Below are 144179 nucleotides of genomic sequence, written 5' to 3' on the forward strand. Positions count from 1 at the left end.
GAAATACGTGATTCGTAGTCATAGTTTTTACATGCAGACCACAAAAAACGTAAAGCTTTGCATCCTCACACAGATTACCTACCTATTTTTTATTTTATATTTATCTTAAAAATTGTTTAGATATGTTCAAATTTCACTAAATGCTTACGTGTATAGCATATATTGTTGTCTGAGAAAATCATAGATACCGGTGGTATATATAGTATATATCCCATACAACCGATTGTTCAGATAAGAAACTTTGCGCAATTTCTTCCCCATTTTAACAGCTAGAAGCTTCAAATTTCACCAAATGCTTACGTGTATAGCATATTGTAACGAATTTCCTGCAAATCCTCTTATTTGCCCTTTTGCTAGGATCGTATCGCTAAACTGTTGAATAAATAACTCCAATATTGAAAATGGAAAAATGGCCTTTATTAAAATACTTCACAATAACACTCAAACTGTGCAACGAATAGCTTAATAACCAAACTGATAGCTTAAAGGAAACTGACTTTCAAAATAATAGTGCTATTGCTCGCTAGATATCGTCTTACTCGTAACTGCTTGACAATTCAAATCAAACTGAATTACTTCTTACTCGCCTGCACTGCTTTTATAGTTTACGCTGCATACTTCTAGGCTCTTCGATTTCCAGAAGTTACTAGTTGTTTCGGCTACAAAATCGCCAGCCACAACTAAGTGCACAAATTATTGCTCTCTCTTGTGACAACTCAGATAAGATATATGCATGTATTTGTGCATTGCCGCTCAGATGTTCGTATACGTACATATGTGTAGACGCAATTATTTATTCGTTTATGTAGATACATAATGATGAATTATTGATGTGCATTCACGTCACTGGTTAGCATCGGCTTAGAGACGATAGCATCGCTCAGTGCTGCTAACATTCGTTACACTGCCCTCCACCTAAGTCTGATCGTCCCGATCAGACAAATCTCTCGATCTAAACGCCGCTAGCATCTCCAAATGAACCACCTTTCTATTTCGTGGTTTCCCAATGGTTTGTATGCGGTAGATGGAATTACTGATCTTCTTCACAACCTTGTACGGGCCTTCCCAAATGCACCGAATTTTGGCTGGAACACCTTTCCGCCGGTGAGGGCTGTTTAACAGTACCAAATCTCCCGCCAAGAAACCTTCCGAATTAAAGTTCTTGTCATGCCAGTGTTTCATCTTACTACTCATTACCCTGGGCCGTTCCTTCACACTCTGTTGTTTGGTCAATGAACCACTTCGTAGAGCTTGCGCTGGACGAATTTTCTTTGCATAATCGGTATCGTTCCCACATTTTACAACAGTAGTGCGCTCCGGCTTGAAACTACCCACGCATTCTTTGTCGGAAATTCGTTGCTTCGTTTTCCTGCGTCTTTTAGGTTTTGTCAATGCCAGTGTTTCTCTCGCAGATACTTTTGATTTTGATTTATTTGGCCCATTCGATCTATCAACTTTTGTCTTTGACTTTCGTGGTCTTTGTCGAGTCTTTTCCACCAGTACCCGATTACTGCTGAACCCTTTTTCCAAACTAAAGTTAAGTGGTATGTCCTGGTTCTTATAGCGCATAATTTTTCTCCGCATATCGATCCTGACGTCATGGTCAACCAAGAAGTCCACTCCCAATATGACTTCATCAACGATCTCCGCCACAACGAATTTGTGTAGAACCATGACTTTCCCAATTAATGCCTCACATACCACTTCGCCTTGGACTTGATTATATTCGCCTGTGACCGTACGCAACCTTGCTCCAGGTAATGACTTTACTCTCCTGTAGACCAAATCAGATCGAATCAAGGAATGAGATGCCCCCGTATCTACAGTCAGTACACGCTCTTTACCATCCACATTCCCTCTGACGGTAAGACTGCTTGATTTCCTTCCAATTTGCGACACAGATATCATAGGACATTCAATAGCCGGGGCAAGTTTTCGTTCTTTACATTCGACACGCTCTTGCTCATTTCCGCCAGCTTTCCGTTTACGGCCATCCACATTGCTGGAACTATTAGGACCAAGATCGCAATGACATGCAATGTGACCTGGGTTGCCGCACTTGAAACATTTAATAACTCCGGCATTTTTCTGTTGTGATCCCTTCAGGGCTTCCAAAATTGTATCTACCCACTCCGGCCTTTCTACTTCCACACGATGAGCTTTGTATGCTGGTTTACTCAATAATGACGCCGTTTCCTGAGTCAATGCATGGGATACCGTTTCAGAAAATGTTTGCTTTGGGTTCGCGTATGTGGCTCGCTTCGTTTCGACGTCCCGTATGCCATTTATAAAGCTCTGAATCTTCACTCTTTCCGTATATTCCACGGGTGCATCCGCATTTGCAAGATGAGCCAATCTTTCAATGTCCGAAGCAAACTCCTGCAAAGTCTCGTTAGCTTTTTGGTAGCGGTTTTGCAATTCTATTTGAAATATCTGTTTCCTGTGTTCGCTTCCGTATCGTCGTTCTACAGCAGTCATCAATGTTTCATAACTGTTCCGTTCGTACTCTGGAATCGTCTGTAAGATTTCCGCTGCAGGCCCTTTCAATGCCACGAGCAGTGCAGCAACTTTATCTTCCGCATTCCAGTTGTTAGCTGCCGACGTCTTCTCAAATTGTAGCTTAAAGACCTGGAAAGGAACAGAACCGTCAAAGGATGGTGTTTTTACCTTTGGATTGCTTGCTGAAACAGCTGGGCGGTTTAATTGCAACTCTTGTATACGACCTCTCAAAGCATCCACCTCGGCTTCGATTTTTTCCTCAAACTGCGTTATTTTCTCGTCCATACGTGCTTCGAGTTTTGATGATATACGCGCCTCTTGCGCTTCGAGTTGTACTGTTATGCGTGCCTCTTGTTCTTTCAGTTGTGTCTCCATCTTTGATGTAATCTGTGTCGACATTTCTACCATACGCGTTTCTTGTGCTTCAATCTTCGATGTAATCTGTGTCGACATTTCTGACATACGCGTTTCTTGTGCTTCAATCTTCGATGTAATCTGTGTCGACATTTCTGACATACGTGTTTCTTGTGCTTCTAGTTGGGATGATATATGTGACGACATTGATGATACTGTCGATGTTTGAGCAGCTATTGCAGCCAATATCATGTTCAAGTCTGTGCTCGTAACTGTCTGCGATGTTTCATTTTTCTCTTCAATTTTTGTTGTTGTCTCGTCCCCATCAGGATAAAAGGCATACTCGTCCACATCAATTCCTTGCGACTCCATTACCTCTCGTAGCCGTGCTTGAAGTTCGATCTTATTGCCGGTTGTATTTAATCCACGGTTCTCCAACTCCTTTTTCAGTTGCTGGATCTTCAATTCACTGAACTTTGCCATGTCCAAGTTGTATTCCCACTCTTCGGAATTTATTCAACAATTCCTCTTCTGACACCAATTGTAACGAATTTCCTGCAAATCCTCTTATTTGCCCTTTTGCTAGGATCGTATCGCTAAACTGTTGAATAAATAACTCCAATATTGAAAATGGAAAAATGGCCTTTATTAAAATACTTCACAATAACACTCAAACTGTGCAACGAATAGCTTAATAACCAAACTGATAGCTTAAAGGAAACTGACTTTCAAAATAATAGTGTTATTGCTCGCTAGATATCATCTTACTCGTAACTGCTTGACAATTCAAATCAAACTGAATTACTTCTTACTCGCCTGCACTGCTTTTATAGTTTACGCTGCATACTTCTAGGCTCTTCGATTTCCAGAAGTTACTAGTTGTTTCGGCTACAAAATCGCCAGCCACAACTACGTGCACAAATTATTGCTCTCTCTTGTGACAACTCAGATAAGATATATGCATGTATTTGTGCATTGCCGCTCAGATGTTCGTATACGTACATATGTGTAGACGCAATTATTTATTCGTTTATGTAGATACATAATGATGAATTATTGATGTGCATTCACGTCACTGGTTAGCATCGGCTTAGAGACGATAGCATCGCTCAGTGCTGCTAACATTCGTTACAATATATTGTTGTCTGAAAAAATCATAGAAATCGGTGGTATATATATTATATACCCCATATAAACTCAATTTTTGCCCCCTTTTTACGGCTAGAAGCTTCAAAATTCATCAAATTTCATCAAATAGTTACGTTTACGTCATATATTGTTGAAATACGTGATTCGCAGTCATAGTTTTTACACGCAGACCACAAAAAACCAGAAACTTTGCATCCTCACACAAAGTACCTACCTGTTTTTTATTTTATATTTATCTTACAAATCGTTAAGGTATGCAGATCTGTTCACTATATATTTCTTATCTTATACATCCGATTATTCGGAGATTACGAACGGGATAAGATTATTGTTCAGCCCCATTCATGACAGGTATGAAGTCTTCGGCACAGCCGAAGACAGTCCCGTTCTTACTTGTTTTTAATTGATAATTCCAATATATAGAAAATTAAAGTCTTCAACTTAACAAACAAAGGCCCGAACACATTTGCATTTTGCTTTGTTTTGGCGCTTACGCTGCGTATAGAGCAGTCTTTGACAACACACGTCTTAAGCTGCAGACATTGGTGCTTTATCGGTAACCTTATAACAACTGATTCGACCAACCTTATAGGAATCAATGCTTTCGATTATTGGTGCCGCCAAGGTCGTAACCGTATCGTAGCCAACCAATTGGTTTTTGGTTTACCATCGTGACGATAAACAGCTGATTACGTTAGGGATACGACTACAGAGATACCATATACGGCACCAATGACTCCCGCTTTAATTGCTATAAGCAACACACAAAAATTAAAAAAACTTATATTTTGTCCTGCGATGTCATTCAAAATTTCAAATTTCTGGAAGCCATGAAAAATTTTATAATTTTTACCTCCATCTGCTTTATTCTAAAAAATATTTTAATTTGCATATCATGTTTATTTTCTCCAATTAACGATAATGACAGAAACGCAAAAGTCAAATATAAATGGGCCCTATCTGAAGTGAGCTTTTGGTGTAAATTCTAGGCCCATATTTTAGGTAATTTTTTCAAAACAAAAATATTGCTTAATACTCTTTATTAAAATATTCCCGACATTTAGCAGTTGTCTCGAGCTTGATAATTACCCAAAACCCAACGGAAAGAACAGAGGAAAATGCTTCGGGCAACATTGGTTTGGTTTTGGTTCAAAAAGAACACGCCTGATTTTTGTAAACAAGGCGCCAAAATTGATGTCTAAAAGCCAAAAGTTTCTGTTTTTTGTCAAATGCATCTAATTTATGTGAGAAAATAGCTACATCCGAAGATTTTGAATAAAAAATACCGCAGTTTCCTCCACTTCAATTCGTTATTTGGTGGTACAAAGAAGTTGGTGAACTAGGAAAATGGCTGCATTCATGGTTTGCGAAAAGTAAAGTATTCAGATTAATTTTGATTTATTCACTGTCCACCGGTATATATACATAAATAAGTTTCTAAAATATTTGAAATCGGTGCTTACTCTTTCATACATACTAACTTGTGTATTTATGTAAAAACATCTAGTTGAATAGTTCGTTCAATAAAGAAAACTGATGTTTACATAGTAACTATCGGAACAAATTGCTAATACATTATTTGTAACTGGTCAAGGTAAAATTCTAGTTGAGGGTTCGACTGCTAATACGCTACCAAAGAAAGGTGTCACGCGTATTAATCTCGAGAACAATAATCCGAAGGCGGAAAAGAAAAATTGTATCTCTGTCCGGAGATATTTGCAGTTGAAGTTGGTGATTTTCATGTGGTTTTTGTTGTGTCGTACCCACAAAAAAAAATTGTGCATCACCGTCGCCGAAGGCCGCCAACGCAGAAAGATGTTCTGCGCAAAAATACTATGGATTTCAACCCCGGTTTCGGAGGGACCCGTGAGTCTTTTTTCGGTTTTTCGTTAACATCTTTTGAACGAGTTAAAATTTTTATTCTCCGCCTTCGCATTATTAATACTGATGTCAAGGCGCCGTTTGATACCTCTCTCGATGTTTTTGGACGCGTATTAGCAGTGTCATACTGTCGTAAAAAATTACCAATATTTGGTAGAGAAAGCCTCCCAGATGACAAAATCAAATGTTTCACCTTCCGGATGCTTCTAGTTCTTGTAAAATGAAATTTTATTTATTTGGTAATGTCTAGAACAGCGGTTTACTCCTATCTCCTGACAGAGTTGAAGTTTTTCTTTTCCACCTTCGGATTGTTGTTGACGAGTTCAAGACCCGCAGTTTGACACCCCTCCCGATATTTTCGGACGCGATTTTGCAGTCGACCGCTGTTGTATACTTTTACCGTACCTTTAACAATTTACTTAAGTACTATAATAAAAAATGTAAGAAAGTGACAAGAAATTGTTCACTTATTTTTCCACTAAGTTCCACTTAAAAGAGATCTTATATTTTAAATTTTTATTCAAACCTCTGTGGTTTGAAATGCATACCTAATATATGTTGTTTTTAGAAAATAACTTTAAGCCGATCTAAACAAATTTATTTTGGTATTAGTGTTCTTAATGCTGATAGCAACACGAGTCATTTGATACCCATTTTTATAACATCGAACCCATTTTCGATGTAGATAATCAGCATTATATAGCCTAAAATAAGTACAAAATATAGTACCGCGCCGACGCCCCGATATTTTTGACATTCGGCGGCGGCGTGCGAAAAACAACCAAAATCGGCGGCCGCGGCTGCGTTTATCGGCGGCGTATATCTCTAATATGTATGTACATATTTTAGATAAGATGTGAATGCCCCTTCACTTCAAGTGCTCCCATTTCTGTGTCGGTTTCATTTTTTATCGTTGCTTAAATAATTTCCCATTTATTTCTTTCAAAAAAGTACAGGTCCCATTGTGGGGCAGTGGAGTTATTGTTTGTTTTTAATTGTTCATGAGTCACGGGCTGCCTGAACTAATTTCGAAATAGCAAGCTTGATTTATTTGGGAATCAACATTTACACAAACAAAACATCACCTTTGAAATCCTGCAAAGAATCACTTTTGCCAATAAACTTTGGACAAGGTAGGCAATTAAGAAGTATATCCCTCTCTCGGTAAATGAAATGTTGCTCTACAAGTCACTTATCGTACCCGTCTCGCTATATGGTGCAGAAGCATGGACCATGACAATATCAGATGAGGTGGCTGTGGGAGTGTTCGAGAGAAAAGTTCTTCGACAGATTTACGCCCCTCTAATACCGAAGAAGATTTAATGATGAGCTTTATGCCGACATCAACATAGTCCAGCGAATTAAACACTAGCGCTAGCTAGGCCATGTTATGCGAATGAAATATGATGCTCCTGCTGAGAAAGTATTTTCATCGGCACTATCCTACGGAAGCAGAGAAAGAGGGCGGCCCCCACTCCGTTGGAATGATCAGGTAGAAAACGATTTGAATTCCTTGGGTCTTACGATCATAACCGTTTAAACGGTTAGACAACAAATAGCTACACACATATGAACACAATAGTTAAAGCTATATAGTCAAAAGCTATCCCATGTCAGTTTAAAAATTTAACCTGAATTTCCTTAAAGTTTTTCGTAACATGGCCAATAGTGATATTTGTGTGTGTATGCTAATTTTGAGCGATCAGCTGATAGTTGCGCTACTTGTTAAAGTTTATAATGATCATAACATTCCCACCAACGCAGTCACAGTTTCAGTTTTGGAGAGCCCTGGCTTAGTGTCGTCCACGATCTTAACGCACTTGCGGTAATTAAGAGTAAATGTTTGCGTCTATTTAAGTATTAAATATTTTGTCTACATTTTTCTTTAATATTGATGCAAAGATTGAAAGTATATTGATGTCATGCAACTCTGCTCTTCATTCGGAACATAGCCTCAATTTAAGCTGCCAAATTACATAGTAAAAAATAGCTATCATCCGGTGGCAAAATCCTGAGCCAGATAAATAATTTTGCATGTAAATGCAACAACAACGATTTGAGCCAGATAAATCGAGATAGAAGTCTGGTTCAATTTGTGAGCCAGATAATTTGTTAATTACTTCTTTTTAGGTTGGCAACGCGGCCTTTAATATACCTACTTTTTTAAAAATAGATGTCGCTGCTTAGCCTTTCACCATATGAGTTAAATGAAACACATCGGCGACATCTGCCTATCATATTTCACGTGTGCGAAAATTTCACGACATCTGCTTCTCAAGTCTCTCAATGATCCAGAGCATTCCCGTGAGAATTGAGCGCGAGCCGGAGCTGTAAAACTCACTGAAAGACGGCAAATGATTATGATTACACTGGATCACAAATTCCAACTTTTTTGCTGTACCAGAGACGCCATTATGAAATTCCTATGTAAAATCACTCCCTGATTCCGAAAATCAAGGTTATTTTTAATCCTATGGTAACGTTTTTGAGATATTTACGAATTACCGTTTTCAAAAAAAAAAAAAAAAAATTGGGTCCACTTAATCATATATATCTCAAGAACGAATTGAGAAATTCCAAAACGGCTTTTAAAAGGTAATAAAATTTGCTATAAACTGCGCATACAACACTTTTTGCTAGACCCTGCACATTCAAAGATAACGAACAATAATTACGGTTTTTTTCAATTTTTTTGTAAAAATATAAAAAAAATTGTACTTTGCGAGGAAGGCTCTCGACAACTTTTTATTTTTTTGCAGATTTTTTTTTCTCTCTAATCTCTGTTTTATTACAAAAAAATAAGCTTTCACTCAACGAAATCGATGGGCTAATACAAAAGTTATAAGCATTTTTGTAATAAATTAGAGCTTAGAAAGAAAAGAAAGTCGGTTCTATATCCTGCAGCTCCTGCCTTGGGCGGTGCCACTTTCCTAGATGTTCTGGTCTCCGCAACGGCAACCCCCGACGGGTTTAATTGCGCCATGTTGCGAGGTCGCAAACCCCAATCTACCGGGTACCCCAATGCTTGTCCAAGGACGCCCAGTCCCAGGGCCTCAACAGCAGTTGCGTCCTGGCCTTCCTCAACCCAGGCGTAGTCACCCGTCACTTACTTCCAGAGTGGCGACGTCTCCCCCTATACACTTCAGAATTCTGCAGTTAAACTGTAATGGACTAACTGGGAAGATCACCGAGATAGTCGATTTCATGAAGAGGCACAACATCCTGGCCTTCCTCAACCCAGGCGTAGTCACCAGTCACTTACTTCCAGAGCGGCGACGTCTCCCCCTATACACTTCAGAATTCTGCAGTTAAACTGTAATGGACTAACTGGGAAGATCACGGAGATAGTCGATTTCATGAAGAGGCACAACATCCGCATTGTTGCGATTCAAGAGACTAAACTCACAGCAAGCTCTGCACTGCAAACCTGTTCTGGGTATAATGTCCACAGAAAAGATCGCATGAGCGGAAATGGAGGCGGCCTCGCGTTTATCATACACCACTCTGTGCAATATCATATATTTGATCCTGGCATCGACCGCAGGGACAATGTCTTAGAACGTCAAGGCCTATCTGTCCGGTCAGGCGATACAAACCTTGAAATCATCAACATCTACATCCCTCCTGCCACCTGTTGTCCCAGTGGATACCGCTCTAATATTAGCGCCTTACTCACTGGCAAAAATCGCATTATCTTGGGCGACTTTAATGCCCATCACGATATATGGCATTCAAACTTGCGGGCGGACAGTAGGGGTGAGATGTTGGCGGATCAAATAGAAGAAACGACGTTCTGCACAATAAACGGAGACGCCCCCACACGTATGGTAGGAAGCTGTCATAGTTCGCCGGATATCTCAATCGTGAGCCCAGAACTCGTAAATTGCGTCAACTGGCAGCCGATGGTAACATTGGTATCCGACCACCTGCCTATACTTATTTCATTCGAGCGTACCGCCGACTTCATCGTTACAAAAAACGCACTTTCATAAACTTTAAAAAAGGAAAGTGGGACGAATACAAATCTTTTACAGACAACCTCTTTGCTGCCCTCCCTATCCCGAATGATGCCCGCCAAGGGGAGCGTGCTTTCCGCAAGGTCATTGAATCCGCCTCGGCACGTTTCATTCCCGCCGGGAGAATTCCTGAAATTCGGCCCACTTCCCGGCGGAGGCCGCAAATTTAGCGAGAGAACGTGACCTTATGAGACAGCTCGACCCAGGCGACCCCCAAATAAGGGATATAAACCAACGCATCAGATTGCTTGTGGTTGTAACCTCTTTGCCGGTGTGGGTAACCTTTGGTCCACCGTAAAGTACCTATCGAATCCGTCTAAGCACCATGACAAAGTTTCCATCACCTTCGGCGATAAAGTGCTGCCGGATTCGAAAAAATGCGCGAGCGCTTTGTGCCGTCAATATGTAATGCATTCTACGGTCAACAAAGATAGACGGAGGGCCAACAGACACGCACATAAACATAAATTCAGCGCGTCACCAATTACCATCACCACCAGAGAGGTTGAGGATGCCATTGGTCACGTTAAACCATCCAAAGCAGTGGGCCCAGACGGAATAGCCATGCCGATGCTTAAAAGCCTAGGGAAAGAGGGTTTCAAATACTTAGCACATGTCTTCAGCCTGTCTCTTTCCAACTTTGTCATACCCGAAAAATGGAAAATGGCCAAGGTGGTCCTGCTACTAAAGCCTGGGAAACCAGCTAACATAGGAGAGTCGTATCGTCCGATATCTCTCCTATCGCCAGTAGCAAAGACGCTTGAAGCCATTTTGCTCCCCTACTTTCAAGCAAATTTGCAGCTAGCCTGTCATCAGCATGGCTTCAGAAAACTCCATGGCACCACCACCGCGCTTAATGCCATCAGCACACAGATAAGTTGCGGTTTAAATCAAAACCTCCACCATAGAACAGTACTCGTAGCGCTAGACCTATCAACAGCTTTTTATACGGTCAACCATGGCCCTTACTGCAAGACCTGGAAGGGTCTACCCTTCCCCCATGTCTTAAAAGATGGGCCGCAAATTATCTGGGTGGTCGGCAGGCATCAGTGCAATTTAGAAACGAAACATCAAAACCAAGAAGAATTAAACAAGGGGTGCCACAGGTTGGTGTCCTATCCCCACTTTTGTTTAATTTCTACATATCTAAGCTACCTTCACCACCAGAAGGAGTTTTTATGGATGTGTTATTATGGATATTCAGGATATGTTATTATGAATATTCAACTCATTCGTTATATTCGTTTAATGATAAATTCAAAAGTAAAGTAATATAAAAATTTTCACATCAAATATAACATGAAATATAAAAATTTGAAACTCGATTTTTAAAGAAAAATTAAAGTTTTAACAATAACAAGTATTTCATAACAACGTGTAGTAAATCCCTACACTACTCCCCTCTTCCAAATTGTTCCATATTTAACAAATTAAATGTAACTCTTTTTGTTTTATTCAAACAATTATATTTACTCGCATCCAAATATGCAGGTTTAATTCTGTCTATAGAAATATTCATGAATTTATTATAATAATTAATTTTGAACCACTTTGGTGTTTTCTCTATTACCTCAAATGGTCCTTCATATGGCTCTTTTAATCCAGTTCTCTTTCTATCAACTCTAACTAATACAAACTTGCAATCATATAAATCTTTTGGAACATAAACTAATGAATTTTTATGATGAGATATGTCTGATGCACAATTCTTTAAATTTTGTTTTAATTTTAACAGAACATCAGATGAGTCAAAGTTATTTTCAGATCGAACTACCATTTGCGAAGGAAGTCTTAGATTTTCCCCATATACCATCTCTGCAGCTGTAGATTGAATGTCTTCTTTATAGGATGATCGCAAACCTAACAACACTATAGGTAACTCCTCATACCATTCAGCTGTACTTCTACTTGCCATAATTGAAGCTTTAAGTTGCCTATGAAAGCGTTCAACAATTCCATTAGCTTGCGGATGATAAGCAGTGGTTATGATTTTATGACTTCCTAATAGTTTTGAGAGCTCTGTAAAAACCTGCGATGTAAATTGCGCTCCCTGATAAGTTGTAATTGTCAACGGAACTCCAAATCGTGATATATACTCACGAAAGAAAGTTTCTGCCACATTTTTCGCGGAAATATTTTGAAGAGGATATGCTTCCGGCCAACGAGAATTCCTATCTATTAAAGTTAATATAAATCTAAAATCATGTGATGTGAAGAGGTCCAACGATATCTAAATGTACATGTTCAAAACGTCCTTTTGGAATTGGTATTTTCGAAACTTGCGATTTTGTATGTCTATAAATTTTAATTTTTTGACAATTAATGCACTCTTTCGCCCACTGGTTTACATCTTTATTCATTCCTGGCCAAAAGTATCTATTAGTGATTAACCGGCGTGTTGCTTTAATACCAACGTGGGCTATACCATGTAATTTCTCAAACACTAATTTTCTTAACACTTGAGGTATATATGGCCTTATTAAATTAAGTGATGTCTCACACCAAATTTGAATATTTAAAAATGGAACTGATATTAGTTCTAATTTATGTCTACAATTTAGATTTTCTACTAATGATTTTATTTCACCATCTTTTTCCTTGTTCAATAAATAACTCTTTTAAATTTATAACAATGGTTTCTAACGTTAAAACTTCGGGTATCCTTGACAACGCATCCGCAACACAGTTTAATCCCCCTTTTATGTATTTAATGTCACTAGTAAATTGGGATATGAACTCCAAATGTCTTGTCTGTCTGGGGACTTCGATCCACCTTTGAATTCAATGCAAATGTAAGTGGCTTGTGATCCGTATAAACCGTAAAAGATCTACCTTAACCAATGTTTAAAGTGTTTAATAGTTAAATAAATAGCGAGTAACTCTCTATCAAAAGTACTATATTTACATTCAGACGGACTAAGTTTCTTAGAGAAGAAAACTAACGGTTCTTTAGTATTGTTGATTTCCTGTTGAAGAACTCCTCCAATAACCCTATTTGATGCGTCTACAGCAACAGAGAGAATTGCTTCACTGTTGAAATGTGTTAACAATGTTTTCTTAGCAAAACTCTCTTTTACTTTCTCAAATGCCTGCAATGTTTCATCAGACCAAACAAGTACCTTATCTTTGCTCTTCGATGCTTTTGTTATCATGCTGTATATTGGGTCTAGCATTCCAGCAAGCTTTGGTATATACCTATGGTAAAAATTAACCATTCCCACAAACTTTTGCATTTTTTTGATTGACATTGGTCGTCCAAAATCAAGAATTGATTGAATTTTCTCTGCTGATGGTTGAATACCTTCAGACGATATGTTGTAACCTAGGAAATTAATTTTACCTACTCCAAAAACGCATTTAGATGGATTGATGTTCAATCCGTACTTATCTAAACGTTGAAATAGTATATTAAGATGTTGTAAATGTTCTGATTCATCTTTACTAGCTATCAGTATGTCGTCCAAATAAACAAATATAAAATCTAAATCGTGCAACACTTCATTTATAAACCTTTGGAATGTTTGAGCTGAATTTCGTAATCCAAAAGGCATTCTGACGAATTCGAACATTCCAAAAGGTGTAGTTATGGCAGTCTTATGAATGTCTTCTTCCGCAACAGGTATCTGATGGTAAGCCCTAACTAAATCTATCTTTGAAAATATTGTTTTATTTTTGAATTCGATATGTAAATCATGTATGTGTGGCAAAGGGTATCGATCAGGTACAGTGATTAAATTAATCCTACGATAATCTCTGCAAGGACGCCAGTCATTTGCGTCTTTCTTAGGTACTAAATGTAATGGCGATGTTCCATGTGATTTAGATGGACGGCATATTCCTGATTTTAATAAAAAATCGAATTCAGTCTTTGCTATTTTAAATTTAACAGGATCTAAACGTCTTGGCCTACAAAAAGGTAATATTCCATTCGTTATAATATGATGAACTGTCGAATGATTAACCTTTTTATTATAATCTGGCTCAGAAGTTAAAGAAGGAAATTTTTTAAAAGTTTTGTATATTGATTTTCAACTGAAAATAATTTAGGCAATGAAATATTGCAAAACCCAGATATAGCATCTACAGATAAACTAGTTAGAGGATCTATTAATTTCTTATTCTTTATATCTATTAAAAGTCCATATTTTTCTAAAAAATCTGCACCTATGGTCGGTTTGGAAATATCTGCAATAAGAAATACAAACGGAAATTCTCGACGGAGTCCCAAATTAAGTTTTAATAATTTTTTTCCATAAGTCGAAATCATGCTGCCATTAGCAGCCGTTAAAATAATATCTGAAGATTTTTTGTAAATTTTGAATTTAGATGAAGGAAGAACTGAAATCTCAGCACCACTATCTATTAAGAATTTTAGCTTGCTTTCTTTATCTAATACAAACAAGCGACGTGTTGAAAAATTCAAAATGCTGTTGTTAGTCGCTGCAACAACAGCGCTGTCTAGTTTGTTTGACTAGGACCATTTTTCTGGAAAGCACACGGTTCTTCACATTTACGAGCTTTACTGCCGAAACGATAATGATACTTACATAACCAGTTTTGAGACTTTGATCTACCTCGCGACTGAGAATTCCTGCGAAAACTAAAATTCCGCCTTTTTGGACGTGACTGTCTGTCATTAATTTGTGTTTTAATCTCGTTAATATCTAATTGTAAATGATTAAAACTTTCACATATTTTTGTTGTGACCTTCGCTAAATTCTCTAAAATTTTTCCAAATTCATCAATATTAATAGAAGATGTAACAACTCTATTTCTAACTGCACAAATTTCATTACCACTGGTTATCTCCCAAATTTTATCTGCCAGTTGCAAAAGATCATTAATATTATTTAAATCAGCACTAGTCAATGCAACATAAAGATTTTTTGGAAGTTTACGTAACCAAAGATTTTTGAGGAAATTTGAATCGATAGTATTACCTGCTAGTTGGGCAAGAGTCCTATAATATTCGGAAGGTTTCCGATCACCTATCTCAGTATCTGATAAAATTTTATCCAATCTTCTCTGTTCGCTTAAGGAGTGCTATCAATAAGAGTTTTCTTTAAATTGTCATATTTTCCACTTTCAGGTGGATTTTGAATAACATCTAATACATTTGCGATAATGTCTTGTGGTAAAGCAGTTATTACAAACTCGTATTTAGTCAAATCTCTAGTTATACCTTTTGTAGCAAATTGCGTCTCAGCATGTACGAACCATCCTTCTGGACAGTTCGACCAAAATTGCGGTAATTTTACCGAAGTGGCACAAATTTCATTCCTATCGTAAGGATTGCGTATATTTTCTGACGAAAACTCACATGGATCCTCTATATCTATAAGAGACCTGTTTTGTCTATCTCCCGCGCCCGTTTCACGCGAAGAATGAAACATTTTGAAAAAGGTTCACAAAATATATAAAAAAAAAAAAATAACAATCCTATAGACTTCTATAAATATATTATAAAATTAAAATCGAATTATATAATAATAAATATTTAATAGTTGATGTGGATATGTTGTAACGTTACAGCTGAATGACTGCACACGAAATGCACACGAAACGTAGTGACCGAAATCACTACCACACACTTTAGCGACGCTCTGATCCACGTATTAACGTAATTCGATGACGAAAGTAGAACAAGTAGACATTGTAATATACATAATTATTTATCAAATGTAAAGGTAACTCATAAACGCCGTCGTTTGCTGTTGCAGTGATGAATATAATCTAATATATATTATAAATGGGAAAGTTTGGATGTTTGGATGTTTAGATGTTTGGATGTTTGTCCAGACGTTTGTCTTTGTGACTCAATCACGCAAGAACGGCTGGACCGATTTGGATGAAATTTTGCACACATATAGCCAATAGTCTAGAAGGATCTACTAGCTAAAAGGGGCGTGGTCTCCGCCCCCTAGGAACAGTTATAATTTAATTATTATATTTTTTGTTTTTGCGACTGAATCACGCCACAACGGCTTCACGGATTTTGATGAAATTTGGGACAGAGATAATAAGCTACTGCCGAAATTTTTTTCGAACATGGAAAGGGGGTCCCACGACCCCTTCGAATAATTACTTTTTAACAATTTTTACACATTATAACTTTACGTATACTGACCTTCACCAATATTACAAACTCAATGGGTGAAATAAGTCGAGGGCTTACAAAGTGAGCAGTGATACACACCCCCCCCCCCCCTCCCCCCCCCCCCCCACCCTCCTTTCACCTCTCGTGCAAAATCTATAAATTGCTATAACTCAATGTAAATTTTGTCCTCAAATCAATAATTTTTGGTATCTGGCTCATACAGATCGAGATCTAAACAATTTTGGAAAAACGATCAGTGGTACTCTCCTCCTCCCGCCATCCGCCCTCCTTCAATTGTTTTTATTAGCACGCTTTTATTAGCTTTACCTGTATGTTTCTTTGTAACTCTTCATTCGCTCCAACGCGCCTGTTGCCTTATTAACATGGTTTTATAATTATCTTCACCCTATTTGGAATCCCGTTTGGGTCATATCGAGACCCTTCCGGGATCATTTCTGGATGGTTTTCGGGATCCGTCCGCGATCCCGCCGGGGTCATTTCTGGACTTTTTCGGGACTATTCCGGGATTATTTTGGGACCCTTCCGGGATTATTTGTGTATAGTTTTCGGGATCCGTCCGGGATTCCGTCGGGATTATTTTGGGACATTTTCGGGACTATTCCGGGATTTTTTCGGGACTATTTCGCGATCATTTGGGGACCCTTTCGGCATCATTTCTGGATGGTTTTCGGGATCCGTCCGGGTCCCGTCGGGGTCATTTCTGGACTTTTTCTCGACTGATACGGGATCATTTGAGGACCCTTTCGGCATCATTTCTGGATGGTTTTCGGGTTCCGTCCGTATCCCGTCAGGGTCATTTCGGGGCCCTTTCTCGACTAATACGGGATCATTTGGGGACCCTTTCGGCATCATTTCTCGATGGTTTTCGGGATCCGTCGGGGTCATTTCGGGACTTTTTCTCGACTAATACGGGATCATTTGGGGACCTTTTCGGCATCATTTCTGTACAGTTTTCGGGATCCGTTCGGGATCCCTTCAGGGTCATTTTGGGACTTTTTCTCGACTAATACGGGTTCCTTTGAGGTACCTTCCGGCATCATTTCTAGATGGTTTTCGGGATCCATCAGGGATCCCGTCGGGGTCATTTCGAGACTTTTTCTCGACTAATACGGGATCATTTGGGGACCTTTTCGGCATCATTTCTGTATGGTTTTCGGGATCCGTTCGGGATCCCTTCAGGGTCATTTTGGGACTTTTTCTCGACTAATACGGGTTCCTTTGAGGTACCTTCCGGCATCATTTCTAGATGGTTTTCGGGATCCATCAGGGATCCCGTCGGGGTAATTTCTGGACTTTTTCTCGACTACTACGGGATCATTTGGGGTAGCTTCCGGCATCATTGCTAGATGGTTTTAGGGATCCGTCCGGGATCCCGTCTTGGTCATTTCGGGACTTTTTCTCGACTTATACTGGATCATTTGGGGGCCCTTTCGGCATCATCTCTGGATGCTTTTCGGGATCCGTCCGGGAACCCGTCGGGGTCATTTCAGGACTTTTTCTCGACTAATACGGGATCATTTGGGAACGCTTTCGGCATCATTAATGGATGGTTTTCGGGATCCGTCCGGGATCCCGTCAGGGTCATTTCGGTACTATTTGGGGATCATTTGGGGTACCTACCGGCATCATTTCTAGATGGTTTTCGGGATCCGTCCGGCATCCCGTCGGGGTCATTTCGGGACTTTTTCTCGACTAATACGGGATCATTTGGTGACGCTTTCGGCATCATTTCTGGACGGTTTTCGGGATCCGTAAGGGATCCCGTCTTGGTCATTTCGGGACTTTTTCGGGATCATTTGGGTGCTTTTCCGGCATCATTTCTGGATGGTTTTCGGGATCCGTCTCGGATCTCGTCGGGGTAATTTCGGGACTATTTCGGGATTATTTGGGGTACCTTCCGGCATCATTTCTAGATGGTTTTCAGGATCCGTCCGGGATCCCGTCGGGGTCATTTCGGGACTTTTTCTCGACTAATACGGGATCATTTGGGGACGCTTTCGGCATCATTTCTGGATGGTTTTCGGGATCCCTTCAGGGTAATTTTGGGACTTTTTCTCGACTAATACGGGTTCATTTGAGGTACCTTCCGGCATCATTGCTAGATGGTTTTCGGGATCCGTCCAGGATCCAATCAGGGTCATTTCGGTACTATTTGGGGATCATTTGGGATACCTACCGGCTTCATTTCTAGATGTTTTTCGGGATCCGTCCGGGATCCCGTCAGGGTCATTTCGGGACTATTTCGGGATCATTGGGGTACCTTAAGGCTTCATTTCTAGACGGTTTTCTGGATCCGTCCGGGATCCCGTCGGGGTAATTGCGGGATTTTTTCTCGACTAATACGGGATCATTTGGGGTAGCTTCCGGCATCATTGCTAGATGGTTTTCGGGATCCGTCCGGGATCCCGTCAGGGTCATTTCGGTACTATTTGGGGATCATTTGGGATACCTACCGGCTTCATTTCTAGATGTTTTTCGGGATCCGTCCGGGATCCCGTCAGGGTCATTTCGGGACTATTTCGGTATCATTTGGGGATCCCGTCGTGGTAATTTCGGGACTTTTTCTCGACTAATACAGGATCATTTAAGGTAGCTTCTGTCATCATTGCTAGATGGTTTTCGGGATCCGTCCGGGATCCCGTCTTGGTCATTTCGGGACTTTTTCTCGACTTATACGGGATCATTTGGGGACCCTTTCGGCATCATATCTGGATGGTTTTCGGGATCCGTCCGGGATCCCGTCGGGGTCATTTCGGGACTATTTCGGGATCATTTGGGGTACCTTCCGGCATCATTTCTAGATGGTTTTCGGGATCCGTCCGGGATCCCGTTGGGGTCATTTCGGAACCTTTTCTCGACTAATACGGGATCAGTTGGGGACGCTTTCGGCATCATTTCTGGATGGTTTTCAGGATCCGTCCGGGATCCCGTCTTGGTCATTTCGGGACTTTTTCTCGACTTATACGGGATCATTTGTGGACCCTTTCGGCATCATATCTGGATGCTTTTCGGGATCCGTCCGGGAACCCGTCGGGGTCATTTCGGGACTTTTTCTCGACTAATACGGGATCATTTGGGGACGCTTTCGGCATCATTTCTGGATGGTTTTCGGGATCCGTCCGGGATCCCGTCGGGCCATTTCGGGACTATTTCGGGATCATTTGGGGTACTTTCGGGCATCATTTCTAGATGGTTTTCGGGATCCGTCCGGGATCCCGTCGTGATAATTTCGGGACTTTTTCTCGACTAATACAGGATCATTTAGGGTAGCTTCCGTCACCATTGCTAGATGGTTTTCGGGATCCGTCCGGGATCCCGTCTTGGTCATTTCGCGACTTTTTCTCGACTTATACGGGATCATTTGGGGACCCTTTCGGCATCATATCTGGATGCTTTTCGGGATCCGTCCGGCAACCCGTCGGGGTCATTTCGGGACTTTTTCTCGACTAATACGGGATCATATGGGGACGCTTTCGGCATCATTTCTGGATGGTTTTCGGGATCCGTCCGGGATCCCGTCTTGGTCATTTCGGGACTTTTTCTCGACTTATACGGGATCATTTGGGGACCCTTTCGGCATCATATCTGGATGCTTTTCGGGATCCGTCCGGGAACCCGTCAGGGTCATTTCGGGACTTTTTCGGGATACCTTCCGGCATCATTTCTGAATAGTTTTCGGGATCCATCCGGGATCCCAACGGGGTTAATTCAGGACTTTTTCTCGACTAATACGGGATGATTTGGGGACCATTTCGGCATTATTTCTGGATGCTTTTCGGGATCCGTCAGGAATTCCGTCGGGGTCATTTCAGGACTTTTTCGGGACTAATACGGGATAATTAGGGGAGCCTTTCGGTATCATTTCTGGATGGTTTTCGGGATCCGTACGGGATCCTTCCAGGGTCATTTCGGGACTATTTCGGGATCATTTGGGGTACCTTCCGGCATCATTTCTATATGATTTTGAGGATCCGTCCGGGATCTCGTCGCGGTTATTTCGGGACTTTTTATCGACTGGTATCGGATCATTTGGGGACCCTTTCTGCATAATTTCTGGTTGGTTTTCGGGATCCGTCCGGGATCCCTTCCGGGTCATTTCGGAACTTTTTCGGGACTATTTCGGGATCATTTGGGGTCCCTTCCGGCATAATTTATGGATGGTTTTCGGTCATTTCGGGATCATTTATGGATAGTTTTTGGGATCCGTGCGGGATCCCGTCGGGGTAATTTCTGGACTTTTCAGAGATTGTTTCAGGATTATTTTGGGCCCTTCCAAGATCATTTCTGGATGGATTTCGAGATCTGTCCGGGATCCCGTCAGGGTCATTTAGGAGTCCGTTCGAGATCCCGTCAGGGTCATTTCGGGACTATTAGGGGATCATTTGAGGATCTTTCCGGCATCATTTCTGGATAGTTTTCGGAATCCGTCTGGGATCCCGCCGGGGTCATTTCAGGACTTTTTCGGGACTAATACGGGATCATTTTGGGACCCTTCCGTAATAATTTCTGTATGGTTTTCGCGATCCGTCGTGGATCCCCTAAGGACCCTTCCTGGATATTTTCTGGATGGTTTTTGAGAACCGTCCGAGAGCCCGTCAGGGTCATTTCGGAACTTTTTCGGGACTATTTCGGGATCATTTTGGTACCCTTCAGGCATCATTTCTTTGTGGTTCTCTGGATAAGTCTAGAATCGTGTCGTTGTCATTTCGGGTTTTTTGGGACTATTCCGGGAACTTTTGGAGACCCTTCCGTGGCATTTCTAGATGGTTTTTGGGATCTGTCCGCGATAGCTTCGGGGTCATTTCGTGGATTTTTCTGAATAATTTCGGGATCATTTGCGGATCCTATCAGGTTATCAGCTCATTTAGTTCTTTTTTTACTCAATTACAAAAATAAAATGTATTAGACAGAAACATCTTTTTAAACAGATAACTTGATAAGCAGGCTAACGTGAATATCACATATGTTTAATTTTCTCCTTGCGGACGGGGCCGCGGGTAAAGGCTAGTATATATTATAAATGGGAAAGTTTGGATGTTAAGATGTTTGGATGTTTGGATGTTTGGGATGTTTGTCCAGACGTTTGTCTTTGTGACTCAATAACGCATGAACGGCTGGACCGATTTGGATGAAATTTTGCACACATATAGCCAATAGTCTAGAAGGATCTACTAGCTATATATTTTTCAAAAGGGGCGTGGTCCCCGCCCCCTAGGAACAGTTATAATTTAATTATTATATTTTTTCGTCTTTTGCGACTGAATCACGCCAGAATGGCTACACGGATTTTGATGAAATTTGGGGACACATACAGTAGTCTACTAGCGAAATTTTTTTCGAACATGGAAAGAGGGGTGGGGGGTCCCACGACCCCTTCGAGAAATAATTTTTCATAATTTTTTACACATTATAACTTTACGTATACTGGCCTTCACCAATATCACAGACTCAAGGGGTCAAATAAGTCGAGGGCTTACAAAGTAAGCAGTTACACCCTCCGCCCGCCCCCCTTTATCTCCCCCCTCTGGTGTAAAATCCATAAATTGTTATAACTCAATCTAAATTTTCTCCTAAATCAATAGGTTTTGGTATCTGGTACATACAGAACGAGATCTAGACAATTTTGGAGGAACGATCAGTGGTCCTCTCCTCTACTCCCGCCATCCGCCCTCCATCAATTGTTTTTATTAGCACGCTTTTATTGGCTTTACCTGTATGTTTCTATCTAACTTTTTATTCGCTCCAATGCGCCTGCTGCCTTATTAACATGGTTTTATAATTAGCTTCACCTTATTTGTAATCCCGTAAGGGTCATATCGAGACCCTTCCGGGATCATTTTTGGATGGTTTTCGGGATCGGTCCGGGATTACGCCGGGGTAATTTCGGGACTTTTTCGGGACTACTTCGGGATCATTTTGGGACCCTTCCGGGATCATTTCTGTATAGTTTACGGGATCCGTCCGGGATCCCGTCGGGGTTATTTTGGAACATTTTCGGGACTATTCCGGAATCATTTCGGGACCATTTCGCGATCATTTGGGGACCCTTCCGGCATCATTTCTGGATGGTTTTCGGGATACGTCCGGGATCCCGTCGGGGTCATTTCGGGACTTTTTCGCGGCTAATACGGGATCATTTGGGAACCCTTTCGGCATCATTTCTGGATGGTTTTCGGGATCCGTCCGGGATCCCATTAGGGTAATTTCGGGACTATTAGGGGATCATTTGGGAACCTTTCCGGCATCATTTCTGGATGGTTTTCGGGATCCGTCCGGGATATCGTCGGGGTCATTTGGGGACTTTTTCGGGATCATTTGGGGGCTCTTCCGGCATCATTTCTGGATGGTTTTCGGGATCCGTCCGGGATTACGCCGGGGTAATTTCGGGAATTTTTCGGGACTACTTCGGGATCATTTTGGGACCCTTCCGGGATCATTTCTGTAAAGTTTACGGGATCCGTCCGGGATCCCGTCGGGGTTATTTTGGTACATTTTCGGGACTATTCCGGAATCATTTCGGGACTATTTCGCGATCATTTTGGGACCCCTTCCGGCATCATTTCTGGATGGTTTTCGGGATACGTCCCGGGATCCCGTCGGGGTCATTTCGGGACTTTTTCGCGGCTAATACGGGATCATTTGGAACCCTTTCGGCATCATTTCTGGATGGTTTTCGGGATCCGTCCGGGATCCCATTAGGGTAATTTCGGGACTATTAGGGGATCATTTGGGAACCTTTCCCGCATCATTTCTGGATGGTTTTCGGGATCCGTCCGGATATCGTCGGGGTCATTTGGGGACTTTTTCGGGATCGTTTGGGGGCTCTTCCGGCATCATTTCTGGATGGGTTTTCGGGATCCGTCCGGGATCCCATTAGGGTAATTTCGGGACTATTTCGCGATCATTTGGGGACCCTTCCGGCATCATTTCTGGATGGTTTTCGGGATCCGTCCGGGATATCGTCGGGGTCATTTGGGGACTTTTTCGGGATCATTTGGGGGCTCTTCCGGCATCATTTCTGGATGGTTTTCGGGATCCGTCCGGGATATCGTCGGGGTCATTTGGGGACTTTTTCGGGATCATTTGGGGGCTCTTCCAGCATCATTTCTGGATGGTTTTCGGGATCCGTCCGGGATCTCGTCGGGGTCATTTGGGGACTTTTTCCGGATCATTTGGGGGCTCTTCCGGCATCATTTCTGGATGGTTTTCGGGATCCGTCCGGGATCTCGTCGGGGTCATTTGGGGGACTTTTTCGGGATCATTTTGGGGCTCATCCGGCATCATTTCTGGATGGTTTTCGGGATCCGTCCGGGATCCCGTCGGGGTCATTTCGGGACTTTTTCGCGACTAATACGGGATCATTTCGGAACCCTTTCGGCATCATTTCTGGATGGTTTTCGGGATACGTCCGGGATCCCGTCGGGGTCATTTCGGGACTTTTTCGCTGCTAATACGGGATCATTTGGGAACCCTTTCGGCATCATTTCTGGATGGTTTTTCGGGATCCGTCCGGGATCCCATTAGGGTAATTTCGGGACTATTAGGGGATCATTTGGGAACCTTTCCGGCATCATTTCTGGATAATTTTCGGGATCCGTCCGGGATGCCGACGAGGTAATTTCGGGACTATTTCGGGATAATTTGGGATACCTACCGGTATCATTTCTGGATGGTTTTTGGGATTCGTCCGGGATCCCGTCGTGGTCCTTTCGGGACTTTTTTTTCGACTAATACGGGATCATTTGCGGACCCTTTCGGCATCATTTCTGGATAGTTGTCGGGATCCCGTCACGGTCATTTCGGGGACTATTAAGGGATCATTTGAGGACCTTTCCGGCATCATTTCTGGCTAGTTTTCGGGATCCTTTCCGGGTCCCATCAGGGTCATTTCGGGACTTTTTCGGCATCATTTAAGATTGGTTTTCAGGATTCGTCCGGGATCCGTCAGGGTAATTTCTGGACTTTTCCCAGACTATTTCCGGATAATTTTGGGACCTTCCCAAGATCATTTCTGGATGGATTTCGGGATCTGTCCGGGATGCCGTCAGGGTCATTTTGGGACTTTTTCGGGGCTAATACGGGATCATTTGGGGATCCTCTAGGGGTCGTTTCGTGACTTTTTCTGTTTTATTTCGGGATCATTTGGGGACCCCTTCCGGCATAATTTCTTGATGGTTTGCCGGATCCATCAGGGTCATTTCGGGACCATTTTGGGATCATTTGGGGACCCTTCCGAGATCATTTCTGGATCCGTCCGGGATGCCGTAGGAGCCATTTCGGGATTTTTTGTTACTTTTCCGGGATAGTTTTCGGACCCTTCCGGGATCATTTCTGGATCTGTGCGGGATCCCATCTGGGTCATTTCCGGACTATTTCGGGATCATTTTGGGATCCTTCCGGAATCATTTCTGTATGGTTTTCGCGATCCGTCGTTGATTCCCTCGGAGCCATTTCGGAACCTTTTCTGGAGTATGTCGGGGTCATTTGGGGACTTTTTCGGGATCATTTGGGGCTCTTCCGGCATCATTTCTGGATGGTTTTCGGGATCCGTGCGGGATCTCGTCGGGGTCATTTGGGGACTTTTTCGGGTAAATTTCGGGCTCTTCCGGTATCATTTCTGGATGGTTTTCGGGATCCGTCCGGGATATCGTCGGGGTCATTTGGGGACTTTTTCGGGATCATTTGGGGGCTCTTCCGGCATCATTTCTGGATGGTTTTCGGGATCCGTCCAGGATCCCATCAGGGTAATTTCGGGACTATTAGGGGAACATTTGTGGACCTTTCCGGCATCATTTCTGGATAATTTTCGGTATCCGTCCGGGATGCCGACGAGGTCATTTCGGGATTATTTCGGGATAATTTGGGATACCTACCGGCATCATTTCTGGATGGTTTTTGGGATTCGTCCGGGATCCCGTCGGGGTCATTTCGGGACTTTTTCTCGACTAATACGGGATCATTTGCGGACCCTTTCGACATAATTTCTGGATAGTTGTCGGGATCCGTTCGGGATCCCGTCACGGTCATTTCGGAACTATTAGGGGATCATTTGAGGACCTTTCCGGCATCATTTCTGGATAGTTTTTGGAATCCTTTCGGGATCCCGTCAGGGTCATTTCGGGGCTTTTTCGGGATCATTTAAGGATGGCTTTCAGGATTCGTCCGGGAACCCGTCAGGGTAATTTCTGGACTTTTCCGAGACTATTTCGGGATCATTTTGGGACCTTCCCAAGATCATTTCTGGATGGATTTCGGGATTTGTCCGGGATGCCCTCAGGGTCATTTTGGGACTATTAGGTGAGCATTTGAGGACCGTTCCGGCATCACTTCTGGATGGTTTTCGGTATCCGTTCAGATTATCGTCGGAATAATTGCGGGACTTTTTCGGGATCATTGGGGTCCCTTCCGACATCATTTCTGGATGGTTTTTGGGATTCGTCCGGCATCCCGTCGGGGTCATTTCGGGACTTTTTCTCGACTAATACGGGATCATTTGCGGGCCCTTTCGGTATCATTTCTGGATAGTTGTCGGGATCGGTTCGGGATCCCGTCAGGGTCTTTTCGGAACTATTGGGAGATCATTTGAGGACCTTTCCGGCATCATTTCTGGTTAGTTTTCGGGATCCTTTCCGGGTCCCATCAGGGTCATTTCGGGACTTTTTCGGCATCATTTAAGATTGGTTTTCAGGATTCGTCCGGGATCCGTCAGGGTAATTTCTGGACTTTTCCCAGACTATTTCCGGATAATTTTGGGACCCTCCCAAGATCATTTCTGGATGGATTTCGGGATCTGTCCGGGATGCCGTCAGGGTCATTTTGGGACTATTAGGTGATCATTTGAGGACCTTTTCGGCATCACTTCTGGATGGTTTTCGGTATCCGCTCAGGATCCCGTCGGAATTATTGCGGGACTTTTTCGGGATCATTTGGTGTCCCTTCCGGCATCATTTCTGGATGGTTTTTGGGATTCGTCCGGCATCCCGTCGGGTTCATTTCGGGACTTTTTCTCGACTAATACGGGATCATTTGCGGGCCCTTTCGGCATCATTTCTAGATAGTTGTCGGGATCCGTTCGGGATCCCGTCAGGGTCTTTTCGGAACTATTAGGTGATCATTTGAGGACATTTTCGGCATCATTTCTGGATAGTTTTCGGGATCCTTTCGGGGTCCAGTCAGGGTCATTTCGGGACTTTTTCGGGATCATTTAGAGATGGCTTTCAGGATGCGTCCGGGAACCCGTAAGGGTAATTTCTGAGCTTTTCCGAGACTATTTCGGGATAATTTTGGGACCTTCCCAAGATCATTTCTGGATGGATTTTGGGATCAGTCCGGGATGCCGTCAGAGTCATTTTGGTATTAGGTGATCTTTTGAGACTCCTTTCCGGCATCGATTCTGGATGGTTTTCGGTATCCGATCAGGATCCCCTCAGAATCATTGCGGGACTTTTTCGGGATCATTTGGGGTCCCTCCCAAGATCATTTCTGGATGGATTTCGGGATCTGTCCGGGATCCCGTCAGGGTCATTTAGGGGTGCGTTCGAGATCCCGTCAGGGTCATTTCGGGACTTCTTCGGGACTATATCGGGATCATTTCTGGATGGTTTATGGGATCCGTCCATGACCCCTTAAGGGTCATTTCGGGACTATTAGGTGATCATTTGAGGACCTTTCCGGCATCACTTCTGGATGATTTTCGGTATCCGTTCGGGATCCCGTCGGAATCAATGCGGGACTTTTACGGAATCATTTGAGATTCCTTCCGGCATCATTTCTGGATGATTTTCGGGATTTGTCCGGGATCCTGTCGGGGTTATTTCGGGACCTTTTCGGGGCTAATACGGGATCATTTGGGGATCCTCTAGGGGTCGTTTCGTGACTTTTTCTGTATTATTTCGGGATCATTTTGGGACCCTTTCGGCATAATTTCTTGATGGTTTGCCGGATCCATCAGGGTAATTTCGAGACCATTTTGGGATCATTTGGGGACCCTGCCGAGATCATATCTGGATCCGTCCGGGATGCCGTAGGAGCCATTTCGGGATTTTTTGTTACTTTTCCGGGATAGTTTTTGCACCCTTCCGGGATCATTTCTGGATCTGAGCGGGATCCCATCTGGGTGAATTCCGGACTATTTCGGGATCATTTTGGAATCCTTCCGGAATCATTTTTGTATGGTTTTCGCGATCCATCGTGGATCCCCTCGAAGCCATTTCGGAACTTTTTCTGGAGTTAGTCGGGATAATTTAGGGACCCTTCCTGGATATTTTCTGGATGGTTTTTGAGATACGCCCGGGAGCCCGTCAGGGTCATTTCGGAGCTTTTTCGGGATCATTTTGGAACACCTTCAGGGATCATTTCTGTGTGGTTCTCTGGATACGTCTATAATCGTGTCGCTCTCATTTCGGGTTTTTTTGGGCTATTCGGGGAACTTTTGGAGACCCTTTCGGGGCATTTCTGGATGGTTTTCGGGACCCGTCCGCGATAGCGTTGGGGTCATTTCGTAGCTTTTTCTGGATAATTTCGGGATCATTTGGGATCCTATCAGGTTATCAGCTCATTTAGTTCTTTTTTTTACTCAATTACAAAAATAAAATGCATTAGACAGAAAACAAAATTTTAAACAGATAATAAGCAGGCTAACGCGAATAGCCCATATATTTAAAATTTTCCTTGCGGACGGGGCCGCGGGTAAAGGCTAGTTACTTTATAAATAACTGCGCTGTTTGTGACTAACTGAGAGCAAAAATGTATAGAACTTTATAAGTGATTCAAGATGCAGTGAGTATAATTGAGGATATGTATGTGCGTATGTATTGGGCAATTTGACTGCTGACTCAGATATACTTTTGAGTTTGTGTTATACTCCTTCAACAAATAAGTCGTAACTTGACTGTACGACGTGTTCTAGTTGACGATTTCCGCTTTGTACCGTTGATAGCATTCGTCCTCAAAACGTTCACATGAACAAAAATACAAAAGATACTTACACTGCTGTAAAAATTGAACTAATGGTATACAAATTAGTTGGGAAGAACTATATCTTTTGGTGTTGCTGGAGTAATTTGTTAATATCAAGCAGTTGAAGAGAGTGAAGATGCATTAGCGCAGTCGGTAAAATGTTTGTTGTGCTGCTTGAATATTTTGGCTTCTGCCAAAAACTTTACGATTTTATGTGATGATCTGAAGATAGAGTAACACCAAGAAACCTTCCAGAAATATTGATTGTATGGATTGCTGGCCGTTTGTTGTATATATCTAATATTCCGCTTTGAATAAAATTTCAGCTTGAATTCGCAAGGATTACGTCTAGAAATACGTTTGTTGTATATATCTAATATTCCGCTTATATCTAATATTCCGCTTTGAATAAAATTTCCAGCTTAAATTCGCAAGGATTACGCTCTTCGGTTCCTGGCGGGGTCGCCAAATTTTATGGATGTGTTATTATGGATATTCAGGATATGTTATTATGAATATTCAAGTCATCTGGTATCTATAATTGTTCAATAAATTTATTCGTTCAATATTTACGATACATTTTAATTATATATTCGTTTAATGATAAATTCAAAAGTAAAGTAATATAAAAATTTTCACATCAAATATAACATGAAATATAAAAATTTGAAACTCGATTTTTAAAGAAAAATTAAAGTTTTAACAATAACAAGTATTTCATAAAAACGTGTAGTAAATCCCTACAGAGTCACTATCGTTTCATACGCCGATGACTGCACAATAATGGCCACAGGCCCAGGCCCACAGATCGATGAGCTCTTCAACAGAATAAACGGCTACCTCCCTGATCTCTCCAGTTTTTTCGCCTCGCGAAACCTGGCATTATCACCGACTAAATCTTCCGCGACCTTATTTACAATATGGACGTCCCAAATGTCGACCATTTTGAACATCCACGTCGATGGCACTACGCTACCGACTGTCCTACACCCCAAAATCTTGGGTGTGACGTTTGATCAGGATCTACATTTTGGTGAGCACACAGCCGCAATTGTTCCGAAAATCCAGAGCCGTAATAAAATCCTCAAATCCCTTGCTGGCAGTACCTAAGGAAAAGATAAAAAAACGCTCATTACTACATACAAAGCAATTGGCCAGCTGTTTACGTGCTACGCATCCCCTATATGGTCGCCAAGCCTAAAAACTACCCACTGGAAGAAGCTACAGGCCTGCCAAAATACTGCTCTCAAAATCGCCACGGGCTGTCTTCTTATGTCCCCAGAACACCATCTACATAATGAGGCGAGAATACTCCCCATCAGGGAGAGAAATGAGATGCTAACCAAACAGTTCCTGTTGAATACCCAGAAACCTGGGCATCCAAACAGACATCTGATTGATGAGCCAACATCGCCTAGGGGCTTAAGGAGTCATCTCCGTAAGCTTACTTACTTACTTACTTAATTGGCGCTTAACCGTCTAAACGGTTATGGCCGTCCAACAAGGCGCGCCAGTCGCTCCTTCGCTCCGCCAACCGGCGCCAATTGGTCACACCAAGGGAGTTCAAATCGCCCTCCACCTGGTCCTTCCAACGGAGTGGGGGCCGCCCTCTACCTCTGCTTCCATAGGCGGGTTCCGATAGAAACACTTTCTTGGCCGGAGCATCATCTTTCATTCGCATAACATGGCCTAGCCAGCGCAGCCGCTGCGTTTTAATTCGCTGGACTATGTTGATGTCTGCGTATAGCTCGTACAGCTCATCATTAAATCTTCTTCGGTACTCGCCATCGCCAACGCGTAGAGGTCCATAAATCTTTCGAAGAACTTTTCTCTCGAACACTCCCAAAGCCGCTTCATCTGCTGTTGTCATGGTACATGCTTCTGCCCCATATAGCAAGACGGGTACGATAAGTGACTTGTAGAGTAGGTATGATTTTCGTTCGCCGAGAGAGGACTTTACTTTTCAATTGGCAAGATTGATTCTTTGCTGGATTTCAGTGCTGATGTTGTTGCTAGTGCTGATGCTGGTTCCCAAATAAACGAAGTATTTTACTATTTCGAAATTATGGCTGCCAACAGTAGCGTGGTTGCCAAGGCGCATATGCGCTGACTCTTTGCTCGATGACAGCAGGTACTTCGTTTTGTCCTCATTCACCATCAAACCCATCTTTACCGCTTCTTTTTCCAGCTTGGAGTAAGCAGAACTAACAGCGCGGGTGTTCAGGCCGATGATATCAATGTCATCAGCATATGCCAGTAATTGCACGCTTTTATAGTATATTGTTCCAGTGCGGTTAAGTTCTGCAGCTAGTATAATTTTCTCCAGCATCAAATTAAAGAAATCGCACGATAGGGGGTCACCCTGTCTGAAACCTCGTTTAGTTTCGAACGGCTCGGAGAGGTCCTTCCCAATTCTGACTGAGCTGATGGTGTTGCTTAACGTCATTTTGCACAGCCGTATAAGTTTTGCGGGGAAACCAAATTCAGACATAGCGGCATATAGGCAGCTCCTTTTCGTGCTGTCGAAGGCGGCTTTAAAGTCGACGAAGAGGTGATGTGTGTCGATTCTCTTTTCACGGGTTTTTTCCAAGATTTGGCGCATTGTGAAAATCTGGTCGATGGTAGATTTACCAGGTCTGAAGCCGCACTGATAAGGTCCAATCAGCCGGTTCACGGTGGGCTTCAATCTTTCGCACAATACACTTGAAAGGACCTTATATGCGATATTAAGAAGGCTGATTCCACGATAGTTGGTGCATTTTGCAGTATCCCCCTTCTTGTGGACTGGGCAAAGAACACTTAGATTCCAACCGTCGGGCATGCTTTCGTCCGCCCATATTTTGCTAAGAAGCTGCTGCATGCGCCTGCATCTCCGTAAGCATTTTGAGGAAATACGGCACCTGATAACCCAGCCGTATGAAGCAAAACAACACAAGCAGGTCCTTGGTGAACTCCACAAACAGGCGTCGGACCTTTATGCCGGGAATTGCACGGTGAATCCAGTACTCAAAGAAAAGTACCCAAAACTTGTGGAAGAGGAACGCATACTCCCCAGGGAAACGCGTGTCACTCTTGCTCAACTTCGTTCTGTATACTGTAACAGGTTAAACTCTTACATATCCAGAATCAACCCCGACATACAAAATGTATGCCCCGCTTGCAATGTGTCCCACATGACACCAACCATCTCTTTAGTTGTAATGGGGAACCAACGCGTCTAACACCCCTTTCATTATGGTCCACCCCTGTTGAAACAGCAAGTTTCCTTGGGCTTCCGTTAGAGGATATTGATGACAATTTGTGATCGGTCGCGGCTGTTAGGTAGGGCGAAGCACTGCTACAAAAACAACAACAAAGAAAAAATCTGCAAAAACTAACTAACTGATATACGAATACTAACACATACATATGTACCAGTAGGGTAGTTAAGTATTAAATGGATATATTTACTTGAATGCTTATAACTTTTGTATTAGTCCATCGATTTTGTTGAATGAAAGCTAATTTTTTTTGCAATAAAACATAGCTTAGAAAGAAAAAAAATCTGCAAAAAAATAAAAAGTTTTCGGGGCCTTCCTCGCAAAGTGCACATTTTTTTATATCTTTACAAAAAAAAAATTGAAAAAATCCGTAATGATTGTTCGCTATCTTTGAATTTGCAGGGCCAAGTGTTGTATGCACAGTTTATAGCAAATTTTATTACCTTTTAAAAGCTTCAAACCGTTTTGGAATTTTTCAATTCGTTTTTGAAATATATATAATTAAGTGGACCCAATTTTTTTCTTTTATTGAAAACGGTAATTCGTAAATATCCCAAAAACATTGCCATAGAATTAAAAATTACCTTGATTTTCGGAATCAGGGGGTAATTTTACATAGGAATTTCATAATGGCGTCTCTGGTGAATTTTGGCTGTAAACCAGTGTTATGATCGTCGCGGAAGTGGTTTAAGGCCAAATTAAACTTCCTTAACCCTAACGCCATAGTCGTAACCATACCCATATCCATAACCATCTCAATGTGATCGATTTATAGTGCCTTAACCTAAAAATCGTGAAAATTTCATAAAAATGATGAAAACGCAAAAAATTACAAACATATTCCACAAAAAATAAGTATCTTAGTCATAACGTATCCAAAACAATGAAGAAAATCTAAAAAAAGTTATTAAATTCACCAACTCAAATATTTTTAGGTTATGGATATGGCGAGAAACCAAAAACCAATTGATTGGCTATGGCGTTAGCGTTATGGTATGGCACCATTAATCGATTACATTCCTTTCCATAAGGTAGGTTCGATCAGCTGATTTATCTGGTTATGGCTTTATGGTTATAAGTCACCATTAATTCGCCCTTTAGTCGCTAATCAACGAGCAATGAACAAATACGAATGGAGGCATTAGGGCTGACTACATTCACGACGGCGGTGTAGTGACCACATCTGTCATATTTGCCGTCTTCCAGTGAGTTTTACAGCTCCGGCTCACGCTCAGTTCTCACGGGAATGCTCTGGGATCATTGAGCGACTTGAGAAGCAGATGTCGTGAAATTTTCGCACACGTGAAATGCGATAGATAGGCAGATGCCGCCGCTGTTTTTCATTTAACTCATACGGCGAAAGGCTAAGTAGCGACATCTATTTTTGTAAAAGTAGGTTTGTCAAAGGCAGCGTTGCCAAACTAAAAAGAAGTAATTAACAAATTATCTGACTCACAAATTGAACCAGACTTCTATCTGGATTTTCTGGCTCAAATCGTTGTTGCTGCATTTACATGCAAAATTATTTATCTGGCTCAGGATTTTGCCACCGGATGATGGCAATTATTTTTACACATTTTCTTATGAGCGTCGTTATTTTCGGCGCGACAGAGCAGCACGACAATCAATCACGAAAGCCGTTGTAGCCAGATTAAACCTTATTCTATTTTTGGGAAGCGACTGTGAGTGGCGTCCTTTTTATTTTGTCAATAAAAATTAAAATATAAGTAAGGAACAGATAATCAAAGCTAAAATCATTCTTTTTGACATTTTTTAAACATAATTAATATTTTTTTCTAAATTTTTCGCTACTGTTTGCTGTAATTTATATTGGTGGCTGCCGCTTTCAAAGTAATCAAGAAGCCAATGCTTGGCTACGGTTTGCTTTATTGTGGTTGTGGTCTGTAGACGCTGTGTTGAATGTGATCAGCCCTATCATTTTCTAACATTCAATAAGTACATATTTCGTAAATATGCCATGAAAGTATTATTTTATTAGGGAGTATCAAAGAATTATAATAAAATATAATGCTAACATTAGGGGCACTCATGTAACCGTATAAATGCCTTATAAAGTGTGTAAACGTATAAATTTATCTAGTGCGTAAACGAGCTGTCAAATTTTGTATGAAAAATCATTTACACAATTTGTATAAATTTACGCGCACATTTCATTGTGTAAACGCGGTAAACTCAAAGGAATGCAACTTTGCAGACACTACAGCAGGCATTTTCATCAGAAATCTCCAACAACAGCAAGTAAATGCGTTTTAGTTTTGATTTTTCACTTAATCTTAGTATTTTTTAATTTGTATAACAACAAAAAAAATTTTGTTCGGCAATAATACAGCTGATAAACAATCAAATTTATCAAGAGTATTACTAGGTGCGTTCATATAACAGCGTGTGTAAATGGATATAATTTTACACCTTATAAGTTTATATGCTTTCATGAGTCGCCCTATTAAAAGGCTTAATATTACACGCTTGAGCGTTTGTTTACAAAATATGCATACCTGTTTGAAATACATAAATAAAAAATTTACCTCCGATGTTTGTACTTTGCTTTGTCGTCGACGAACTTTATTAAACGAAATAGCAAAGCAATCCGTGTGAATCGAATTTGCACAATTGTGCTATGCAATGAAGACCACTGCATTAAGGCCTCCTGCGATTTACAACGAGATTGGCTGAATTTTGTGTGGGTTAGTGCAGTCAAATATTATCGAAAAGTGAAGATGTTGCAGGCGCAAACTTCGGTGGAAATCAGCGGAGCTTCACAAAATTCTAGTAGGTCACTTTCACCACACCAAAAACTTTAACACAATTTTTAACATAATTTAAGCGCACAAATACACTGATTGGAGTTTTAGAAAGTAAAAGTTAAAATATGAACACATTAGCTAAATAAAAAGTGTACAAATAATTGTTAAATAACAAATACAGACAGTGGTAGTTTAACAAATTCTGCTGTGGTAAGTGGTGAATGTGATCTACTAGAATTTTGTGAAGCTTGCTTCACACGATTTTTCGTCCAGGCAACATCTTACTTTTCGATAATATTTGGTGCAGTCGGGTGGCTTCGTGACACACGTATTTGTTGTCAGCTACACCCCTGCAGTCAAACCAACTAGATGTATACTAGATGAATACTAGTTTGCCAAAAATACCAACTAGTCTGAGTTCTGTAATTTTTTCATATTAGCAACTGGTATTTTTAACATGGCGATGTCCTACGAAATATCATTTGCCAGTCTCTGCATCAGCATCATACCAATTGACAAACTAGTCATTATATACCAACATCGTACCAGATGCCATACTAGTCAGTAGACTGGGTTGGTCCCCATACAAAAAAAAAAGTTGCTAAATTTGAAGATTATGTTGAGAGGGTTTCGGAAACATTTTTTTAAATTTTTTTTGATCCTTCGAAATACAGCCGAAAAGGTTTTTTCGTTGTAACTTGGTTATTTGACGTCCGATTTTTAAAATTGATATGTCATTATCTTGGCCTTGAGAAGCTTCACATTTCCGTTTAATGACCTTTTAAGCTATGAAGTCGTTTTCACATGATTAGGTCAGCTAACAAAATTTTACCCTCCCCCCTAATGTGTGTTTTTTTCCTAATCAAACGAAAGTACTTGAAAATTCAAGAAAATGTTGCTTTGAAACCATATTACTAAAATAATAAACAAAGAAGTTATAGCACTTTAAATATTTATTGCAACTGTTATTTTACCTGATTCTTATTATACTTAAACCTGAAACTCATGATATTTTTGGAGTAAAAATTGCGGAGTTTGCATTGAAAAGTTAATAAAGATATGCCAAATATCAGGAATAGAGGAAGTCAAAGTAAATAAGTGAGTCAAACCTGTAGTTTCGTATTTATAATAATAACGCTATGCGACAAAATCAACTTTTTTTCTGGGTATTGGACAAACCCTCTTTTTCGTATAGACTGAGGCTTAAGTAAACAAAGTACTATCTCCGTTTTTCGAAGTTAGCCTCCAAAAAATAGATATCGGCTTACGAAGTTTGAAGTTCGAAATTCTACATATCGAAATTTTATTTAATTTTTTTGTTAACGCGTTCAGCAAATTGAACAAGTAAAAATGTGGGCGTGGTCCGCCCTTTTCCCTTATTAGAAGGGCTGGGTTCTTTTTTTGAGAAATTTAGGATAACAGCTGTTATACGAGGTGAAAAGTCAGACTCTGACTTCTGATTTCTAACTTTTCACCTTTACTTTTCCAATTTGCTGAACGCGTTAACAAAAAAATAAAATTTCGGTTCGAAAAACGGAGATAGTACTTTAGGCAATTGAAAAGTAAAGTCCTTTCTCGACGAACAAAGTTCGTGCTCTACAAGTCACCCATCATACCTGTCCTGATGTATGGCCCGGAATCATGAAAGGTGTCGAGAGAAGATGAGATGGCTCTTGGAGTATTGGAGAGAAAGGTTCTCCGGAAGATTTATAATCCTATCCGTGATGTCGACGGCGGGTATCGAAGGAGGTATAATATGAGCTATATGAGCTTTTCGCAGATATGACGATAGTGCAGTGAATAAAAACAGAAAGTTTCGCTAGCTAGGTCATGTTATGCGGATGAACTAATATGGTCCGGCAGTTTGTAAATAGAGGAAAGGGAAGATCTTTGCTGACTTAGGAGAGACAGTTGGAGGATGATTTGACCTCGCTTGGTGCTCCCAATTGTTATCGCAAAACAGGGTTTACTGACTCAACGTACACCATTTTTATATAAAACTTCAAGAAGTGCTGTATGTTGAATTTTGGCAGGATTTACAGATCGCTTCCGGACACATTTTTTGCTTACATTTTACTCCTTCTATTATCATTCCGTACGAAAAAAGTACAAAAACTGTGAGTAAAATGTGAACAAACACGTCTTAAGACACGAACAATAAATTCACGGCATTTCATCCAATCGTCACTTATAAACAATCAGCTTTTCCTACATATTAGTAGTATACTATTTAGGTAGTGATACTATTTCGTTCGACCCAAATAAACCTTTGAGATAAAAAATGTAGTAGGAGGTATGAGCGGAGCAAAATACTCCGATTGGAATAAAGTCTGAACACTGCGTTAGCAATGAAACATGTTGTCAAAAGCGTGACGTCACGCCGATAAAATTTATTTCCCAGCTAACTATGATTTTTTTGTTCTCTCATTTTTTAATGCGAGATCTGTTTATTGGTTCATGTAAGTTCAGGGATTCGAACGATAACAGAATCCAGAGGAATAATTGAGAATTTCTTAAATTCTGTGATTTAAAAGCCTAGGAGATTGGGTCTGTTTACTATTGTGAGGTTTTTTCGAACATTCGACACTTGTATGAACTCACAATGATTCACAGTTTAAAACTTCATTCTCTCAATGTAAAAAAACTACAAAATTTTTGGCACAAAATTATAAACAATTTATATTGTGGAATCTAAATTATTTAAAAAACATTTCTGGAACTAAGAAATTACATAAGGAAGAGAATATAACTACAAATAAGCTTTCTTTTGTGACTAATAATAATAATATTGACATGGGAAAAATGAACTAACAATGTCTCAGCTTGACCATTCCACTTCTAATATATGTACATATTGGCTACCAGGTGAATTGCTATATTGGTTGAACTTGCCCAGCTATCCGCCTGTATGGAGTCGTTTATGCGAACGGAACGCTGTAAATATAAAACGCTATATCAATGAGAGCAAATTGTGTGCCTACGACGTAGAAATACCAGGCGAATTATGGTCATTATGGGGTTGTCTGCATCCTTCAAATCAGATATTTAGTTATAAGACCCGTGGCAAGCAGACTTTGGGATGTAATTTAATTGCATGTTGTGCAACGAAACTTTATCCTCTCCTGCACTGGACGCCAAGGTTATTGGACTCGATCGTAATCAGTGGTGATCGTTATTACCGCCAGAGCTTAAACAATCTAAATACTGATGAACACAATATTTCATTAGAGGATCTAAATTGTAATTGTAAGCTAGAAAATATTTCCTTTAAAGTACGCACCGAAATAGTAGCTTATGGCGCACTCTACGAGAAAGATTTGTCTAGCAGAAGAAATTTAGCTAAAGGATTGATATATTTCTTTAGTAAAAATAATATATGTATATTACGTTGCCGTCAACGTTCATTAGCTATTGGACGTGATAACGGTAAATGTGGTGGTGATTACTTCATGTACGATTGCCAAAGTATGGAATATCCTCTCTTCCAAAAAGGAGAAGGTGTTCCGTATTTGTTACGCTGTAGGACCCTACAAATGCTATTTTATTGTCTTGTGATGGCACTTGAGGTGCGCTGCAACAGAGTCCAATTTACGATTCATACAGTTAATATCCGTTATAAGGGAACAATGGATGCGGAGTAAGAGGATAAACTCTTGAAAGGGAAAAGAGTTCTAGTAGATAGAAAACATAGATAATGAAAATTTTAAAGCAAATTAATAAAATGATAACCTAATAACGAATTCATTCAAAAGATGAGTACTTAACACAATGTGACAAACTTCATTAATGTAAAAAGTTAAATGCTTTTTAGAACCCTAGCACTTTATTATCAGCTGGATAATATATATGTATGTTGTTATATTTGAGATCAACTTAACTTAGTACCTAACTTAATTAACTAACCTTAATTAACTTAAGTACCTCACAATAAAAATTATACGAAAAATACTGGCTGATTTTATGTCATTTTGAGTTTTGTTTAGCGCTGTCAGGTGGGGGAGAGTTTTGCCCCATTACGAGATTTCCTAATACCGCATCGTTTATAACATGTATAAAAAAAAAAAGAGATAAAAATGGTTTAAAAACTTCCTTTATATAAATGAATCCAAACGCAGCATAAATATACTTTCTTTAACTCAGACATTATTTAAATCCCTCTCAATTGAAGCGTTAAGGGATCAAGGATTGAAGATCCTTTTTTGCGTTACGCAGCTTAATAGGAAGAATAGGTCCAGTTTTACACACCAAAAAAATTTTTTTTATATCTCTGAAACTGACAATGCAAAATGTTAAGCTCTGTGCCACTTTTTTGCTTTGTTCTTAAAAAAAATTCGGTGTCTCACACTCACACTATATACATATATAAGCTATGTTTAATGTCTCCCGACTTCGCTGAACTTTTATTTTTGCCCTTTTCAAGATGAGAAGTGGGACATGTAAAAATTTCACTAACATACCACTGTTGCTTCCATCTTTATTTTGGCATTCTTGACGAAAATTGTGAAACATGGATTTTGTCAACACATAAACTGGAAAGATTATCAGAATATATTTGAAATATAATATTTGAAATTTTTTGCTCAAAGCTTTTCGAGGTAACTTTTATCAAAATTTGGGCTATATACACGGTTAAAAGCTGGAGCCTGAATTTTAAACCGTTCACCAATTCAAACACTTTTTTAACTTATTTGGAAACTTCTCAATTTACTACTATTTTTTAATTTTATTTGGTTTCAGTTTTAAACTTATTTTTCAAAATAAATCTCAAATCTGCTTTAAAACAACACAAAAAAGTTTCTAAAATCGAAAAAAGAAATTTGACGACTCTTCCAGGTTTGAAATAAAATTCTAAAGTTTTAACTTTTTGCCGAAAACATACAATTTGTTATTTGTATTTAAAATCAGGGTGTAAGGTTAGTCTAGGTTGAACTGGCCGATCCGTGAGGACCTCACATAGACTGAAGGGGTGTGTTAACAGATGTTTGTTGAACGACCAAATTGAACATCCCTTTAAAAACCAGGGCCTATGTGGTAAAATATATCACTTTTAACAGCTAAAGTCTAAGCCTGGCAAACGCATTTTATTTGTTTTTATTAAATATATCAACCAGTAATAGCATTGTCCAATCCGTGACAAAAAATGTTGAAATTTATTATTTTAAATCTAGCAAGTCGGTTTTTTATTCCATATTTGTTATACAATGTTAGAAACTATTGTTGTAATTTGTAATTTTATTAATATGGTTATCCTGGCACAACAATTTAACAAAAATTATTTTGCAGTGTCAGTCGCTTATAACATAAACACATTTTCTTGGATTTATAAGTAGTTAATGTAGTATTAGCAAGGAAAGAAAGGGGAAAGAGAAACAGAGGAATGTAACAATGGGAAGAGGGAGTACAAAGGAGAGTAAAGTACAGTATTTAATTATAATAATAACAACAATATGAAAACACGATTACATAAGTCTACTAACACGTGGCACCGCCCGTTTAAAAGAAAAATGTCTCCCCATTTCCCAAAAATTGATAAGTGAAATATCATTGATTCAAAACTATTTTTTGCTAAGTTGTACCAGATTACGACCCTTTTAAATTTGTTTTACATCTAAGTCGCCGTGGTCTTTAACCGATCCCGTCCATTTTTACTAGAAATATTTTCTGCTATAAGGAAAATATGTGTACACAATTTCATTACGATATCTTAATTTTTCTTCGAGTTATGGCTCCCGAAACGTAGAAAATTGCTTAGTCATAAAAGGGGCGGTGCCTCGCCCATTTAAAAAATTTTTAGTGTTTTCCAATTTAATGTTATAATTTAATTTAGAAAGTAAAACTATTGATACAAAGCTCTTTTTCGCTAAGATATAGCTTATTATTTCCGTCTACGCCCCTTTTAAAAATCTTTTATATAAAAGTGGGCGTGGTCTTTAACCGATCTCGTCCATTTTTTCCAGAAATGTTTCCTGCTACAAAGAAAATATGTGTACCCAATTCTGTTACGATATGTAAATTTTTGTTCGAGTTATGGCTCCGGAAACATAGAAAATTGCTTAGTCATAAACGGGGCGCTACCACGCCCATTTTTTAAAATTTGAAGTTTTTCCTATTTATTGTTATAAACCCACTTGGGAGATGAAATATCATTGATATAAAGCTCTTTTTTGCAAAGATATAGCTTATTTTATTCGTCCACGACCCTTTTAAAAATCTGTTATATAAAAGTGGGCGTGGTCCTTAACCGATTTCTTTAATTTTTCTTCAAAGCATTTCTTATAGTAAAGGCAACCTCTCTGCCGAATTTTGTTACGATAGGCTTAACGGCTTTTGATTTATAATTAATAACATTTGTAAAATTGATTTGATCACAAGTGGGCGGTGCCATGCCCATTTTAAATTTTTTTTCAAATTTTTATCAAGAGTCTAAATATAAGTCCACACGTCAAATTTTAACCTTCTAGGTGTATTATTTACTAAATCATCAGGTTTTTTGTGTTTTCCAAAATGTTATATATATAAAAAGTGGGCGCGGTTATCATCCGATTTCGCTCATTTTCAATACCAATCTACTCTGGGCCCAGATACGCTCGTGTACCAAATTTGGTGAAGATATCTCAATATTTACTCAAGTTATCGTGTTAACGGACAGGCGGACGGGCGGAGGGACAAGGCTCAATCAAATTTTTTTTCGATAATGATGATTTTGATATATGGAAGTCTATATCTATCTCGATTCCTTTATACCTTAACAAACAACTGTTATCCAATCAAAGTTAATACACTCTGTGTGCAAAGCACGCTGAGTATAAAAACTAGTCACCTTATTTTTAAATTGCAGTGTATTAGAGAGAAGTCTTAAACTAACTGGGAGTGAGTTCCAAAGACGTACCGCATTAGTAAAGAATTGACGTTCAGATGTCAAAGTTCTGTGTCTAGTGTAAACAAGCTGAGCTGACCTTGATGATTGTAGGAACTGAATGAAGCCTCTGGTATAAATAGTTAGGTTCCTTTGTATGAATAACTTTGTGTATAAGCAACAGTGTTCGGACTTTTAACAAATTATCGAAAGAAATATTTAGCAACTTTTCAGCAAACGCAGACACATGGCCAAGTCGTTTTATCCCAAATACATATCTGGCAATATTGTTATAAACCATGATTCAATCACAAGAGGTTTGCTCGACAGACACATTTTTTGACAATTGCAGCCATTTTGCTCCCAAATCGAATTGACATCCATTAACTGTGTTGTTTCTTTGCGAATTTTCGAAAAATATTAGTAGTAGAAGTAGGAAGCAATCAGTTTACAAATACACGATAAACACTGAACTGCAAAATTCCTTGGAACATTTTTTTAAATTTTATAGTGAATTTATTAACTATGCCTCGATCTATTAGTATGGCTGAACATTGAACATAGGTAATTTTATGAAAAGTGAGAACACCAGGAAATCGTGCACTTTCGTAAACCTATAAATATACGAAACCTAACCAATTCAAAATTCATCGTTCAACTTCAAAACCTCGTACGAAAAATTAAACAATCCAAATTTATTACTTTTGAAATACACGTAAATACTGGCATTTAGAGCTGCCGAAAAAGTGAGGTTATGTTGTTGACATCACCTTTATTATTACATCATGTATTTCGATAGCATGCGGTTCAAGCAGCTCACTACTGCCGGTCGCTTGCGGCCAAGTATCCTCTGGGTAGCCGCTAAACACCCGTTTAGCGGTGAGCTAATGTGAGAAGGCGACAACCTGGCTAGGCCACTCTGACATAATCGGTTTAAGGGCTAGCCGGGGGAGATCTCATCGGCAGCGTCTGTACACCTCTAGGTGCGGCTGCAAGCGGGCGTCTGTCTTGGAGCAAGCGGCTCGCTATATAAACGTGCCAAGTAACATTTTCACCCCCGCTGAGCGGGTTGTGCGCTGGGCTTGGGACCCGCCACGTAAAACCGTACTCCAATGAAATATAACAACAAGCCTCGGATAAATACACTCTCTATTGATGACGACCATGGCAAACGTTTGAAGGACAATGAATTGAGGGCATGCACCTGGAACGTCCGCTCCCTGAATGGGATTGGTGCAGATGCCCGGCTGGTTGATGTCCTCGTCGAAGCAAAATCTGACATCACCGCCATCCAAGAAATGCGTTGGACGAAGCAAGGAAGAAAGAAGATAAAAAATTGTGACATATATTGGAGTGGCCATGCGAATAAGCACAGTTTCGGCGTCGGATTCGTGGTGGGAGAGAGACTTTGTCGCCAAGTGCTGGCGTTCACGCCTGTGGACGAGCGTCTCGCCGCTATTCGAATAAAAGCAAAATTTTTTAATATATCATTCATCTGCGCCCATGCGCCGACAGAGGAGAAAGACGATGAGGTGAAAGACACTTTTTATGAACAATTAGAACGCACATACGAGCGCTGCCTCCGTCATGATATAAAAGTCGTGCTTGGTGACTTTAACGCCAGGGTGGGCAAAGAAGGTGTTTTTGGCCCTACAGTCGGAAAGTTCAGCCTACACAATGAAACTTCTCCTAACGGACTGAGGCTGATTGACTTTGCCGGTGCTCGAAACATGGTCATATCAAGCACGAGGTTCATGCATAAAAAGATACATCAAGCTACATGGCTGTCTCCTGATCGAAATACTCGCAATCAGATCGATCACGTTGTGATAGACGGACGGCACGCCTCCAGTGTTTTAGATGTGCGAACGATCCGAGGACCTAACATCGATTCGGACCATTATCTCGTTGCAGCCAAAATACGCACCCGCCTCAACGCGGCTAAAAACAAGAAACAAAAAACACAAGGAAAGCTAGACGTCGAAAAGCTTCAATCACAACAGACTGCCAATGATTTCGCAACTCGACTCTCACACCTGCTCTCTGAGGGCACAACTCATCCTGAAGGAATACAGGAGCAGTGGGAGCATATCTCCAAAGCACTTCATACTGCCGCCGAGGAAAAAATTGGTTACCGGCGGCCACGAAAAAACAACTGGTATGATGAAGAATGCCGCGTTGCAACCGAAAGAAAAGACGCTGCCTACAGGGCTACGTTAAAAGCGAGCGCGACAAGAGGAGTGTGTGAACGCTATCGTGAGTTGAAAAGGGAAGCGAGACGCCTTTTCAGGAAGAAAAAAGCAGAAGCAGAAAGGCGTGAGTGCGAGGAGCTTGAGCTGCTAGCCACCAGGAATAACGCCCGAAAATTCTACCAAAAAATACGGCGACAGACGGAAGGTTTCAAGACCGGGGCAAACTCCTGTAGGAATGAAAACGGCGACCTTGTAACTGATGTCCAGAGAGTGCTTAGATTATGGAGGGAACACTTCTCTGCTCTCCTAAATGGAGGCAGCAATTCACCGCGCAGAGATGAAGAACCCGATCCCGCAATCGATGATGATGGAATATATGTCCCCCCGCCCGATTATGACGAAGTTAGAATAGCAATAACCAGATTGAAAAACAACAAGGCCGTGGGCGCTGATGGATTGCCTGCGGAGCTATTCAAGTTCGGCGGCGAGGAGTTGGTAAGGCGCATGCAGCAGCTTCTTAGCAAAATATGGGCGGACGAAAGCATGCCCGACGGTTGGAATCTAAGTGTTCTTTGCCCAGTCCACAAGAAGGGGGATACTGCAAAATGCACCAACTATCGTGGAATCAGCCTTCTTAATATCGCATATAAGGTCCTTTCAAGTGTATTGTGCGAAAGATTGAAGCCCACCGTGAACCGGCTGATTGGACCTTATCAGTGCGGCTTCAGACCTGGTAAATCTACCATCGACCAGATTTTCACAATGCGCCGAATCTTGGAAAAAACCCGTGAAAAGAGAATCGACACACATCACCTCTTCGTCGATTTTAAAGCCGCCTTCGACAGCACGAAAAGGAGCTGCCTATATGCCGCTATGTCTGAATTTGGTTTCCCCGCAAAACTTATACGGCTGTGCAAAATGACGTTGAGCAACACCATCAGCTCAGTCAGAATTGGGAAGGACCTCTCCGAGCCGTTCGAAACTAAACGAGGTTTCAGACAGGGTGACCCCCTATCGTGCGATTTCTTTAATTTGATGCTGGAGAAAATTATACTAGCTGCAGAACTTAACCGCACTGGAACAATATACTATAAAAGCGTGCAATTACTGGCATATGCTGATGACATTGATATCATCGGTCTAAACACCCGCGCTGTTAGTTCTGCTTACTCCAAGCTGGAAAAAGAAGCGGTAAAGATGGGTTTGATGGTGAATGAGGACAAAACGAAGTACCTGCTGTCATCGAGCAAAGAGTCAGCGCATATGCGCCTTGGCAACCACGCTACTGTTGGCAGCCATAATTTCGAAATAGTAAAAGACTTCGTTTATTTGGGAACCAGCATCAACACTAGCAACAACATCAGCACTGAAATCCAGCGAAGAATCAATCTTGCCAATAAATGCTACTTTGGACTAGGTAGGCAATTGAAAAGTAAAGTCCTCTCTCGGCGAACGAAAATCATACTCTACAAGTCACTTATCGTACCCGTCCTGCTATATGGGGCAGAAGCATGGACCATGACAACAGCAGATGAAGCGGCTTTGGGAGTGTTCGAGAGAAAAGTTCTTCGAAAGATTTATGGACCTCTACGCGTTGGCGATGGCGAGTACCGAAGAAGATTTAATGATGAGCTGTACGAGCTATACGCAGACATCAGCATAGTCCAGCGAATTAAAACGCAGCGGCTGCGCTGGCTAGGCCATGTTATGCGAATGAAAGATGATGCTCCGGCCAAGAAAGTGTTTCTATCGGAACCCGCCTATGGAAGCAGAGGTAGAGGGCGGCCCCCACTCCGTTGGAAGGACCAGGTGGAAAACGATTTAAACTCCCTTGGTGTGACCAATTGGCGCCGGTTGGCGGAGCGAAGGAGCGACTGGCGCGCCTTGTTGGACGGCCATAACCGTTTAGACGGTTAAGCGCCAATTAAGTAAGTAAGTAAGTATTTCGATAGCGTTTTTTGACAATAGGCCGTTTTTTCTTTATTTTTTCTGACAAATGAAAATTTTGTTTTTAGTTTAGTTCAAATTCAAGGTGTAAACTGTGTGTGCAAATGAGTTTTCAATAAGTGTACATTTGTCAGTTTTTCATAGTTAAGGAATTGACCTCCAAATTCTTGTGTTACACAAATATAGTGAACTTGGGTACAGAAATTCAAATTAAAAAGTTTTTCACAATAATTTGAAAAACTCTACGTTTTCTCTGCTTTTTACATTTAAAGGAGTAACCCTCCGTAAAAATTTAACTTTTAATGAAAATCAACAACTCTGAACTGAACACTTTTCGCCATGTATAAAATTAAAATGCTGTGGAACAGGAGAAACACTTTTGTGACTACATAAACCCTGTTTCAATCTTTTACGTCTCTGCACAGAACCCTAATTGACCGTTTTCAACCGAAACAACAATGGCAACCCAGATTTTCCCGTTATGCCCACTTACGCGAGTACCTGTCAGAAAGAAGTCAACACACTTGTATTTGTACACTATGGCGTAGGTATTAAGTACGCTTTTACAAGAAGAAGTCGGATGTGTAAAGGAGTGAAATACTGTGCTAGCCATAGTGTACGAAGCATTCCATACACTTTACCAACTGTACTAATTATGTGGTTATTCCATGTCCGAGTTTTGTTAAATACTAAACCAAGATTTTTGGCTGTGTCAACATATGCAATAACTGCTCCGCCCAACAATACTTTATCTAAGTCTAGTGTATCGAAGGCTTTTCAGCGAATGTCAATACACTTAGATTTGCCAGGATCTATTGATAAACCACTCGCAGATGCCCCTGTACTTATTTGCGCCAGTTCAGAATTAAGGTCGTTAATACACATACTAACACGGTCAATTGGACAGCACACATATAATTGAACGTCATCAGCATAAATGTGGGCACTAGAATGTCTTAAGGTATTAGATAAGTTATTAACGTACAACACAAATAGCAGATGGCCGAAGATTGAGCCTTGCGGAACACCCATGAGTACAGTTACGAAGTTAGACCTTTGTCCACCAGCGCAAATGGCCTGAGATCTGCCAACAAGGTAATACCTGATTAAGTCAATGGCATGACATGAGAAGCTAAACTATTTTTTTAGCTTCCGACATAGAAGCTCAGGATCGACTGAGTCAAATGCCTTAGAATGGTCGAGAAGAGTTAGAAAAGCTAAATTATTACCATCAACTTCCATCCGAATGCTTTCGATTACATCTAGTAGCGCCGAAGTGCAACTTCGTTTCGGTATGGACCTGGACTGACGGTCAGTAATGAGTCTGTTATCATGCACAAATGGCATTATTTGCCTATGCAAAATACGCTCGACAACTTTAGAGAGAAAAGGTAGGATAGCAATGGGTCTGTACTCATTATTTTTTTTATGTACAGGAATAATCTTGGCAACTTTCCAGCACTTCGGGAAAACAGATTTTGTTAGTATAGAGTTCACTATTTAGGTCACATATGGCAGAATCTTAGGCAGTATTATTTTTAAAAACTTCGCACTGATTTCATCAAAGCCAATGTACACTATCACATTCACCAACACACACAAACTCAAAAGGACTGACATAAATATTTACACGATCACAATAGTTATCAGGACATACACGAGGGTTTGATACAGGCAAACAAGTAAAATTTTTGTTCATTTCGTCCAATTCAGCAAAAAGTGGTGGTCTTTCTCTGGGTTTTCCCAAGTTAATTTTAAATACATATATTCAACAAGTCAGTTTTGACTATTTTGAGCAAATGTGAAACTTACAAACATATTCATGAAAGTGTCCTAAAAAAAATGCAGTAAAAATTAGACTATCATTTTATCCATTAAAAGCTAGCTGGTAACAACATTCCTCAAACCGGTTACGAGGAGGTTAGCTACAAGGATTACTTTTTAACACAAAATTTAGTTCACATTTTCGTATTATTCTCAATTGCGCGTATTTGTTTTTTTTGGCAGTATAACCGTGTAGGCCAGAATAGCGGTTACATGAACTGGTAACGATTATCGGTTGCAAAATACTGCGGTAACAAATTTGCCAGAAAAGGTAGTAAACGGAGGACACACAATTTATTCAATAAAACCCGTACCCATAAGATAACCATTTACAGCCGTAGATATGGATCGTATTTGTAATATTGATATTACCGTGCATAAATCTACATACATATGTATATGTAGATTTACATTTTGTGATGCTACGACCACGGTTGCCATTTTGGTTCAATTGGACCAAATTAATACTTTTGTTTAGGTTTGGTCCGTGGTCCCCTTTCTTTTGGCTTGGTATTTTTTGTGGTAGTATCTGTTGTTGTAAATAAAGGGTGTTTTGCTAGGTTTGGTTGACCTGGCCGGTCCATGGGGCCTCACATAGACTGAATGAGTCCGTAGTGTTAAAAGAAGTTTATTTAACGACTAAACTGAAAAACCCTATCAAAAACCAGGACCTACATTATAAAATAACTCCGTCCTCTTTGCAAATCCTAGAAGCTTCTTAGGACTAATTCCACTTTCTGCTTCTAGATCTGACAGCTGCATCACTCCTAATAGATGGAGTCTTAGCCTGGCACACGTGATCGATCGTTTCCTCCTCCAACCCGCACTTGCTACATCTGCTGTCACTGACCAAACCTAATTTAAGGGCATGTGACGGCAGAAGGCAGGGTCCAGTCAGAATATCCGTCATGAGTCTACAGTCCTCTCTTTTGAAAGATAGAAGCAACTTTGTTAGTCTAAGGTTGTAAGACCTACACATAATCTTCAAAACTTTACAGCCTCGCGCCGGTTGGTCGATCATGTGCACCTCTCTTAATCTCGCTCAATCTAATTGGGACATCTACGGAGCAAGCTTCAAAAGATGCGCCCTTTTAGCTAGTTTATCCGCTTTTTCATTCCCATCTATTCCCAGCGAACAAAACTATTTAGCGATCGCTTTCTGAATGCACCGTTGAATATTACTGATCTACTCAACGGGTTGAATTTTACGTCAAACTACTGATCAACATTTTTTTATGCTACATTCACTCAATGGGTTTTGATCGGGTGTTTGGCAGTTCTTTGACATACATATAAAATTATTATTTATAGAACTAATTTTTCATTTTATTATTAAAGCAAATGTATTTTAAGTCCTTTTCCTTAAACCAAACGCCGTTCACAAAAACACATTCTTTTGGTCAACTGAAGAAAGCATGTTTTCAATATATCACTAATCAGTTGTGTGTGCTGAAAGCGCCCATTTTTATAACAAACATGCTCCGCTTAGCACACCGAAAGTCCTGAGGATTTAAAGCAGAAAAGCATCAACAAATCAGAGCTTATAGATTTAACTGATAGCAAAAAAACTTTAGCTCAACAGAATATATTTTTTCTAAACAGCTCTGCCTATCCCTGGAAATGTTTAAACAAACATGAAATACTCCCAGCCGTATGATCAAACCCGACAGACATTACTCTGACTTTCTCTATCTATCTACCTGCATCTCCTCTGTCTAACTCTCTTGCTCTCTTTTTTCCTCACCCCCCTGTATTTTCTAGTTTACCTTAGGCTAAGTTTATGATCGACCATAATCGCATCACGCGATGCGACGTGAATCGCTGATAGCGATAAATTATATTAGTGCATATGGAGATGTTTATGATAAAGCGATTTAGCGTAAAGCGAATTGAGCGATTACAAGAGACAAAGGCGACGAAAATTTGCAACCAAAATACTTTGATTCAGGCATGCTTAACCAACGAACCGATATCATTTCGTTACGATAATTAACGTTAATAAACGAAACAAAGTCATTTCGTTTCGTTTATTAACGTTAAGAACGTCAAATTAACGAAGTGATTTCGTTTCGTTTTCTGCCATATCAAAACGAAATCAAATCGTTTATGTTGATTTTTAATTTCAAACTATGCTGGCAAAGCTGATTGATGGCGGAGTCATTAAAGGTGAAAGCGTTAGCCAAGCTGATTGCAACTTTTCTCATGAAGTTTGACAGTACGAACATTTCTCGGAGTATTTTTGACATTGCCACCAACGAATTACACAAACAAATTACATGGAGTTTGTGTGTATATGTGCGCTCGTTGTTACCACCTTACGGCTTCACCATGGCTATAGCATTGCCAGCACAATTCAAACATAAAGTATCACGTTTTTTTTAACGTTAACGAAAGCTTTTCGTTTCGGTTAAAAACGAGATACAATTTATCTTGATAATTTCTTTATCGATAATATTTCGAAGTGTTTCAACGGAAACGGTGGAAATTTTTTGATAAACGATTAGCTTAACGTTAAGGTGCATCCCTGCTTTGATTCAGTTCATCGAAATTAGCGAAACAATATGGATGTTTTTATTGAAAAGGTACGTGACAAGCAGTGTTTGTGGAATTTGCGTCATGCAGATTACCATAATCGCTTTTGGATGCACTTAATATTTTTTTGTCTTATGTATACCTTTTAAATATTTTTTTCGGTACAAATAGCTATTTTCTAATAATAAAATTTTACGAGTTAATATACGCATGTTGCTTTCTCTACACTGCCACAACGTGTATAAAAAGATGTTGAGTTATATTGTTGAGCATTCCATCGCTTGCGATTTCGCTCTACTATAAACACTCAATCTCCAGCGATAATGCTAGCGAAAATGTAACAAGCGATGGAGCGTTTCTCGGTGCCTCGCGCGATACGATTACGCTCTATCATAAACTTAGCCTTATTCCAATCATTCAATTTCTCTATCCCTTTTTTATTCTTCCGTAAATCCTCCCGCTTTTCCTCTTAATCTTATCTTTTTTTACTACTTTGGCTCAAACCATTACCGTTTTTCTTAATTTTACTCACACTCTCCATTTTTCTATTTTTCTCTTTACTCTTCCGACTTACCCTACTTTTTCTTTCCATTTCTTCTGTTTTCCCTTTTATTTTATGTCCCTGTTTTCAATGTGGAGATATATCGAGTTTGGCTTTTCTCCGCACATTAAATTACTAAAGTAGTAAAAAAAGTAGCAAAATAGTACCAACAATTTTCCCTCCCTACTTCTTTAAAAGTCATCACGGGATTAATAGAGCCGTATTTCCTATAAAGTAGCCATCTAAATATGAGCCGTTTATTTTGAAAGTGGCATAAGTCATTTCCAACTCGTGGTCTTAAATGCATTGTTATTTTTGAACGAATGCATATATAGATGGTTCTACAATTATAAAATAATAATAAGAATTGCATCTTTTGGATATTGGACTCTAACAAACTGGAGGCGAGGAGAGATACAAACAAATTATCACTGAACCTAAACGGCTCATATATACACAATCCTCCGCTGAAAGACGTTCACCCACATTTATGTTATGTATGTATGTATGTATGTAATACACACGAGTACTCAAATGTTAGCGTAAGCGTTTTGGCTGTTTGTCTTGTTGACCTTCTCTAGATACTAGTAGGTACTCGTATTATAATTATCTGCACGAAAATTGCATTGATTACTTATTTCACGATAAATAATTCGATAATGTGGTGTATAATTTACACTATGAGGTACCGATTCAGGTTGTTATGGCCAGAAATTTGGAAACCGAATGCTGCATTGCTATAATAGGTAGGACCTCGTTGATAGCTCATGTTTAAAAATCGCTGCTTAAAGAAAAGGCAGACTTTATGGAGAAAATTGCTGAGGTGGTTCATATCACAAGGCATTTTAGAATAGCCAAGTAAAAAGTCAAATGCCTATGCCACAATTGATGGTCGTTATGCTTCTGGTGGAAAATAATAATAATAACAACTTTGGGGATATTACGGTCGAGCTTAACTTCTCTACAGCGGTATATGGCAGATGCATTTGGCTGAAAAGATTTCCATGTCAGAAATACACTCGGTACGCCAAACTCCAGCCGAGGGGCGGCCAAGTTTTAGAAAAATTTTCTAAAGCTGCATGCATCCTATTTTTATTTCACACCCACACAGTGGATTGACGCAAAATATAAGTTTGGAGATTGGTGACAGGAACATTGACGATTATAAAGGCCAACATCTTCGCGAACAATAACTGTATTTCAATGCTAATGTTTTCTAAAGCGCACTTACATATAAATATAAAATGAATAAATAATTGGATAGGCGCGTGGCATCGCCCTTTTTTTATCAATCGTTCTTTTACGTTTCAGGATCCATAAGTGGGAGAACAATTGACCTACCGTGAAAAAACTCCATACAATTGTCTATATCTATAATATAAAAATGAGTCACTGAATGTGTTGCTATTCTTTTTTTTGGAATATTCCATTAAGTACGGGGATGGTTCTTAATTAGAGAAAAGTGGACCCGGAAAGTGGACCAGGTGCCGACCTTTTTTAAATAAAATAGTGTACGGTGCGATTTGCTTGGCACTTATTTCAGAAAATTTTCATTCCGGCAAGTTGAAAAGGGGCTGACCTATTCTAAATAATACAGTTTATAGGGTGATTTGCATGAAATTTGGTATATAGGTTGTGACTTGCTCATTATTTGTGAAAGTTCTCTTTCGGAGTTTGGACCAGGGACCGACTTATTTCAAAAAATATTATTTATGGTGAGATTTACTTGAGATTCGGTACCTCGTAGTCTAAGATTATTTTTGAGAAATTTTTCATTCCGGGAAGTGTACCAGGGGTCTTTCGAGAGTGTAAGTAGAAAAGGGAGAGGGCAGGGAAGATGGGAAGTAGACGAAGGAGATGAAGAAAATAGATGAAGGTTGAGGGAGGGGAAAGAAAGTGGGAGCAGAAGAGAGAAAAATCGATAAGGAAAATATCACGACCTCTGTTTCTCAAGTCTCCCAATGATCCAAAGCATTCCCGTGAGAATTGAGCGTGATACGGAGCTAGAAAACTCACTGGATGATGGTTTCGGTGTCAAAAAACCGAACCTAAATTAGTATTGAAGCCCTCACTAGGGTAGGCAACTTGTCGTTGGTGTGAGGGCTTAGCCGAACTCCATAGCACCCGACTATAAGACGGAGCTGTTTAGGAGTGACATCTACGCCGTTTCGCCTCATAGGAGGGTGGCGGGATGTCGGTGATCAAGAACTGACAACCCCTAATCCAGGGTGTTATGCGGACCATGCCTACTGGACGATAATACTGGACCGCTGAGACCGCCTTGTCGGGCAGGGTGTCGTACGACCAAGATGAACGACTCATTACCTGATTGTAATAAGGGCGATGATAAGAGGAGGACTGAGTCGCAAGTCAAGGACGACAAATACGAATTAAGCGATGCGTCGGACTCCGGGAGCGAGAGTAGTGCTGATTCAATGAACTCTGTGTTGGAGAAGCTCACAAATGAAAACGGAGTAGAAGAGTGGAGAAGGGTACGGAGCAGAGGAAGTAAAAGAGCTCTCTCGCAGTACCGTGTAGCACTAGGAATTGTACAATGCTTGGGAGCAGTGGTCGACCCAACAGAAGTGAAGATCGAGCGCTTGGAATGGGCCCATGATGCGGTAGAAGTAGGTCGAAGGCAGTTCAAAAGGTTTGTTGCGAGAAACCCTCGGTTCTGCAACCGGTACGAGGAGGAAGAAGCGTCGAATGGCAGAATTAAGAGGCAACGTTCGGGGGAAGGCGACAAGCCTGCTTTCAATAGGCAGAAAGGACCCAGTCCTAGAGCCGCGAGGCAGGGCAGTCACATAGACAAGACAAGTAGGTCCAAAGCTGTAAGACAGATGGCCCCCAATAGCGAGGTAGCAACTACCTCGAAAGCTGCGAGTCAGATGGAAGTTCCCCACAGAAGTAGGAGATAAGCCAAAGGGAGATAACGCAAAAACTCCGGCTTTCTCGGAGGTGCTAAAGAGAGTTAACGCTACGACTCCGGCTTTCCCGGAGGTGCCAAAGGGAGATAACACTAAGACTCCGGCTTTTCCCGAGAAGATGAGTGACGTGGCAAAGCAGTCACTGACTGTGGCGCTGGTTGATCTAGCAGTCCTTTCGGACAAATACTACTGAAGGGTGGAGTTCTGTGGAAAGGGATCTTATAAGCTTAATGCTTAAGATGATGCGGGAGCAACCCAGTAAGCCCCTTCCAACCTTTTATTAGGGGGGATGGTACAATGGTGTGAAGATGATAGCGTGCGACAACATCGCGAGCTTGCGGTGGCTGGAGGAAGTGGTTCCAAACCTCCAAAGGCAAGGCACTACCGTGCGGTTTGAGGTGGTGGATAAAGCGCAAATCCCCACGGTACCAAAAGTTAAGGTATGGATACCATGCGTGATGAAGTCGGAGGATACACTGCGACTTCTGCGGAATGAGAATCCGAACATACCGACACAGGATTGGAAGGTACTTACTGTATCTCGGCCTACCGAGGAAGGTCAGTTCTACATCTTCCAAATAAACAAACAGATGGAGGCTATTTTGTACACGCAGCTTGGCAAAATGTTATTTGGCACGGGCAAAATTTACATGCGACTCAGGAAAAGAAGTCCCGAGGATAAAAATCCTAACACGCTAGAGATGGGCGAAGTCGAAAAGGATATCAAAAGCCTAAGGGAAAAAAGACAGGTGGAGGTCCCCGACGTCACCACAAAGGTGTTAGAAGAGGACCAACCGCCAAATGGTGCTGTGATCGCACAGAGGAACACCCGGCACAACAGCTACGAGAGGCTGAAGGGGGCCTCGAATACTCTAAACGAAAAGGGCAAGGGGAGGACGATGACGTCAGGACGAAGGTGCTGGAGGGGGACAACCAGCCCAATGGTGCTGCGAGTCCTACAGATATACCTCCAACAAAGTAAAGTGGCGTCGAGCGAAATCCTGCTAACCCTAGAGGAGGGTTCGTTTGACGTGGCGCTGATCCAGGAGCCGTGGTGGCGTTTTGTTTTGGTTTGGCGTTTACTACGCGCAAACGGAAGGACGGATGCGAGCTGTAGTAATGGTAAGGAAACAGCTGCATTCATATATGCTGCCTAATTACACTACTGAGGACCTCGTAGTGGTGGCCGTTAAGGAAAAGAATAAACAGGCATTTATCCTGGCGTCCTGCTACATGGCCCATGCTGCGGAGGTTCCACCGATGGAGTGCAAAAAGCTAGTACAGGAGGAAGGGCGCAAAGGGCGGTTGGTCATAAGCGCAGATGCAAAAGCGCACCATAATGCGTGGGGAGGAGCAGATACGAGCGAGAGAGGCGAATCTCTATTTTGTTACATCCTGCAAACCAATTTGCAGATAGCCAACAGGGGAAATGTCCCTACATACATTGATCCTACATCCAGCAATGTTCTGGATATTACATTGAGCTCCGATCGTGATATATCAAGGTATGATTGGATGGTTCTTGATAGACCATCCTTTTCCGACCATGCGTATATCAGCTTCAGCATCCCTCTAAAAAGGGTAGAGAAGGGAGGACCTTTAGAAACCCTAGGTCAACGAACTGGACTAAATTGCAGAAACAGGTAGAAATAAAACTGGGACAACCCAAAGATGTTGCCAATGTGGAGGAACTGGAGGAGTCGAATGAATTCATAGCAAGGACGCTTATGACTGCGTATAACAAAGCTTGCCCTCTAAGCAGATTCAGAGGAAAAGCAAAGCCGCCATGGTGAAGCAATGAGCTCCTAAAAAGACAGGTAAAAGAAATGTTTAAGCTCGCAAAGACCGCGGAAAGCGAAGCGTGCCGGGACGAGTACAGGGATCTACTTACGATCTACAAGCGTGGAATTTCCAGGGCGAAGAGAATCTCCTGGAAAAGTTTCTGTACGGACATAGAGTGCTCCAGCGAAACAGCACGGTTGAAAAAAGTCCCAGCAAGGGGAAACATAGTCCAGGGACTAATAAAGAAAGAGAACGGGGAATGGTCACGTAATAGTGAGGAATCCTTTGAGGTGCTTCTCGACACACATTTTCCATCGGGAGGCGGTTTAGAAGAGCCAGCAGACATCACTCACACTTCTTTCACAGAGCTGGTAGTGCCGGGCTTGGTGGCCGATACCAAGATCGAATGGGCAGTGAAAACGTTTTCTAAAATCGCCGGGCCCAGATGGTATATTCCCGGCCATGCTACAAGTTTCAAGTATGGTGGTCGTGGAATGGCTTAAAATAATATTCGATGGGAGCATAAGGCTGAATCATGTACCGCACTCTTGGAGAACTGTTCGTGTAGCTTTCCTACTAAAGGCGGGGAAGATCGGTCACGTGTATCCCAAAGACTATAGACCCATTAGCTTAACATCATTTCTGCTCAAAACCTTTGAGAGGCTGATAGATGTGTACATAAAGTCCAACGTGGATGAAAAGATGCTCTACACAACACAGCATGCGTACACCAAAGGCAAGTCGGTAGACACCGCATTGCATAGGGTGGTAATTAGCATAGACAAATCCCTGGAATATAAGGAGTATGCTCTAAGAGTCTTCTTGGACATTGCCGGGTCTTTCAATAATGTTTCTAAATGGGCGATTATGGAAGGTCTTAATTACATTAAAGTACATCCAGCCTTAATCAGATGGATCGGCTGCATGTTAAATTGCAGGAACATTACATCACAATGGGGATTGTACGAGGCCACGAAATCAGTGGACAGGAGGACGCCGCAGGGAGGGGTGCTATCACCTCTGCTGTGGACGCTGGTCATCAAACAACTGCTCAGGCGATTCGATGGGGGACCCGTAAAATTTACGGCTCACGCAGATGACGTTGCAATTGTCATAAGTGGAAAGTGCCTTCCAACGATTAGTTCTTTGATGGATCGGGCGCTGCGGGATATTCATACCTGGGCATCTAATGTCGGGTTGAAAGTCAATGCGGAGATGACGGATATGGTCTTGTTTACAAAGAGGTACAAGGTGCCAGCGACCAGGCCTAAGTTAGGAGGAGTGACCTTACAGGAGAAACCTTGCACAAAATATCTAGGAATCATCCTAGACAGTAAGCTGTCATGGAAGCTCAATGTGGAGGAGAGGGTGAGGAAGGCCTCAACGGCACTCTTTGCATGTAAAAGAATGCTGAGGTGTACGTGGGGCCTATCGCCCTCTCTTTCTCATTGAGTTTTTACAGCGATTGTAAGCCCTATTCTATACTATGGAGTTCTTGCATCTATCGATGCTTAGCATTACGGGAGCCCTGAAAACAACCCCGACGGCTGCACTGTATGCTATTCTGCACATTACACCTGTAGACCTGGTAGCAAAGAACATAGCATTAACAACTGCAACCAGGCTCGGTGCCTCGGGGCAGCTTGAGCGCCGACCATATGGCCATAGTAGTATAGCGTCATCAATCACAAGACGAACAGACTACCTGATTCTCTATCTGCGCTTCGAGGGAGATCTTATGGTCACAATAGAGGTGGACGGTTGGCGCAGGGGTGCGCAAACGGCGGACGAGGCGATACATGTGTACACAGATGGTTCCAAAGTGGTGGAAGGAGTAGGGTCTGCGGTATACTGCGCTGATCCAGAAATAAGCAGATCATACAGGCTGCTGGACTACTATAGCGTTTTCCAAGCGGAAATATTAGCCGTAACCAAAGCAGTAGAAACCCTGGAAGAAAATAGCTTAAGCAGTAACCGTGTTCATCTCACAAATTTTTATAATAGAGAATAGTACCGTTATCAAGCTAAATCAAAAAGAAATTTTAGTGTAAGTGAATTTTGAGGTTTGCTTACTCTTTTTGTGACCGCAAATTGCTACTAACCTCAAAAGTACTGTTCTGTGGTATCTTACGAGTAATGTTTATTTTCACTTTTATCGTGTATATTTATATTGTTCGCAAAAGCACTTGTTGCAATTATACTATATATGCATGATTTAAGCAACCATTTTGCAAAAATAAAAAAATATGGCGGAAAACGAAAATATATATTTTAGTTTGATACAAATCATTTCTGCATAAGTTCGTGAAATCAAATAAAATTGTTTTATTATTTTAATATGGAGCTTTTACAAAATTAGGTGATTAATTAATTTATATAATCTTTAAAATAAAATAACAAAACTGTGTTTTTATACCAATGAACGATCAAGAATAACTCACTGGTGCCATATAGCGATACTGAGTCTGAAAAGACATATTCTGGGGAATTAGAAAACGAGATATGCGTTGGAACAAAGGGTGCAAGAAGAAACGAAAACTTTCTAAAAGACTTCGGGGTAAAAAACGAAAGCTGTATGAAGTTAAACCAAATCCCTGCGTAGGTAAAAAGTGTGAAAACAAGTTTTGTGAAAAGCTTAGTGAGCTAGATCGGTTGGTGCTAAATGAACACTTTCGGGGCTTAGGCAACAAGATACGACAAAGAGATTGGCTTCTATCGTGCATGACCCGGAAATGCGTTCAAAAGACAACATCAGATTGCCTTAAGAAACAGTGGAGCTATGCATATTTCATTACGTATAACGAGGAACATAAAATGCACATACGGGAAAGAGATAAATCAAAAGAAAATTTCTTAGAGGAACAAAGAAAAAGCAAAGAGAATGGGATGTATATCTGCGCCAGCTTCGACCTTCAGAAAGTATTGAATACACTACACGGAAAAACCGTAAAACCTTTTCTATTCAAGAAAATATGCTTTTTATAATGATTTGTATGGGGTGAATCGGATGGAAAACGTGGATGTAACGAAATTTCCATTGCAATTTTCCAATACTTAAATATCGTGGATGAAAGGGGGACTCATTCTGTTTTAAGTCTATATTGTGATAGTTGTGTTGGGCAGAACAGGAACAGAGCTATGCAAGCAATGATAATATATTTCATAGTGAAGGCTGCTAACATAAAACACATTAAATTAACTTACCTGTTGCCTGGACATACCATGATGCCCGTGGACTCCATACATAGCACTATCAAGTCTTTTATTCGCAACAGAAATGTTTGGGCTCCAAGTAAATGATATACAATTATTTCGAACGCAAGAACTATACCAGAAAATTATACATGCATTTCAATTCATAATTCGGATTTTATAGATTGGAAAACCCTTTCTCAAGCTTTGCTTCCAGCTTCAGTTAAAATATCATTTACGTCTTTGCGTTGCGCTATCTTCGAAAAAAATTCTCCATTGGTTAAACTACACTATGGTTATTTTGACGATAGCGAAAAAAGGTATACGATCTCACTACAATTGTGCGGTCAAGACGAAATTCTCTCATACTTAGTAAGGGTCCTGTTACTTTGTATGATCATTTCTTACACATTTTATCTTCAAAATATAACGACCTAAAAGCTCTTTGCGAAAAGAATATCATACCAAAACAATTTCACTATGAATATATTAGCTTGTCCCATACTGGAAAGATAATAGATACATTGCCTGAGACAGACGAAGATGGCTGAATTATTTTGTTTACAACAATACTGTTTAATATATTGTGTTCAAATTTGGAATTGTATAAGTTTCCTTTAATTTCAAATGTATGTATGTACTAAAAAATTACAATAAATACGCCTTTAATGTGCCCCTATGTAATCTGAAAAATATAATTGAATAACGTAAAATTTAAGGTAACCAACAAAATAGTGTTTGGAAGGGAGCCAACATGACAGCAAAAAAAACGTAAGTACAGATAACAAGACTTTCGGTACAGTGTGGTCAAAAACCGAAGTCTTAATTGTAATCTCAAGAAATATTTTATACACATACCAAATTTCATGATAGTAGCTATATTTTGTCAGAAGATAATTACAAAAAAAACCGTCTACTGTAAAATTTACTTTTTGTTGGTTACACTTAAATTGCGGGAAGGGCTCGATTTAATCCGTACTTATGGCAGCAACTCACTCAACTCGCAATTGCTTCAAAATCATGGTAGTCTCCAAATTAAACGACTTTTCTTGGTAAGTTTTGAAGGTTTACACGGCTTACGATTTTTGCTAACTTTCGTGAGTTTTCCTTTTATAAAAGCATTGGATTGTGGCGAACGAAAAATAAAATTTCAGTCTATGTAAAATGTATGTCCATTAGTTTATTTATTTATCTATAACTTTGGAACGGTCAATATAAATATGTTAGGTTCCGGATTCTTAAATTTGGATACTCGGTATATACACCTCACCTAAAAAAGTAGGTCCAGTTTTAGGAGCAATCCATAAAGTGCACAATTACCATGATAAAACCACTTACAAGGTATAACCGTTTCTGACATTATTGACGTTTTTCCGCAATGAAAAAAGTTTCAAACGGCACACATATTTATTAATTTTTTTCTCAAACAAAAACTATTTTTTATTATTTAATTATGTTTTGTTCTAAGAACAATTTTTAATGCGCAGAAACCTCAAAAATGAAACATGGCCGACCAGAAGAGAGAACGGTTATACCTTACATTTTCTTCTTTTCTTTTAAACTTCATGCGAGTCTTGTTAAATGTGGAGCTAATTCTCTTTTTGTGTGTCGGTGTAGTTAATTAAAATGGATTTTTTTGTGCCAGTTAGGGACTGAAGTCAACGAAATATTTGACCTTATCAGCGCGGCTTCAGACCTGATACCAGATTTTTACGATACAGCCAATTCTGAAGAAGTCTCTGAAAATATTTCTATGCCTATCGGCTCCCGTATTTCGAAGCAAAGGGCCTTTGAGCTGACTTTTTATAGGGTGGCGTTTTAAGGTGGCGTAACCGTTGAACTTTTGGAAAACCGTTTTTTTATCCTCGAAATGCCACCTTAGACCGCGTTTACATTTACTGAGATTATCTTCATTTTCGTACTTCACTCCTAATCGTAAATTATATAACTGAATTTCCCATATAATTTTTTTCTTCCATAATCGGTAATTATGATCAAATTATAGAGATGCGGATCTTTTTTCCAGTTCCACCGCTAAAGTGTAATCTCAATTGGTAGCACAAAACAAAAGAAAAGCATGAAAATTTTACAGAAAATAATCTAGTCCCGGGGATTTAAGATATGTAAACGCGTAGATTATCTATTGACGATTTATTGTAGATTAGGGAATGTGTAAACGTGGTCTTATAGTCTAAGATTACACGAAGTATATTAATTAAGAACAAATCTATCAGCTTGTGTCCGACGTAGTATTTTCTCGTAATAAGGAAACGCAATTTTTAGCGGAATCCTTCGCTGTTTTCAGACAATTCAGAGATTTAACAAAGGTCTACGTGAGACTATAGCTTATTGCCTATTTATAACAAAAAAATGTTGCTCATTACCACACTGCGTATCAGTTGTACTTGACCTGTTGGAGAAACTTCGTTCAAATGAATATACTGACGTTATTTTTCCATTAAAAAATTCGAGAAATTTTTTTAAACATACTGTTATAAACTTGCTCAACATTATTCGTGTTTCATTTAAAAAAACATCCCTAATATATACATTGGTTTTTGGTCGGGAGGGTGGCCTATCTCCTTAACGCAATGGGGAAAATCGCTTAGGCGGTTTAGCGCCAATTAATAATGGTGATTTCTTCTAAAAACTCCCAAATTCTGCCCTTTTTCCTGAAGTCAATTTGTGAGCGATATGCAATATTATTTGCCAAATGTACCAAATCTTAAAATACAATTTGCCGGGAATATACAAAAGCGCAGAAGGCGCGTGTACTCGTATTAACTCGTATCGGCACAACACTAAGCTGAAGACGATAGAAGCTCTCAGCTGAGTATATATCATAGCGGGACGATACAAGGTGGCAGCATGGTATATATTTAACTTTCGGTTACATCCGAACTCAGACACCCTTAGTTGTTTCGGTTAACTTTAGTTGGTAGAGGCTACCATTTAAATATTAGCAACCATTCGTCCATCCATCCCCATACTCCTCCAAATGCGCATCCTCACATGTTGTTTTTGAATACTTCGTCGCTGCGCTAACGAAAACAGTTATGTGTTTTTCCTCAAATTTTTTTATGGCATATTTTATTATCACTATATAGAGCCCTCATTTCTGCATATGCAGTTTTTTTATATCTCTTTTGGTTTAGAAGTGATCGAAAACAGCTATATGCTCACAGCACCAGAAATACTCTGAAAAACTGTTATGTACCTACTCACTAGCTTATAACTTTTTTAATCGCTGTTCTCCTAGTCTGCGCCTCAGCACCCCCTCCCCCACTTCCATCTAGCTGCCCCGCGCCATAACAAGTAACCACTGCTGCTCCGGCCACATGGCGCCACCAGCTCATAAGGTCGCTCCTACTCATAACTACAATATCCGTAGTAGAGTCGGTAGCAATGCCGAGCATCAGCCACGTCTTCTTCTCCCCCTCTTTCCTGCACTAGCACTCGAGTAGGTCAGAGAAACAGATTCTTAAGTCCCTACCACCTTTTGCGCCGTTTGCCAGCACAGAATATATATGTTTGCAATATCTGCCCAATGCAGCTCCTGCCTTGGACGATGCCACTTTCCTAGATGTTCTGGGCTCCGCGACGGCAACCCCCCGACGGGATTCATCGCGCTATACTGCCAGGCCGCAAACCCAACTACACCGGGTACCCAAATGCTTACCCAGGGACGTCTAGTCACAGGGCCACAACAGCAATTGCGTCCTGGCCTCACTCAACTCAGACGTAGTCACCTATCCCTTACCCCCAGAGTGACGACGTCTCCCCCGTTGCACTTCGGAACTCTGCAGTTAAACTGATAACTGGGTTAACTGGAAAGATCACGAAGATAGTTGATTTCATGAAGCGGCATAACATTCGTATTGCAGCGATCCAAGAGACCCATCAGACATATCTGCTCTGCAGACCTGCTCTGGGCATAACGTCCACAGAAAAGATCGCGAGAGCGGAAATGCAGGCGGTCTCGCGTTTATCACCAACCACACAGTGCAATATAATCTATTTGATCCCGACATCGGCATTACGCTACCGACTGTCTTACACTCTAAAATCTTGGGTGTGACGTTCGATCAAGATCTAAATTTTGGATTGTACCAAAATCCATAGCTGTAATAAAATTCTCAAATCTTCCGGCAGCACTTGGGGTAAAGACAAAGAAACGCTCATTACTACTTACAAAGCAATTGGCAGGCGGTTGCATGCTACGCGTCCCCGATATGGTAGCCAAGCCTAAAGTTACTCACTGGAAGAAAATACAGGCCTGTCAAAATACTGTCCTCAGAACAGCTACAGGATGTTTTCTTACGTCCCAGAACACCACGTACACACTGAGGCGAGAGTACTCCCCATTAGGGAGAGAAATAAAATGCTAAACAAACAGTTTCTGTTGAATACCCAGAAACCTGGGCATCCCAACAGACATCTAATTGATGAATCTACACCTCCCAGGGGCTTAAGGGGTAATCTCCGTAAGCATTATGAGGAACAACGGCAAAAATTGCATGCATCTCCCTACCGCCAAAAGCAAATTTGAATCATGTTTGAAAGCAGCTATGTGCTATAAAACGTCACAAATATTTATTGCGTCGTAATGGGTTAACCCTTACAGGTCTATGGGAAATATATTTCCCATGAATAAATTAGGGAATTTTTATATTTTCTTATATGGTAACTCTGTTCAAGCGAGTGTGTTTAAATATAAAAAGGGGAGTCCCCGTAGTGAAGTTAAGCAGAAGTAAAGTCGGCAAACTTTCGAGGAGTGAAGTGTGTTCATATTTATTTAAATTATTTAGAATTTCGTGTTTCAAATTGTTTTTAAAAGCTTTTTATTTGTTGAATGGTAAGTACGAAACTAAACAATGATCAAATTTATGTAATTAAATGGGAAAAAGTATCTAAAAACAAGTAAGGAAGGCTAAGTTCGGGTGTAACCGAACATTACATACTCAGTTGAGAGCTATGGAGACAAAATAAGGAAAATCACCATGTAGGAAAATGAACCTAGGGTAACCCTGGAATGTGGTTGTATGACATGTGTATCAAATGGAAGGTATTAAAGAGTATTTTAAGAGAGAGTAGGCCATAGTTCTATGGATGGACGCCATTTAGGGATATCGCCATAAAGGTGGACCAGGGCTGACTCTAGAATGTGTTACGATATGGGTATCAAATGAAAGGTGATAATGAGTATTTTAAAAGGGAATGGGCTTTAGTTCTATAGGTGCACGCCTTTTCGAGAAATCGCCATAAAGGTGGACCAGGGGTGACTCTAGAATATGTTTGTACGATATGGGTATCAAATGAAAGCTGTTAATGAGTATTTTGAAAAGGAGTGATCCTTAGTTCCATAGGTGGACGCCGTTTCGAGATATCGCCATAAAGGTGGAACAGGGGTGTCTCTAGTTGTACGATATGGGAATCAAATGAAAGGTGTTACTGAGCATTTTAAGAGGGAGTGGGCATTAGGTCTATAGGTGGACGCCTTTTCGAAATGTCGCCATTAGGGTGGGCCAGGGGTGACTCTAGAATGTGTTTGTATGATATGGGTATCAAATGAAAGATGGTAATAAGTATTTTAAAAGGGAGTAATCCTTAGTTCTATAGGTGGACGCCTTTTCGAGATATCGCCATAAAGGTGGACCAAGGGTGACTCTAGAATGTTTGTACGATATGGGTATCAAACGAAAGGTGTTACTGAGCATTTTAAGAGGGAGTGGGCATGAGGTCTATAGGTGGACGCCTTTTCGAGATATCGTCATTAGGGTGGGCCAGGGGTGACTCTAGAATGTGTTTGTACGATATGGGTATCAAACGAAAGGTGTTACTGAGCATTTTAAGAGGGAGTGGGCATTAGGTCTATAGGTGGCCGCCTTTTCGAGATATCGCCATTAGGGTGGGCCAGGGGTGACTCTAGAATGTTTTTGTACGATATGGGTATCAAATGAAAGGTGGTAATGAGTATTTTAAAAGGGAGTAATCCTTAGTTCTATAGGTGGACGCCTTTTCGAGATATCGCCATAAAGGTGGAGGAAGGGTGATTCTAGAATGTTTGTACGATATGGGTATCAAACGAAAGGTGTTACTGAGCATTTTAAGAGGGAGTGGGCATTAGGTCTATAGGTGGACGCCTTTTCGAGATATCGCCATTAGGGTGGGCCAGGGGTGACTCTAGAATGTTTGTACGATATGGGTATCAAACGAAAGGTGTTACTGAGCATTTTAAGAGGGAGTGGACATTAGGTCTATAGGTGGACGCCTTTTCGAGATATCGCCATAAAGGTGGAACAGGGGTGTCTCTAGTTGTACGATATGGGAATCAAATGAAAGGTGTTACTGAGCATTTTAAGAGGGAGTGGGCATTAGGTCTATAGGTGGACGCCTTTTCGAAATGTCGCCATTAGGGTGGGCCAGGGGTGACTCTAGAATGTGTTTGTATGATATGGGTATCAAATGAAAGATGGTAATAAGTATTTTAAAAGGGAGTAATCCTTAGTTCTATAGGTGGACGCCTTTTCGAGATATCGCCATAAAGGTGGACCAAGGGTGACTCTAGAATGTTTGTACGATATGGGTATCAAACGAAAGGTGTTACTGAGCATTTTAAGAGGGAGTGGGCATGAGGTCTATAGGTGGACGCCTTTTCGAGATATCGTCATTAGGGTGGGCCAGGGGTGACTCTAGAATGTGTTTGTACGATATGGGTATCAAACGAAAGGTGTTACTGAGCATTTTAAGAGGGAGTGGGCATTAGGTCTATAGGTGGCCGCCTTTTCGAGATATCGCCATAAAGGTGGACAAAGGGTGACTCTAGAATGTTTGTACGATATGGGTATCAAACGAAAGGTGTTACTGAGCATTTTAAGAGGGAGTGGACATTAGGTCTATAGGTGGACGCCTTTTCGAGATATCGCCATTAGGGTGGGCCAGGGGTGACTCTAGAATGTTTGTACGATATGGGTATCAAACGAAAGGTGTTACTGAGCATTTTAAGAGGGAGTGGGCATTAGGTCTATAGGTGGACGCCTTTTCGAGATATCGCCATTAGGGTGGGCCAGGGTGACTCTAGAATGTGTTTGTACGATATGGGTATCAAATGAAAGGTGGTAATGAGTATTTTAAAAGGGAGTAATCCTTAGTTCTATAGGTGGACGACTTTTCGAGATATCGCCATAAAGGTTGACCAAGGGTGACTCTAGAATGTTTGTACGATATGGGTATCAAACGAAAGGTGTTACTGAGCATTTTAAGAGGGAGTGGGCATTAGGTCTATAGGTGGACGCCTTTTCGAGATATCGCCATTAGGGTGGGCCAGGGGTGACTCTAGAATGTTTGTACGATATGGGTATCAAACGAGAGGTGTTACTGAGCATTTTAAGAGGGAGTGGGCATTAGGTATATAGGTGGACGCCTTTTCGAGATATCGCCATTAGGGTGGGCCAGGGGTGACTCTAGAATGTTTGTACGATATGGGTATCAAACGAAAGGTGTTACTGAGCATTTTAAGAGGGAGTGGACATTAGGTCTATAGGTGGACACTTTTTCGAGATATCGCCATTAGGGTGGGCCAGGGGTGAATCTAGAATGTTTGTACGATATGGGTATCAAACGAAAGATGTTACTGAGCATTTTAAAAGGGAGTGGGCATTAGGTCTATAGGTGGACGCCTTTTCGAGATATCGCCATTAGGGTGGGCCAGGGTGACTCTAGAATGTATTTGTACGATATGGATATCAAATTAAAGGTATTAGTGAGGGTTTTAAAAGCGACTGGCCCTTAGATGTATATGTTAAGGCGTTCTCGCGATATCGACCAAAATGTGGACCAGGTGATCCAGAAAATCATTTGTCGGGTACTGCTAATTTATTTATATATGCAATACCACTAACAGTATTCCTGCCAAGATTCCAAGTGCTGTTGATTTCGCCTTGTAGAACTTTTTCATTTTCTTCTACTTAATATGGTAGGTGTCACACCCATTTTACAAAGTTTTTTCAAAAGTTATATTTTGCGTCAATAAACCAATCCAGTTACCATGTTTCATCCATTTTTTCGTAGTTGGTATAGAATTATGGCATTTTGTTCATTTTTCGTAATTTTCGATATCGATAAAGTGGGCGTGGTTATGGTCGGATTTCGGCCATTTTTTATACCAAGATAAAGTGAGTTCAGATAAGTATGTGGGCTAAGTTTAGTAAAGATATATCGGTTTTTGCTCAAGTTATTGTGTTAAGGGCCGAGCGGAAGGACAGACGGTGGACTGTGTATAAAAACTGGGCGCGGCTTCCACCGATTTCGCCCATTTTCACAGAGAACAGTTACCGTCACAGAATCTATGCTTCTATCAAATTTGAGAAGGATTGGTAAATTTTTGTTCGACTTATAGCATTAAAAGTATTCTAGACAAACTAAATGAAAATGGGCGGAGCCACGCCCATTTTGAAATTTTCTTTTATTTTTGTATTTTGTTGCATCATATCATTACTGGAGTTGAATTTTGACTTAATTTACTTATATACAGTAAAGATATTAAATTTTTTGTTAAAATTTGAATTAAAAAAAATTTTTTTTTAAAAAGTGGGCGTGTTCTTCATCCAATTTTGCTAATTTTTTTAGCACATATATAGTAATAGTAGTAACGCTCCTGCCAAATTTCATCATGATATCTTCAACGACTGCCAAATTACAGCTTGCAAAACTTTTAAATTACCTTCTTGTAAAAGTGGGCGGTGCCACGCCCATTGTCCAAAATCTTACTAATTTTCTATTCTGCGTCATAACGTCAACCCATCTACCAAGTTTCATCGCTTTAACGACCTTTGGCATTGAATTATCGCATTATTTCGGTTTTTCGAAATTTTCGATATCGAAAAAGTGGGCGTGGTTATAGTCCGATATCGTTCATTTTAAATAGCGATCTGAGATGAGTGCTCAGGAACCTACATACCAAATTTCATCAAGATACCTCAAAATTTACTCAAGTTATCGTGTTAACGGACGGACGGACGGACGGACGGACGGACGGACATGGCTCAATCAAATTTTTTTTCGATCCTGATTATTTTGATATATGGAAGTCTATATCTATCTCGATTCCTTTATATATGTACAACGTACCGTTATCCAATCAAACTTAATATACTCTGTGAGCTCTGCTCAACTGAGTATAATAAAGAATTATTATAAGGGAAACATGTTTCCCTGTGGACCACAAAAGAAGTTTTTAGGTACTATTTTTTATTATTTTATGATGCGATTTGCTCATTTTTTCATGTTTTTCGAATTCACTGCAGACAAAATGGCTAAAAAAAGATGCAGGGAATTTCATCTGAATGAAGATTTTACAATTACTCATGGCTGACAATAGTGGTGGAGAAGATGAACTACAACTAGACGAAGAAGATCAAGAATATCTTGCTCAGGATATGGAAAATGGTGTAGGTGTGGTACAAATAACAAGTTCAGTCCAGGAAGTTCAAGAAGACAAATCGGATGAGAATCTTGTCCATACCTCTGATGAAGAAGCTCCTGTTTTCAGATGGAGAAAGGACTCATATGCGCCGAGTATCTTTCGAGAAAATAACTATGAGTTCGGTCGCATAAATATATTCTGTGATAAGCGTGAAAGTGTGACCCCATTTGAAATTTTTATGGAAGTTACACAGCTGGATAAGTTAATGAAAAACATATTGGTTCCAGAAAGTATTCGTTATGCAGAACAACATATTAGAGTTTTCACCGTTGACGAGTTGGAGGTGAAGGCATTTTTGGGTATGAACTACGTGATGAGCTACCACGTATTACCCACTATGAGAAGCTACTGGTCGACTGATGAAGATATGGGCGTTCCTTTTGTAGCCAATGTCATGCCACGAGTAAGGTTTGAACACATACGTGGAAACTTACATTTCTGTAATAACGATGATCAGTCACAAGTTACTGATAGAGCTTAAAAAACAAGATTTGTAATGGAGCATTTTAATGAATGTTTTGAAAAGACAATGAATAATTCAAAGCAACAATCAATAGACGAGCATATGATAAAGTTTAAAGGCCACAACGTTATGAAACAGTACCTTAAAAATAAACCCATAAAATGGGGATTCAAAATGTGGTGCAGAGCTGAATCAACTACAGGATATCTGTTTCAATTTGATTTATATACGGGAAAAAAAACAATACCGAAGTTGGTTTGGGTGAATCAGTTATTTTGAATCTGACCCAACGGTTAAATGGTCTTGGCTGTGAAGTATTTTTTGATAATTTTTTCAATTCGCCTCTTTTGTAATATAAACTAAGAATTATTAATAATGAAGCGTGTGGAACTTTAAGCATAAACAGGAACAAGTAAGGAAGGCTAAGTTCGGGTGTAACCGAACATTACATACTCAGTTGAGAGCTATGGAGACAAAATAAGGAAAATCACCATGTAGGAAAATGAACCTAGGGTAACCTTGGAATGTGGTTGTATGACATGTGTATCAAATGGAAGGTATTAAAGAGTATTTTAAAAGAGAGTAGGCCATAGTTCTATGGATGGACGCCATTTAGGAATATCGCCATAAAGGTGCACCAGGGCTGACTCTAGAATTTGTTTGTACGATATGGGTATCAAATGAAAGGTGTTACTGAGCATTTTAAGAGGGAGTGGGCCTTAGGTCTATCGGTGGACGCCCTTTCGAGATATCGCCATTAAGGTGGACCAGGGGTGACTCTAGAATGTGTTTGTAAGATATGGGTATCAAATGAAAGGTGGTAATGAGTATTTTAAAAGGGAATGGGCTTTAGTTCTACAGGTGAACGCCTTTTCGAGAAATCGCCATAAAGGTGGACCAGGGGTGACTCTAGAATATGTTTGTACGATATTGGTATCAAAGGAAAGCTGTTAATGAGTATTTTGAAAAGGAGTGATCCTTAGTCCATAGGTGGCCGCCGTTTCGAGATATCGCCATAAAGGTGGACCAGGGGTGTCTCTAGAATGTGTTTGTACGATATGGGAATCAAATGAAAGGTGTTACTGAGCATTTTAAGAGGGAGTGGGCATTAGGTCTATAGGTGGACGCCTTTTCGAGATATTGCCATTAGGGTGGGCCAGGGGTGACTCTAGAATGTTTGTACGATATGGGTATAAAACGAAAAGTGTTACTGAGCATTTTAAGAGGGAGTGGGCAATAGGTCTATAGGTGGACGCCTTTTCGAAATGTCGCCATTACGGTGGGCCAGGGGTGACTCTAGAATGTGTTTGTATGATATGGGTATCAAATGAAAGATGGTAATGAGTATCTTAAAAGGGAGTAATCCTTAGTTCTATAGGTGGACGCGTTTTCGATATATCGCCATAAAGGTGGACCAAGGGTGACTCTAGAATGTTTGTACGATATGGGTATCAAACGAAAGGTGTTACTGAGCATTTTAAGAGGGAGTGGGCATTAGGTCTATAAGTGGACGCCTTTTCGAGATATCGTCATTAGGGTGGGCCAGGGGTGACTCTAGAATGTGTTTGTACGATGTGGGTATCAAACGAAAGGTGTTACTGAGCATTTTAAGAGGGAGTGGGCATTAGGTCTATAGGTGGACGTCTTTTCGAGATATCGCCATTAGTGTGGGCCAGGGGTGACTCTATAATGTTTGTGCGATATGGGTATCAAACGAAAGGTGTTACTGAGCATTTTAAGAGGGAGTGGGCATTAGGTCTATAGGTGGACGCCTTTTCGAGATATCGCCATTAGGGTGGGCCAGGGGTGACTCTAGAATGTGTTTGTACGATATGGGTATCAAATGAAAGGTGGTAATGAGTATTTTAAAAGGGAGTAATCCTTAGTTCTATATGTGGACGCCTTTTCGAGATATCGCCATAAAGGTGGACCAAGGGTGACTCTAGAATGTTTGTACGATATGGGTATCAAACGAAAGGTGTTACTGAGCATTTTAAGAGGGAGTGGGCATTAGGTCTATAGGTGGACGCCTTTTCGAGATATCGCCATAAAGGTGGACCATGGGTGACTCTAGAATGTTTGTACGATATGGGTATCAAACGAAAGGTGTGACTGAGCATTTTAAGAGGGAGTGGGCATTAGGTCTATAGGTGGACGCCTTTTCGAGATATCGCCATTAGGGTGGGCCAGGGGGACTCTAGAATGTTTGTACGATATGGGTATCAAACGAAATGTGTTACTGAGCATTTTAAGAGGGAGTGGGCATTAGGTCTATAGGTGGCCTTTTCGAGACATCGCCAATAGGGTGGGCCAGGGGTGACTCTAGAATGTTTGTACGATATGGGTATCAAACGAAAGGTGTTACTGAGCATTTTAAGAGGGAGTGGACATTAGGTCTATAGGTGGACACCTTTTCGAGATATCGCCATTAGGGTGGGCCAGGGGTGACTCTAGAATGTGTTTGTACGATATGGATATCAAATTAAAGGTATTAATGAGGGTTTTAAAAGCGAGTGGCCCTTAGATGTATATGTGAAGGTGTTCTCGCGATATCGATCAAAATGTGGACCAGGTGATCCAGAAAATCATCTGTCGGGTACTGCTAATTTATTTATATATGCAATACCACTAACAGTATTCCTGCCAAGATTCCAAGGGCTGTTGATTTTGCCTTGTAGAACTTTTTCATTTTCTTCTACTTAATATGGTAGGTGTCACACCCATTTTACAAAATTTTTTCCAAAGTTATATTTTGCGTCAATAAACCAATCCAGTTACCATGTTTCATCCCTTTTTTCGTATTTGGTATAGAATTATGGAATTTTTTTCATTTTTCGTAATTTTCGATATCGATAAAGTGGGCGTGGTTATGGTCGGATTTCGGCTATTTTTTATACCGAGATAAAGTGAGTTCAGATAAGTAGGTGGGCTAAGTTTAGTAAAGATATATCGGTTTTTGCTCAAGTTATTGTGTTAACAGCCCAGCGGAAGGACAGACGGTGGACTGTGTATAAAAACTGGGCGTGGCTTCCACCGATTTCGGCCATTTTCACAGAGAACAGTTAACGTCATAGAATCTATGTACCTACCAAATTTGAGAAGGATTGGTAAATTTTTGTTCGACTTATGGCATTAAAAGTATTCTAGACAAACTAAATGAAAATGGGCGGAGCCACGCCCATTTTGAAATTTTCTTTTATTTTTGTATTTTGTTGCATCATATCATTACAGGAGTTGAATTTTGACTTAATTTACTTATATACAGTAAAGATATTAAATTTTTTGTTAAAATTTGAATTTAAAAAATTTTTTTTTTAAAAAGTGGGCGTGTTCTTTATCCAATTTCGCTAATTTTTATTTAGCACATATATAGTAATAGTAGCAGCGTTCCTGCCAAATTTCATCATGATATCTTCAACGACTGCCAAATTACAGCTTGCAAAACTTTTAAATTACCTTCTTGTAAAAGTGGGCGGTGCCACGCCCCTTGTCCAAAATCTTACTAATTTTCTATTCTGCGTCATAACGTCAACCTATCTGCCAAGTTTCATAGCTTTAATTGCCTTTGGCAATGAATTATCGCATTTTTTCGGTTTTTCGAAATTTTCGATATCGAAAAAGTGGGCGTGGTTATAGTCCGATATCGTTCATTTTAAATAGCGATCTGAGATGAGTGCCCAGGAATCTACATACCAAATTTCATCAAGATAGCTCAAAATTTACTCAAGTTATCGTGTTAACGGACGGACGGACGGACGGACGGACATGGCTCAATCAAATTTTTTTTCGATCCTGATTATTTTGATATATGGAAGTCTATATCTATCTCGATTCCTTTATATATGTACAACCAACCGTTATCCAATCAAACTTAATATACTCTGTGAGCTCTGCTCAACTGAGTATAAAAACGTGCCGAAAACATTGCCGTTGGACAAACATATGCCCAGGGGGAAATCCATTGGGAAAGTTTTCAGGGCATATCGTTTATCAAATGGATGGACACAAAATCCGTTCATATATTGTCCAATTTCATTTCACCCATCGAAACAGACTTCATAAAGAGGCGAAAGGCTGGGTCGGCCGAAAAAGTAAATATTACGTGCCCAGAGATGATAATTAAATATAAAAAAGCAAAAAAAAACATACTACTTACGCCTTTTTTTCGATATAATGGATATTGCTATGAACAACTCATATTTGGTGTATAAAAAGTTACATGAGAAGAAAATTGTAGAGGGACCGCTTTTGAGCAGTCTAGAATTTCGTCAAAATATTGCTCGAAGTCTTATAAATGAATTTTCATGTAGGCAAAGAGCCAGGCCGTCCGTGGTGAATAAACCGAAGAGTCAAGTCGGTGTGAGTGCATGCCCGACGGTTGGAATCTAAGTGTTCTTTGCCCAGTCCACAAGAAGGGGGATACTGCAAAATGCACCAACTATCGTGGAATCAGCCCTCTCCATATCGCATATAACGTCTTTTCAAATGTATTGTGCGAAAGATTGAAGCCCACCGTGCACCGGCTGATTGGTCCTTATCAGTGCGGCTTCAGACCTGGTAAATCTACCATCGACCAGATTTTCACAATGCGCCAAATCTTGGAAAAAACCCGCGAAAAAAGAATCGACACACATCACCTCTTCGCCGACTTTAAAGCCGCCTTCGACAGCACGAAAAGGAGCTGCCTATATGCCGCTATGTCTGAATTTGGTTTATACGGCTGTGCAAACTGACGTTGAGCAACACCATCAGCTCAGTCAGAATTGGGAAGGACCTCTCCGAGCCGCTCGAAACTAAACGAGGGGTCAGACAGGGTGACCCCCAATCGTGCGATTTCTTTAATTTGATGCTGGAGAAAATTATACTAGCTGCAGAACTTAACAGCGCTGGAACAATATACTATAAAAGCGTGCAATTACTGGCATATGCTGATGACATTGATATCATCGGCCTAAACACCCGCGCTGTTAGCTCTGCTTACTCCAAACTGGAAAAAGAAGCGGTAAAGATGGGTTTGATGGTGAAGGAGGACAAAACGAAGTACCTGCTGTCATCGAGCAAAGAGTCAGCGCATATGCGCCTTGGCAACCACGCTACTGTTGGCAGCCATAATTTCGAAATAGTAAAATACTTCGTTTATTTGGGAACCAGCATCAGCACTAGCAACAACATCAGCACTGAAATCCAGCAAAGAATCAATCTTGCCAATTGAAAAGTAAAGTCCTCTCTCGGCGAACGAAAATCCTACCTACTCTACAAGTCACTTATCGTACCCGTCTTGCTATATGGGGCAGAAGCATGTACCATGACAACAGCAGATGAAGCGGCTTTGGTAGTGTTCGAGAGAAAAGTTCTTCGAAAGATTTATGGCCTCTACGCGTTGGCAATGGCAAGTACCGAAGAAGATTTAATGACGAGCTGTACGAGCTATACGAGCACGGTGGCGGCCACCGTGGTGTGATGGCAGCGTGCTCCGCCTATCACACCGTATGCCCTGGGTTCAACTCCCGGGCAAAGCAACATCAAAATTTTAGAAATAAGATTTTTCAATTAGAAGAAAATTTTTCTAAGCGGGGTCGCCCCTCGGCAGTGTCTGGCAAGCGCTCCGATTGTATTTCTGCCATGAAAAGCTCTCAGTGAAAACTCATCTGCCTTGCAGATGCCGTTCGGAGTCGGCATAAAACATGTAGGTCCCGTCCGGCCAATTTGTAGGGAAAAATCAAGAGGAGCACGACGCAAATTGGAAGAGAAGCTCGGCCTTAGATCTCTTCGGAGGTTATCGCGCCTTACATTTATTTATTTATTTATTTTTTGTACGAGCTATATGCAGACATCAACATAGTCCAGCGAATTAAAACGCAGCGGCTGCGCTGGCTAAGCCATGTTATGCGAATGAAAGATGATGCTCCGGCCAAGAAAGTGTTTCTATCGGAACCCGCCTATGGAAGCAGAGGTAGAGGGCGGCCCCCACTCCGTTGGAAGGACCAGGTGGAAAACGATTTAAACTTCCTTGGTGTGACCAATTGGCGCCGGTTGGCAGAGCGAAGGAGCGACTGCCGCGCCTTGTTGGACGGCCATAACCGTTTAGACGGTTAAGCGCCAATTAAGTAAGTAATTAAATAACATGAAGAGGTGTGTAAATTGCGCTAAGAAGCGGATTGAAAATAGGGCGCATAATATATGTGTAATGTGCAACGTTCACCTCTGCTGTACTAACAAAAGAAACTGCTTTGCAGATTTCCATAAATGATTTATTTTGCAAAATCTATATATTTTCCCAACAAATTTTTAAAGTTTGCATTATTAGAAAACAAATGTTTCCTGCTGTTGCGAAATTCCCATTGAGTTCCATAGGGAAATATTTTTCCCAGGAAATTACAAAAAAACTGTGAAATTAATTTAATAGTCGAATTGTTTTTTATGTAGTTTGCTTTCAAATCAACTAAATAAAACAGTCGTACAATAAAATTTACTTGTAGTTTTCTTACGGTCCTGAAAGGTTTAAAAACATGATTTTTTCCTTCACACATCCATAACGTACTTTCCATAAAATATTTCAAAAATACGACATTTGCAAAATTTTGCAAATGGACACCAGAAATAAGTTTTCTTGATCTCCTGAAAAGTTACTGAAAAACACATAACTGTTTATGTGAGCGCAGCGACGACTTGCGTTTGAATATAGTTATTTTAATAGAATATGGGTAATTAATTTTTCTGGCTACGAAACGGGTTTATATTCGAAAAGCTTTCCATGGCTATGTCAACACGGCGCGTTTATTTTTTATTTGTCAAATATTTTCCATAAAAAAACTCCTCGATATGTTTAATTGAGGTATTAATTATCCTTAAATCTGCATGTTATGTTGGATAAACTCCAGAAGAAGTTCGAAAATTGATCAATAAGGGCATTCAGGGTCATTTTAGGGTTATTTCAGGATGATCTGAGGACTCTTTCGGTGTCCTTTGGGGGTCAGCTCGACATATTTTTGGGGATTCTATCGGGGTTATTTCGAAATGTATTATGGCTATTTCCTAACCGTCAGAAGGTTAGTCCTCATATGTTTTGCAATAACTTCTAGTTAGGTATAAGTATTGCAACTTCTTCTCTTCTCGCAACAAGAAAGGGTTTTACCGGAAATAGGCGTAATTTGCGTCGTGCTAATTTAATTTTTCGTTCAAAATGGCTGGTAGGTCTCACATGTTTTACGCCGACCCCGAACAGCATCTGCCAGCAAATGCCTTTTCACTGATAAACTTTTCATGCAGAAATATACTCGTAGTGTTTACCAAATCACTGCCGAGGGGTAACCCCACTTGGAAATACTTTTTACTAATTGAAAAAACTTGTTTCTAAATTTTGATGTTGAACCCAAGATCTTCGGTGGGGTTGGCGGAAAACGCCACGGCGGCCGCTGCTTGAGGCAGATGGAAGAGGCAATTCATAAATGAGCTATGGATGATAAAAGCGAGACCATTGCCTTACCTTTGGAGTTATATGTAACGCTTGAGGTGAGAAGAGAACGAAGAGAAAGAAGGTTGTAGACGCCATAGTAAGATTTTTACGGGCTTTGTGACTCACACTGTACGACAGAGTGGAAGACCGAAGCTGGGCCTCTACTGTCTCTGGAACCATGGATTTATTAACGAACTTGAGCAGCACTTACATGAACGCTACCATTACGTATGCTGAATTTTCTGGGTGTACAAATTTTTTCAACTTTGGTTGCGGTGCACTGCAGCGCGTAGTTTAAAGAGCCTATAACGACCGAAGGATGACTGCAATGAAGCTAAGTATATATGTACTTGCACAAGCCAAGTACCTAAGTACATAGACTACACACGTCCGATCTTAAAACGAAAGGACTTTCGGCACTTTCTTTATTTTTTATTCATCTATATTAGCTTGATTAAATCACGGGACGACACAATAACCTCAAAAGAAAAAAAATCACGTTACACTTAATTATTGCTGTCCACGTTTAGGGTATTGTAATGAACATTACTGAGGTAAGTTTTGCAAAAGAAAATGGATGAAGAGGTGATTAGCCTCATAGACATACGAGAGTCAGGCGAAAACGCATTCATATACATATACATAGGCACATACATATATATGTTGCAAATGGTAGATACATAAGAACATGGATATGGTACAGAAAGGATAATTTTATTGGAATACGGAGTAACTAAGCAAATGCTTTCTTCTCTGCAAACTACTTCTCAAATAAGTTCGGAGGCAAACCTACACTCATATTTTTGTGCAATGGGATATTGCCAAGTGTTCTATCAACGCTATAAATCTTTAACAGAAGCCAAAGTTGCCTTGCTGTGTTTGCTCGGTCACAACTACGTGAATTTACGTCGTTTCTTCTTTTTTTGGCATAGCACACAGCTGGAGAAGTTGCAATATTGGCAATGAACAATGTGCAGTCTCTTACGTAGCTGTCTGCCTGAAGCGTTTAAAGTAACATTTATACTGGCATCCATATTTTATGTCACGGCAGATACCGAATTTCGAATGCGTCGACAGCTATTGAACACTCACACTTTCCCGCTGCATATCATGGCTTCTGCTACGCGTAACTTCGATGTTGGCGCTTCAACTGCACAGCAGAAATTAAGACAGCAGCAAGGATGCAACAAAACTTAAAAAAAAAAACCAAAGTAAAGCAGTTTTTGCTGCGACAGCCAAGGTGACAAAGTTGCACGCGCCAATGATCACTGAATAAGTGCATATCTATCGTATCAACGCATCTCACTGCACTGCACTCATTCGGGAATTAATCTTAAACATTTATGCCCGGTTTTCCAGTGCGAGTTTAAACTCCAGTTAAAGCTGACCTTGCCATTTTATTCTTAAGCAGCCGAAGTGGCAGGGGTAAACTGTAGTCAACTTTACCTGGATTTAAAACTCGCACTGAAAAACCGGGCATTAATGCAACAGAGGCAGGCAGTTTGAGTTTTAATTCCTCTATGTACATAATTATTGCTATTCAAATGAAGAAATTGTAGCGAACATCTAATTTTCAATACGCATTGGCTCCGAATGTTCTTACCGCCTGGAGAAATGGATTATCGATTTTAAAACGAAGCCCAGTCATGCCACTTCGTACCTACAAAGCGATTTGAAGAACTGCTAATACATACATGTGTTTTGAAGTTATTCGTACTGAATCAAAGCGACGTATGCGCATGTATAAACGTAGCAATAGATACTTTTTGATAACATATTGATATTCATACTTCATATGAAGTGTTATGATGTGATTTGTTATATAGATGTGATAGCCCAGCGAGTAAAGCACACTACAGATATCCGGAGAACGTCGGTTCGAATCCTTGGCACCCTAAGCCGGATAAAATTTTTTTTGTTACTGAAAGTGAAGATTTCTCTGGTTAAAATTAAAACCCAGTTACGGGTCCGTATTACGTGTTACGTTCAGTGTCTGAAACCCATTTTCAATCAAGCGATAACTATACAACTGTCAAACTATTTCTAAGAATTTTAATAAGTTATGGATCGAACGAGTAGTATTTGTCGCTACTTCGCATATGCCATAAATCCGATCCACCATTTCAGAGTATTGTGATTTAAGAAGTGAGTTTCGATCACAGATCGTAACACGTAATAAGGTTAGGTTAGGTTGAACTGGCCGGTCCATGAGGGCCTCACATAGACTGAATAAGTCCGTAGTGTTACCAGAAGTTTGTTTTAACGACCAAACTGAAAATATTATTTATAATATAATTATACTATTATTTAGATATAAACAGATGTTAGAATGGGTATGTTTTCAATGGGCTGATCTCATAAGTATATTACAGGCATGCTTAACGAACGAAACGATATCATTTCGTTACGATAATCAACGTTAATAAACGAAACGAAGTCATTTCGTTTCGTTTATTAACGTTAAGAACGCCAAATTAACGTTAATTTGACGAAATGATATCGTTTCGTTCGTTAAGCATGCCTGGTATATTACTACATAGAAGTAGTCATGAATTAGACGATACAATAGTGAACGAAAAAAGTACCAGTGTTACAAGTGGATGCTAGTTTGAATACATGTACACCCAGGGAAGTAAGTATTGGCACAAGGCCTTTTTGCGGTTTTCACCTAGTTTTGCTTTAGAAAAATAATTATATAAATATATATATATATATAAATAAGATGTACTAAAAAATCACATGCTTAAAATGTTTCCCAAAATTTAGAACATGTTTTTGAAATCGGTTTGCATAGTTTTCGTTCATTTAAGTTTTATTTAAAAATAGTGAAAACAAAAAAGGAAGTAGCTGAAACAACTTGCAATTAATTTTTGCTGCTAAAATTTTATTCGCATGTGTACACATAGTTCAAACTAGCCTCATTCACAGAACAGATCGAGTACTATTCGTAATATTATTTGATATGAATTATTATTCACTTTTTTTTTCAACTATTTGCATTAAATTTATTGCAATAAATGTTGTTAAATGAAAAGTAAAACAGTCTAACAGTTTTTATAAACAATAATTCCACTGCCAGGGCAAAGAAACATTTGGTAATAAAAAATAATTGCTTAAATAGTGTCGTAAGTTTTGTGGGGCAGAATTTTCCATTATGTTTACATTATCGAACTCTGGCAGAGTACTTATGTTCCGTTGAACTGGTTGCTGGTTTTCGATATCGGGAAGGAAGATCGTGTATGATATGCCATCTTTTTTCCTTATAAAATTATGTAGGATACAAGCACTTTGTATAATTGAAATGATTGTTTCGTACTTTTGGCATCGTATAGGTGTTGGGAAAACTCCAAATTTTTTTACCATCATCCTGAAACTGTACTCTATGTTCTTCCTACCGCCACTTAGTCTATAATTAAATATGCGCATCTTGTTGACAATGTTTCTTTCCGGATAAGGCCGCATAACATTTTTCCTTAAAGGAAAGGCGTTATCTGCTGCGAAATAATATGGAAACTTATTTCCACTGTCGTCATGCGGTAGTTCCTTTGGGGATGGTAAATTATTGTAACTTTCTAACCAACGTCCAAACGTCGAAATTCTAAAAACTCCCCCGTCGCTATTTTGTCCTGCAAATCCGCATTCTATTGATGTAAATATCCCGTCGGCATCGCGACAGGCAAGTAATATTACTGAATGGTAGTTTTTGTAATTGAAATTAGCTGAACCCGAATTTGGATATTTTTGAATTCGCACATGCTTTCCGTCGATAGCTCCTAAGCAATTTGGCAGCTGCCATAGATCAGAGAACCATCCCGCAATACTCTTCCAACGCTCCTCATTTGGCAACGTCATATAACAATCTTTTAATGAATTCCATATAGCTTTTGTTGTTTCTTCAACAATTACTCCGATTGTACGTTCTCCTCTTTGAAAATATAAAGCAAGCGCATTGAACGTGCATCCTGTAGCCAGATACCTAAACAAAAAGTTATAAAGAATTTAGACCACGCACATACACAACAACATGTTCGCCACCAACTCAGTAGTGGCCTCAATTCAAAGATACTCATATGTAATGAAAAGCTCCGACTCAGAAAATATTCCTATAACAAATCGAATTTGTCATCAGAACAGTGTTGTTGTAGCAACACCTAATACTAGGATTTTCAACAGAGTTGGACGACAAAGAAATTACTGCTAGAGTTGTTGGTTCTACATTACAATTGACTCGGTGGTGTATGTCATGCGGATTACATGACGCATGCCGGGGTGATTCTGGATAAGTAAGAATTTACTCTGTAACAATATCGAAGCTGAGCAAGTGACAAGGAACTCACTGGGAAGTGTTTAATTACCCCAGGTCCCGGAAGGTTTTGGAGGGACTAAGCACTATTGAAAGTACTTTAACCAGATTATGAAAGGCGAGATGGTATTGGGCCCTGGAAATGTGCGTACTTATCTGCAACGTATGGAAATGCGGTTTAAGCCAACTGTGTTTAGAAACCTTTGCGGGCCAGCGCGTATTTATCTGGATAAAACGGTTTTCGGTCGGGAAATCCCGAGTTAGAAAATTTCAGAAGCAGCTTGTTTAGCATATCATTTCGATCTTCAACAAGGAGGAGTTCGTGTTATTCAGATGTCATAACCAAGCATTCCATAGCAGTTATGAGTGTAGAATTATGGTAGGCCTGCAACTGTATCCAGTGGAGGTTATGTAGATCGGAAGACCATACTGGTGGCTCACAAAAAAGATCGGTCGGCCAATTGCGTTCTACATCGTCAAAGGTGTTGCTTTGTACTTTCCCCCAGGTGCTGCAAGCGATTTCGTGTCGCATCTCTACGCAGCAGTTTAAATGGCCTAGGCGGTTATGTGCAATTTAGTGATAACGACGGCTCATAGCTTTCACCACAATCAAATCCAATCGCTCGCTCAACAGTTGAATACAGCAAATGTGTAGGTCAGGGAAACAGACTCTTAGTCCCTACCTCCCTTTGCACCGTTTGCCAACACAGAATATATACGTTTGCGACATCCGCCCAATGCAGCTCCTGCCATGGACGGTGCCACTTTCCTAGATGTTCTGGTCTCCGCGACGATCTACACTGCAGACGTGTTCTGGGTATAATGTCCACAGAAAAGATCGTGACAGCAGAAATGGAGGCGGCCTCGAGTTTATCATACACCACTCTGTGCAATATCATATATTTGATCCCGGCATCGACCGCAGGGACAGTGTCTTAGAACGTCAAGACCTATCTGTCCGGTCAGGTGATGCAAACCTAGAAATCATCAACATCTACATCCCTCCTGCCACCTGTTGCCCAGTGGATACCGCCCTAATATCAGAGCCTTACTTACTGGCAACAATCGCATCATCTTAGGCGACTTCAATGCCCGTCACGATCTATGGCACTCAAACTTGCGGGCGGACAGTAGGGGTGAGATGTTGGTGGATCAAATAGAAGAAACGACGTTCTGCACAATAAACGGAGACGCCCCAACACGTATGGTAGGAAGCTGTCCCAGTTCGTCGGACATATCAATCGTGAGCTCAGGACTCGTAAACTGCGCCAACTGGCAGCCGATGGTAACATTGGCATCCGACCACCTGCCTATACTTATTTCGTTCGAGCGTTCCGCTGACTTCATCGTCACAGAAAAACGCACTTTCATTAACTTTAAAAAAGGAAAGTGGGACGAATACAAATCCTTTACAGACAACCGCTTGGCTGCCCTCCCTATCCCGACTGACGCACGCCTCGGCTCGTTTAACTCCCGCCGGTAGAGGGTTTCAAATATTTAGTGCATGTCTTAACCTGTCTCTTTCCACCTTTGTCATACCCGAATATTAGAAAATGGCCAAGATGGTCCCGCTACTAAAACCTGGGAAACCAGCTAACATAGGAGAGTCATATCGCCCGATATCTCTCCTGTCGCCAGTAGCCAAGGCGCTTGAAGCCATTTTGCTCCCCTACTTCAAAGCAAATTTGCAACTAGCCAATCATCAGCATGTCTTCAGAAAACTACACAGCACATCCACCGCGTTAAATGCCATTAGTACTCAAATAAATTGCGGATTAAATCAAAACCCTCATCATCGGACAGTACTCATTGCGTTAGACCTGTCAAAAGCTTTTGATACGGTCAACTATGGCACGTTACTGCAAGACCTGGAAGGGTCTCCCCTTCCTCTAAGTCTTAAAAGGTGGACCGCAAATTATCTGTCTGGTCGGCTAGCATCGGTGCAATTCAGGAATGCAACATCCAAACCAAGAGGAATTAAACAAGGTGTGGAACAGGGTGGTGTCCTATCCCCTATTTTGTTTAACTTGGAGAGCATGCAACCGCAATTGTACCGAAAATCCAGAGGCGTAATAAAATCCTCAAACCTCTTGCCGGCAGCACTTGGGGTAAAGATAAAGAAACGCTCATTACCACTTACAAAGCAATTGGCCGTCCGATTGCATTCTACGCGTCCCCGTTATGGTGGCCAAGCCTAAAGGCTACTCACTGGAAGAATTTACAGGCCTGCCAAAATACCACCCTCAGAACCGCTACGGGCTGTAGTCTTACGTCCCCAGAACATCATCTACATATTGAGGCGAGAATACTCCCCATTAGGGAGAGAAATGAAATGATAACGAAACAGTTTCTGTTGAATACCCAGAAACCTGGACATCCCAACAGACATCTGATTGATGAGGCTACACCGCCCAGGGCTTAAGAGGTAATCTCCGTAAGCATTATGAGGAAATAAGGTACCTGAGGACACAGCCATATAAAGCTAAAAAGCACAAACAGGTCCTCAGTGAAATCCACAAAGAGTCGGACCTCTATGCCAGGAATTGCCCGGTGAATCCAGTACTTAAAGAACAATACCCAAAACTAGCAGAAGAGGAACGACCACTGTTAACACAACAACAGGAGAAACGCACTCTGCCTAGGGAAACGCGCGTCACTCTAGCTCAACTTCGATCTGGATACTCTAACAGGTTAAACTCTTACATATCCAGAATCAAACCCCACATACAAAATGTATGCCCCGCTTGCAATGTGTCCCCACATGACACCAACCATCTCTTTAATTGTAATGTGGAACCAACGCCTCTAACACCCCTTTCCTTATGGTCCACCCCTGTTGAAACTGCAAGTTTCCTTGGACTCCCGTTAGAGGATATTGATGACAATTATATAGTGCAGCAACTTTATCTTCACTCCAGTTGTTCACTGCTGCGGTCTTCTCAAACTGAATCTTAAACACCTGGAAAGGAACAGAACCGTCAAAGGATGGTGTTTTTATCCTTGGATTGCTTGCTTAAACAGCTGGGCGATTTAGTTGTAACTGCTCCATACGACCTTTTAATTCATCTACTTCTGCCTGAAATTGAGCCATTTTTGCATCCTGCGCTTCCAGTTTTGATGATACCTGTTCCAAAATTTCTGCCGAAATTTCAGATATACGTGCCTCTTGCGCTTCCAATTGAGATGCCATATATGTCTTTTGGTCTTCCAGTTGAGATGACACTTGCGTCGTCATTTCTGAAATACGTGCCTCCTGTGATTCCAGTTGGGACGCCTATATGTCTTATGTTCTTCGAGCTGTGCTGACATATTGGATGTAATCTGTGTCGACATTTGCGACGACATTGATGTTACTGTCGATGTTTATGCAGATATTGCAGCCAAAATCATGTTCAAGTCTGTGCTCGACCGATCACAAATTGTCATCAATATCCTCTAACGGGAATCCAAGGAAACTTGCCGTTTCAACAGGGGTGGACCATAAGGAAAGGGGTGTTAGAGGCGTTGGTTCCACATTACAATTGAAGAGATGGTTGGTGTCATGAGGGGACACATTGCCAGCGGGGCATACATTTTGTATGTCGGGGTTGATTCTGGATAGGTAAGAGTTTAACCTGTTACAGTATCCAGAACGAAGTTGAGCAAGAGTGACACGCGTTTCCCTGGGGAGTATGCGTTCCTCTTCCGCGAGTTTTGGATAATTTTCGTTAAGTACTGTATTCACCGGGCAATTCCCGGCATAAAGGTCCGACGCCTGTTTATGGAGTTCACCAAGGACCTGCTTGTGTTTTTTCACTTCATACGGCTGGGTTCTCAGGTGCCGTATTTCCTCAAAATGCTTACGCAGATGACTCCTTAAGCCCCTGGGCGGTGCTGGTTCATCAATCAGATGTCTGTTGGGATGCCCAGGTTTCTGGGTGTTCAACAGGAACTGTTTGGCCAGCATCTCATTTCTCTCCCTGATGGGGAGTATTCTCACCTCATTATGCAGATGGTGTTCTGGGGACATAAGAAGACAGCCCGTGGCGATTCTGAGAGCAGTATTTTGGCAGGCCTGTAGTTTCTTCCAGTGGGTGACTTTTAGGCTTGGCGACCATATGGGTGACGCGTAGCACGTAATCGGCTGGCTAATTGCTTTGTATGTAGTCATGAGCCTTTCTTTATCTTTTCCCCAAGTACTGCCAGCGAGGGATTTGAGGATTTTGTTACGGCTCTGAATTCTCGGAACAATTGCGGCTGCGTGCTCACCAAAATGTAGATCCTGATCAAACGTCACACCCAAGATTTTGGGGTGTAGGACAGTCGGTAGCGTAGTGCCATCGACGTGGATGTTCAAAATGGTCGACATTTGGGACGTCCATGTTGTAAATAAGGTCGCGGAAGATTTAGTCGGTGATAATGCCAGGTTTCGCGAGGCGAAAAAACTGGAGAGATCAGGGAGGTAGCCGCTTATTTTATTGCATAGCGCATCGATCTTTGGGCCTGTGCCTGTGGCCATTATTGTGCAGTCATCGGCGTAGGAAACGATTGTGACTCCTTCCGGTGGTGAAGGTAGCTTAGATATGTATAAATTAAACAAAATTAATTTGCGGTCCACCTTTTAAGACATGGGGGAAGGGTAGACCCTTCCAGGTCTTGCAGTAACGAGCCATGGTTGACCGTATCAAAAGCTTTTGATAGGTCTAGCGCTACGAGTACTGTTCTATGGTGGGGGTATTGATTTAAACCGCAATTTATCTGGGTGCTAATGGCATTTAGCGCGGTGGTAGTGCTATGGAGTTTTCTGAAGCCATGCTGATGAGGGGCTAGCTGCAAATTTACTTGGAAATAAGGGAGCAAAATGGCTTCAAGCGTCTTTGCCACTGGCGATAAGAGAGATATGGGACGATACGACTTATCTATGTTAGCTGGTTTCCCAGGCTTTAGTAGCGGGACCAAGTATGACAAAGGTGGAAAGAGACAGGTTGAAGACATGCGCTAAATATTTGAAACCCTCTTTCCCTAGGCTTTTAAGCATCGGCATGGCTATGCCGTATGGGCCCACTGCTTTGGATGGTTTAGCACGATCAATGGCGTCCTCAACCTCTTTAGCGGTGATGGTGATTGGTGACGCGCTGAATTTGTGTTTACGTGCGTGTCTATTGGCTCTCCGTCTATCTTTGTCGACCGTAGGATGCATTATATATTGTCGGCAGAAAGCGCTCGCGCATTTTTTCGCGTCCGACAGCACTTTGTCGCCAAAGACGATGGAAACTTTGTCTTTGTGCTTAGTCGGATTCGATAGGGACTTTACGGTGGACCAAAGTTTACCCACACCGGTAGAGAGGTTACAACCTCTTAGGTGCTCCTCCCATTTCGCCCGCTTGTGCTCATCCACAAGCAATCTGATGCGTTGGTTTATATCCCTTATTTGGGGGTCGCCTGGATCAAGCTGTCTTATAAGGTCACGTTCTCTCGCTAAGTTTGCGGCCTCCGCCGGGAAGTGGGCCGGATTTCGGGAATTCTCCCGGCGGGAATGAAATATGCCGAGGCGGATTTAATGACCTTATGGAAGGCACGCTCCCCTTGGTGGGCATCAGTCGGGATAGGGAGGGCAGCAAAGCGGTTGTCTGTAAAGGATTTATATTCTTCCCACTTTCCTTTTTTGAAGTTTATGAAAGTACGTTTTTCAGTGACGATGAAGTCGGCGGGACGCTCAAGCGAAATAAGTATGGGCAGGTGGTCGGATGCCAATGTTACCATCGGCTGCCATTTGACGCAGTTTACGAGTTCTGCGCTCACGATTGAGATATCTGGCGAGCTGTGACAGCTTCCTACCATACGTGTGGGGGCGTCTCCGTTTATTGTGCAGAACGTCGTTTCTTCTATTTGATCCGCCAACATCTCACCCCTACTGTCCGCCCGCAAGTTTGAATGCCATAGATCATGATGGGCATTGAAATCGCCTAAGATAATGAGATTGTTGCCAGTGAGTAAGGCCCTGATATTAGGGCGGTATCCACTGGGGCAACAGGTGGCAGGAGGGATGTAGATGTTGATGATTTCTAGGTTTGACCGGACAGATCGGCCCTGACGTTCTAAGACATTGTCCCTGCGGTCGATGCCAGGATCAAATATATAATATTGCACAGAGTGGTGTATGATAAACGCGAGACCGCGTCCATTTCCGCTCTCGCGGTCTTTCCTGTGGACATTATACCCAGAGCAGGTCTGCAATGCAGATCTTGCTGTGAGTTTAGTCTCTTGAATCGCAGCAATGCGGATGTTGTGCCGCTTCATGAAATCGACTATGTCCGTAATCTTCCCAGTTAGTCCATTACAGTTTAACTGCAGAATTCTGAAGTGCATAAGGGAAGACGTCGCCACTCTGGGGGTAAGTGACGGGTGACTACGCCTGGGTTGTGGAAGGCCAGGACGCAATTGCCGTTGTGGCCCTGGGACTGGGCGTCCTTGGGCAAGCATTGGGGTACCCGGATGATTTGGGTTTGCGACCTGGCAACATGGCGTGATGAAACCCGTGGGGGGTTACCGTCGCGGAGACCAGAACATCTAGGAAAGTGGCACCACCCAAGGCAGGAGCTGCATTGGGCGGATGTCGCAAACCTATATATTCTGTGCTGGCAGACGGTGCAAACGGAGGTAGGGACTAAGAGTCTGTTCCCTGACCTGCACGATTGCTGCCGGAAAAGAAGGGGGAGAAGACGGGGGCAGGGGCTGATGCTCAGCATTGCTACCAACTCTACTACGAAGGTAGTAGTTATGAGTGGTATCAGCTGTTTGAGTTGTTGGCGCCGTGGGGCGCGAGCAGCAGCGGGTACTTGTTGTGGCTTGCTGAGCAGCGGGGCTGCTGGAAGGTAGTGGGGGGGGGGCGCTTAGGCGTAGACTACGGGACGCCCTTGGGCGTGAACAGCAAGGAGCCACAAAAGATTTATAAAAGTTACGTGGACGTCGGGTTTTGGGATCAAGCCCAGAACAACCTGTCCGATGCAACCATCCCTTGCACGAGACACACTGAACAGAGTATGGCCGTCCTAAAAAGATTCTTTTCCGGCAAATACAGCAAAACCATTTCTCAGGACCGGGGTCAGGAAACGGACCCGGATTGGATTCGATGCCTTCCCGGAGTAAGAGAATATGGAGCAGTCCTGCTGCAAGGAGCTGCTGGGAGGATGACAATTTGTGGGAGGGACGAAACAAATTAGATGGGGTCACACTGAAATGAAAGTCCTTGGTCGGGAAAAATCCCGAGTCGCTCCGGTACATAGAACCGACTGCCTTGGGAAGCGCTTTTCGTTTTTCTTTTCAATTTTTGTTGTTGTCTCGTCCCCATCAGGATACAAGACATACTCGTCCACATCGATTCCTTGCGACTCCATTACCTCTCGTAGCCGTGTTTAAAGTTCGATCTTATTGCCGGTTGTATTCAATCCACGGTTCTCCAACTCCTTTTTCAATTGCTGGATCCTCAATTCACTCAACTTTGCCATGTCCAAGTTGTATTCCCAATTTTCGGAATTTATTCAACAATTCCTCTTCTGACACCAATTGTAACGGATTTACTTGCAATTCCCCTTATTTACAATCTTCTGCCAACGTTCGTATCGCTAAACTGTTGAATAAATAACTCCAATATTGAATAATGGAAAAATGGCCTTTATTAAAGTACTTCACAATAACACTTATAAACGAATAGCTTGCTTAATAATCAAACTGATTGATAGCTCAAATGAAACTGATCATTTGCTTCTACTGTTGTCGCCTTTTTATACTCTCTGATTTCCTCATTGCATATTTCTAGGCTTTTCTAATTCCAGAACTTACTAATTAGTTATAAATTTCTCAGCTACAACTACAGATGTATACTTCTATAGCTTCTCTCATGTACGACATCTTTGTTTTCGTTGAAACATGGTTAAACAAGAACTTTTTTGATGGTGAATTCTTCAACTCAAATTTGTGCACTGTATTTCTATACTATATTTGAAAAAAACTGGCTGCCTTCTAGGGGGTGGTGTTCTTATCGCCATTAAGCGTCAATTGCAAGCGTCCTTAGTCCCACTTTCGAATGGTGACTCTTTACTGGATCAGCTCTGTGTATATGTTAGCGGTTCCACACCGCAAGGCTCTTTATATATTCTCGTGTCGTACGTGCCACCGGGCAGCACTTTTGAGTTATACAAGGCCCACGCAGACAGCATTGCATCATTAGCCCTAAACAACAATAAAGAGCACCATCCCTGCGTGCTTGGCGATTTTAATCTCTCTAACATTAATTGGTCAACCAGCATTTCTAATAAATACGGTCTCACCCCAATAATGTCATCTCAAATCAGGAGTTGTATTTTATCGATAATGTACTTAGTCTTAACTTAATTCAAATTATTGAGTATTTTAATACTCTAAATAGATTATTAGATCTCATATTCATAAGTGACAATTTTTGTTGTGAAGTTAGTGAGTGCTTGAATCCAGTTACTTCTAAGGACAGTCATCATCTACCACTTGTGGTTGAGTTTAGTTTTTATCATTTCCTCCTTAAATGCATCTAAATGCTTTCATGTGACCTATTCTAAGTCATCCAATATACTTCGCTCAAAATATAGTATTTCTAATTGTGAGATTAAGGACTTTGGGGTTATATTTGATAGCAAGTTTTCTTTCAATAATCATATTACCCACGTTACTTACTCAATGCTGGGTTTTGTTAGGCGCAATTCCGCGAAGTTCTGTGACCCTTATACTTTTAAAGCTCTCTATACTTCTTTTTTCAGGTCTCATTTAGAATATGCTGTCTTTATTTGGAAACCTAGTACTATGACAGCTATAAATAGACTAGAGAGAATACAAAAACGCTTTCTTAAGTATGCTCTTTGGACGATAAATTTTGAGGAGCCCATACCATCTTATACTGCTCGTCTTACACTGTTAAGTCTCAAATCGTTGGAGAGTCGAAGATCTATACTCTCCTTGTCCTTTACTTTCAAAATTGTCAAGGGCCTAATTGACTGTCCATACTTATTAGAAAGGATTCGGTTTAATGTCCCTCAACGGTTTCTTCGTAATATGTCTCCTTTCTATGGGGTTAATATGAGAACGCTATATGCTCGTAATGCTCCTGTAAATCATGCTTTAAGGGAGTTTAATTCACTAAGTGATGCTATCACTTTGGATTTTTCGATGCCAATTAATGCTTTTTTCGCGATGCTTAACTCAGCCCTATAAGTGGTTCGATTTATACACAAAATTAGTATGTAACCTATAAATTAGTTAAGTACATAGTCTGTAAGGATTGTATTCCAAAGACTCATAATTAAATAAAGAAATAATTTTGAGTCTATGAAGTTATCACACTTGTTTTATCCACAATGCCCATAACTTCGGAATTTCAGATTTTTCAGTAAGCTCTCTATTGATCTATGTATGTATGTAGTGCGATATAAGTTTCAGGTTGCGCCTCAAACTTTTAACCGTATGCTACTATTTTCCGTCAAGTTTGTGAAATTGAGGCAAAATTTTTTATATAAGTCACTAAATGAATTCGTTACAAAAGTCACGGGTAGTTCAGGTTAAGATAAGTATTTATCATAAGGGGAGTTCAGGGTACTGTAAAATTGGTCTAGCATCACTGCGTTGTAAACTTGTGTAATACATTTTTACAACACACTAGCCATCATCTTGTCGTTATTATTGGGAGCCTGGTAAACAATTTTGCATGTAAATGCAACAACAACGAGTTAAGCCAGAGAAATCCAGATAGAAATGTGGTTCTATTTGTGAGCCAGATAATTTGTTAATTTCGTGTCTTTAGTTTGGCATAAGTCCCGGGATTACCGATCAATTTTTTATCCCGAAACACCGGGATTATATTTATTAAAACTTCGGGGATCCGTGATTTTCTTGGGATCTCATAATGCAAATTCAAAAAAACTTTTACTGATGAACGGTGTTTTTTTATTTTTGCAAGATCTAATTTTAAATAAAAGGAAATCCTCTTTTTCGGGTAAAGCACATTTATACGTTACAAAACTCAATGATCTGATTTCAAAGGAAATATTTTTCCATCCGGTGGATCTCTTTTTTGAAGTGAATTAGCTACTCGCATGTATTTACGTTACATCATTTTTTGAATCAAAATTCAAAAATAACAGTCTCTGGATAGTCCCCAAAAATCTCAGGACTCCGGGACTGTCATTTCAAATCTCGAATAATTGAATTAATAATTGCCAAAGATAATACAACATCCTCGCAATAACCGATTCGTTGAAGCTGAATTTTTTACAGTGAAACTAAAGGCACCTATTTTCCCAGCTAGACCCCAAGTCGGAAGGTACAATTCTGATGCAAGGAGCCTTTATAGACCGGGGCAATGTTCCATTCTTCTTTTGCTATGCCTTAATACACGGTTTTAATAATAGGGTTCATTTGGAAACCATTTAGCAGAAACTGGCTGGTCAGCACCCCATTTCGAATGTTCGGCTTAAGTGCAGAATAAATACATTTTTCAAATTAAAAAAATTTATATGAGTATCGGTAGTGGTGTTTATGGTGGTGCAAATAATAACTATAGGGGTAATTCCACGTCAAAAGGTAAATTTTACATTTTTTTAAAACAAAATATCTTTGAAACTATTGAGTCAATCTCGAAAATTGTAATGTTTTTAGATAGTTAATAAAACAAGCTTTTGTTTGATATATAAAACATCTTTATTTAGAAGAAATTTCTATAATAAAATAATGTTTTTTATGGGAAAATGATTGCTAACTTATCATAAATCGAATAATAAGTCGAAAAAATATGTTATTGACAAAATAATTTAATACTATCGTGTTGAAGAAAATTTCATTACCTTTAATTTGGTATATATATCTTTATATTAGAAGGTATAACTTGATTATTTAGGGGCGAAAAACAAAGAAGGTGTCATATAAGTTCAATTATTTTTATCGATGTAGGTATATATGATGTTATTTATGTATATATGGGTTTATGCATTGTAATAATTAATTGCAAAAATACATAATGTATAACATTGCTAATTTTTTATTGCTAAAATATACGTCAAAGGTAAACTATTTAAAATTTTGCATTCGTGAACGAGCTGATATTACCTTATAACTCTTATGTTTATTGTTATGTTAGCCGATCCAACACCGGCTGCGCCATGCACAGTAATTCTGCGTAGAACACCTTTCTGCATAGGCGGGCTTCGGCCGCGCATGGCGTAGCCCAGGGTTATTTTTTATAAGCGCGACCGAAGGCCGCCTATGCAGAAATGTGTTCTACGCAGAATTACTGTGTATGGCGCAGCCGGTGTTGGATCGGCTAACATAACAATGAACATAAGCGTTATAAGGTAATATAAGCTCGTCCACGAATGCAAAAAAGAGCCTTTTCAAATTTTTGGTAAATAAAGATTAGAAAAGTTAAAGATATATATACATCAGATAAAAGGTATTTTTATAAGTTATTTTTCGATTTTTTTAATTTTTGAAATCCATTCACTAGTTTCGGAGATATTTTGATTTGAAAAATTCATAATTTCGCCTTTTGACATGGAATTACCCCCAAACCTTTGATTTGCACCAAAAAATAAATATACCGTTGGAATCAGCATAAAAATCTCTATAAAGTCCGACTTTTTATTTATTTTTTTTCCACAAATGTATGTATTCTGCACTTGTTCCTAATGTACTTCCGGATCGCTATGTACTTAGATGGTGTCCGTATGTCATTGGAAGACATTCGTTTACAGTTTTCAGTGCGGAGTTTCTAGAGGCCTGCACTTACTCCAGTGAGAGTAGTGTAGGTCGGCAGTCTATACTGGCGACGGCTAACACAAAATCGGTTGGTTAATTGCTTTATACTTCTTTTGCTTTGCTTTTATTTTTTCACCAAGTGCGAGCGGCATGCTGGGGTTCTTAATTTTTTTAATAACGTGAGCCTTTCAGTAGCGAGGACATTAACAAGCCGAAAAAGCTACGGTACTTCTAGAAGTTCCAGCAAAATGTTTCCTCTCTTGTTGCCCTTCCACAACGTTACCTAAAATGTTCAAGAGAACTGAAATGTTGTGATAGCTCATGACCGTTTTGGTACGTTCCCACCAAAAAATCTTCTTCCAACTGATGCAAAATTGTGTCCTGCTTAAAAAACCACAAATTTTTATGTAAAAACATTCAAATGAATAACATTTGAAAAAAATATTTATCTGTTAATTATTTTTTGCTAAGAACATTGTGAATTCATACAAGTGAAAAATCTTTCTATTCCTCCATTGCCATACCTACCCGTCAAATAATAGTTGACTGGGAGAAGGGTTGTCGCGAATGGCCAGAGAATGGAAGAAAGGTTTGTTTTTTGTTCGCCGTTATTAAATTGAAATGCCATGAATCGCCCATTTGTGTCTCAAATCCGTTTTTCTTTTAACTGTGTATACAGAAAATCAGACTACATAAGTTTTGATTTTAATTTCTAAAATCTTGTTATTAGATAAAATATGAGCAGCCAGTTAAGCAAACATTTGAAAATTTGTAAATAATTCAATACGCCCGTCGTTTACAAAAATTATTGAAAAACACTATTGGCAAATGATTTAAGTAATCGAACAGCGATTGAACAAGTGACCGAGGCTGTTTACTATTGTGAACGTTTTTTTCAAACATTCGCCACTTGTATGAATTCACAATGGTGAGAATTCTAATTTTTTTTAAACGTCATTTGCCTCTCACCGGTTTTACCTTGTAATATTTTTATCATGCTTGTATCAACGTCATTGTGAATTCAATATAGATGAATGCTTCTTTCCAGGGATTACTTACACTCTAATGGGCCCATTACTGACACTTAGCATAGACTTGACTTGACTTGGCGTAAACTTGGCAACTTAGCCACGATCATACTCCACTTAGCGCATACAATCTGGCATCATAATCAATAAATATCAATTTTTATGAGAAAATGTCAAGATGAAATGGAAACAAACAAATGGCATCTCAAAATATAAACGTCACTTAGAACTTACATAGAAAATCAAAATTCAACAGGCTTCTAAGTCAAGTTAAGTGTTGCTAAGTTTTGAGTAATCAGTAACATGCAATGTTCATTTAACAGAACTGTAAGTGGCAGTTCTCAAGTCAAGTCAAGTCTATGTTAAGTATCAGTAATGTGGCCTTAACATACTTTTAGATGATTTGCTATGCGATTGCTGCTTGGCTTTCAGTATATGTAAAAGTTGACGCGGCTGCAGTTAAAGCTATTTTCTTCCAGTGTTTCTACTGCCTTTGTTACGACTACTACTTCCGCTGGAAAACGCGACAGTGACGTGCCAGCTTGTAGGACCTATTTATTTCCGCATCAGCGTAGTTGTTAGTTTTAAATCATAGCCAACTGCGAGTTTCGGGTATATGGTATTTAGTACGGAGTACACCGGGCAATTTTTGGCATACACCTGTGGCGGCTGAGCTGTTATGCGCCGGATTTGTTCATGGAACTAACGGACATGACTCCTTAATTCCTCATGAAACTAGGGAGTGGGGTGGGATGGCCTAGAAGGTTAAATGTTGTCATAACAAATCGTTCCCAGGATGATCAGGCTAGTAGCTTAATGGTGGTTGTTACCGGAGCGTACCAGGCCTACATATGTATATGCGGCCAAGGACCATTAACATCGATAATACTAACTCCAGTACCTACACACTGACACCAGGTACACCAACAGCAATCGGACAGCACACTCGACAAAGCCTATATGCTTCAAGGCGCCTTCGTCCATCTCTGACTCCCATACGAACTTTTGGCCGAACATTAGTTCTCTTTCAGACAGCGATGAATACGGACAACAATTGTGCTGCAGCAATATTGCTCGCTGTGGCAATTAAGCGTAAAAAAAAGAGAGAAGATTCAATAAATTCACTCAGAAATTTTTTATTGTCCATTTTACTTTTCCGCGCACGTCTGTTCCGTTCAGAAATTACTAGGATTATGAGCTATTTCGCCATACACGCACGAACAGTTCGCGCGAATGTTCGCCAAAAATCAAAATATTTTAATTTTTGGCGAACATTTTCGCGAACTGGCAAACACCACCATACACGACAGAAAAGGTCGCAGAAACATGACATAACGGGAATGTTCGCGGAAATGTTCGTGTCGTGTATTTGGCGCTTAAATAAAGTGACAACAACAATAAAGCAGACAGTCACTTGTATCTACATAAACGAATCAATCATTATGTCTACACATATGTACGTATACGCAGCTGAGAAGCAACGCACAACCACATGCAGATATCTTATCTGAGATGCTCCTAAAGGTATGCAATTATAATTGTGGAAGTGTCGCTTACACATACAAGCGCATGGGGTATGAGAGAAGCTATAAAAATTATACATGTGTAGTTGTAGCTGAGAAATTTATAACTAACTAAGTAAATTCTGGAAGCACCTAGAAGATGCCACGAGGAAATCACAGAGTATAAAAGCATCAGCGAGGCGCTATGGGCAGTATTCAGTTAAGCACGCTATCTGTCGGGCAATAGATCAGTTTCAGTCAGTTTGGTTATTAAACCAGCTAGTTGCAAAGTATAAGTGTTATTGTGAAGTACTTTAATAAAGGCCATTTTTCCATTATTCAATATTGGAGTTATTTATTCGACAGTTTAGTGATTCGAACCTTGGTAGAAGATTTGAAATAAGAGGATTTGCAAGTTAAGTGAATTGAAGATCCAGCAACTGAAGAAGGAGTTGGAGAGCCGTAGATTGAATACAACCGGCACTAAACTAGAACTTCAGGAATTACTACGACAGGCAATGGAATTAGAAGGAATTGACGTGGAATAGTATGACTTTCATCTTGATGGCAAAGAAACAACAAAAATGGAAGAAACACCACAGACAATGGCGAACACAGACCTGAACATGATATTGACTGCAATATCGGCACAAATGTCCGAAATGTCATCACAAATATCCACCAACATGTCATCCCAACTAGAATCAGAGGAGACACGTATTACATCCAAGATGGAAACTCAACTGGAAGAACAGAAGACAAGTATTGCATCTCTACTGAAATCGCAGGAGACACGCATAACATCTAAGATGGAAACACAGTTAGAAGAACAGAAGACATATATGGCTGGGCAGTTGAAAGCACAAGAATATCGCATATCTTCGCAACTGCCAGAACAGGAAGCAAGGGTATCATCAAAACTGGAAGCGCAGGATGCAAAAATCGCTCAATTTCAGGCAGAAGTCGATGATTTGAAAGGTCGTATGGAGCAGTTGCAATTAAATCGTCCAGCTGTTTCAGCAAGGAATCCAAGGGCAAAAACACCATCCTTTGACGGTTCTGTTCCTTTCCAGGTCTTCAAGCTACAGTTTGAGAAGACCGCAGCAGTGAACAACTGGAATGCGGAAGATGAAGTTGCTGCACTGTTCGTGGCATTGAAAGGGCCTGTAGCGGAAATCTTACAGACGATTCCAGAGTACGAACGGAACAGCTATGAAGCATTGATGGCTGCTGTAGAACGACTTTATGGAAGCGAGCATAGAAAACAGATATTCCAAATTGAGTTGCATAACCGCTACCAAAAAGCAAATGAGACATTGTAGGAGTTTCCTTCAGATATTGAAAGATTGGCTCATCTTGCAAATGCGGACGCACCCGTGGAATACACGGAAAGGGTAAAAATCCAGGGTTTCATAAATGGCATACGAGATGTGGAAACGAAGCAGGCTACATATGCGAATCCAAAACTAACATTTGCTGAAACGGTATCGCATGCACTGACTCAGGAAACAGCCTCACTTTTGAGTAAGCCAGCGTACAAAGCTCATCGCGTGGAAGTGGAAAGGCCAGAGTGGGTAGACGCAATATTGGAGGTGTTGAAAGGATCGCAAAAGCGGAGTGGAAGAGTTATCAAATGCTTTAAATACGGGAAGCCCGGTCACATTGCACAGCATTTCGATCTTGGTCCTAATAGTTCCAACAATGTGGGTGGCCGTAAACGCAAAGCTGGAGGAGATGAGCAAGAGCGTGTCAGATGTAAAGAACGAAAACTTGCCCCAGCTATTGAATGCCCTGTGATATCTGTGTCGCAAATTGGAAGAATATCGAGCAGTCTTGCCATCAAAGGAAAGCTGGATTGCAAGGAGTGTGTACTGCCTGTAGATACTGACTGTTAATCCGATCTGACTTGATTAACAGGAGAGTAAAACCTTTACCTGGAGCAAGGTTGCTTACGGTCACTGGCGAGTATAACCAAGTCCAGGGAGAAGTGTTATGTGAAGTCTTGATTGGAAAGGCACAGTTCTACACAAATTCGTTGTGGCGGAGATCGTTGATGAAGTTATATTGGGAGTGGACTTCTTGGTTGACCATGACATCAAGGTCGATATGCAGAGAGGGGTGATGCGTTATAAGAACCAGGACATACCACTTAACTTCAGTTTGCAGAAAGGGTTCAGTAGTAATCGAGTACTGGTGGAAAAACTCGACAAAGACCACGAAAGTCAAAGGCAAAGGTTGATAGATCGAATCGGCCAAACAAAGCAAAATTAAGAGTACCTGCGCGAAAAACACTGGCATTGACAAAACCTAATGGACGCACAAAACCGAAGCAACGAATTTCCCAGAAAGCATGCGAGGGTAGTTTCAAGCCAGAGCTCACTACTGTCGTGAAACGTGGGAACGATACTGATTATGCGAAGCCAATCTGTCAAGCGCAAGATCTACGAAGAAGTTCATTGGCCCATCAACACAGTGCGAGGGAACGATCCAGAATAATGAGTAGGGAGATTTGGTACTGCTATACAACCCTCACCGGCGGAAAGGTGTTCCATCCAAGATTCGATGCAGTTGGGAAGGCCCGCACAAAGTTGTGAAGAAGATCAGTGATACCATCTACCGTATACAAACCACTGGGAAACCACGGAGTAGAAGAGTGGTACATTTGGAGATGCTAGCGGCGTTTAGATCGGGAGATTTGTCTGATCGGGACGATCAGACTTAGGTGGAGGGCAGTGTGACGAATATGAGTGACACTAAGTGATACTTACATCCCTAGTCTGATGCTAAGTAAATAAAGTCACAACAACAATAAAGCAGACAGTCACTGGTATCTACATAAACGAAACAATCATTATGTGTACACATACATATGTACGTATACGCAGCTGAGAAGCAACGCACAACCACATGCAGATATCTTATCTGAGATGCTCCTAAAGGTATGAAATTATAATTGTGGAAGTGTCGCTCACACATACGAGCACATGGGGTATGAGAGAAGCTATAAAAATTATACATCTGTAGTTGTAGCTGAGAAATTTATAACTAACTAAGTAAATTCTGGAAGCTCCTAGAAGGTGCCACGAGGAAATCACAGAGTATAACAGCATCAGCGGTAGAGGCGCTATGGGCAGTGTTCAGTTAAGCACGCTATCTGTCGGGCAATAGATCAGTTTCAGTCAGTTTGGTTATTAAACCAGCTAGTTGCAAATTATAAGTGTTATTGTGAAGTAAATTAATAAAGGCCATTTTTCCATTATTCAATATTGGAGTTATTTATTCGACAGTTTAGTGATTCGAACCTTGGTAGAAGATTTGAAATAAGAGGATTTGCAGAAAATTCGTTACAATACGACTTTCTGCACGATTAACGGCGATGTCCCCACCAGAATTGCAGGTAATTGCCACAGCTCACCTGACATCTCAATCGTGAGTGCAGGACTCATAAATTGCGCTGAATGGCAACCGATCCTTACTTTAGCTTCTGATCACGTGCCCATACTCCTTTCAATTGAGCGACCTGCCAATTTTATCACCTGTGAAAAACGGACTTTCATTAATTTCTAAACAGCCAATTGGGAAGATTACACAACCTTTACAAACCAATATTTTGCTGCTCTTCCCGTTCCGGCCGATGTCCGGCAGGGCGAGCGTGCGTTCCGCAAGGCCATCGCTTCAGCTTCTGCACGCTTCATCCCGGCCGGTGGAATTTCTGAAACAATGCCGCATTTCCCGACCGAAGCCGCAAGAGAACGTGACCTTGCGAGACACCTCAACCCTAGAGACCCCCTCATTAGGAGTTTTAATTTGGATATCATGCGGCTGGTAAATGAACACAAACGTGCAAAATGGGAGGAGCATCTAATGAACTACAACCTCTCTGCGTGTGTTGGTAAATTGTGGTCAACCGTCAAATCCTTGTCTAATCCTACAAAACACAATGATAAAATTTCTATAACCTTCGGTGATAAAAATTTATCCGATTCGAAGAAATGCGCGAGCGGATTTTGCCGACAATTTATAATGCATTCTTCTGTAGACAAAGCCAGATGTCGTGCTAACATACGAGCCCATAGACATAAACACGACGTCCCACCCATTACCATAACCCCCACACAGATTGAAGCAGACATCCATAAGGCCAAGCCCTCCAAGTCGATAGGCCCCGACGGAATAGCCATGCCTAACACATGTTTACAACCTGTCACTGGAATCCTTCGTCATTCCCAAAAATGGAAAATGGCGAGGATCACTCCGCTACTAAAGCCTGGCAAACCTGCTAACGACAGCGAGTCCTATCGACTGATATCACTCCTTTCGCCAGTAGCTAAGACATTGTTGCTCCTCATTTCTGGGCAAATCTTCGCCTAGCCACGCACCAACATGGCTTCCGTAAAATGCACAGCACCACCACCGCGCTGAATGCCATTAACACTCAGATTAATTACGGGTTAAATCAGCATAAACCCCATCATAGGACGGTGCTCGTGGCACTTGACCTGTCAAAAGCTTTTGACACAGTCAACCACTGCACGCTACTCCAAGACATAAAAGGTTCATACCTTCCTACTTGTCTAAATGTATGGACCGCTAATTACCTGAGTGGTCGGCAGGCGGTGCTATCTCCCCGATCTTTCCGGTTTCTTCACCTCCCGCAACTTGGCATTATCACCGACAAAATCCATTCCCACCCTGTTTACGACGTGGAAGGAACAGATGTCGCAAATATTGAACGTACGCGTCGATGGTGTTACACCACCGACTGTCACTCACCCAAAGATCTTAGGGGAAACGTTCGATAATACTCTAGCCTTCAATGCTCATGCCACCGAGACTGTTTCTAAAGTACAAAGTCACAACAAAATCCTGAAGTCGCTTGCCGGCAGCACATGGGGAATAGATAAAGAAACGTTCATGAGCTACGCGCCACCAGTCTGGTCGCCTGGTCTTAAAAATACACACTGTAAAAGGCTACAGGCCTGTCAAAATGCTGCAATTAGAACTGCTACCGGATGTCTCCTTATGACTCCCGAACACCATCTACATAGAGAGACCAAAGAGCTCAATATTAAAGAGCACAATGAAATGCTGAACAAACAGTTCTTGCTCAATTGTCACAAACCAGGGCATCATAGCAAACAACTGCTTCATTTAGCATCGCCTCCACGGGGATTAAGGGAAGCACTATGACGAGATCCGGCACCTGCCAACACTGCCGTTTGATCCAGGCAAGCATAAGCAGGCCCTTAGCCAAATCCACACAGAATCGGTAAACTCCTTTGTCAGGACGCGCCTGGTGAACCCCGTTATTAATATGCAATATACCACTCTTGCAGAAGAAGAAAGCGCGCTACCAAGGGAAACACGAGTCACCCTGGCCCAACTTCGCTCTGGATACTGTAATAGGTTAAACTCTTACTTGTCTAGAATTAACACTGACCCCGGTCCTGAGAAATGGTTTTGCTGCGTCTGCCGGAAAAGAATCTTTTTATGATGGTCATACTCTTGTCAGTGTGTCTCCTGGAAGGGATGGTTGCATCGGACAGGTTGTTCTGGACCAGATCCCAAAACCCGACGTCCTCGTAACTTTTACAAATCTTTTGTGGCTCCTTTCTGTTCGTGCCCAAGGGCGTCCCGTAGTCTACGCCTTAGCGCCATCCCACTACCTTCCAGCAGCTCCGTTGCTCAGCAAGCCACAACAAGTACCCGCTGCTGCTCGCGCCCCACGGCGCCACCAATTTATACGGCCGCTCCCACTCATAACTACAATCTCCGTATTAGAGTCGGTAGCAATGCCAAGCATCAGCCCCTGCCCCCGTCTTCTCCCTCCACTTTTCCGGCAGCAATCGTGTAGGTCAGGAAACACACACTCTTAGTCCCTACCACCGTTTGCCAGCACAGAATATATATGTTTGCGACATCCGCCCAATGCAGCTCCTGTCTTGGACGGTGCCACTTTCCTAGATGTTCTGGTTTCCGCTACGGAAACCCCCCGACGGGCTTCATTGCGCCATGTTGCCAGGCCCCAAACCCAAATACACCGGGTACCCCAATGCTTACACAAGGACGTCCAGTCCCAGGACCACAACAGCAGTTGCGTCCTAGCATTTCACAACTCAGGCGTAGTCACCCGTCACATACTCCCAGAGTGACGACGTCTCCCCCGTTGCACTTCAGAATTCTGCAGTTAAACTGTAATGGATTAACTGGGAAGATCACGGAGATAGTCGATTTCATGAAGCGGCACAACATCCCATTGCTGCGATTCAAGATACTAAACTCACAGCAAGATCTGCTCTACAGACCTGTTCTGGGTATAATGTCCACAGAAAAGATCGCGAGAGCGGAAATGGACGCGGTCTCGCGTTTATCATACACCACTCAGTGCAATATCATATATTTGATCCCGACATCGGCCGCAGGGACAGTGTCTTAGAACGTCAAGGCTTATCTGTCCGGTCAACCGTAGCAAACCTAGAAATCATCAACTTCTACATCCCTCCTGTCACCTGTTGCCACAGTGGATACCGCCCCAATATCAGCGCCTTGCTCACTGGCAATAATCGTATTATCTTAGGCGATTTCAATGCCCATCACGATCTATGGCATTCAAACTTGCAGGCAGACTGTAGGGGTGAGATGTTGGCGGATCAAATAGAAAAAACGACGGTCTGCACAATAAACGGAGACGCCCCCACTCGTATGGTAGGAAGCTGTCGCAGCTCGCAGATACATCAATCGTGAGCGTAGGACTCGTAAACTGCGTCAACTGGCAGCCGATGGTAACATTGGTATGCGACCACTTGCCAATACTTATTTCGCTCGAGCGTACCGCCGACTTCATCGTCACTGAAAAACGCACTTTCATAAACTTTAAAAACGAAAAGTGGGATGAATACAAATCCTTTGCAGAGAACTGCTTTGCTGCCCTCTCTATCCCGACTGATGCTCGCCAAGGGGAGCGTGCTTTCCGCAAGGTCATTGAATCCGCCTCGGCTCGCTTTATTCCCGCCGGTAGAATTCCCGAAATTATGCCTCACTTTCCGGCGGAGGCCGCTAATTTACCGATAGAACGTGACCTTGTAAGACAGCTCGATCCCGGCGACCCCCAAGCACACAAGCAGGCGAAATGGGAGGAGCATCTAAGCGGCTGTAACCTCTCTGCCGTCGTAGGTAAGCTTTGGTCCACCGTAAAGTCCCTATCGAATCTAAAATGTTCAATATAAAATTTATTTGAAGAATGAATCTCGTACCATATGTATATAAAAAATTTAAGACAAACATATTCTTGAAAGTTAACAAGATCAATTGAATATCAACAGGTGTTTTTATCACAAAGTAAAACATATCATTTTTCCTCCCCAATTTTTTACAAATTTGTGGTGTATAAAAATCTGGTTTACGTTTAAGTCCAATTGATTTCCGTATTACATTTGGCTTTAAAGAATCGTGTGAAGAATCGGATTGAAATGCAGAATTTCATTTTTCAGATGTATTAGATGTCGTTGATTTTAAAACCGAAGATCGCTTTGAATTTTCCGCAATAGATGTATGCAGTTGAGAAACCTCAACGAAATCTGAACTTTGTTCTGTTACATGTTGTGAACGAATTTGATTTTGATGACGTTTTATCCTTTTTCCAAATTCTGTTTCTATTAGATACGTCATTCTTCCGATATTTTTCACAATTTTTCCTTTATTCCATAATTTTTTTTTTTTCTAGAAAAATCAAGAAAATATATCTTTTGATTAATTAAACATTTTGGTTTTTTATTCAAAGTTGTAGGTTTATTGACTCCAGATGACTGTAAAAAAGATAACATAGTTCTAGGTTGACGATTATGTAATAACTCCGAAGGCGATTTCCCATTAATAGTCGGTGTCATTCTATACGATGTTAAATACGTTAATAAAGCGCTATTAATATTTTTACCATTAGTCAATTGTTTTTTGATGGTTGTTTTGAATGTCCTACAAATCGTTCCGCTTGCCCATTTGAAGCTGGATGAAAAACGACAGATGTTAAATGTTAAATGCTGTGAACTTTGCAGAAATTTGCAAACTGCAGTGAAGTAAACTGTGTTCCATTATCTGTAACGATTGTTTGAGGCAATCCAATAGAAAAAGTGATTTGCAAAGCTTCAATAGTTGAAATTGTAGACATTTTTTTCATTTTCATTACAAATGGAAACTGTGAAAAAGAGTCAACACATATCAACCATATAAATTCTCGAAAGGACCCGCACAATCTAAATGTATTCTTTCCCATGGTGATGATGCTGCAGGCCAAGTAGAAAATTCTTTTGGCGGAGTTGATTTATAACTGTTGCATGATGAGCATGTTGATACAATTTCTTCTATATCCTTATCGGTTTTAGGCCACCAACAATAACGTCGAGAAATCTGCTTTGTGCGAACAATACCCCAATGCCCTTCATGAAGAAGTTTTAAAACCTTTCCACGGAGTTGCTTTGGAAGGTAAAATGTCCTTATCATTCACCATATAAGGCCAACCATATTTGATATACTGATAACCTTTACTTAAAATTAAATCTTTTCTTGTTTGTTCTGTAATCATAGTGGCATCAATTGGAAAATTGTTTATGTCCTCTGCTAAACTGATTTCATATGCTTCTTCATGCTGATCAAAACCAGAATTATCTTCGCATGGAAGACGTGAAAGTGCGTCAGCATTTCCGTGTAATTTTGTGCTTTTATAGGAAATTAAATAATTATATCCTTATTAGTAAGATTAATGCCAACCTCTGTAGTCTATGAGCCGTTGAACTTGGTATACCCTTCTTTGGATTAAAGATAGATACCAAAGGCTTATGTTCAGTCACTAGAGTAAACATTCGACCATATAGATAATTATGAAACTTATGAACTCCTAAAATTATTGAAAGTGCTTCCTTTTCAATTTGACTATAATTTATATGATGTTTATTTAAAGTTTTTGATGCATGAGCTATCGGACGTTCGCTACAATCAGGAAACACATGCGATAAAACTGCTCCAATGCCATATGAGGATGCATCGGTTTGCTAATATAATAGGTAAGGAATCATCAAAATGAACTAACTCTGTCATTTCAACTATTTTACGTTTAAAAGAATCTTCCTGCTCCTTTCTCCAAAGAAACTTTTTATTTTTTTTTTTCGTAGTGCATTCAATGGAGCAGCAATCTGAGAATAGTTCTTAATGAATGAACAATAATAATTCACTTTACCTATAAAGGATTGTATTTCGTCCAAATTTTTCGGATACGGAATTTTCCGTATCGCTTCGGTCGATCCTTTGACTGTCGAATACCAGATGCGCTTATTATATGTCCCAAATACTCAATTTTGTTTTGCATAAATGAGGATTTTTCAAGATTACAAGAAAAACCACTTTCGTATAATCTCTGAAATATTAATCTAAGATTTTCAATATGTTCCTCGTCAGTATCACCTGTGCAAATGATGTCTTCTAAATAATTAACGCAACCAGGAATACCACTAATTGTCTGTTCAATCAAACGCTGAAAACTTGCTGGTGCACTTGCTACACCAAAAGGTAATCGTTAATATTGAAAAAGGCCTAAAGGTGTATTCGCAACAAGCAACTTTTTGGACTCATCGTCAACTTCAACCTGCAAATAAGCATCTGATAAATCTATTTTGCTAAAAAGCTTGCCTTTACGTAATTTGTTGAAAATATCTCTAATACGAGGAATGGGATACTGCTCCACACCCATTTCTTTATTAATTGTTATCTTGAAGTCGGCGCATATCCTAATACGCCCATTAGGCTTGGTACTATTACAAATGGTGAAGCCCATTGACTGAACTTGGCAGGTTTACAAATCCCCAAATCAGTTAATCTTTTAGCCTCTTCTTCAAATATCACTGGATCACAAATTCCAATTTTTTTCTGCACCAGAGACGCCATTATGAAACTCCTATGTAAAATCACCCCCTGATTCCGAAAAGCAAGTGTTTTTTTGATTCTATAGTAACGTTTTTGAGATATTTACGAATTACCGTTTTTTCTAAAAAAGAATAAAATTGGGTCCACTTAATCATATATATCTCAAGAACGAATTGAGCAATTCCAAAATGGTTTGAAGCTTTGAAAAGGTAACAAAACTTGCTATAAACTGTGGATACAACACTTTTTGCTAGGCCCTGCAGGTTCAAAGATAACGAACAATCATTACGGATTTTTTCAATTTTTTTTGTAAAAATATAACAAAAATTGTACTTTGCGAGGAAGGATCTCGAAAACTTTTTATTTTTTTTGCAGATTTTCCCCCTCTAAGCTCTGTTTTATTACAAACAAAAAAAAAAAGCTTTCATTCAACAAAATCGATGGACTAATACAAAAGTTATAAGCATTCAAGTAAATATATCCATGTAATACTTAAGTAGCCTACTGGTACATATGTGTTAGTATTCGAATATCAGTTAGTTAGCACGTACATTTTCGAAGGGTTATTAGATACAAAAAACTGTTAGTGGCGTTTTCTCAAAATCAGGTACATGTTGTAGAACTAGGGAACATTTTTGTCTAGGTAGGCTTGAATTTTTACTTGATCTAAGTATAAATAGTAGTACATGCGCCTTGTTCCTTCATAATATCTGCAAGGCTCGCCGGATATTGTCCAGTTTATAATCCGTCATTTACTTTAAAATATAATATGAATAAAAGAGCGCGAGAGTTTGAGTGTACAAATGATCCAGATATGTTGTGTTTCATCTGCGGTCAATTTATCGTTAAAAGGATGCGACGTGTGTTTTCAAATCCTTTGAAAGTTACATACTATAAGTATTTTGGAATTGAGCCTAAAAACAATGAAAAACCATGGACACCGAATACTGTGTGCACCACATGACGAGTTGAATAGATTTTTCCGGAAACCGGAACAAAACGGTGCGTTGTAAATATTAGGAATTTGCTCCCTTTTAATGCATAGCTGACTAATTTCTGAAACTATTTAGGCGACATATGAAATTTATTACACCAATGAAGTGGAGAGAACCAACTTGCCATTCAACGGACTGCTATATTTGTACTATAAAAGTAATTGATGTTGGAAAGTTAAGAAAAGTAACCTATGCGAGCGTATCTACAGTGTCATTACCAGAACTAAATTCAACGGAAGCTACATTGCCAGAATCAAATTTAACTTTAGTTCCGGCTCCAGTTTCATTGTCAACATCAGTATCTGATTGCGCGGCATCATGTAGTACTGGAGTTCAAAACTAAAGAAACTCTTTGTCAGAAGCACAACTCAATGATTGGATAAGGGATTTGGAATTGTCAAAGGAAAAGGCCGAAATACACGTCTCTCGTATGCAACAATTTAAATTTGTTTCATCCGATGTTAAGGTAACATATTATAGAACTCGTCACGAACAATTCTGCAAGTACTATAGGAACGAGGACAGTGTTTGTTACTGCAAAGACATTGGTCGTCTATTCAAACAGTTTGGTGAACCATATGATTCAAAAGAGTGGCGATTGTTCATAGACGGCAATAAATTTAGTTTAAAGACCGTATTATTGCATATTGGCAACCAAAAGCCATCAATCCCGATCGCGCATGCAGTAAATACGAAGGAAACGTATGAGATAATACAAAAATGTCTCAAATTAATCAAATACGAAGAACATGATTGGAAAATATGTGCCGATCTTAAAGTCGTTGGAATGCTATGTGGTCTACAAATTGGATACACAAAATACTCTTGCTTTCTATGCAAATGGGATAGCTGAGCTCGTCAAGACCACTACATCATATAGGATTGGCCAGAACGAATCGAGTTTCAAGTTGGGGTGGATAACATAAAATACTCCCCACAAATAAAGAACGAAAAAACTAGTAAGGAAGGCCAAGTTCGGGTGTTACCGAATATTACATACACAGCTGAAAACTATGGAGACAAAATAAGGGAAAATCACCATGTAGGAAAATCAACCTAGGGCAACCCTGGAATGTGTTTGTATGACATGTGTATCAAATGGAAGGTATTAAAGAGTATAAGAGGGAGTAGGCCATAGTTCTATGGGTGGACGCTATTTTGGGATATCGCCATAAACGTGGAACAGAGGTGACTCTAGAATGCGTTTGTATAATATGGTTATCAAATAAAAGGTGTAAAGAGTATTTTAAAAGGGCGTTGGCCTTAGTTCTATAGATGGACGCCTTTTCGAGATATCGCCATAAAGGTGGGCCAGGGGCGACTCTAGAATATGTTTGTACGATATGGGTATCAAGTGAGATATCGGCATAAAGTTGGACCAGGGGTGACTCTAGAATATGTTTTTACGATATGGGTATCAAATGAAAGGTGTTAATTAGTATTTTAAAAGGGCGTGGGGCTTAGTTCTATAGGTGGACGCCTTTTCGATATATCGCCATAAAGGTGGACCAGTGGTGACTCTAGAATGTGTTTGTACGATATGGGTATCAAATTAAAGGTATTAATGAGGCTTTTAAAAGGGAGTGGTGGTAGTTGTATATGTGAAGGCATTTCCCAGATATCGACCAAAATGTGCACCAGGGTGACCCAGAACATCATCTGTTGGATACTGCTAATTTATTTATATATATAATACTACGAACAGTATTCCTGCCAAGATTTCAAGGGTTTTTTATTTCGGCCTGCAGAACTTTTTCATTTCATTCAACTTAATATGGCAGGTGTCACACCCATTTTACAAAGTTTTTTTCTAAAGTTATATTTTGCGTCAATAAACCAATCCAAATACCATGTTTCATCCCTTTTTTCGTATTTGATATAGAATTACTGCATTTTTTTCATTTTTGGTAATTTTCGATATCGAAAAAGTGGGCGTGGTCATAGTCGGATTTCGCCAATTTTTATACCTATACAAAGTGAGTTCAGGTAAGTACGTGAGCTGAGTTTAGTAAAGATATATCGATTTTTGCTCAAGTTATCGTGTTAACGGCCGAGCGGAAGGACAGACGGTCGACTGTGTATAAAAACTGGGCGTTGCTTCAACCGATTTCGCCCTTTTTCACAGAAATAAGTTATTGTCCCAGAATCTAAGCCCCTACCAAATTTCACAAGGATTGGTAAATTTTTGTTCAGCTTATGGCATTAAAATTATCCTAGACAAATTAAAAGAAAAAGGGCGGAGCCACGCCCATTTTGAAATTTTCTCTTATTTTTGCATTTTGTTGCACCATATCATTACTGGAGTTGAATGTTAACGTAATTTACTTATATACTGCAAAGATATTAAATTTTTTGTTAAAATTTGACTTAAAAAAAAATTTTTTTTTAAAGTGGGCGTGGTCGTTCTACGATTTTGCTAATTTTTATTAAGCATACATATAGTGATAGGAGTAACGTTCCTGCCAAATTGCATCATGATATCTTCAACGACTGCCAAATTACAGCTTGCAAAATTTTTAAATTACCTTCTTTTAAAAGTGGGCGGTGCCACGCCCATTGTCCAAAATTTTACTAATTTTCTATTCAGCGTCATCAGTTCAACTCACCTACCAAGTTGCATTGCTTTATCCGTCTTTGGTAATGAATTATCGCACTTTTTCGGTTTTTAGAAATTTTCGATATCGAAAAAGTGGGCGTGGTTATAGTCCAATATCGTTCATTTTAAATAGCGATCTGAGATGAGCGCCCAGAAATCTACATACAAAATTTCGTCAAGATATCACAAAATTTACTCAAGTTATCGTGTTAACGGACAGACGGACGGACGGACGGACGGAAATGGCTTAATCAATTTTTTTTTTTGATACTGATGATTTTGATATATGGAAGTCTATATCTATCTCGATTCCTTTATACATGTACAACCAACCGTTATCCAATCAAAGTTAATATACTCTGTGACCTCTGCTCAACTGAGTATAAAAAGGGTATCCATCTTAATTTACGCGAATTCCTTTCCAATATTAATACTTTTTAACTTAAAATTTTGTCCCCGTCTTTATTTTATTCTTAATTGAGCATCTTTGTTGTTTGACAGTATAACCGTGCAAGCCGGAGTCCCGGTTACATTAACTGGTTCCGATTTTTGTTTGCATAATACTTCGATAACATGTTTACCGGTAACGTTCGGAATAATGCCGTAAATGTCTACTTCCTTTCAGTTTTTCCTTGATAACAAAAAATAATAATTGAGTTTCAATGGAGTATCCAAAATTTCCTTTTTACCGGTGTTAATACCTGTATTATACTACCTTATTTTTGCTTGGATTCCAAGCTTGAAATACTGACGAAACTTTATCGGAACTTCCAAATACAAAAACAATTTCTACCATGAGAAACGAGACCACTTTTCCCCCAAAATTAGTGAGTTTGACACGTTTTTGTTTATGTTCTAAATTTTATATTTTCATTAACGTTATTAACAATAATAAGTAAAAGTGTCTAAATTCGGGTGTAACCGAACATTATATACTCAGCGTGAGCTTCAATTGTATATTTCATTTCAGATAAATTACTTTTCTACATAACACGTGGCACCGCCCGTTTAAAAAAAAAAATGACTCCCCATTTCCTCTTAAAATAAAACTTGATAAGTGAAATATCATTGATTCAAAACTATTTTTTGCTAAGTTATATCTTATTATTCTAGTCTACGATCCTTTTAAACTTGTTTTATATCTAAGTTGCCGTGGTCTTTAACCGATCCCGTCCATTTTTAAACGGTTTTATTTAGCTTCACTTGACAGGCAGGCCGCACGGCCGCATGCACGATAAGCTACAAGCTTGAAACTTGGAATATAGTTCAGAACCCGATGACAATGCAATAATATGAAAAAAAAATCGCCGCTAGGTGGCGCAAGGATCGAGATATTCACAAAAATCGTATTTGTGATCCGATTTGGCTCGTATTTGGAACACATAATACATACAAGAATAGAAAGAGACCTATGGAAAGAAATCGCCGCTAGGTGGCGCAAGGATCGAGATATTCACAAAAATCGTATTTGTGGTCCGATTTGGTCCATATTTGGAACACATAATACATACATGAATAGAAAGCGACCTATGATGCCCGATTTGGCTCATATTTGGAACAAATATTGCATACAGTCCGGTAGAAGTGACATCAAAATATTTTGGAGTTGGAGGGGGGACAAGCATACGTGGCGCAGAGTCGAGTAAAGTCTTTGGAAGGATTACGTATTGAGGACTTAGGTTGTAACCAATTGTCAGGAAAAAGTCCTTGTAATAATGAGTCACTAAATGAACTAAATAGGATGAGAAATAATGGGCAATTAAATAAAGACTAAAAACTTGAAAATAAAATAATTTAAAAAAATTTTAAAGTAAACGATTTCATTGAAAACAATACCTACATGAAGTAATAATAATACTAACAGCTAGAAAATAATTAGGTAGGTCATGGGTACCAGTCATCACACTCCTCATCAATCTAGGGCGTTGATCAGACAATTAAATAAAAGCGTTGGACGCGTCATATTTCTATTGATAGTCATAAGTAAAACCAACTGAACCTTAATCAGGTTATGCTACGCCTCACATTTTTAGAAATTTCACGCGTCCAACGCTTTTATTTATTTGCCTGATCAATGCTCTAGATTGATAAGGAGTGTGATGACTAGTACCTATAAGACCTACCTAATTATTTGCTAGCTTTTCGTATTATTATTCCTTCATGTAAGTATTGTTTTCTATAAAACCGTTTAACTTAAAATTTTTTTTTTATTATTTTATTACTAGAAATATTTTCTGCTATAAGGAAAATATGTGTACACAATTCCGTTATGATATGTTAATTTTTCTTCGAGTTATGGTGTGGCACCCATTTTCAAACATTTTAGTGTTTTCCAATTTAATGTTATAATTAAATTCACAAAGGAAAATTCTATTGACACAAAGCTCTTTTTTGCTATTTCGCTGTTTTCGTCTACGACCCTTTTAAAGTGCTTTATATAAAAGTGGGCGTGGTCTTTAATCGATCTCGTCCATTTTTCCTAGAAATATTTCCTACTATATGGAAAATTTGCGTACCCAATTTTATTACGATCCGTTAATTTTTCTTCGAGTTATGGCTCTCGAAACAAAGAAAACTGCTTGGTCATAAAAGGGGCGGTGCTGCGCCCATTTTTTTAAATTTGAAGTTTTTCCTATTTGCTGTTATAAATCCACTTAGGAAATGAAATACCATTGATATAAAGCTCTTCTTTGCAAAGATATGGCTTATTTTATTCGTTCACGACCCTTTTAAAAATCTTTAATATAAAAGTGGGCGTCGTCCTTAACCGATTTCTTTAATTTTTCTTCGGAGCATTCCATATAGTAAAGGCAACCTCTCTACCGAATTTTGCTACGATAGGTTTAACGATTTTTGATTTATGATTAATAGTATTTGTAAAATTGATTTTATCACAAGTGGGCGGTGCCACGCCCATTTTAAAAATTGTTTCCAAATTTTTATCAAGAGTGTCAATGTCAGTCCACGTGTCAAATTTCAACATTCTAGGTGTATGATTTACTAAATTATAAAGTTTTTTGTGTTTTCCAAAATTTTATATATATAAAAAGTGGGTGTGGTTATCATCCGATTTCGATCATTTTCAATGCCAATCTATTCTGGGTCCAGATAAGCTAGCGTACCAAATTTGGTGAAGATATCTCAATATTTACTCAAGTTATCATGCTAACGGATGGGCGGACGGACGGACGGACATGGCTCAATCAAATTTTTTTTCGATACTGATGATTTTGATATATGGAAATCTAAATCTATCTCGATTCCTTTATACCTGTACAACCAACCGTTATCCAATCAAAGTTAATATACTCTGTGTGCAAAGCACGCTGAGTATAAAAACAATGCAAATAACACCGGAAAATTATTTCGGTCTCTGATGGTTGATTCAGTTGTGTTTTTATGCTCATGAATTCTTTGAATTTAAGTCAGCGGTCCTCATTTAGTTGAATAATTACACTGGATCACAAATTCCAACTTTTTTTTCTGCACCAGAGACGCCAATATGAAATTCCTATGTAGAATCACCCCCTGAATCCAAAAATCAAGGTTATTTTTAATTCTATGGTAACGTTATTGAGATATTTACGAATTACCGAATTACGAAAATTGGGTCCACTTAATCATATATATATCAAGAACGAATTGAGGAATTCCAAACCGGTTCGAAGCTTTTAAAAGGTAATAAAATTTGCTGTAAACTGTGCTAGGCCATGTAGATTTAAAGATAACGAACAATCATTACGAATTTTTTCAATTTTTTTTGTGAAAATATAAAAAAATGTGTACTTTGCGAGGAAGAATATCGAAAACTTTTTACTTTTTTTGCAGATTTTTTTTCACTCTAAGCTCTGTTTTATTACAAAAAAATAAACTTTCATTCAACAAAATCGATGGAATAATACAAAAGTTATAAGCATTCGAGCAAATATATCCATTTAATTCTTAAGTACCCTACTGGTACATATGTTAGTTAGCAGGTAGATTTTCGAAGGGTTATTAGATACAAAAAACTGTTAGTGTCGTTTTCTCAAACCTAGGTACATTTCAAGCAAGAGCATATTTTTAAGGCAGGTACCTAGTGTTTTCTTTGTTTAACTAGGGAACCTTTTCTTCTAGGTAGGCTTGAATTTTTACTTGATCTAAGTATAAATAATAGTACATGCTCCTTGTTCCTTCATAATATCTGCAAGGCTCGCCTGTTCAGTTTATAATAGCAGTTTATAACACGTCATTTACTTAAAAATATAATATGAATAAAAGAGCGCGAGAGTTTGAGTGTACAAATGATCCAGATATGTTCTCTTTCATCTGTGGTCAATTTATCGTTAAAAGGATGCATGTTGTGACGTATGTTGTGAGCGCGACTTATGAAACCGTAAAAGTCCACTCTAAAACTTAGTATCATTCTATGCATTTGATGGTAACCCTAGTAACGATACTGCATTACTTTTGAAGTTTGTCAACTTGACAGTGGAGAGATGTCAAACCACCTGCCCGAGAAACAGCATTTTTTAACTTACGCTGGGGAGAGGTCTTTTCTTTTTAAGTTGGAATTGGAGCAGATAAGTTGGATTGAAAAAATACGATTGAAAATAATTTTTCATGGTGAGAGTACATACAAAGTGAAATTGCAAATTTTTGCAAGTGATTGCTGTTTTAAAAAGAAAAGGAAATTTTATTGAATTTTGTGCAGTTCTATAAAAACAATTAAAGATTAAATTTTCCAGAAGATTTGGAAACCTTCGCTTTCCAAGCTGAGATGCTCAGCTTATGTCGTTGATCACCAACACATTCTACTCGAACAAAGAAATTTTCCTGTGTGAATTGATTTCTAATACATCCGATGCTTTGGATAAAAATACATTACGAGTCACTCACCGACCCTATAAAATTGGACAGCGGTAAAGAGTTGTACATTAAGCTCATTCCAAACAAAACTGCTGGCACCTTGACCATTATTGATACTAGTATTGGTATGACCAAAACTGATTTAATCAACAATTTGGGTACAATTGCCAAATATGGTACAAAAAGCATTCATGGAAGCGTTGCAGGCTGGTGCTGATATATCTATGATTGATCCATTTGGTGATGGTTTCTACTCCGTGCACTTGGTTACTTATACAGAAACTACTCCTTCACTTTGTGTTTGATTATAAAATTGATATTTTTATTTATTTGATTAGTGATAACTATTACTTAATTTTCATTTCTAAATCTAAGTTATAACAAGGTTCGGTTTAATTTTTTATTTGGTCAAATTAATTATTGCAATTTGCACTGACTCAAAATGTATGAGAGCAAATAATTCCAAACGATTCAAAACGGTATATGAAAAACAAATTTATTTAATTAGTATATAAAAAGAAGAACAAACATTTCATTCGTAATTTCGCTAAAAATCTAGCATAAACCATAAAAGCTTTTTAGATATTTTTACTTTTTTATTGTAACAAATATCCAATGATTCCCTCTTATGTATATATAAATTTCACTATGCCACTGGCGGGCGTAAAACCAAACCGGTATTCAGAGTAACATCCAATTGGAATAGCGTAAAAGAGAATTTACAAATGTACATCGTAAGAGTGGGTTAGAGTACTTGTTTAGTGAGAAAAATAAAACACAAAAGAATGTGATATTTAATTCCAACAGCTTAAAATAGATAAACAATCGTAAACGACCATCTCACCAGGCGCCTGATGATATCGATCGAGACCAAAACCATGTACATTAGTGCTTTAATTGTTTTTGCATAACATTCTTTTTGTAGCATACATACTCTCGCTGCACATTTCTACGTGCATATATACGTATAATATATTCCACTTATAATCATATATATAGTTATATCATTAAAGTCAAAGTTAAAGTTAAGGTTATAGTTAAAGTTAAATTTAAAGTTAAAGTTACAGTTAAAGTTAAAGTTAAATTGAATGTTAAATTAAAGTTAAAAATAAAGTTAAAGTTAAGGTTAAAGTTAAAATTAAAGGCAAAGTTAAAGTTAAAAGTAAAGTTAAAGTTAAATTTAAAGTTAAAGTTACAGTTTAAGTTAAAGTTAAAGTTAAAGTTAAAGTTAAAGTTAAAGTTAAGGTTAAAGGTAAAGTTAACGTTAAATTTAAAGTCAAAGTTAAAGTTAAAGGTAAAGTTAAAGTGAATGTTAAAGTTAAAGTTACAGTTAAAGTTAAAATTAAAGGTAAGTTAAAGTGAATGTTAAAGTTAAGTTAAAAATAAAGTTAAAGTTAAAGTCAAAGTGAATGTTAAAGTTAAAGTTAAAGTTAAAGTTAAAGGTAAAGTTAAAGTTAAATTTAAAGTCAAAGTTAAAGTTAAAGCTAAAGGTAAAGTAAAGTGAATGTTAAAGTTAAATTTAAAGTTAAAGTTAACGGTAAAGTTAAAGTTAAAGTTAAAGGTAAAGTTAAAGTTAAATTTAAAGTCAAAGTTAAAGTTAAAGTTAAAGTGAATGTTAAAGTTAAATTTAAAGTTAAAGTTAAAGTTACAGTTAAAGTTAAAGTTAAAGGTAAAGTTAAAGTTAAATTTAAAGTCAAAGTTAAAGTTAAAGGTAAAGTTAAAGTGAATGTTAAAGTTAAAGTAAAAGTTAAAAATAAAGTTAAAGTTTAAGGTAAAGGTAAAGTTAAAGTTAAAATTAAATTAAAGTTACAGTTAAAGTTAAAGTTAAAGTTAAAGGTAAAGTTAAAGTTAAATTTAAAGTCAAAGTTAAAGTTAAAGTTAAAGGTAAAGTTAAAGTTAAAGTTACAGTTAAAGTTAAAGTTAAAGTTAAAGGTAAAGTTAAAGTTAAATTTAAAGTCAAAGTTAAAATTAAAGGTAAAGTTAAAGTGAATGTTAAAATTAAAGTGAAAGTTAAAGTGAATGTTAAAGTTAAATTTAAAGTTAAAGTTACAGTTAAAGTTAAAGTTAAAGTGAATGTTAAAGTTAAAGTTAAAGTTAAAAATAAAGTTAAAGTTAAAGTGAATGTTAAAGTTAAAGTTAAAGTTAAAGTTAAAGTGAATGTTAAAGTTAAATTTAAAGTTAAAGTTAAAGTTACAGTTAAAGTTAAAGTTAAGGTTAAAGTTAAAGTTAAAGTCAAAGTTAAAGTTAAAGGTAAAGTTAAAGTTAAATTTAAAGTTAAAGTTAAAGTTAAAGGTAAAGTTAAAGTTAAATTTAAAGTCAAAGGTAAAGTTAACGTTAAAGGTAAAGTTAACGTTAAAGGTAAAGTTAAAGTGAATGTTAAAGTTAAATTTAAAGTTAAAGTTACAGTTAAAGTTAAATGCAAAGTTAAAGTGAATGTTAAAGTTAAAGTTAAAGTGAATGTTAAAGTTAAATTTAAAGTTAAAGTTACAGTTAAAGCTAAAGTTAAAGGTAAAGTTAAATTTAAAGTCAAAGTTAAAGTTAAAGGTTAAGTTAAAGTGAATGTTAAAGTTAAATTTAAAGTTAAAGTCAAAGTTAAAGTTAAGGGTAAAGTTAAAGTTACAGTTAAAGTTAAGGTTAAAGTTAAAGTCAAAGTTAAAGTTAAAGTTAAAGGTAAAGTTAAAGTGAATGTTAAAGTTAAAGTTAAAGTGAATGTTAAAGTTAAATTTAAAGTTAAAGTTACAGTTAAAGCTAAAGTTAAAGGTAAAGTTAAATTTAAAGTCAAAGTTAAAGTTAAAGGTTAAGTTAAAGTGAATGTTAAAGTTAAATTTAAAGTTAAAGTCAAAGTTAAAGTTAAAGGTTAAGTTAAAGTGAATGTTAAAGTTAAATTTAAAGTTAAAGTCAAAGTTAAAGTTAAAGGTAAAGTTAAAGTGAATGTTAAAGTTAAAGTTAAAGTGAATGTTAAAGTTAAATTTAAAGTTAAAGTTACAGTTAAAGTTAAAGTTAAAGTTAAAGGTAAAGTTAAATTTAAAGTCAAAGTTAAAGTTAAAGGTTAAGTTAAAGTGAATGTTAAAGTTAAATTTAAAGTTAAAGTCAAAGTTAAAGTTAAAGTTAAAGGTAAAGTTAAAGTGAATGTTAAAGTTAAAGTTAAAAATAAAGTTAAAGTTAAAGTTAAAGTGAATGTTAAAGTTAAGTTTAAAGTTAAAGTCAAAGTTAAAGTTAAAGGTAAAGTTAAAGTTAAATTTAAAGTTAAAGTTAAAGTTACAGTTAAAGTTAAGGTTAAAGTTAAAGTTAAAGTAAAAGTTAAAAATAAAGTTAAAGTGAATGTTAAAGTTAAAGTTAAGGTTAAAGTTAAAGTTACAGTCAAAGTTAAAGTTAAAGTTACAGTCAAAGTTAAAGTTAAAGTTAAAGTTAAAGTTAAAGGTAAAGTTAAAGTTAAAGTCAAAGTTAAAGTTAAAGGTAAAGTTAAAGTTAAAGTGAATGTTAAAGTTAAAGTTAAAGTGAATGTTAAAGTTAAATTTAAAGTTAAAGTTACAGTTAAAGTTAAAGTTAAAGTTAAAGTTAAAGTTAAAGTTAAAGTTAAAGGTAAAGTTAAATTTAAAGTCAAAGTTAAAGTTAAAGGTTAAGTTAAAGTGAATGTTAAAGTTAAATTTAAAGTTAAAGTCAAAGTTAAAGTTAAAGTTAAAGGTAAAGTTAAAGTGAATGTTAAAGTTAAAGTTAAAGTGAATGTTAAAGTTAAATTTAAAGTTAAAGTTACAGTTAAAGTTAAAGTTAAAGTTAAAGTTAAAGGTAAAGTTAAATTTAAAGTCAAAGTTAAAGTTAAAGGTTAAGTTAAAGTGAATGTTAAAGTTAAATTTAAAGTTAAAGTCAACGTTAAAGTTAAAGTTAAAGGTAAAGTTAAAGTGAATGTTAAAGTTAAAGTTAAAAATAAAGTTAAAGTTAAATTTAAAGTTAAAGTTAAAGTTACAGTTAAAGTTAAGGTTAAAGTTAAAGTTAAAGTAAAAGTTAAAAATAAAGTTAAAGTGAATGTTAAAGTTAAAGTTAAGGTTAAAGTTAAAGTTACAGTCAAAGTTAAAGTTAAAGTTACAGTCAAAGTTAAAGTTAAAGTTAAAGTTAAAGGTAAAGTTAAATTTAAAGTTAAAGTTAAAGTTAAAGGTAAAGTTAAAGTTAAAGTCAAAGTTAAAGTTAAAGGTAAAGTTAAAGTTAAATTTAAAGTTAATGTTACAGTTAAAGTTAAAGTTAACGTTACAGTTAAAGTTAAATCTAAAGTTAAAGTTAAAGTGAATGTTAAAGTTAAAGTTAAAGTGAAAGTTAAATATTAACTTCTCATTTATTCAATAAAAGTAAACAATTTGTTTTCTTATCGGTCACCACGCTAAAAAAGGTTAACTTGAATTAATATCAAATAAAACAAAATGTTGCATAAATATTATAATTGCATAAGTTGATAATATGCAATAGCTTTACCGCCGAAGTCCCCGAGTACCACACGAACTTTTTTTTATAAGCGCGGCCGAAGGCCGCCTATACAGAAAGGTGTTCTACGCAGAATTACTGTGCATGGCGCAGCCGGTGTGGGATAGGCTAACATAACAATAAACATAAGAGTTATAAGGTAATACCAGCTCGTTCACGAATCCAAATTTTAAATAGTGTTACGAATATTAGCAACACTAAGGGGTGATGCCATCTCTAAGCCGATGCTAAGCAGCGCCTTGTATGCACTTCCATAAATCAATCATTATGTATCTACCAAAGATGACTTGATACGCAACTCTCTCATTTTTTGCGCTCTCACGAGGGATTGATCTCAAATTTGAGCTGGCAACAATCACAGATAAATTCCTCGCGCCAGCTGAAGCGGCAGCCAGAACAAAAAATGTGCCAGCTTAAATTAAAAATGGCCCAAAAATTTCGGTGTACTTTAGTTTGACCTACAACTGTAGAAATGCGTTCAAAAATTATGGAAAAAGATAACAATACTTGTTTCAGTGTAAATATTATTAGTTCGAAGGCGGAGGGTAAATATTATTTCCCATTCAAAAGTTATCACTAAAAACAAGTTTTGTAAATATGAAGTCCCGATGCAACTGATCCATTTTGATCACAGAACCTGGAACGTCAGTATGAGTTAAATTAAAAACAGCGGCGACATCTGCCTATCACATTTCACGTGTGCGAAAATTTCACGACATCTGCTTCTCAAGTCTCTCAATCATCCAGAACATTCCCGTGAGAATTGAGCGTGAGCCGGAGCTGTAAAACTCACTGAAAGACGGCAAAAGAGTTGCAAATGCATTCATCTATGGTATCTACATAATCGAATCAATCATTAGGGGGACTCATGAAAGCATATAAACTTATAAGGTGTAAAATTATATCCATTTACACACGCTGTTATATGAACGCACCTAGTAATACTATTGATAAACTTGATTGTTTATCAGCTGTATTATTGCCGAACAAAATTTTTTTGATTGTTATACAAATTAAAAAATGCCAAGATTAAGTGAAAAATCAAAACTAAAACGCATTTACTTGCTGATGTTGGAGATTTCTGATGAAAATGCCTGCTGTAATGTCTGCAAGGTTGCATTCCTTTGAGTTTACCGCGTTTACACAATGAAACGTGCGCGTAAATTTATACAAATTGTGTAAATGATTTTTCATACAAACTTTGACAGCTCGTTTACGCACTAGATAAATTTATACGTTTACACACTTTATAAGGCATTTATACGGTTACATGAGTCCCCCTATTATGTCTACACATATGTAGGTACACGCAGCTGAGAGCAACGCACAACCACATGCATATATCTGAGATACTCCCGAAAGTATGCAATGAGAGAAGCTATAAAATCGTGCAATTGTAGTTACACCTGAGAAATTTGATAGCTGATGGCCAACTAGTAGATTCTGGAAATGGAAGCGCCTAGAAGATGCGAACGAGGAAATCAGAGAGTATAAAAGGCAGCAAATGTAGAGGCGTTGGAATTCAGTTTTGATTAAGCACGCAATCTCTCGGGCAATAGTAGAATTATTTATTGTGAAGTACTTTAATAAAGGCAATTTTTCCATTATTCAATATTGGAGTTATTTTATTCAACAGTTTAGTGATTCAAACCTTAGTAGAAGATTTGAAATAAGCGGAATTGCAGTAAAATCGTTACAGTTGGTGTCAGAAGAGGACTTGTTGAACAACATTGGAAAACATGCTTGGTGTACCTGGACGACATCATCGTATTGGGCAAGAACTTTGATGAACATCTTAAAAACTTAGAGGAAGTTTTCCAGAGAATAGCTGGCGCTGGTCTGAAGTTAAGTCCCAAAAAGTGTGCGCTGTTAAAAAGGAAGTAAATTATTTAGGTCACAAGGTAACGACAGGGGGCATGTGCACTGCGAACGAAAAGATAGAGGCTGTAAAGGATTGGCCAAGACCACAGAACCTACATGAATTGAGAAGTTTCCTTGGGCTGTGCACATATTACCGCCGATTTGTACCAAATTTTTCCAGCGTAGCCCATAGCCTCCATGAGCTTACAAGAAAAAACAAAGCTTTTGAATGGAAGAAAGAGCAAGAAGTGGCTTTCCAAACATTGAAGGAGCGTTTGTGCACTGCCCCAATGTTAGCATATCCGATTCCAGGAGCAACATTTATTCTAGATACAGATGCGAGTGGATATGCTATAGGAGGCGTTTTATCACAACTGGTCGATGGACAGGAGAAGGTAGTTGCATATTACAGCCATTCGATTGGAAACCCAGAGAGGAACTACTGTGTTACGCGGAGAGAGCTGTTGGCATTGGTAGAGTGCATTAAACATTTTCACAAATACCTCTACGGCCAGCGATTCCGTGTCAGGACAGATCACGCAGCGTTGAAATGGCTTATGCAGTTCCGTAATTCGGAAGGACAATTGGCACGGTGGATCGAGCGACTACAAAGATTTGACTTTTCTATTGAGCATCGAAAAGGTAGTACCCATGGAAATGCTGATACAATGTCACGAAGACCATGTAGTTTGGAATGCAAGCACTGTTCAAAGGCCGAGTCTAAAGAAGACATTATAGATGTCCGGCTAATGACTATAATATGTACAGCTGAATGGGGCAAGGAACAGCTAAGGAAGTGTCAGCTAAAAGATACAGATCTGTCACATGTTATACAAGGGCTCGAACGAAACGAAAGACCAAACAGAGAAGAGGTGTCAGCAGAGAGTCCCATTGCGAAGTCATATTGGGCACAGCGGAACAGTTTAGAATTGATATCCGGTTCCCTTCATCGAGTATGGGAGAGTTAGGATGGTAAATGCAAGAAGAAACTGATAGTTGTTCCCAGAAAGAGGATTCCTGACGTGATCAGCGAGCTGCATAATGGTCCAAGTGGAGGTCGTCTTGGAATTACGAAATTAAGCAGAGATTCTATTGGGTTGGTTGCCGTCAGTCGGTCACCGAGTGGATTGCCAACTGCGAGATTTGCAACAGAGCGAAAGGGCCCAAAACACGAAGTCGTGGCCACATGAAGCAGTATATTTCAGTTGCACCATTTGAAAGGATCGCCATGGGTGTCGCAGGTCCATTTCCTACTAGCAACCGCGGAAACAAATACGTACTGGTGGTTATGGATTATTTCAGTAAATGGCCAGAGGTATACCCAATCCCAAACCAAGAAACAGTAGCAGAAGTGGTTACAAACGATTAGGTTGCAAGGTATGGGGTACCAATGGAGTTACATTCTGACCAAGGCAGGAATTTTGAATCAGCAAATGTAGAGTTATTTATTGTGAAGTACTTTAATAAAGGCCATTTTTCCATTATTCAATATTGGAGTTATTTTATTCAACAGTTTAGTGATTCGAACCTTAGTAGAAGATTTGAAATAAGCGGAATTGCAGTAAATTCGTTACAATAGTTTACCTTTGACGTATATTAGCCGTGTTTTTTAACACGCGTATATCCGTTTACGCTTAACCTTTATATGGACTGCTAAGCGACAAACTTTAAATACACCTCTGAAATTGCTGCGCATAAATTTCAATACGCATTATACTCAGATGTAACTAAAATATGTGTCTTTGTTTCACCCTCTACATTAATTCTATGTATTCTATGTGTGTCCACAATTCATCCCAACTGATTCAGCTATATGTTATACCCTATGGCCATCAGAGCGTTGTGTCTCCGCTTTTCGGTACACCCTGTTGCTGTAGCTAGTTATTAAACCACTGCCGCTAGATGGGTCTCCTAAGCATTATCTAATAGGATAGGCGTTTTTTTTTCACGCGCAAACGAAACGTATATGCGTGTAAAAAAAACACGGCTATTTTAGCAATAAAAAATTAGCAATGTTATACATTATGTATTTTTGCAATTAATTAATACAAAAATACAAATACACAATGCATAAACCCATAAATAAAAAAAATAAATGTAAGGCGCGATAACCTCCGAAGAGATCTAAGGCCGAGCTTCACTTCCAATTTGCGTCGTGCTCCTCTTGATTTTCCCTACAAATTGGCCGGGCATGTTTTATGCTGACTCCGAACGGCATCTGCAAGGCAGATGACTTTTCACTGAGAGCTTTTCATGGCAGAAATACACCCGGAGCGCTTGCCAAACACTGCCGAGGGGCGACCCCGCTTAGAAAAATTTTCTTCTAATTGAAAAAACTTATTTCTAAAATTTTGATGTTGCTTTGCCCGGGGTGCGAACCCAGGGTATACGGCGTGGCAGGCGGATCACGCTACCATCACACTACGGTGGCCGCCATAACCCATACATACATAAATAACATCATATATATACATACATCGATAAAAATTATTGAACTCATATGACACCTTCTTTGTTATTCGCCCCTACATAATCAAGTAATCCTTCTAATATAAAGATATATATACCAAATTAAAGGTAATGAAATTATCTTCAACACGATAGTATTAAAGTATTTTGTCAATAACACATTTTTTCGACTTATTATTCGATTTATGATAAGTTAGCAATAATTTTCCCATAAAAACATAATTTTATTATAGAAATTTCTTCTAAATATAGATGTTTTATATATTAAACAAAACCTTCTTTTATTACCTATCTAAAGACATTACAATTTGTTATGGTCCACTTGGGAGATTCAACCTTGGAACGTACCAGTTGGCTGGTGATAGGATCCACCCTCACTCATGTCTGCCTGGGGTGGTTGAAACAAAATTTTGTTAATTTCGCGCAGGTGGCATCACGAAATAATCCAACGATGTGGAAAAATTCCCAATAACGGCAACCACCATGGCGTAACTATACCAGGTGACATCTGACTAATAGGTTCATACGAATTGACACATTAACTTTCAGCGCAGTATGATTTTGACATTAGTCCATCAGTTCACAAAACCGAAATATATCGAACTTTTAATGATGGCTGCAGGATTGTCACCGCGACTACCACCTTGTATGGTTCTACCATGGCAACCACAGTTAAATCATGCGATTTAACGGCGCCGTTCCACTACGCAGTCGCAATAATGGAACGAAAGTTTTCCACAATGCCATGGCGCGGTCGGCCATTTTGGGCAGAAAATCAGAACTTGGATTGCAAGCGTTGGTATCGGCTGGGTTTTATCCAGGGGTTATAAAGTCGCCCGGAAAATTAATAAAAATTGTGCAAAATATAGTGTTCGTGCACGCTATAATAATACATTATTGAACTATAACCTCCACTATACATGGGCGTATGCCGAATTATTTCGCGCCGTACTACAAACACTAGAAAAGAAAGAAATTCCCAAAAAAAAATGAAATATGCGGAAAAGGCAAAATCAAATTTGTTTAACTAAAATTTCTTTCCCTGGGCAAAACCTACAAAAATTGAATAAGTAAAGTGCATTGAATGTGGCGGCGGCTAAATTTATTGCTCCCGTGAAGAAGAAAATGGCATGCGTCGTGGTAGGTGGTAGTCGGTTCATTTCGGTATGTGTGAAATAGTGTTGCAATCTGGAAGTTGAGAAAATTTGGGTAAAACGTACCTTAAGCATTAAAAAAAAGACGTGTCCGAAGAAGAAAAGCAAGCGTTGCCTAAAATTGAAGTAAAACTTGCGAATTGTCCGCATTGGCAAGGGCCTCCAACATAAGTGATTGTGCGTGTGTTATGAGCAAACACTCCAATATGGAAAACCAATAAAAACTTGGAAAAAAATTATGTATTGCTAGTGCGAAACACAAAAACAAAGAAAAATTATTTTTGAAATGATCCATTCGATGTGAAAATCTAATTTCGCGGTCTAGCCATCGTTCATTACAGTGCGCCTTTTGAGAATCATGAAAGAAAAGTGAGTGGAGAAGCTCCGGTGGTGGTCGCGAATTCCTGAACGGATTGGGAGGTCCACCGCGCTAGTTTACACAAAAAGAAAAGAAAAATTAATCAAAGAAGATTTTGCAAAGAAAATCGATTAGCGACGGTGCTAGAAAAATATAAAAGCAATAAGCAAGGAAATGCTCGTGGAACACCATATACGTAAAGAGAATAGGTGGAAAATCGTGTGATTTTGATGATCTTAAAATGGTTCCGAACAATGTAATGAAGAAAAGGTTGCAAGTGAAATAGTGACAACGGAAAGTGATTGGCATTTTCGGAGTAACCAGTTAAAATACTGAATTGACGACGACGACAAATACTTCGAGTGATTCCACATTGCATACGTTGTGTTGTGAGTGCCTCAGCTGGACCATTGTCTTTTTTTTTCTTTTTTGTGGCGACAGAGGCCTGAACCCATACTTCCCTGCGTGCGGGCATTATCCACCGTGCAACATCAAAATCGCCTATTCATTCCATGCGCATGCCTGCGTGTACATACATAAATTGTCTTTAGACCGTTACAGCAAGAAACCCACCCAACTGATAATATTTTGAAAACAACAACTACTTACTGTTGCACCGCACTAGCACCAACACGCGCGCTATCCTCATCTACTGCGCCATCTTCGAGCGCAACAACCACCAGCGCGCCACACTGCGCACGCTCCTATACTCGACTGCGCCATCGTCGAGCGCTAAGACCACCAGCGCGCCACCCCACGCGCGCTAAAATCACCGACTGCGCCATTTTCGAGCGCAACAACCACCAGCGCACTACACTGCGCACGCTACCATACTCGACTGCGCCATAGTCGAGCGCTAAGACCACCAGCGCGCCACACCACGCGCGATAAAATCACCGACTGCGCTATTTTCGAGCGCAACAACCACCAGCGCGCCACACCACGCGCGCTATAACCACCGCGCGCACGCTACCATACTCGACTGCGCCATCTTCGAGCGCAGCAAACACCAGGTACACCAAACACACCACAAATTCCATACGCAGCAGCATAGGATACAACACCAACGACAACCACCAGCAGGGCCGCCTCATATAGGCCTGCTGCAACATCAGCTATATTAACAACAACCAGCAGGGCCGCCTCACATAGGCCTGCTGTAACACCAACTTAGGCGACAACAACCAGCAGGGCCGCCGTATATAGGCCTGCTGCACAACCCAACTAAAACAACTAACAGCAACAACATCTAAAGCGGTGAGTTCGTTCCGGTTACGGAAAATATTTTCAAAACAAGAGAATGAGAAATTCTGATGAATTTTTTTTATTAAATCTACAAATTTTTATCTAAGCTTCAAAACTTTACTTTTGCTCTGGGTTGTATCGTCTAATTCATTTCGGCCCAGACCGGTATAACAATTATTTTGACCATTTTTTTCTTTTTCAAAGGCATCTGTGGATTTTCTTCAATACAATGTATGTAAAATTAAGTTTTTTTTTAGGGGAGAAAACTTGGAATACTCTTTAAAAGGGATGGTTAAAGAAAAATATATTTTTGATTAACTAACTAACATTAATTGGACTGGAACCCTGCACACTAAAAGATTCTTGAAATTCCAAGTAAATGCTTGGAAACGGTTTGAAATTATCTAAAATTTTAGGTAATCTTTGGAACTTTTCGAAGGCACGTTCGAAAACGGGCTTCATACTAATAAAGCTTCTTGAACTTCAAAATTTTTTTTCGGAAATTCTCAATAAAAGATTCCTTTTGTGAATCCTCTAACTTTTCTAAAATATTAGAGTTAGTTTATAAAGATTTCGGTATTAAAGAATCTTTCTTTTACTAACTAAAATAAAAGAAAGAACTGATGAAATTTCGAAATCATTACTGTTGAAAGTCGTTGACTCTTCACATCTTCAACATACGTATGTGAGAATGTGAGAATCGAAAGAGTCCTTGTAACTTGAGCAGAACGAGTTGCTTCCAAACGGCTTAATATTTCCCAAGTCTTATGCTTTCCAATACTCTACAGGCTGTTTTTCTTTGCAGCGCGATTACGAAAGAATATCGCTATTATTACAAGTTTTCTCCCTCCATTGCTTATAAAACAGCTCATACGAACCACAGCATCAGTTAAATATATAATCATAGTTTATAGTAGCTTTACTTGAGCTTGTAAGTAAAAACTTTTTAACACAATGTTAACCAAACTCTGATTTGACGAGGTCTTAACAATCAATTGCTAACTTACGTAAATGATAAAAAGAAATATATGACAGTCTTGTTTATTTAGCACAAATTTGAATTTTTAAAAGACGTGCCTCTGTAAATATATTGCGTAGTTATTCTTAAGTTGCTATATTATTTATGTATCTATACTATTTTGAAACATTATTAAAACCCGAGCAGCACTACATACCAGATTTATACAAGTAAAAAAAAAAAAGAACATGAAATAAAATAAATCAGAATAAAATAAACTTTAATAAAACGATAAAGATTATAAATAATAATAACAACAATAAAAGAAAAGCAATCACAGTAAGCTTAGCCTAAATAGTCAAGAAAGCATAAACTACAATAAGATAAAATAACATCAAATAAAATAAAACAAAACACAATAAAGGTAGAATAGGTAGGAAGTTGAGGAAACTTTTAAAGAGGGAGTACAGGTACGCGTCGGGATGGTACCCCTACTAATCTAGCGTAAGAAAGAAATAGGAAAACTTGGAGTAGCAATTTTCTTAGGAGCCTTTGGGTTGTACTCGCCGTAGAAAAGGATATCCAATTAAGTCAGATACTCTCACATCTTAAAATACACTTACCCTGGAGTTTTCTTTTGCTTAGGGTTTCCCTTATAATAATTTTTCATAAGCCTTAGTATAGCTTTAGTTATATAGCCTGTAATGCTATGTATATACGGAATAAGTTTTTACTGAAGTGTTTTGATAATGAATTGTAAATAAATTAATATTTAAAATGGGAATGCTGGCGTCGTCATTTATTTAGAAGGCTCGTAGGGTAACCAGGTAAGGGGCCACCAAAATTTAGGTGCGTCGGTGGCCATGGATTTTGAGGGTGGGTTAAGCACCGGGCGTCGCAACCACACCCGCGGCGCCCCAAGCTATATTCGACCTTTCTTCTTTTTCATTACTTTTCAGCAATTTTTTTTTATTTCGATTTTCAGCGTTGGTAACCGGCCATGTCCGGTTCGGTAATTTTTTTTGCGGTTTTTTTTTTTTTTGAATTTAAATTTTGAATGTTTTAACGGTCTGTCCGTGACATCCGGTTCGACCGGATGTTGTTTTCGTCCATTTGAGCGTTTTGAATTAGTTCTGCGCTTTTGTCAGTTTTTTTAAAGGCATGATATGACTTTTTTTCTGTTTATGGCGCAGGAACAGTAAGGTTCGCAAGGACCCGCCCCCGCCGACAATGACCAGCCACTGTGCACCACCACATCATGCCGACCGCCTTCCTTACTGCTTCCACCAAAGATGCGTATCCATAACAGATGGCGCCCAACGTGGCGCCTGAGGCGCTGGCCGCGAGGGTCAGTCGGGTCAACCTGTGAAGTTTACCATCCCACCAGTCCGAGTGAGCAGCCACAGGAGCTGCCACCTACGTTGCGGTGGGATGGTTGGACGGACCAGGTTGTCCGGGCTGGTCATCGGGGGCAGTGGCCGAAGGGGTCACGGGACTTCACGTCAGTCCTCCGGATTTTTGTATTCACCCGAAGAGGCAGTGCTGAACGCACTTAGTTTCTTTTGGTAATTGGGGATTTTAGTTTGCCGGAATGTTGTCCGTAGCCGGCTTTGGAAATATTTTGTCCGTTAATTGGGATTTTTTTTTCTTTTAATGTTTAAATTGTTATAGTTTTCTTATGTCGAATTTGTGCTGTCTTGTGTGACTGTGTGTGTAAGTTGTACGGACCCCAGCTCATCCTACGTCTCAGGTGGTAGCACCGAATACCACCTGGATTATGACGAGGGTAGCTGGGATCTGCAGCGGCACCCTTTCCTGTCCCACCAGACTGGGGGAGCGGCTACGAAACCGCTCCACCCATTGCGGCGGAGGCAGGAGGGGTGTCCGGTAAGAATGGACGAGCGGCCTCAACACCCCCAACCAGTCCCAGGGGCGAGCCCCTGGAGACTGCCCCTGCGTTGCGGCTGGGCGTGTTGAGACCGACCCGTGTGTGCCTGGAGCGGACCCTAGTGGCCCCAACCAGTCTCGGAGGGGGGGAGGCCTTAAGACCCCCTCGCATTGCGGTTGGGAGCACTAGGGACATGTATGAATGTATCTGTGTGTTTATTTTTTTTATTCTGTAGCCCTGCTGCCTTCTAATGATGGGATGTCAGCATTCCCATCACCACCTATATTGTATATTTTACTAACTACTTTTTTTCCAGCTTTGAATTTCTTTGTCGATACGATAGTCGAACAAAGGACAATATTATTTGTTCGCGCGATTTTTTCCCGCACAAAAAATTTTTTTTTCGCATATATATATATACACACTTTTTTTTAACAAATCATCGTCTAAAATATAGGGTGGAAGGGGGGTGAGTTCAGACCTTTTACATAACCCCTAACGGCCTTACGTTTGGCAGTAAATAAAAGTCTTTTTCCGAATACTAGGATTTAACAAACTACGACCTAACAAATACAATTTTTTTTAAACTATTACGTCACGCGAGCAGTCGTACGGCCAACCGGGCCGAAATACTCCGTTTGGGAGTGCGGGAAGCTTTCGGGGGAGCCGGGGCGGTAGTAATAGGGGGGTTTTCCCCAAGACCAGGCGTCCCTTGGTGGTGCACACCTCAGTAGGTGGACCATATGTACATCCCGCGGGGCCGAATATGGGCTCGGACCTGAATGACCCTCGCAATAAGCTGGACAGACCTGGAAGCACCAGTAATCCGAATGCGCCCCTATTGAACGCGCACGATATCTCGGGGCTAATGACCAATGTGTCGACCTACGCACCGGATGGAGCTGGTGCCTTACCTTTACCACCAAATCAGGAGATGGGAAATTTTGGAGACGCTACAAGTGATCGGGCGAATACCCTAAGAATGCAAGACGAAGCCACCCGTGGAGGCTCGTGGGTGGACGTGCTACACCAGCTGTTCCAGGCTTCGCAGGAGGAAATGCGGAGAGAGATGGGGTCAATTAGAACCAATATGGACCAGCTCAACGCCGCTCTCGAATCCTCGCAGCAATCAAATCAGCAAAACAGGAACGCAAGTAGGATGGACCGTAACCCATTGCCAACGGTAGTACCACCAATGTACCCTGCACCGAGCAGCATAGCAGTGAAACCGCAGGAGTGGAAAATCTCGTTCGACGGCACTGGGAGCGTAGCCGATTTCCTTTTTAAACTGAACACCTTGTGTGAGCGCACACAATGCGCGGACGAACAAATAATGGCTAGTTTCCACCTGGTTCTTTCCGGGCGGGCCAAAGAATGGTACTGGCTTTTCACGAAAACCCAAACGCGACTTATGCCTTTTTGTGCTACTCATTGAAAAGAGAGTTTGGCACCTTGAAAACTGACCACGAGATCATGATGGAGATCTCTATGCGCAAGCAGAAAGCAAGTGAGTGCTATGACGTGTTCCACACGGACATAATCTCCTTGAACGCGCGCTTAAGAGAACCAATGTCGGAGCTTCTACTGATTGACATAATAAAAAGAAACGTCAACAGTAGCCTTAAGCTGATGATTTTCAACGCAGATGTAAGGACCCTTCATGATCTACGCGATGTAGCACGCAGAGGTGAACAAGTGCTGAAAGAAAGCAAGCTGTTGGGAGCCACTTACCCAGGACGGCATGTAAACGAAGCACGCGCGACAACCCCAGACATGAGGAGGGAAAGCGAGGACGGCGAAATGGATCCACAAATAGAGGCGCTGGAATATCGACGCAACAGAAGACCGGCTATTCGGGAATCCAATGCTGGAATTGCCAGGCAATGGGGCACTCCTATATATATTGTTAGGAACCCATAAAAAATCCTTTTTGTTTTAAATGTGGGTATAAGGGTGTATTTACTCCTAAATGCCCTAGGGACCATCGCAGGCAGGGAAACCAGTACCCGAGCGAGAAGGCGGGAGAACCTCGTTCGGCTTCATAGCTCCCACATCAGCCAGTGCTCGAGGCGTCGACCCGTGCACTGAACCAGAGGGTGAATCTCTGCATGGAGGTGGTGAGCTTCCGAGGTGCAGTAGTACCCTGGCAGAAGAACCCTCAAATGTGATAATAACTTACCCTGACAGTACGGACAATTCGAATAGTTCTGAATCCGAGAGTCAAACGTCCTCATCCGCGATGGGCGAACCGACCCGAATTCTGCAACGCCAGCATAGGGATGTCGCTTGCCAAAGGCAATTTCCACCAAACCTAGAAGACAGGGAACATAGGTATGAACAAATAAGACATACCATTTTCGAACAATACCCGGTATCGGACAATATTTTGAAGTGTAGGAAGAGATACCACAGGAGAGTACAGGAGCGAAGACTGCTGCAAGCCACCACGTTAACGCTTACAGAGGAGGAAAGGCCTCTTGTAAAGGCCAAAATTAAAGATAGTTTTCTTGTAGGGCTGTTGGACTCGGGAGCTAACGTATCCATCTTAGGGAAAAATGGATTAGAATTCCTAGAGGATAACGGCTTCGAATATCAGCCCCTACATGCGTTCGTATATACCGCGGGCGGCAACAAGCAAACAATTTTAGGCTCAGTATCCCTACCAGTCACCTTCAAAAATATCACAAAGGTTATTCGTTTTTACCTTGTCCCTTCACTTCTCCAAGAAGCCTACTTCGGGGTAGATTTTTGGAGAGCATTTGCGTTAGCTCCCGAAATATTCCCAAGCGTAGAAGGCATAGAGATTAGACTTGAAAAGGAAGAGGAACTCAATCTCCATGAATTATCACCAGAACGAAAATTAGAATTGCAAAAGGTCATCGAGACGTTTCCTTCGTACGAGAAGTTAGGCCTAGGGCAAACTAAATTAGTGGAGCATCACATCGACACCGATGATGCCGTTCCCATAAAAAGCAAACATTTCCCTCTTTCGCCACCGAGGCAAGCCGAAGCTTTTAGCGAACTAGAGAGGTTACTCGAATTAGGAGTTATAGAAGAATCAAACTCCCCGTGGTGTAGTCCTGTAGTACTGGTCCGGAAACCAGGTAAAGTTAGGCTGTGCATAGATTCCAGGAAGGTCAACGCGGTGACTAAGAAAGACTCGTACCTCCTGCCTCATATCAAAGGCTTATTGAGCAGACTGAAGGATACGCATTTTATTAGTGGCATTGATCTGAAGGACGCGTTCTTCCAGATCAAATTGACAGAGTCCTCTAAGGAAAAAACAGCATTTGCAGTTCCGGGGAGGACTCTGTACCACTTCAAGGTAATGCCATTTGGTCTGTTCAATGGACCGCATACTATGAGTAGGCTGGTGGACAAGGCCATCCCTTCGCGTCTGCGAGAGAACGTCTTTGTCTACCTGGACGACCTAATGGTATGCAGCACTAATTTTGAAGACCACCTGAAATTGCTAGCGGAAGTGGCCCAATGTTTGAGAGACGCAGGGCTGACAATAAACGTGGAAAAAAGTAAATTTTGTCAGAAGAAAATTCGTTACTTAGGGTACTTGATAGGCAGCGGGTGCTTGAAAGTGGATCCAGGGAAAATAGAAGCAATGCAAAACTTCCCGATCCCTAAATCCCCTCGTCAAGTGCGTAGGTTTGTGGGCATGGCGAATTGGTACAGGGCGTTTATTACCAATTTTGCTGACTTGGCAGGTCCCTTGACCGACTGTCTCCGTAAGTCAGCAGGCCCGTTCAAGCTTACCTCCGAAGCTATAGAGGCCTTCGAAAAGCTAAAAGTAGCTTTGAGTTCCGCCTCGGTCTTGGCCCAACCAGACTTTTCAAAGGAATTCGTAATACAATGCGACGCTTCCAAAATAGGTGTTGGCGGAGTGTTGTTCCAGGTCGATGACGAGGGCGCTGAGCATCCGATCGCGTTTGTGTCGAAAAAACTGAATAATGCTCAACGCAATTAAACGGTAACCGAGCTGGAATGTCTCGCCGCCATAATCAGCGTGAAGCGTTTCCGACCCTATGTGGAGGGATTACCGTTTCGTATTATCACGGACCACTCCAGTCTCAAGTGGTTAATGACACAAAAGGACTTGAGCGGGAGGTTGGCGAGGTGGTCGCTCTTACTACAAAGATACGACTTTAAAATGGAACATCGTAAGGGCACCCTGAATGTAGTACCAGATGCGCTGTCGCGGTTTGATGCCGATGAGTTGTCTTTCACTACCACACCCGGGGAAATAGATTTAGTCTCGCCCGAATTTAGCAGCAACGAATATTTAGACTTAATTCGGACCGTCACCGAAAATGAGGAATCGCTTCCGGATTTACGAGTGGTGGACGGGGTAATTTTCAAACGAGTTAAATTTCGTAAGGGGGTGGAAGGTGAAGAAGATTCGCTGTGGCGATTATGGTTGCCGAAAGGGTTGACTGAGGAAGCAGTGAGACTAGCACATGACGATAACCGGAGTTACCATGGCGGGTGGCAGAAAACCTTAGAACGCGTTAGGCAGAAATACTTCTGGCCGCAGCAGGCTAAGGACGTCAGGGACTACGTCCAGCGTTGTGATACTTGTAAATCGTAAAACCTACTAATCAGCAGTCGAGACCGCCTATAGAAAATACCTTTGCATCCGAGAGGCCATTTCAGCGATTATATTGCGATTTCCTAGGACCGTATCCGAGATCTAAGCGGCGAAATCAATTTCTTTTCATAGTACTAGACCATTTTTCAAAATACGTTTGGCTAAAGCCCGTGCAGAGAGCCACCACTGTTAGCGCTATAAATTACTTCGCTTCCGAAATTTTTCCAGCTGTAGGGGTCCCTGAATTTATTCATAGTGACAATGGCAAGCAGTTTATCTCGAAGGAAATGAACCAATTTTTAGTAAATTACGGGGTGACACACGTGAGGACGGGGTTATATTCTCCTCAAGCAAACGCATCCGAGCGCGTTAATAGAGAAATTGTTTCGAAGATTAGGATTTTCCTGAAAGATAAACCCGACCATAACGATTGGGATAAGCATATACCCGAGATTTTATCTGTTTTGAGAAGTGATTTCCATACGGCGATTCAGTGCTCTCCATACTTTGCATTATATGGCCAAAATATGGTTCAACATGCCTCAGCGTACACAATTTTAGAGAAACTCGGCAGCCTTCGGGAATACCAGGTTACAATAGTGAGCAGAACGGACAAGTTGACTAATATTCGCGAGCAGATCCGTAGAAATTTAGATCAGGCCAAGGATAGGGGGATAAACACCTATAACAAGCGCTCTAGGCAAGTCAACTACAAGGAAGGCCAAGAAGTTTTCTGGAAAAACTTTGCCTTAAGTAACTTCAAGCAGGGCATTACCGCAAATTCCTGCCAAACTACCTAAAGTGTCGCGTGCTCCGGAAAATAGGCTATGCACTGTATGATCTCGAGGACCTAAACGGGAAATTGATAGGGCGCTTCCATGCTTCGGATATTCGTCCACAATGAACAACAAGAACACTTTTTTTTTTGCCAAATTACCAAATGATTTTTTTTTATATCTACCTACCAATCGGACTTTTTTGTCTGGGCGTTTTGGCGGTCGGGAACATCTCGCCCAGTATTATCCGCGGGCACTGACCTCATGGGGTGTTCACACGCGTACTCACCGAGGACCGTGAACACCCTGGCAGTCCACGCTTAGGTCGGACTAGCCTTTCGGAATTTGGACGAGTTCTCCATATCAAAGTGTCTACACTTTTTTTGTCTTGCCTTTCAGTGGGGGCGATAACCACTAGAAATCATCTTTCGGAGTTTTGACGAGTTCTCCATAACAAATGTCTAATTGCCGCAAAGCCCTTTTAAACTAGGAAAAAGAATTAATTCCCGATTTGACTAAACTTTTTTGTTGATGGACCTATGTTGCCCGGCTAGCTTCGTAGTAGGACTTTGAGACTCTTATCTCAGGGGTGAGTCGTGCCCCACGTTGATTGGCATCGGAGGTTCCCGGTAGTGGCTTCCCACAGATGAACCGGTTTCCTGTTCGCTTCAACGTCAGGTCTTCCAAGCGAAGCAGGTTTGTTATGGTCCACTTGGGAGATTCAACCTTGGAACGTACCAGTTGGCTGGTGATAGGAAAGGTTAGGATCCACCCTCACTCATGTCTGCCTGGGGTGGTTGAAACAAAATTTTGTTAATTTCGCGCAGGTGGCATCACGAAATAATCCAACGATGTGGAAAAATTCTCAATAACGGCAACCACCATGGCGTAACTATTGTTATGGATACGCATTTTCAATGGAAGCAGTAAGGAAGGCGGTCGGCATGATGTGTTGGTGCACAGTGGCTAGTCATTGTCGGCTGGGGCGGGTCCTTGCCAACCTTACTGTTCCTGCGCCATAAGCAGAAAAAAGTTCCTATCATGCCTATCAAAACTGAAAGCTGTCAAAATCAAAAACCCTGACAGAAGCGCAGAGACCGACTCAAAACGCTTATCAATACAAAATAAAACAACACCCGGCCGAACCGGATGTCACGGACAGACCGTTAACATTCAAAAATTTAAATTCAAATTCAAAAAAACTGACGCAAAAAAACTACCGAACCGGACATGGCCGGTTACTAACGCTGAAAATCAAATTCAAAAAAAAACTGCTGAAAAATAAAATTGCAAAAAAAAAGCTGAAAATTAAAATGAAAAAGAAACGGGCCGAATATACAGAGGGGCGCCGCGGGTGTTGTTGCGACGCCCGGTGCTTAGCCCACCCTCAAAAACCATGGCCACCGACGCACCTAAATTTCGGTGGCCCCTTACCTGTATGCCCTAAGTGCCTTCTAAACAAATAAGGAAGTCAGCATTCCCATTTAAAATACAATTTATTTATAATTCATGGCAATTACTGCTTATTCCTTATGATTACGATTAAGTTTACATAAGTTTAAAGGTAGGTACGTTAAAAGTGAATGAAATGATGCCGTACAAAAAAAAAGAGATTCACCAGAAGTGATTAGTAAAATAAACACATATATTTATATTTCTTTCTGTTGGCGTAAAACTTGTTTTAAATCAAGGTAATATTTACTTGTGTACTAAATTCAAGAATGATTATACCATCACAACTTAAATGTATGCATGTATATAAATGGAAGCTTCCTTATACTTGCTCACTTCGTTGTGGGCATATGTAGAATATCATTGTTTTTATTTTTAAATTCCCTCCTTAATACAATTTCGTAATGGAGGCAGAAAAAAAATTTCATTCGACAACTAAACTAGTAAGGTCATTGTTAACTTTTGTTGCATTAAAGGATATGTGCAAGACTTATTATTAATACAAAATTAGATGTTAAAATTTACAGTGATGCTCACTAAACTAGCACTCTTGTTCTGTACATTCAAATTTATAGTAGTGATCACCGAAGCTACACTTTTTTTTATTCTTTACAACAGTCAAAACTTTTTATCCAACTGGTATATTACTTTAATATTATAATGCCGAGCTGATAGCCATAGCGGCTAGTGGTCTTTTTGCGTTATTCTTAAAATTTATTTTAGACCTAAATATATAGAGATAATAATCGTAAAATAGCTAATGAAAAGTCCCAAATCTAGTTAACCGTATAAAGCTCGTAAACATACGTTGAAACCCATCTAATTTACGAGATTTCCAAGGTTAATGATTAACTATCATTTATATAATTTCGTTCCATACAACAATGAGAATTTTGCTTTGAAAATGATAAAAATTGCGTATCATTTTTGCTGCAATTTTATTGCTCGCAGGTGTATGTACGACATCCTACATTCTACGAGCCTTTACATATTACAATCTAACCCACGGTTCAAAACAATTTATCTAACCTTTTAACTCGGTAAAATATGTCGAATACAAAATCAAAACATTTACAAGCGAATTATCTAAATGTTGTACATAGTTTTGCTTGCTTTAGCTATATGACCATTTCATATAGGATGGTGTGTATGCTTTGGTTATTCCTCATCGACCTGGTGCCGGTGGCAAACCTTCTTGGTTTCGTAAAAAAAACTTGTAGAGCTATTCATAAATTCACTCAAACGTAGGTAAAATATAAAGGAACGGACTCACCCGCTGATATTCACTGTCGCAGTTGGCCTGGCCGCAGGCCTAGGTTCGCTGCCCGGTGGTTGTCACGGTAGCCGATATATTATAGCCCGTATGGTCGTAGCTGATAAAGATTCGGCTATATTGTTGTAGCCGTTACAGTCGTAGCTGATAGGATTGCGCTAGTATTATTATAGCCGATATGGACGTAGATGATGAAGGTGCGGCTAGTATTGCTGTCGGTGGTACCGCCTGTTGTAGGTGTTACATTAGTGGCCGCAGGCCTAAGCTCGCGGCTCCGCTGTGTGCGTTGCAGCTGGCGGTGGCGGTACGTCTGGTGGTTGTGCGCTCGTGGTTGGCGCTAATGGATGGGTTGGGGGAGATACTACTGATGGTGACGCCCGTGATAATAGTAGGCGCCGTTGGTGGTGTCGAACGCTTTTCCGCAGGTGGTAGTGTTCTTAGTAAACGTAGAGGAAGAGGTTTATCTCGCTAAGTATGACTGCGAACGCCGACCTACTTCAACTGGACCTTGTGTCCACACAACATAACCTGTAGAGCGTTTATTATCACCCAAAATAGCCACGTAAAGCGAGATTTATCGCAAAGAACTGTTTCGGTGCTTTGCGCTATTGACTCTTTCCTCGTTTTTAGACAGTTCCTTGGGTAAGTGCACAGCCGGCGAGGATGTTTCTCGATTCTTAAAATTTTCACGTACCTCCACACACTTATCTTGCCGGAAACTCAATCCCATCTTTTTTGCTAGTGATGGCCGGTCTGTCTTTTTCCTTCCTTTTCGATACTTTTTATCGCAACTTTCGCCACATCACTAGGTGTGTTCGCGTGAACACGCTCCCAACTGGATTGTAGCCGTAGACCGTAGCAGCAGACCGTAGCAAACCTGCTTCGCTTTGAAGACCTGACGATGAAGCGAACAGGAAACCGGATCATCTGTGGGAAGCCACTGCCAGGGATCTCCGACGACAAGCAACGTGGGGCACGACTCACCCCTGAGATAAGAGTCTCAAAGTCCTACTACGAAGCTAGCCGGGCAACAAAGGTCCATCAAAAAAAAAACTAAGTCAAGTTGGGAATTAATTCTGTTTCCTAGTTTAAAAGGGCTTTACGGCAATTAGACATTTGTTATGGAGAACTCGTCAAAACTCCGAAAGATGATTTCTAGTGGGTATCGCTCCCACAGGAATGGAAAAGAAAAAAAAGGTGTAGACATTTTGATCTGGAGAACTCGTCCAAACTCCGAAAGGCTAGTCCGACCTAAGCGTGGACTGCCAGGGTGTTCACGGTCCTCGGTGAGTACACGCGTGAACATCCTATGAGGTCAGTGCTCGGGGAGAATACTGGGCGAGATGTCCCCGACCGCCAAAACGCCCAAACAAAAAAAATTGTAAGTTTAAAAAAAATCAATTTAAAAAAATCTTGGAAAAAAATTTAAAAAATTACCATTACTCCCGGAAGGGGTGTGATGAGAATGCTGGCATCCCCTTCGAAGGCAGTAGGACCACAGAAAAAAACAAAACCAACACAAACTCATTCATACTGGTCCCTAGTGCTCCCAACCGCAACGCATAAGGGGGTCTTAAGGACCTGCCTCTGGGACTGGTTGGGACCACTAGGGTCAATTTCCTACACACACAGGTTGGTCCCAACATACCCAGCCGCAACGCAGAGGCGGTCTCTTGGACTCGTTAGTGGGACTGGCGAGGGGTGCTGAGGCCTCCCGATCATTCACCCGGGACACCCCTCCTGCCTCCGCCGCTATGGGTGGAGCGCTTCAAAGGCCGCTCCCCAGACTGGTGGGACAGGAAGAGGTGCCGCTTGGAATCCCAGCTCAACCCGTCATAATCAAGGTGGTATTCTGTGGTACCACCTGAGACGTGGCTGAGCTGGGGTCCTACTGTTCACTCACACGCTCACTCATACTGGACATCACAAATTCGGCAGATAAACTAAAAAAAATTACTTTACAAAAAAAAAACCCAATTTAGCGGACAAAATATACCAACGCCGACTACGGACAACATTCCGGCAACAAAAAAAACCCAATTACAAAAAAAATAAAGTGCGTGCAGTACTGCCTCATCGGGTGAATACAAAGTCCGGATAACTTGACGTGTAGTCCGTGGCCCCGTCAGCCACTGCCCCCGATGACCAGCCCGGACAACCTGATTCGTCCAACCATCCCACCGCAACGTACGTGGCAGCTTCTGTGGCTGCTCACTCGGACTGGTGGGATGGCCAACTTCACAGGTTGACCCGACTGACCCTCGCGGCCAGCGCCTCAGGCGCCACGTTGGGCGCCATCTGTTATGGCACCCTCAGCAACTGTCAACGATGATCACTCCGGACAACTTGATCCATCTAACCATCCCACCGCAACGCAGGTGGCTGCTCCTGCGGCTGCTCACCTCGGACTGGTGGGATGGTCAACTTCACAAGTTGACCCGGAATGACCAGCGCGACAGCGCCTCGGGCACCAAATCCCGTTGGGCGCCATCTGTTATGGATACGCATTTTCAATGGAAGCAGTAAGGAAGGCGGTCGGCATGATGTGTTGGTGCACAGTGGCTAGTCATTGTCGGCTGGGGCGGGTCCTTGCCAACCTTACTGTTCCTGCGCCATAAGCAGAAAAAGGTTCCTATCATGCCTATCAAAACTGAAAGCTGTCAAAATCAAAAACCCTGACAGAAGTGCAGAGACCGACCCAAAACGCTTATCAATACAAAATAAAACAACATCCGGCCGAACCGGATGTCACGGACAGACCGTTAACATTCAAAAATTTAAATTCAAATTCGAAAAAAAAACTGACGCAAAAAAAACTACCGAACCGGACATGGCCGGTTACTAACGCTGAAAATCAAATTCAAAAAAAAACTGCTGAAAAATAAAATTGCAAAAAAAAAGCTGAAAATTAAAATGAAAAAACAACGGACCGAATATACAGAGGGGCGCCGCGGGTGTTGTTGCGACGCCCGGTGCTTAGCCCGCCCTCAATAACCATGGCCACCGACGCACCTAAATTTCGGTGGCCCCTTATCTGTATGCCCTAAGTGCCTTCTAAACAAATAAGGAAGTCAGCATTCCCATTTTAAATACAATTTATTTATAATTCATGGCAATTACTGCTTATTCCTTATGATTACGATTAAGTTTACATAAGTTTAAAGGTAGGTACGTTAAAAGTGAATGAAATGATGCCGTACAAAAAAAAAAGAGATTCACCAGAAGTGATTAGTAAAATAAACACATATATTTATATTTCTTTCTGTTGGCGTAAAACTTGTTTTAAATCAAGGTAATATTTACTTGTGTACTAAAGTCAAGAATGATTAGACCATCACAACTTAAATGTATGCATGTATATAAATGGAAGCTTCCTTATACTTGCTCCCTTCGTTGTGGGCATATGTAGAATATCATTGTTTTTATTTTTAAATTCCCTCCTTAATAAAATTTCGTAATGGAGGCAGAAAAAAAAATTTCATTCGCCAACTAAACAAGTAAGGTCATTTTTAACTTTTTTTTTCATTTAAGGATATATGCAAGACTTATTATTAATACAAAATTAGATGTTAAAATTTACAGTGATGCTCACTAAACTAGCACTCTTGTTCTGTACATTCAAATTTATAGTAGTGATCACCGAAGCTACACTTTTTTTTATTCTTTACAACAGTCAAAACTTTTTATCCAACTGGTATATTACTTTAATATAATAATGCCGAGCTGATAGCCATAGCGGCTAGTGCTCTTTTTGCGTTATTCTTAAAATTTATTTTAGACCTAAATATATAGAGATAATAATCGTAAAATAGCTAATGAAAAGTCCCAAATCTAGTTAACCGTATAAAGCTCGTAAACATACGTTGAAACCCATCTAATTTACGAGGTTTCCTAGGTTAATGATTAACTATCATTTATATAATTTCGTTCCATACAACAATGAGAATTTTGCTTTGAAAATGATAAAAATTGCGTATCATTTTTGCTGCAATTTTATTGCTCGCAGGTGTATGTACGACATCCTACATTCTACGAGCCTTTACATATAACAATCTAACCCACGGTTCAAAACAATTTATCTAACCTTTTAACTCGGTAAAATATGTCGAATACAAAATCAAAACATTTACAAGCGAATTATCTAAATGTTGTACATAGTTTTGCTTGCTTTAGCTATATGACCATTTCATATAGGGTGGTGTGTATGCTTTGGTTATTCCTCATCGACCTGGTGACGGTGGCAAACCTTCTTGGTTTCGTAAAAAAAACTTGTAGAGCTATTCATAAATTCACTCAAACGTAGGCAAAACATAATGGAACGGACTCACCCGCTGATATTCACTGTCGCAGTTGGCCTGGCCGCAGGCCTAGGTTCGCTGCCCGGTGGTTGTCACGGTAGCCGATATATTGTAGCCCGTATGGTCGTAGCTGATAAAGATTCGGCTATATTGTTGTAGCCGTTACAGTCGTAGCTGATATGATTGCGCTAGTATTATTATAGCCGTTATAGTCGTAGCTGATAGGATTGCGCTAGTACTATTATAGCCGATATGGACGTAAATGATGAAGGTGCGGCTGTCGGTGGTACCGCCTGTTGTAGGTGTTACATTAGTGGCCGCAGGCCTTTGCTCGCGGCTCCGCTGTGTACGTTGCAGCTGGCGGTACGTCTGGTGGTTGTGCGCTCGTGGTTGGCGCTAATGGATGGGTTGGGGGAGATACTACTGATGGTGACGCCCGTGATAATAGTAGGCGCCGTTGGTGGTGTCGAACGCTTTGCCGCAGGTGGTAGTGTTCTTAGTAAACGTAGAGGAAGAGGTTTATCTCGCTAAGTATGACTGCGAACGCCGACCTACTTCAACTGGACCTTGTGTCCATACAACATAACCTGTACAGCGTTTATTATCACCCAAAATAGCCGCGTAAATCGAGATTTATTGCAAAGAACTGTTTCGGTGCTTTGCGCTATTGACTCTTTCCTCGTTTTTAGACAGTTCCTTGGGTAAGTGCACAGCCGGCGAGGATGTTTCTCGATTCTTAAAATTTTCACGTACCTCCACACACTTATCTTGCCGGAAACTCAATCCCATCTTTTTTGCTAGTGATGGCCGGTCTGTCTTTTTCCTTCCTTTTCGATACTTTTTATCGCAACTTTCGCCACATCACTAGGTGTGTTCGCGTGAACACGCTCCCAAGTGGATTGTAGCCGTAGACCGTAGCAGCAGACCGTATCACTATACAAGGTGACATCTGACTAATAGGTTCATACGAATTGACACATTAACTTTCAGCGCAGTATGATTTTGACATTAGGCCATCGGTTCACAAAACAGAAATATATCGAACTTTTAATGATGGCTGCAGGATTGTCACCGCGACTACCACCTTGTATGGTTCTACCATGGCAACCACAGTTAAATCATGCGATTTAACGGCGCCGTTCCACTACGCAGTCGCAATAATGGAACGAAAGTATTCCACAATGCCATGGCGCGGTCGGCCATTTTGGGCAGAAAATCAGAACTTAGATTGCAAGCGTTGGTATCAGTCGCCCGGAAAATTAATAAAAATTGTGCAAAATATAGTGTTCGTGCACGCTATAATAATACATTATTGAACTATAACCTCCATTATACACGGGTTTATGCCGAATTCGCGCCGTACTACAAACACTAGAAAAGAAAGAAATTCCCAAAAAAAAAAATGAAATATGCGGAAAAGGCAAAACAAATTTGTTTAACTAAAATTTCTTTCCCTGGGCAAAACCTACAAAAATTGAATAAGTAAAGTGCATTGAATGTGGCGGCGGCTAAATTTATTGCTCCCGTGAAGAAGAAAATGGCATGCGTCGTGGTAGGTGGTAGTCGGTTCATTTCGGTATGTGTGAAATAGTGTTCCAATCTGGAAGTTGGGAAAATTTGGGTAAAACGTACCTTAAGCATTAAAAAAAAAGACGTGTCCGAAGAAGAAAAGCAAGCGTTGCCTAAAATCGAAGTAAAACTTGCGAATTGTCCGCATTGGCAAGAGCCTCCAACATAAGTGATTGTGCGTGTGTTATGAGCAAAAACTCCAATATGGAAAACCAATAAAAACTTGGAAAAAAATTATGTATTGCTAGTGCGAAAAACAAAAACAAAGAAAAATTATTTTTGAAATGATCCATTCGATGTGAAAATCTAATTTCGCGGTCTAGCCATCGTTCATTACAGTGCGCCTTTTGAGAATCATGAAAGAAAAGTGAGTGGAGAAGCTCCGGTGGTGGTCGCGAATTCCTGAACGGATGTGGAGGTTCACCGCGCTAGTTTACACAAAAAGAAAAGAAAAATTAATCAAAGAAGATTTTGCAAAGAAAATCGATTAGCGACGGTGCTAGAAAAATATAAAAGCAATAAGCAAGCAAATGCTCGTGGAACACCATATACGTAAAGAGAATAGGTGGAAAATCGTGTGATTTTGATGATCTTAAAATGGTTCCGAACAATGTAATGAAGAAAAGGTTGCAAGTGAAATAGTGACAACGGAAAGTGATTGGCATTTTCGGAGTAACCAGTTAAAATACTGAATTGACGACGACGACAAATACTTCGAGTGATTCCACATTGCATACGTTGTGTTGTGAGTGCCTCAGCTGGACCATTGTCTTTTTTTTTCTTTTTTGTGGCGACAGAGACCTGAACCCATACTTCCCTGCGTGCGGGCATTATCCGCCGTGTAACATCAAAATCGCCTATTCATTCCATGCGCATGCCTGCGTGTACATACATAAATTGTCTTTAGACCCTTACAGTGTAACGAAGCTTTTCCTTGCCCCGGTGCTTCTTCAGTAACTGCTGGGGTATACTCGGGGTTCGTTTACAATGAATTTGTATTTCGGGGCACCTTGCAAATCGTTTTCATATAAATTCACTTTATTGGTAAATTCCCTAAACTATAATATAAAATGTATAAAATGTGTATCTATAATTCACTTAATTTCATTGCTTGCTTTATAATTCGTGATGGGCTAGCGGTCCCTCGTGTCCCGTTAGGAGCGTTCTGTTAGGGCGCCGTACTGGTCGCCGTCTAGGTATGTGTGAATGTGTCTCGGTGGCGCCTTGCGCCGGCGTGTTCCTATTATGGTTAGTTGCAGTGCTAAGCCTGCTGCGGCCAGCGTCGTATGCCCGCGTATCTCTGCTGCGGCCAACGTCGTATGTACGCGTAGTTCTGCTGCTGCCAACGTCGTGCGTATTCGTGGCTCTGGCAGCGTCGTATTTATGGGTGGCTCTGCTGCCAACGTCGTGTGTATGCGTGACTCTGCTGTGGCCAACGTCGTATATTTGCGTAGCTCTGCTGCGGCCAACGTCGTATGTAACCGTGACTCTGCTGTGGCCAACGTCGTGTGTATGCGTAACTTTGCTGGCGTCGTGTGTATGCGTGACTCTGCCGCCGAGGCTTATGGCGATGGCGCGCGGGCTCGTGACGTTGTGGGCCTTCGCTTAGCGGGGAGCGAGCGTAGTTTAAGACGTTGTAGAGCGGTCAAAACCAGCTTACCCACAATCCTCAACCCACGGCTCTCTCCTATGACGGGAACTGTCTTGCGATGGTCAAAACCGATACGCCTTTCAGATGCCCTTCAATTGCTGCTCAGGTGACAGTCGCAACTTTGCGCCCCGTTAGGTGAGATCCGTTAGCCTCGGTACAGTCACGTTGTTGCGTTTCACCTCGACTCACTCCTACTGCGGTTGCCGACGTACTTCTGCCGCGGATGACGTTTGGCTGAGCGCGGGATCACGATGCTGTGGAGGACGTTTGCCTACGAGGGAGCAAGCGTGATCTAAAGCGTTGTAGAGCGGTCAAAACCTGCTTACCCACAATCTTCAGTCCACGACTTTCTCCTATGAAACGCACTGGCTTGCAATGGTCAAAACCGATATGCCTTCCAGAGCGCTCCAATAGTAGCTCCGGTCGCAACCACAACCGCGTGCTGACTCTCTCCTGTCTTCTCGTGTTGCCCTTTTTATAGCCAATGCTCTTGATGTTGCTAGCATAGTTCGTTGCGTTTCCATGGTTACGGTGTTGCTGTGGCGTGTTGCGGCAACTTGTTGTGCTAGTTATGTTTCTGACACTTGTTTGTGTCCCGTGTTGGCAATGTTGCTAATCGTGTTTTTATGATGTTTCAGAGACTTGTTTGTGTATCGTGTTGTCTGTAGTACTGCTCCTGTGTTATGGGGTGGTGGTTTTGTGTGGGCCAAATTAATGGGTTATATTTGGTCCTCACACTCCCCCCCCCCCCCCCCCCACTTCGGCGATTTAAACCCCCGTGTCTGCTACTTGGATCGTTACCTTCCTTCTGCTCATCGTGATTTTGTACCTATCGGTTCGGAATTTCACCCGGGGGTTGCACCTCTCGTCGGCGATGTCGGTGAACAACTCTCGTACTTTGTTTGCTACCTCCGGGAATTGTTCTAGCGCTGGGTCCTCTGCATCCTCGGCGAATATTATTGTTCGGCCGTATTCCGGTCCCTCCGCTGGGTTTGAACCAGGTTCTGCCTGCGGCGGCTTATGGCTGGGCTGGGCGCGCACTGTTTTGGCGTGTGTTTGTGCTACAGGATATGGCTGGTCGACGGTGGTGGTGATATGTGGTCGTTTTCTGTTCGGTGCATGGCTGCGGCGGATCGTGGCTAAGATTTCTGCGCGTTTCCGGGCTGCCATCTCCTCCGTAAACGGCTGCTGTATGAGCCCAGGTCCCCCTTCTCGCCGTCCTGTATAGCGTAGGACTCTGTCGATGCTTTCCAGCACGTATATGCCACAGTCGTTGTCATTGCTCTGCTGCGGCACGGCTAACTGTAACTCCTGGGCCATGAAGTCCGAACTCCCGTATCTCTGCTGGTACTCCCACCGCAGGAACTTCAGCCACGCCTCAGTCGCGTATGTGACCTTGCTCCTGACCCTGGAATCGGCTATCCATATGTAGCGCTCTTGCCAGCACTCCACATCAGCCACGTGGTGGGTCATTTCCCGATTCGCTAGCGCCAGTAAGTACCAATGGTTCGATACATTGTGGGGTGCCAGTATGATGCGCTTACCAAACAGGTCCGTATTCCTCAGCCATCGGTGTATGCGCCGATGGTTTTCATCCTCGTTATCCTTCTGGGTGAGTTGCCAAATTACGAATGGGCTTAATGTTGTACCCTGTTGCCCGTACATGATCTCCAGTTCCTTCGCCCACGCGTCGATGACCGTGTCGGTGAGCCAGCGGCTTCCCTCGAGGGAACGGAGATCGGTCGCGTAGAGTGCGATACCTCGTGGTCCCGGTGGGAAACTTATCTCCGGCCCTTCCTTCTCCTGCGCTAATTGCTCATCGTCCGATGATAGCTCGATCGTGTCGGCCTGTTTTATTGGGCTATGTGGCCGGTTGGCATTGCCCTTGCCAATTGTGGCAGCCTGGTCTACCCGTACCCTTCCCAGGATGTTGGTTGTTGTCGGTGGTCCGGTTGTTGGCATGTCGGCCTCGACCGAGGCAACCTCCCGTACTGCTGCGAGTGTGGCGTTCGCAAACG

General features: G+C 40.4%; 1 protein-coding gene across 1 annotated transcript; it reads left to right on the forward strand.

Annotated features, from left to right (window-relative positions):
* Window positions 1–36497: 36497 nt before the first annotated feature.
* Window positions 36498–37872, forward strand: LOC137253353 (uncharacterized). The gene has a single exon (XM_067790107.1). It carries the CDS (start codon window positions 36814–36816, stop codon window positions 37639–37641), a length of 828 nt encoding a protein of 275 aa, XP_067646208.1. The 5' UTR covers window positions 36498–36813; the 3' UTR covers window positions 37642–37872.
* The last annotated feature ends 106307 nt before the right edge of the window (window positions 37873–144179 follow it).

Source organism: Eurosta solidaginis, chromosome 5 (genome assembly GCF_040869045.1).
Source record: "Eurosta solidaginis isolate ZX-2024a chromosome 5, ASM4086904v1, whole genome shotgun sequence".
NCBI lineage: Eukaryota > Metazoa > Arthropoda > Insecta > Diptera > Tephritidae > Eurosta > Eurosta solidaginis.

Coding starts and splice junctions, on each gene's coding strand:
- LOC137253353 (XM_067790107.1), top strand. CDS start 36,814: ATGTCTCAGCTTGACCATTCCACTTCTAATATATGTACATATTGGCTA.